The 144179-nt window shown below is 38.0% G+C and overlaps 5 protein-coding genes across 8 annotated transcripts; 2 read left to right on the top strand and 3 right to left on the bottom strand.

Moving 5' to 3' along the window:
- Positions 1-24463: 24463 nt before the first annotated feature.
- LOC310646713 (sulfotransferase 6B1-like) lies at positions 24464-32512 on the bottom strand. The gene is made up of 7 exons (XM_083373377.1): positions 32215-32512; positions 30759-30871; positions 30165-30254; positions 29262-29388; positions 28332-28426; positions 27332-27488; positions 24464-25885 (listed from the first exon to the last, which is right to left on the bottom strand). The coding sequence occupies exons 1-7, from the start codon at positions 32408-32410 to the stop codon at positions 25755-25757; spliced, it is 909 nt and encodes a 302-aa protein (XP_083229503.1). The 5' UTR covers positions 32411-32512; the 3' UTR covers positions 24464-25754.
- CEBPZ (CCAAT enhancer binding protein zeta) lies at positions 32211-55188 on the bottom strand. 3 transcript variants are annotated; one of them, XM_083373291.1, is made up of 17 exons: positions 55032-55188; positions 52680-54223; positions 50905-51136; positions 49665-49821; positions 48983-49071; positions 48141-48194; positions 47420-47522; positions 47259-47327; positions 45735-45801; positions 43921-44021; positions 43524-43581; positions 41337-41530; positions 40991-41083; positions 40282-40337; positions 40119-40200; positions 38264-38402; positions 32211-32320 (listed from the first exon to the last, which is right to left on the bottom strand). In XM_083373291.1, exons 1-16 carry the CDS (start codon positions 55149-55151, stop codon positions 38266-38268), a joined length of 3156 nt encoding a protein of 1051 aa, XP_083229417.1. In that variant the 5' UTR covers positions 55152-55188; the 3' UTR covers positions 32211-32320; positions 38264-38265. The 3 variants fall into 3 exon arrangements, with proteins under 3 accessions (XP_083229417.1, XP_083229416.1, XP_083229418.1); XM_083373290.1 differs by lacking the exon at positions 32211-32320 and having other exon boundaries at positions 38237-38402; XM_083373292.1 differs by lacking the exon at positions 32211-32320 and having other exon boundaries at positions 38237-38402; positions 41000-41083.
- Positions 33461-38570, top strand: CEBPZOS (CEBPZ opposite strand). 2 transcript variants are annotated; one of them, XM_083373402.1, is made up of 5 exons: positions 33461-33566; positions 36368-36493; positions 37899-37943; positions 38127-38211; positions 38302-38570. In XM_083373402.1, exons 2-4 carry the CDS (start codon positions 36388-36390, stop codon positions 38207-38209), a joined length of 234 nt encoding a protein of 77 aa, XP_083229528.1. In that variant the 5' UTR covers positions 33461-33566; positions 36368-36387; the 3' UTR covers positions 38210-38211; positions 38302-38570. The 2 variants fall into 2 exon arrangements, with proteins under 2 accessions (XP_083229528.1, XP_083229529.1); XM_083373403.1 differs by having other exon boundaries at positions 33507-33590.
- Positions 55189-55418: 230 nt separating the features above from the next.
- Positions 55419-73662, top strand: NDUFAF7 (NADH:ubiquinone oxidoreductase complex assembly factor 7). Its single transcript, XM_083373339.1, has 10 exons — positions 55419-55588; positions 58933-59096; positions 60761-60841; positions 61860-61970; positions 62990-63197; positions 63870-63928; positions 65021-65134; positions 66590-66733; positions 71757-71930; positions 72536-73662. Exons 1-10 carry the CDS (start codon positions 55429-55431, stop codon positions 72737-72739), a joined length of 1419 nt encoding a protein of 472 aa, XP_083229465.1. The 5' UTR covers positions 55419-55428; the 3' UTR covers positions 72740-73662.
- Positions 73663-73853: 191 nt separating this feature from the next.
- PRKD3 (protein kinase D3) lies at positions 73854-141686 on the bottom strand. Its single transcript, XM_083352481.1, has 19 exons — positions 141551-141686; positions 134847-135820; positions 113184-113322; positions 112581-112712; positions 110667-110818; positions 102871-103060; positions 101840-101917; positions 95768-95954; positions 94324-94447; positions 93126-93203; positions 90700-90976; positions 90069-90121; positions 89531-89603; positions 82771-82877; positions 82289-82450; positions 80029-80127; positions 79324-79591; positions 77423-77508; positions 73854-76450 (listed from the first exon to the last, which is right to left on the bottom strand). Exons 2-19 carry the CDS (start codon positions 135135-135137, stop codon positions 76277-76279), a joined length of 2670 nt encoding a protein of 889 aa, XP_083208607.1. The 5' UTR covers positions 135138-135820; positions 141551-141686; the 3' UTR covers positions 73854-76276.
- Positions 141687-144179: the final 2493 nt, after the last annotated feature.

Here is a 144179-nt window from a genome sequence, read left to right as displayed (position 1 = left end):
CCATGTAGATGTAGTACCATTAATGATGACTTGTTGAGTACAGTTTGTCAGCCAACAAGTCCATCTGTCTATCCCACATTTTTCTAGTTTACCAAGAAGTAGATTGTGATCTATTTTGTTGAATGTCTTGCTGAAGTCTAAGTATACTATGACCACAGCATTTTGCTGGTTTACTAATTTTAGCCATTTTGTCAAAGAATGAAATAAGATTGGTTTGGTATAATCTATTTTTAACAAACCCATGCTGGTTTTGAAATGTCCAAATTTCAAGCTTCAGCAGCAATGTTGGTCAGTTGTTCTGTCCAGATGGTGGATAAAATAGCCCCCAATTACTGCATTCTTCTACTTTTTACCTTCCTACTCGAACTGGGAAACAAATGCCAAATGCCTTCCTAACCTTGAGTAGCTCTTAAAGATACTGGCTTCTATTGGCATGAGTAAACAACAGCTAGAGGTCTTGGAATTGTATAGTGTGAAGGAACCATCTAATCCAAGCCCCTTTTCAGTTGGAGAGGTTGCCTGTTTGTGGTCAGAATATCACTAGTCCACTAGTGGGGAAAATAACACATTACTGTTTTCACCTTTCTTGCTACTGAGCTGATAAACAAACCCAGCAAATTCTTGTCAATTCTACCCCAGGACTTTATTCAGTCCAAAGAAACTACAAGAGGGAAGAAACATTACTGGATTCTACTCTGGGAGAAGTGAGAAGTGTATCTGTGCTGGGAGAGAAAAAAGGGGGCAGAGAGATAATTGTTCTCTCTCTTCTTTATGATTGTCAGGAAAAAGTTTGGAGTCTGTTTGTTCCTTTATTGGACCCACCTTCATGAGTGCAGAGACAGAGAGGAATCTTCCCTCCAAACCCTTTGTCTTTAATACAGCTTTCCCTTCACCCTTAGTAGGCACTCCAGTTTTCTGTTCCTTTGCCTAGATAATCTCTGTTAAACCAATTTAAAAAGAAAATTAAAAAGGAAATGACTACTATTTCAATATTTCAGTAGTGGATTAGTTACTTCCCCACCACCACCACCACCACACACACACACAGACACACACAAAAGTTCACCATTCCAGCAAACCAGGATGAAATGGCTGTGGAGGGCAACATCCAGGTGACAGTAGTGAAGATGCCCACCATAGGACATGTGCCCATTAGAGGCATTGTCCACAACCAAATGAAGTGTAGCAAGTAGAAGTTGAAAAACATTACTTTTGAAGTGGAACAAGAAAAGACCAGTGGGAAATTGCCTTCACCATGGGCTGGGAGTAGGCGGAGAATGTGTTTACATGTTGACATTCTCCAGAACTAGTACATAGGTCACCCTCACAGCAGGATAAATAAGATGGGCAAATGAGCACTCAGGACATATGTGCATAGAAAGAAAGCATCTGACCCTCTTATCTGTGAATGATATGCATACTATCTATGTAATATCGTACTATTACATGCCTTCGGTATATTATCTATCTCTTTTATCTATGTGCATTTTGAATATATGACAGGTAAATATGATATACATCTTGTCTGTATTTTATCCAATATCGATATACATTTTGTATGTTAAATATCCATGTATATCTAAATTAGAGATTTATGTTGTTACCTGCATTATCTATGAATATTATCTATATATACTATGCTGAATATTCATGTTATCTAAGGATGAAGTTATCTCTTTTCAAGCCGAACATAATTAGACTATAATAATAACTGAATATATGATATTGTCTACAATCTCCTAAGACTGCCAAATTTGTCAGGGTTTTTAATCATTTCTTCCTTGCTTCAGAATACAGAGGTACCAGTCATCAAAGAGAAAGATCTTGAGCTTCCAGATAGATGCCACAGTTGCAAATAAACTTTAAAAAAAATTGAGTTGCCATCTCGCACTATCTTGATTAAAAGATTCGTCCCTGAGCCTGTAACTGGACAAACAGATTTTATATACTTATACTTCAAAGGTGACTATCCATAGAGACTTCTTTTCTAAATATACTTTACCCTGAGAAATGAAATGGACAAGCTGATGTTGTTCCGTGATGTAAATAGAGGGAAAGTCAAATAAAATCAAGTAGAAGCACTACCTGAACTAAATTGACCTTACAGTTTACACTCAATTACTTATTCAGTAATTCATACCTTTCTAAGCTCTTCCCAAGGCCATTGGTCGACTCATAATGGATCTTGAGAAATGCCCAGGAAAGAAGTAGTTCAATAGCAAGGTGTTAATCTCCTTTGAGGCTGCTTCTAGACAAAGATAGCTGTTTTGTTGTGACCATTCAGCTTTTTATATTGTGCTGGCCAATGACCACCTTTTTCTCTTCTCCATATTACAGGCTGTAGGGAGACAGATAACAGTTCTGGCATTTGTGGCACCACTGTCCCCTTTATTGTAAGTCACCTGCATTCTAATACAAAAAGAAATAGAGCTACAGTAGTTTGGTGTAATGGTGAACTGGTAGATTGGGGGACCATGAGTTCTAGTCCTGCTTTAGGCACAAAGCCAGCTTGGTGACCTTGGGCCAGCATCATGAATGCACAAAGTTTACTTATATTCATTCATTCATTCATTCAGTTTCCATTCCTCCAGAAGTTCAAGTCAGCAGTGAGTTCTCTGTTCATTCTCCAGAACAATCCTCTCAGGTAATGAGAAATAGCAATTGGTCTGAAGCCATCCAGTGTGTTTTAATAGTTGTGGATATTTTTGAAGCTGAATTTTGCTAGTCACAGTCTAATACTAGACTAGCTCTTTGCAATATGTATGATGAGCCTCTGCCCATGGCTATACATGCTAAAATCCAAAATGGGGATCAATTGAAATAAATAAATTATAAATAACAGAATCAAAGAATGCTAGCTTTCTAACAAACTGATTACTGGTTCAAATATTAATACAACAATACTGCTAGCTGGACAACCTCAGGTATATAGAATCTGAAAAGCACAAGATAAACAATTCTGAGGATATTTTCAAACAATGCCATAGTTTGCGAATTTGGTCTAATAGTCCATGAAATTTTATCCAGGGATAAAGAAGGCAGTAAGATTTATCACCATTTCTTCCATCCTTTTTCTTTTCATAAAGTGTATGCCAGCATTTAAAAAAAGTGTTCTACAATGTTAAGAGCAGCCCTCCCCTGTCCTCTAAAATGAAAACCTGTGAATATCCTAATCCTAACATAGATATAATCCCAGTCTTTCAACCCATTCTTCACTGTGTCTAGAAATGCAAATGTCTCAGTGGTCAAGACAGGATAGTGCATTTCAAAATATTATTCCAGAACTGGCATTCGGTATTAATCAATATTCTTGTTTTTGTGAGCTGAAAAATCTTCTGTGAAGTTAAGTGCCACAATAATATGAAAGATCTGCATTTAAGCTGGCTAGGTTCCTACTCAAGGTCACAAGTAACTACCTACCCATCCTCTATAAAGACACTGAGTTGGGTAAATAAAATTTTGAAGTGAGTTATTTTGACAGAATTACCTTGTTCTTCACTGATTTCAGCTGCCATAACTTATTTTATCTTTCTGTAATTTAGAGAGGAGGAGGAGGAGGAGGAGGAGGAGTCCAGTGTTGTAAGCAATCCACCCATATCTCCTCTAAGATTTTTTTAAAGATAATAGTACTACTATGAATATGCCACATAAAAGACCCTTTTAAAACAAGTAAAGGCATAAATGATGCAGTTTAAGATCAATATAAAATGAAAAGAGGAAGGTACAAAAAAAAGTCAAATAGCTGATCATGTTTTCATCATGAGAAAAATTGTCCACGCTGCCTAAAGTCTTATCACATCTATGTCACGACTGCTTAACTGTAGATCTGAATAATCATGTTTGTATCAAACTAAGTCAACCTGGGCTGTGAAACACAAGCTACAATGTTTTCCCATATATCATCAGCACCACCAAGAGACCAAGACAGGAAATATTTCTATCCCTGTCTTTTTCTTTCTATCTTGATCACTATCTCTATCTATAGGCACACAGACACACACATTCACATGGGGTTTTTAGATTAATAAATTATACAGCAGAACAAAGACACCTGTTGCTTTTCAGGGAAAGAATAAAGAATAATGTAGCTGGTCTTGTTATTCACATGGTAAGACAGCAAGAAGAACACCGCTGAGGAAATATGAATGAGCACTAGAAGATTATTATTTAGAAAACATGGCTTCCGATGAAAGAAAGTCATGTACCTAATCATAAAGAAAAGAAACAGGTTTTGCCTCACTTATCTGTGAAAGATAGATGGCTCAGTCCTCCATTTTAATCTGAGCTCAGTGAAATCAGTAGCCATTTGAAATGCCCCAGGGAAACAGAGTCAAACCAAGTCCAAGACCACAGAGAAAATGAGTCTGCTACCAAAAGTTCAAATACTATATTTGTGCTCTACAAACTGAAAAGCATTCCTGTTGCCTCACATAGGTAACAGCTATGATGGCTTCAAAGGTCAACTTGGAATATTCATCAAGTACACAACAAAAAAAGAATGATAATGGCAGAGGAGATGTTTTCTTTTAAAACAAAAATGCAAAGTTTTGAACAGACGGTTAATTTTGCCCATCTCATACACGGCTTGAGCTCCTATTGTGCAGCACTCTTGACCTGCAGTTCAAATTGAAAATGTTCAGTCTTTGTGGACAACAGAAGGAAAAGGGTGCCTCCTCAACTTTACTTTTCCCAACGGAATGGGAGGCAGCAAAGAATTGGGTTTCCTTAAAAAAATAGTTATTAAATGTGCAGAAATGTAGAAATGAAGATTCAGAACACTATGTCAAAGTTCAGACTGACGAGCCCAACCAAGCAAACACCTTCAAGACATTCTGATCTCTTAATGTAAAACTTTATTGAGTACATCACTTTGGCACTAATGAAACCAAAACCACCTCTGGCAAGACCCCTCCCAAACCCATATAGTGTAAGCATTGAATTCTCCCTCCTCTCTCTGGGTCAGATCATGTTGCCCAATCAAGTAGAAAAGTATTGTTATGAGAAAGTTTCTCTGGGTCTAGACATTACCTGGTGTAATGTCCTTGAGTCTCATGGTCTGGCTTCTTAATCTTTGAAGTTTGCGTTCCAAACTTTGCATTCCCCTCAACTTCATTGGCAAGCTGAGAAGCAATATTTGTCACACCAGCAAAATCGTGCTTCAAAACTTGACACGCTATATATTTGCAGAAAGAATGACTTTAACAAATGGAAGATTTGTGCAGTATTATCAAAACATGTACGCTCTTCCACATCACCTGTAGGTATGCATTTCACTTTCTAAAGTCTGAGCATATCGCTCTGGGCTGTTAGTCAAGTGCTCAATGAACTGGAGTTACAATGGAGAAAGTGATTGCCACTGCAATGCTTCGCATACAAGACAGACTCCATTATGGAGCCTACCAAGGCATTTGCTAAAATGCCACAAGGGATAAAAGATATGAAAAAAGGAGACGAGGGACTATTCGCTAATGAACTGCAGGTTTTACTTAAAAATTCAAAGCACAAAACACAAATGCTTCCTGAATTATAAAAAGGTAAAGTCATGCTACAGAATCAAAGTGGAAAAAATTTACATATGAATAAATATGAGAAAAAGAAAACTACAAAAGCATTTCTGACAGACAAAAACAAAAGGTGAAAAAAATGCAACAACCATACATTCAGTTGTCTTTATAACCACCAAATTAAGCAGCTGTCTCATGCAAAGCAGGGAACATGTACAAAGAATTACAATGTAATTCTCACTGAAGTTTACTAGAAAATAAATGCGAGGCAGTTATAACTTATAGGAATAAGGACAGGAAAAAATCATCAGCAATTTCATCTTTTAGTTATTACACTACTATTTTAGCCCCACTTAAATTTCCAGCAGTAGACCTGATTAAATGTGGCTTAAGACTTCAATTATATAAAATGGTGATTTAGAAACTAAGGAGGAGAAAAGAATTAATAAAACAATTCAGTCCATAACATGACTTTGAGGAATAGCTTCCTGTGGACTTGGAAGAAAGCTGAAAAGGTATGATACAAAATTGCAGGGCAGAGATTGCAGAAAAATCCAGATATAATAAAAAAAAGTAGGAGGAAACTGAGGCAAATATTTTTGGTATAGGTATTAAACTGCAGTAGTAAAACTTTACCCAGTAAACAAATACACCGATTTTTTTTTTAATTATAAAAGAGAAAACATAAGAATTCTTTTTTAAAAATCCTTAAACTACCAAAAACATGCCACCAAATGCTCCTTGAAAATGAAAGACAGCTTCTTTGTTCAACTAGATTGTATACAGCACAGACAGGTAAACAATCCTCAAAGAGACCAACATCTGTCAAGAAAAAATAAAATGAAATCAGAAAAGAGATAAGTGCAGTTGTTCTTTTAATCCACTAACATTCCTCTTTTTTTGTTTCGCTTCCAGCTTTCTGATTGGTCATTCCCTTCACTCCAGTGGTGGGATTCAAATACGTGAACAACCAGTTCTCTGTGTGGATGCCGCTTCCAGATGTCCATTCTGGGCCTGGGCAACAAAAAGTTAGCTACCGGTTCTGCCAAAGTGGTGCAAACCAGCTGAATCCCACCAGTGCTCCACTCTCATATTCAGTCTTGAAATTTGACATGACAGGAAGCAAAGTACAAAAAAAAGTCATTAGCACAAAGTAGTAAACCTTGTACCATTTCTCCTACATGCTGGTTTTTATTGTTTGTTTTTTCACGGCCAGTGCAAATTTTGGCAGTGCAGCTGATTTTTTTTCCCCATCATCTTAGACTCCAGGCAGGAAAAACTCTTCACAGAAAGATGGTCAGCTTGTGAAAGATAGATTTATTTCCATTCTACTGCATGGTTCTCTCTTAGCTCCCTGCCCCCCACCAATTGGGATCTGATTAATGGAAGACTACTTGTCCATTTTATTAGTCTTACCTGCTTTAAGTTTTAAAAAATGAGCTTAAGAAGAAGTTCAAAAGAGAGGTGAGAGTCTCCCCACAGCTAAAGGGCTGCTCTGTTTTTATGAAATAAAAAAATTTTGTTCTGAAAAATGCATATTTTTCCTATTTACAAGAAACCGTCCCAGTGCAACATTCTTCCTTTAGCTACTAATGCCGGATAAGGATGACAAATACAGAGAGATTTTTTAAAGAAATGTCAGCAAGATGGAACTCCTGCTGACTGCTGCTTTTGGATCTTTCCTTCAAAAATCCACATGGCTCTTTTGTTCCTTTTTGACGGGATTCCTCTGTCATTCTCAAGTACACAAGCTTTGTGCACCTGGTAATATAAGGCTGTATTCTTGTTTCTGTGTGTTTTCACTAGGGTGAAAACCTGTCATTTGACATAAACCTGTCCCTTGTGAATAGGTAACCTTTCCTTTATTTGCATCTGCTTACTTTGATTTATGAGAGCAGTGTGCCTCTAAAACAATTTTTAATAGGTGTTTGCATACTAGTACTCCCCAAAGAAGAAATTGATAAAAATCTTATTCAGACTTAATTATGCTTCAAAACAAGGTTACCCTCTGTGGATCTTGCACTGCAGCTTTATTGTAGAAATGGACAAAGGAATAGTTCCTCAAGGCAAAGAGGAATAGCAATTTGAACAAGAGAAGGTAAAACCTAGAGAGTATTCAAAGCCAAAAACAAGTCTGTAGATTCAAAGGGTCTGAACATAAAAGTAGCTGTGTTGGCATGATATGTTTATCCATGAGGCTTTGAGCTATGGTCAACTCAATCCAATTTTCCAGATTGCCAGCCTAAATCATAATCTACCCTAGATCCATCCAACCCATTAAGCTAAATGCAAGGTAGTGGATTTAGGATGTTGTCTACACTTAGCTAGCATTTCAGTGTGTTAAGCCAAAACAAAAGCAATAATTCAGAATAGTCCCTTAAGGCAATTTCTGGGTGCACTTTTTTATTTAAATTGCAAGCTAGTCTCCAAAATAAAAATCACATATTACAGGAATTGTTCAGTCTTTTCCTTAAAATGTGAGTGCAGTTGTTTTTTCTATAGTCATTTTTTTCTGCTCAAAATCACCCTTCTCACATTATAAGGCAATAAAATATTTATAGAGAGGTCCATTTTCTCTTCCTGCTTCTTCAAAAGTGAAAAAAGCAATGCAAAGACATGCTGTTTTCTGCCTTGATGTGTTCAGTCCATTGCATTCAAGGGCAAGTGTGTGATTTTGATATTTGAGGCAGAAATTTGTGCAACTCCTCCTCCCCTTCTCTACCAGTAAAAGTTCCATGATAATAAATGAAACAAGTTACCAGAACCTGGTTTTTATTAATAACTCTAAATCAAGTATATCAGATGGTTGCTTGATAACCCTAAGGGTACAAGCTGCCATGATTAAATAACTTGTGGTGTTGAAGAAGGGTTTCAACCAAGATAGGCTACAGTAAGTTTCTTCAGACCCATTTCTTGCACCCCATTTCGAGGAAAATAACACTTTTAGCTTCAGTTTTCCATGCCTTGCTCTCAGTCTGAATCCCTCATTGTAATTCTTCCAGTTTTATCCCAAATTTGGCAAAACAGGCTACTGAAATCATCCATAGAACCTGACATTGCCCATGCTGAAGATTCAATACTTTAACATGCACTGGCAATTGCTGGGAAAAGAATATTCACAATTTCTTATTAGAAGCTGAATCCTGACATCCAGCTAGCAGGCCACATGCAGGATTATCAAATGGTTTTCCCTTGTTGCATAAATCAGATTTTACTATAAAAAATAAATGCTAGTGAAGCTTACAAAGAGAAAGAAACAGAGCACTCTGCACTTGTCATGCTGTTTCTTTTGTTCCATTTCCTCTTCGTTCCTTCATCTCCCCACCGCTTGTCTGTGGAGATTTGAAGTTCTGATTTGTTTATTGTAGCAGCTAAAAGACTAGAATGAACAAAAAAGATCTGGCATGGAGAGGGCAACGGAGAGTGGAATCAGTTGATGTTGTGCTACAGTGGAATGGAAGAAACTCTCAGTTGCACTCTGGAACCTTTTTTTATGACCCAGTTCACTGCTAACTGGTCTTGCAGACAGGTAGTTCTGAGGGCCAGAAAGAAGGAATATGGCCTGGTTTTGCAAGACTCTCTGAGAATGAAAAGATGCTTAACTTGGGGACTTCCACAGGAGATGATATAAACTGAAAACAGGTCTGTGAAAGCAGAGAAAATGACTGAGGCAAAAACCAAGGAACCAGTGAGTAGACTAGTTCCTTGGAACCTCTCTGGTTAAGGATAGAACTGGACATTGCCTACATGAGCAATATAAGGAGGCAGTAGGACAGCAGTCTTCCACGAATTTCAGCTCAAGATCATCTACATAGCTTTTTTTGCTCCATGTTTCCCAGCAAAAAGAATCCTATCAGGTAATTTGGGCTGAGGGAGAAGTCCCCCAGAGGTTCCATGGCTGAGCATGGACTTGAAACTTGCTGTCCCTGGTTCTAGTCCACACCTTAATTACCATATCACTTTTTCTATCACATACACATGTGGGGAGGTTGGTATTTCATTTCTGTGCCTTAAAATCAGCTATATACTTCAATCAGTAAGCATAAGCCACTATTTTACACTAGCTGGATATAACCTTTAGATTTTAGGCTGTGTTGCTTGAAGTCAAAATGACTGTCATCTTGCATTGATCTACCCCAGATAATCTTCAAATCCATCCAAAATCTTGTAAATCTGAAAGTTCAATTCATCAATGTGCTTTGTGGCTTAGGACTACAGCTGAGTAGGTCACATAGATATAGTGTATATGTCTCCCTTGGCATCACCAGTTGTCTTTCATAAAGTGAGAACTTATTACATTCTGCCTCCTGGCTTTAGTATTGCAACCCCCACTTTGTGCTCTGCTTCTTTGTCAGGCTATCCAAAAGGATTTGTCTTCTATGAAATGGATGATGAAGCAGAAAACTGTAGATTCAAAAGGGCAACATTCCATTTTGCTCTTAGGAAAACTCATTTTCCTTCAACCTCATCAATCACTCTTCTAAGAAGCAGATATTTTTTTGGTCTGGCCCCAGACTTGCTGACAGCCATTTCATGAAAGATCCCATGAAATTTTAACAAAATTTCAAATGCATTCAGTGACCCATCCAAAATGTGAGTCTTTGGGAACAAAGTGATCCTCTTCCTTCCCATCACTGACCAGAGAACCAGCTTTATTTCAGTCAACTAAGCCAGTGTTTCTCAAATCGGCAACTTTAAAATGGCTGGACTTCGCCTCCCAGAATTCCCCAGCCAAATACTGACAGCTGAATTCTAGGAGTGGAAACCTACATATCTTAAAGTTGCCAAGCTTGGAAAAAAAACCCACTTATCTAAACAGTCAAAGAACACCTATTTGCCCTAATTGAGTTGATGCAGGTCAGGCAGTTTTGATATACACATACCCACACAGACACACATTGTTTTCCTGTTGCAATGATCAATATTCAAAAATGCTCTAAGATTGTACACTTTCTTTTTTGGCCTATACTTTATAGTACTTAAGAATGACTAACAGGGGCTTTTTTATTGTGTTACTTTAAGCTGCTTTTAACTCCAGCAAAAATGGAAACCATACTGTGTTACCACAGGGACAAACTGATTTATTGTGGTATACGTTGCCCTAGAAACAACCCACTTTATCAGGCGCATGACAGATTACTTTGTTATGCACCATATGACAACTTGGAATGTTGCCTACAAAGGCCTATTCTGCAATAAACCATTTAATCTCAAAGAGGTCACAATCCTCCTTCTCATCCCCACTTCTTTATATACCAGCTTTTCCACACATTAATTTTCTAGCAAAAGAAACATGGTGCCCAGTTGTTTTTACTAAAGGAAAGATCTTTGTGTGGAAGAGATGATGTCACACACAGTCAAGAAGGAAAAGATTTTTCATACCAGAGCTGAGACATCAGTTGTGACCATGAATGGTGCATAGAGTAGGGCTGAGTGTGAAGGACAGAGATGGATCATGCCCCTCTGTTCACTGATGAGAGAGAGAGAGAGAGAGAGAGAGAGAGAGAGAGAGAGAGAGAGAGAGAGAGAGAGAGAGAGAGAGAGAGAGATGCTATTTTGTGATTATTATTTTTTTGTAAACACGGTGTGCAATAGCTCAATGGTTAAAGATGCTGAGCTTGTCAACTGGAAGCTGACAGCCTGGGTTCAAGACAAAAGTGCCATGCAATGGGGGAGCTCCCATTAATTGCCCCATGTCCTGCCCATCTAGCAATTCAAAAGCATGCAAATGCAAGTAGATAAATAGGTACCACTTCAGTGGGAAGATAACAATGTTCTGTGCACCTCAGCATATAGTCATGCTGGCCACATGACCACAGAAATGTCTTTGGACAATGCTGGCTTCCTTGGCTAAGAAACAGAGATGAGCACCACCCCCTAGAGTTGGACATGACTGGACAGGGGAAACCTTTACGTTTTGTAAAAGTTTGTACAATGCTGCAGAAGATGAGAAACTGTAAGTTATTTATCTTTTTATATCTAGGTACAAATATTTTTAATAAGCAGCTGGTAGAAGGGGAAAACTGAAGGATCCATGGTGGAATAAGGGATTACCAGCTCAAACCCAGCAAAATATTCCCACCTCTGCAAATTCCCAGTGGCAGGACATTTCTCTTTGGGGTGATGGAATCCAACTCCAGTAAAACAGCCAGGATTCCAGCTCAGCTTTGCAGGTTCATTATTTATTCTACTTTTAAAAAAATCTAACAAATTGGGACATAAATAACAGTGCATTCTGCTTGGCCCAGAAAATCTCCTGCTTTATCCATGTAACAAGTAAGCTAAAGGAACAAACCAGCAGCTGTTCCCTGCTATAACTTGAGCATGAAAAATATTTGAAATTATATATAAAAAGCAAAGACATATCTCTCTCTCTTTAGATGTATGTGTCCTCACAGATAAAGTAAACCTTCCACCATTAGACTGGGTTCCCACTTCACATTAAGCCTAATTTCTTCACCTGATTTATCAAACAAATTCCTATATGTGAATGTGCAAACCACAGTTAGCAAAACGTCTGGTGCAGGTTTCACCTTTTCCAGGAAATCTAAATCTTACCCAAATGATAATCCATGGTTTGCTGAGTAACAAGCATAAACCCCCCTTTATATTAGAAATATTTATCCTGTCCTGCATTTGAAAGGATCGATAAATGAAAGAAAACACAGATGCTTGCTTAATTAATTAATATGCAGCCCCTCTCCCCAAGAAGGCAACTCTGGATGACTTACAAAGAGTAAAAAGATAAATATAAATAAATTAAAATTTTTAAAGGCTATTGTAAAATCGCAGGTCGCAAGAAAGACAAAACAGCCAGGGAGGTAGATGTAGCATATCTTTATTCAGCTAGGTGGATTTTTTGCTTTCGACAAGGGTTTACCTGGCGTGCTTTATACCTGCCCAGGTGAATGCCAGCCAATGGATTCAAACCTGGGCTTCCTGCCACTGCAGGTAACCAATCTCTTTAAACCTCGGCTTCCTGCCGGTACGGTTATAGCCCGGAGCTGTCAAACCTGTTTAAACCAGGCTTTCCCACCACTCGCGGTTATAGCCTGGAGCTGTCCAGCTCCGCGCCTCCTGCTGTTCTGCTGGCTTGTGTATGTTAACTGCATGCACTACAGCTATATAAAAGCTAAAACCAAGGAAATAGGCGGTTGAGGTCTTTTTATTCACCTCCACCTTTCAACCACCTCCAATGGCAAGTGCCCCCTTGGGGCCCCAGAAAAGGCTCTTCTCCTTGTCACCACCCACTGGAATTCTTATTCAGAATATACTGTAAGGAATTTAAAAAATATATAAAAACAGCACATGGATCATACACATATGAAAATGCATTAAAAGCACAGATACCTTTTTGCCTCCATTTTAATGGAGTTTACAAGAGAATTAATTTACTAACTAAGGTTAGTTTTTGTATCTTTAATTATTCATTGTTATGTCAAAAAGGCATCAGCATATAGACAGAGGTCTTTTTATATGAACAAAGAAAAATTACAGCAGCACTAACCTTTTTCCTCTTTATCACAGTATAGTTTTACAGGCAAGAAAGAGAGAGTTCTTAACTCTTAGAAACAATCTCTTGTAGATTTTTGCTGCTTAATTCAAAGACCAAGCTGGTTTTGCTTTCTTAACCTAAAGTGATTAAATCCACAAAAGGTAGACCTATTTTCAGGGTTCTTGTTACACCAAATAAGAGACTGATGGCCAACACATTTCTCTAGAACTGGGGGTCTTAGATGATGAGAAATTCTGTTTGCACTGGTAGCACTATACTGTTTAGTGTAAAGTATAATGCTGTCATTGCTTTTGCCTCATTACAATGAGTTATCTGATGAAGAATAAAATGTGTTTTTGAATCCAGACAGCACGCTGGTTGAAAAATTAATATATGTATGTAAGAGAAAAATTAATAAAATCTTTTATAAATAGATACATGATAGATAGATAGATAGATAGATAGATAGATAGATAGATAGATAGATAGATAGATAGAGTGTTCAGGGACAATTTTCATTCATTTCCAACCACCTTTGAGTGTCCTTTATATTTCTCAAGATCCAACTTTAGTCTATGTAGAAAAGAAAGAGAAGCATTTGTAATCTGAATAAGTATCCTGACAAAGTACGTTTTCCATTCCTGTTAAAAGGTTGATGGAAACCAAGCACTGCTTTGAAGCCTCCTGTTTGGGGGGGGGGGGAATCTAACACCATTACCCTTTTTGAATGTTAACATGGTAGTAACAATTTACTGTTTCATTCCAGAGATATATGTATCATTCGAACCAGCTGCAAACATTACGATGCCTGAGGTGAAAAATCCAAATGTCACCCAGTGCATTCTTAATTTCAAATTGCCATTAACTAACTTCCATTTGATGCCCCCAAATTGTCACTTGAGGTAGCCACTTCAGTTCATCTCTTAGTAAAACTGGATCTATTCTTTTCTTTCCTGTGAAACACAGTGTATTCATAATTAAGAAGACAAGCCATGCTTTTCCAACCAAATGAAACCAATTGCTGACATTCAAACTTTATGGAACATTGCCACCTAATGGAAATATGCATTTAATACATGTCTATCTTATCAATCTAACACAAAAAGATTCACAGTTAGTAATTGTAAGGTCACATTTCGCCTTTGTATTTTGTAGTACTTTTCTTTTTCAAGAGACAACATATTTGGGGGTGGAGTAGAATTCTCCATAATAACTCCAAAACATCTTTATAATAAAGCCAGCAGAATTCCAAATTGCTTTCAATGGAAACAACAGAAAACTACCTCTCATCCTATTTGAGTCCGCCTGTACTGTGAAACATTATTCTATCCATGTGACATTTGAATTAGATTTAAAAAGTCATAACCTGCAACTAAAGTTTATTAGTTCTGAAGCTCTGTCTTACAGGAAAGCTACTGGGACACGTTTCTTTCATTCGATCTTTTAAGCTAATTTGAAGAAGAATTTTTATCAGTGATTAGCTCTATGTGGTCATTGGAAAAACAAATATGACAGCTTCATCTCCTCATAACATCATACTGAGGATCTGACTTTCAACAGAAATTCATGCACTGCTATGCATACTTTTCAGTACTTCTTGCTTGGATTTGTCTTTGGAAGAGAAAAGGAGTGACTTATCTCTTTACTTGTCATTTACTTGTCATTTCAAAATAAATCCCATCAGATATTAACCCAGTTAAATCTCCTTACTGGCCATTCCAACAGCACACAATCACACTACTCAGTTCAAAAATGGCCATTTTGAGAACACAGAATCCTAACCCATTTTCTCAGGCAGTGGTTGGTGAATCTCAGTGGTGGGATTCAAATATGTGAACAACCAGTTCTCTGTGTGGATGCCACTTCTGGAAGTCCATTCTGGGCCTGGACAACAAAAAAATTAAATTTACAATCAGCACTAGGGAAGCATGTTCATTGGCTGACAGAATTTCAAAATGATGTCCAAAATATTACAGTACTATACAAAATGCAGTAATTAACTTTGTGTTTGTGTATGCACTTGAGCTCTGACTGACTGGATGAATTTGTTAACCCTATGCAAGATTTGCCCTTGTTGGGTTACTGTAAATCTAAACACTGGAATTAGCCAATCAGGTCAACAGAATTATTCTGGAATTTCCATCGTCCACTAACTACCATTGATAGGCCCAATTAAGCATGCTTTGGGTCCAGGGCCTGCCTATTTTTTTGTAATGCTACACATAGAGCTACAATATTTTATAACCTTTTATAATCATAAAATCAATTTATGCAGAATGTAAACAAACAATACAAAGCTTGGGAGCCCAGATTTTTTTTTAAGGGAGAGGGAGAGAGAATGTGAATCTCTGTTTCACCATCTGCTGTATATTGAAAAGATTCTAGTTAGCGCCTGCCATGAAGATCCATGCTGTCCAAAAAAGGCAATTATTCTAAAGATAGCACAATTGAGGATGCTGACATACCTCTTTTATGTTTTAATGCAGTCAGTCTAATTAAATATTTGTGAAAAGCTTAACAAACCATAGGCTGGCAATCCACAAAGGCAAAGCTTCTTTTCTACTTGACTCTCTGTATGTAATTTTCTCTTCTGTTCCTCTTCATGCTGCTTTCTTATAAATATTTAAAGGCCTTTGATTCATGGTAGTGCTGCTGGAAAAGTCTGCTTACTTGGTGTTGGATTTGGTTAGGGCTTTTTGCCAAAACGCCTCCCCCCAAAATATATATATTGTTAACTATTTTTAGATTACCTTGCTAGGCCCCAAACATGGGACAAATCTTTATTTCCTGTGTCAGCCTAACCTGAAGGCCATCAACAGGCAGTAGTCACACCGGTAGTTGGGAATACAGGGGCCTATTTGTTTTATTCTGAGCATTTCTGTGTTTGCTTATCTTCTTCTAATGAAAATAACAGCAAAGCTACACAAAATGTAATGCAAGGACCTGAAGATTATTGAATCCAGGCAAGTGGAGAAGAGCAGGTTAACTCTTTCTTTCCCAGCACTGGTACTTATCAACATGCCCTTTGCTATGTAGCTATTAAAAATACAGTACCTGCAATTCATGGGGAGTCACATATAACCTATGATAAAAGCTTTGCAGAATTTCTGCTTCAACAATGGGACTTTATTCAATTCTGTTTCCCCTGCAGGATTTCATCATCTTTCTTCAACTATTCCAGAATGCCCTTCATTCAGCAGAGCTGAGTTTCAAGCAATTGCAGGGGTGGGATTTGTAAGGTGTTTTTTTTACACTCCATGAAAAGCAACTTTAATCTGCTTTCTCTTAAAAGTAAACCTTTCTGTTTATTTTTACTTGTGAATGTGAAGAGAAAGTAGTAAATTTATACTTTGTCTCCACAGTCTCCTCCACCTACCCAATGGGCTCCAAATTACAAGAGTGAGTGAGCAGGTGATATAGAGAGAATGTAGATCGTATAACTAATATGTGAAGGAAGAATGAACAGTCTGAGAGGGAAAGCTGAGAAAGTTGTGGTTGAATGGAGTTGAGGAGATCCTCAGAGGAAGAGAGGTAGAAGTTTTTAAAAGTGTAAGGACCTGCCTCAATCAGTCCTCCCAAGGAAGCAGAACTCTTGAAACATCATTTCACAAGGAACTTTTATTGGGAGATGTTGACAGCAGGAATAGAAGGCATAGTCAAAAGAGTCCAAAATAACCCCACCCCAACTGTCCATGCAGACAGTTCAAACAGGTCAATCTGCAGGTGTGAAAGGGCTGTGGGAACGGAGTGATAAGGGTGGAGATAAGGCAGATGGCCAGAGGCACATTCCATTCCCACCCCAACAGAAAAACATCAAAGAGGATAGAGCAGGGAACAAAGCAAAGGAAATACACATCAGCACCCCAAGCATCCCCCCCAGGAGAATGGCAGAACCCGAAAAGAATAAGAAATCCCATGCCCATAGAAAAACTGGGTTCTGACAAAGAGCTTGAAATGATGCACAGATGTGACAAAAGCAAGGGTGGTTTATTCCCGGCCTCCAATTGCTGTTGCTTACTACAGTATTTAACTTTTCTGCACTTTGCATAAAATTCCTTATCCCCCGCCCCCCCCCTGAACAACCTGATAAGTATGTGTATATGTGTAAACAAATATCACACAATCATTCCTTAAAATTCACACCCACCTTTCCCTATGATCACCATAAAGGGCTGGAAGTGGATTCCAATTCAAGATAAATCATGACTGCTGGGTCCGAACTACAACAGAGACAGGCAGCCTGGCCCACTCCGTATGTTTGGGACATTGATTCCCATTTGCTTCAACCAAGATGGAAATTGCAACTAGAAAGTGTCAAATTATTTAGCCCTGCTCTAGACTAAGTTTGTTAGTCCTGTGAGACAGGGTCCATTTTTATCATGCCTCCTAGAAGTTTCACCCTGACTTAAAATACCAATTGTGTCTCTTAAAATATCAACAACTTGACATATGAGCCTAACATTTTGAATGTTATAGACAGTGCTTTTTTTGTAAAAGAAAAAGGTGCCAGAACTCACACATGTCACACAACCTGCCTTGCCTACCCTACAAGGTTCCATCCAAAAAAGGTGCCGGAACTCCGTTCTGAGTGTTCTATGACCAAAAAAGCCCTGGTTATAGATGCAATGGGTACCTTAAGCCTCTGCAAGGAGGAACCTTCACTTAAAAAAATGAAATTCATATAGAATTCAAAATCTTCAACTTATCAATGTTATAAAAGAGGTTCTGCAGCACCCTTTTAACCTTGCCTTGGGTAAACAGAGCATCCAGTAACAGTTGCTGTATCCAACTGCAGCTGTACTGCAGAAAAAGGAACCCCTGCTAGAAATCCATCAGAACCTCCAGTTGCACAACAATTATGACCTCCCTGCCTCAATTCCTAAATTGTCCAAGTAGATCAATTACTCTGAAATTCCACCATTCAGCCAATGCACAGATACATATGTCACTCGTTCATGTGATATATCTGGACCCTGAATTAAGCAGGAAGCAGGTAACATGGTGAACCAACTGCTGCAAGATGAAAGAAGAGAAAGCCAGACTTGCCTTGTGACCTGCTCTGGGACGCATTTTCCCCTGTGCTTTCCTGAATCTCAACTGCTTCAAATTATTTCATGATCATTTGCATCAGCTTCATGCTATTGCTATTTGCTTTTGGCCTGGGTGTTTCACAGCTCTCATTCTCCCTAAAGATATAACAGGAACTAATTTAATTCTATGTAGCATAGAAATTAAACCCCTAATTAGATCAGGCATGTCTTTGATTGCTTGAACGGAAAAGCTAAATATACTTTTTTGAATGAAACAAAACTAATGAAGTCATAATAAATAAGTAGAAAGCAACTTGAAGAGTAAAAATGTTCTGCAGTTTTTGACAATTTACCTATTTATTTGTAAAATTTGTATGTTGCCAATTTTATTTTAGCACATGGTGGCTTGCAACTTTTAAAACGTTCACAATACATGCAATACTATAAAACAATGAAACAATAAACACCAAAATGTCCTTGGTAATATAACAAATCCAATTAACACCCCACAGTCCTAATATAATAATATTCCATGGCACAACAGTCCTATGGTATTACACAGCATCCCACCATTAACAATTAATGAGAAAACAGTGAGACAACAGCGCTCAAACCCCCCCTGAATATTTAATCTTTAGTTCCTTCTAAAACGCCATCACAGTGGGAGTTATAATGTCCAACGGAAGGCTATTCCATAATGTTGGGCCTAAGACAGCACACTTCTCACACATACACACCCTTCCCTGGCTTAATCTACAAACATATGGGATCACCAGGAGCTTCTCATGTACTATAAGGTCAGGATGGGTTAATTCTGGCTGGAAAATGCAATCTTGAAGATATTTTGATGCCAAGCTATACAGGTAGTCCTCAATTTATGACCACAATTGAGCCCGATTTCTGTTGTTAAATGAGACATTTGTTAAGTGAATTTAGCCCCATTTTATGACCTTTCTTGCCATGGTTGTTAAATGAATCACTGCAGTTGTTAAATTAGTAGCCCAGTTGTTAGTTGAACCGAGCTTCCCCATTGACTTTGCTTGTCAGATCACAAAAGAGAATCACGTGACCTTGGGACACAGCAAGAGTCATAAATATGAACCAGCTGCCAAGCATCTGAAACTTGATCACATGATCATAGGGATGCTGCAAAGGTCGTAACTGTGAAAAACAGTCATAGGTTACATCAGTGATGGCGAACCTTTTAAAGAGCGAGTGCCCAAACTGCAACCCAAAACCCACTTATGTATCATCGGGTGCCTGGTGGGCGTGGCCCTTTGGGTGGGTTTAGCCAATTGGGTCGATGTGGCCCATTGGGTGGGCGTGGCTGCAGTGGTAACGGCAGACTGGGTGGGACTAAAAGGTTCAATCAATCAATTCCAACTTTGCGAGAACCTTTTTTTCTCGCAAGAAGTTGAAATTGATTGATTGAACCTTTTGTTTTTGCACATGGCGCCGGACGCCTAAAGCAAAAAGGTTTTATAAAACCCAGCTGAAGGCCTAGGACTGGGGCGACGGCGTGCGTGCCCACAGAGAGGGCTCTGGGTGCCACCTGTGGCACACATGCCATAGGTTCGCCGCCACGGGGTTACATATTTCAGTGCTGTTGTAACTTTGAATGGTCACTAAATGAACTGTTGTAAGTCGAGGACTACCTGTATAGAATTTTATAGAGAACACGATCCCTCCAACTGTACTCAAAAACGTACCAGCAACCAAGCACAGGATCTTGAGTAGTGGCATTAATTGACAGCTACAATATTGACTGAAGCTTCCAAACAGTCTTCAAAGGCAATTTGAAGAATAAAATGTGCTTGATTTTATACAATAGCTTTCTCAATCAAAGGCTTAACCCATACTTATAAAGATATCAAAGGATTTCAACAAGGTTTGGCTCCAGCTGTGATTCCGCTCTAATAATCATAAGATCTCTGCACTGTGGGCATGAGCGCTTCACTTGTTATGCCACATAAGATTCCCAGATTTTCATAATGCAAAACCTATAGTAGCCCTTTCAATATGGGAAAGTAGTAGAGGAGAAGATGTTGAAATACCAACTAACCAAACAATTAAATGCCTAGCATATCTTGTAGATTTCAAAGAACGGGACTCAGAAGAAATTAGAGGAGCTTTGGGATATTTTTTGCCCATCAGAAAGTTTTGACCTGCCAGTTAGTTTGTGTACCAATTAATTACATCTACGGTCTCACCCCTTTTTCTCTGGAAAATGGGTTAGGGTTATAGAAAGATAGTTGACAATAATATACGTGTCAATGTCATTATCACAACAAGTGTGATTGGACACACAAGGAATTTGCCTCCAGTAAATAAGCTCTCTGTTTATATACAAAAAACAAAGTGATATGTCATATATCATAAATCATTGTATTTTAAATCATAAGATACATTCGCCATCACCCAATCAACTATTTCAAAAGTTCTTTCTACCTTTAAAACTTTGTAATGTGCGGTGGTATAGGTTTCAGGATATTTATAAAATGTTATCACTCCCAGTCAATTCAATTTGATATGATTATGTCATGAAGGAAGAATGTGATTTTAAAAACTCCTGTGATGGATGACTGTTACCTCTAAATATACCTTTAAACCTGAAGGTAAGGGAAGAGTCCTTGAAATCTTTTAGATATTACTAATCTACAGCACTCAACAGCTATAGCTAACTTTGTTAACAATGAAAGACGCTAACAACTGTAAGTCCAGCAACATTTGGGAGTCTCGTTTCTTATTGCATTGAAATTAGTCACTGCATGATGGATATCTCTGGATTTAGATGATATTGAGAAGACTATGATTATTTTCCAAGTTCATATATAAATATTCCAAAAGGTCATTTCTAAAGTTTGTGATATACCATGAATTTTATCAGCACACTAAACTGACATACAGTATTTAGAAATTCCAATATTTAGCCAGGAAAAAAATGAAATAGCTATGGAGTAACATACATAATCCAAGGAATATAATGTTCCAGACAAAATCCAGGGAAATCAAATGCTACACAGCTTTCTTCTGATGCATTTCTGTTTTGGATTTCAGAAAACTAAATTGGCATATCTCAAATATTTTTGAGAACTAGATCTCTACAGCTGATTTGTGATGTAGAATATGCAGTAATTTCCAGCTTATTTAACATCTCCCATTGTTGAAGCTCTAGCATGTAGGCAGGCAGCAAGATCAACCAGTGGGATAAATCTAAAATTAAGACCGCTCATTTAGTCACCACCATTTTACAAGACATATTGAACCAGAATGGGATGTCTGGCAGATCCATACAATTCCTTGAACAGTTAAGTGAATCATGTTTGCTTGTTACTGCATTGATCAAGTTGTGGACTGAAAAACAAAGGTTTTAAAGGGAATTTGTTTGACTTTTTCATCTGGTGCCAAGCTTACAGATGCAGGTTTTGAACATTTCCACATAAAACATATTAGGCTGTTTATTTTAACTGTAAACCACAACTCTAGGTTTTTATATATAAAACTAATCCATAAACCATGAATCCCAAAGAATGTTATGCCTAGATAAAACCAAAACTAACATTTTGGTTTGATTGTGAGGCCAGCTAGGGTTGTGACTTTTTGATATGCTGGGAAAGGTTTAAAAAGAATGCGTGTATAGTAGTGAAATCATATAAAATCAGTTTAAAGCTGCAATTCTATGTACAACTGCTAAGCAGTAAGCCTAGCTGAAATACATTTAAATATGAATAAAGTACATCACAACAACAGCAAATCTTAAAACTGCTTTTGTTATTATTCATATCCGATGCCCGTTGCAATACTTTGTTGTTTTCAACTGTAAAAGTAACAAATTCTGGCACAGGTTATTCACATTACCATTTTCTGGCCTTCTAATTCTGAGCTACTCCCAACTGCCCTGCATGAGCACTTCCTGGGCAACTTTAATCTGGGGAATCAATTCTGCAAATGATACAATTCAATGGGCAAGAATTAGAAGCCAAGATAGATACTAGTGAGTTATGCATGAAACTTGGAAGAAGCTGGTGCTCACCTACTTTTGCAGCTCTAATATTACAGTCATGAAAGTTTTTTTAATGAGATTAATTACATATTAGTGGATTGGCTCCCACCTGTAATGGTACTGATAATAGACATGCTAATCAAACTTTTGGTGAGTCAACAGCTACTTTACTCTTACATTGAGAATTTCAGCCTATGTTCTCTTTAATTTTTTTATATACCGTAATTCTACATTCTGTGTTCAAGTGGCAAAACTCAACATTTTTCATTAGAGAGCTGTTGCTCAGTAGGTAAAAATATACTACTCTATACATGCCTACTTCAATAATACTTCACATTTGCAGAGACCCCCTGGATAGCTAAAAAATTCCAGTTTTGCTAATGTAAGAAATCAGTTGCACTGCTTAACAGCACTTATGTTTCTTCCTTGGAAAATTGCCCACATAAGTTAAACATTTTGTGTAAGTGCATGAACGATAGAATCAAGAATTGAATAGCTGCCATAATGTTCCATTTCTTAAGTGTAGCTATTCTCTACTTTCTCAAATGCAGATCCTTGAAACTATTAGCAGTTCTTAATAATTGTAAAGTAGTTTAATTTTTGAAGGGCAAAATAGACCACCAATGCTACACTACAATTAAGGTGGGACTGAAATCAGAGTCCTTTCCACCATAAATTCATTCCAAGTTGCTAGTGCTCTCAGCAAAGCAATATAATTAGTAGAAACACAATTGCAGGTAATTACCACTGTAATATAATAGAACAGGATTTCACAGTTACCACTAGCCTTTATTATAAATCCATTTGGCTCCTGATCTAATTTCCAGGCTCCCTTCAGGATTTATTTGATGTCATCTATCTTGTATTTTAATGGCCCAGCTTTTGTAATCTAACATTAATTATATTTCCCATTAAAATATTGGGAAAGGCTTCTATTTGAACTATAGCTATTTGGTAAATGAGAAAATGTCACCTTATCTACTTCATTCCATTTCTTTCTGTTAGCTTTGTCATCTTTTTTTTCTTGCTACGTATTAGATTATTGATGTGCTAAACTCATAGATATAACCATATCTCTTTCAGGGAAGATATACAATTTATCATTTGGGGGAGAGGGGAAAAACAACAGCCTCTCTTTCATCATTCTATATACTATTTATATATTTCTCTGGTTTTCATTACTATCATAAATATTAAAACTGCAGTCTTGTTCTTAAACAGAAATATGCTACACCAGACACAACAGGATTTGCTTCTGAGATTTATTCTACAATATCTACTCTTCATTTAGTGAGTTTGCTGCTTGTATAAGCAAGGATGAATCTATAGCCTGCAGAGATAGAAAGTTTAGTGTTTAACATAGAGCATCTCATTTCCACTCCAGCAGAGAAAAGGTAACAGAAAAAGAGTATTTTCCCACACAAAAAAAGACCTTGCTGTTGGTGGTAATTCCCATGAATAGTTAGTTTGTACTGCAGGGTGTCAAACTGCCGGCCAGTGGATTGGATCATCATGCCAAAACTGCGCCCACCCCATTTCCGGCAATGGAAAAAAGGTCACAATATGTCACGACACATCATGAGATGTTGCAAGTTTGACACCCTTGTGCTGGATTCTGGTCCATTCTATTTAACTCTTTGGGATATTCAAAACCATCATCTAACAATCCCATATTAAAGTAAACAATCATCTTAACATTTTGATAGGTCATTCACCTCAACTGGGAAATGCAAAAACAACTCTAAAATATTGTAGTCTGATGTTTCCAATAAAGTATTTGGCAAAGCCATAAATGGTAAAATAAGCTAACATAAGGCTATCTTCATACAAAATTGTTTTCACTATCTTGTTAATACAAATAGTCTTTTTTGCTGAACATTACAAAATACCAGCCTTCCCCAACCTGGCACATTTCAGATATGTTTGAACTAGCATGCCAAATAGCTGATTGTTGACTTTGTCTTTGGATTGCTGTACCTTTTTCTCTATTATTTGTTTCCACCTCTGTTATACAGCCTGAATTCCATTATCCACTTATGTTGCTTTCCTGCAATTAATTTAAGCTTTTCAGTTGCAAAACATCACACAAACTCATCATACATTGGTTTGTCCACCTAGGACAAGGATGTCAAACTGGCGGCCAATGGGCCAGATGCATCGTGCATAGGCCACGCCCACCCTGACTCCGCAATGGCAAAAAATGTCACAATATGTCACGATACATCACATGACACGATTGAGTTTGACATCATTGATCTAGGAGAATCTGCCTTTTGCCTGGTAACTTAAAGGGACTTATCCTTTCAGAGGAGAGGTCAGTCCTGTATATGGTAGGCCAAGGGTAAGGAATATTTTGTTAAGTTGAAGTGAGTGCTTTTGTAATACTCTAGCAATTGAATATAAATGTTATCTGTACAAAATTTACAATAAAATCGTTTTATTATAATCAGTGCATGTGTTATACAGACTTTTCTATTCAAAATGCTGAAAAAAATCATCTTGATGTAGTGAATACATTTCAAATTCACCAGTTTGAGTATTTCATATTTATATTTCTAGCACATTCTATCAGACTAATGCTACATGTGATTTTGCTTTTTGTAAGTTAGTATTGTAACTAAACTGTCATTTTTATACATCAAAAATATTTATTATATGACCAAGGTAACAGATTATTCCACATCAGAAAACATGAAAGTTGAATTTGAACATTTGATTTACTAAGATTTATGTGTGGCTACACAGAGGCTAAGATATAATATGGTTGGTTGGTTTTGGTTTAATAGATTGTATGTACCCACCTTCTACCAGTATGTGTGATCCCAGGTACTGTAATAATAAGTCATGATTCATAATGTAGCATGTAAAAATTTAGACGCATTCATTTTCTATTTCCATCTTGATCTTAATGTTGAATTGTTTTAATAAACATAATTCAATATTAATCCATGAATTATTATATTGCAGGGTAAATGAAGGGCTGTTAACATGACAAGATGCTTTTCCCTCCTCTCTGTATAAAACTTTACTTCCTAAATGCCCATCATTCTTAAAATTACAACCTCCTTCCAGTGCCTCTTAAAAATCAGACATCCTAAATAGATGGTACCAACTTGAAATCTTTTTACTCAATGTTCAATGTCCTGAATGAAAATCAATGATCAAATAATGGAAAATCACTGTTCTCCTTAGGGTGATTCACATAGAATTACCCAAGGTCAATATTGATAGTCTTGTCTTCTTAAAAGTTCTAAAGCAGCAGTGAAAGGATGCAACTACCTCACTCTCTTGAAGTGGGTCCTCTCCACATATCTTATTCTGCAGGACCAAGTATTTCACTTTTGCTCCAAAGCTGAGCTGGGAAAATAACAGAAGACTGGAGCAATTGGAGTATGAGATACACCCTGGCTATTGGTGCTTCAAAGCTCTTATTCATACAGGTACATTTTCCCAATAAGCCTCGATTCATGTCATTGTCCTCTTGTCCTTGGAAATATTGTAATAGAGGCTTGCATATATCTGGGGGGAAAATATTGTCCTGTTCTATGAAATAGTCTGGCTATATATTATCCAGCTTAATACAGGTTTATCCTATATTAGAAATGTGATACTAACGAGTTTCACAGATTAGCAATAGTGAAATGTGTATTCTGGTTATATCCTTTTTTATGGAAGCAAACAAAACTTCCACAAAAATAATATTTTTTCCACAAGATTCATGTTCAGGTTTTGCAGTAGACATCATACTTCAGCTTGGTTCCCAGCTTGGTTCCAGCTAAACATTCCTTAAATTTAGCATCCATTTGCTCATTTTGAGCCTTGCCAAAAATATTCTTCCAATCTCCTACAATGCCTGCAACAAAAAGAAAATGGGAGGGTCAAAGAAAACAGAATCACTTACTTGATAGTTTTAATAACAAAAGATTTGTGACTTTATAACTGGGCACAACATGATACAGTGCACTGAGGATTAAAGAAATATGAACACATCCACCAATTTTCTATGGTTCTTTCTTAGCCAAATCTATTAAATCTATTGTGTTGCTTCCAGCATTTGCTGTCATGTACAAGCACCAGAGCCAATTATGAAAATGAAGTCAAAACCTCTTTATATGAATGCACCCTATTGTGTAGTCTGCAGGTAGCCACAGCAAGTGAAATAGACTGAGTTTAAAACAAGTTCATCAGGGCCAGTAATCCTTAGAACCTGAATACAAATATTATATTAATGCTTATAGTTTTATAGCTATGCATGTCTTAACCTCAAACTCACATTTTTAAAAAGTACAGGATAACTGATGCACTTCCAACTCAGATAAGGGAAAACAATAAACAAAAATGTGAGATCCCCTTGATCTCCACCCCTTTTTTCATTTACTGCCAACAATATCAGATACTAATTTTCCTTTCCACATGCCAATTTCAGAAATTTAAATATAGCTTTTGACATTCTGAAACCACATACTTGATGAGGCACCAGAAAATATGGATAGGTCTGCATCAACCTTTTACACACCTCTACTCAGTACACTTCAGAAAAAAATAAGAACTAAGAAGCAACAGAAAGTAAGCAGACAGGTAAGAGGAAATAGATTGAAATATAGTTTAATGTAATTTATAATGAGACCATAGATCTTTCTAGCCTTGCTTCTACCAGAGCTGTATTCAAATTCATAACTTGTCTTTGTTTTAGAAACTTTTTTTTCTTTGAGGATCTTTTCAATTCGTTCCATCCATAAATTTTCTGACTTCCCCTTTCTCTGAATCTGTTCACTTCTCACAAACTTTGGTAGTACAGCTAGTCCTCAACAGTTCATTTAGTGAGTATTTGAAGTTACAATGGCACTGAAAAAAGTGGTTTGCGATTGTTTTTCACACTTACCACCTTTGCAGCATCTCTTCTAGACACTTGGCAACCAATTCATATGTATGACTGTTGCAGTGTGCTGGAGTCATGTGATCAGCTTCTGTGACCTTTTGACAAGCAAAGTCAATGGGAAAACCAGATTCACTTAACAACTATGTTACTAACTTAACAACTGTGTCAGGAAAGGTCGTAAGATGGAGCAAAATTCACTTAACAAATGTTTCACTTAGCCACAGAAATTTTGGGCCCAATTGTGGTCGTAAGTTGAGGACTACCTGTAGCTGTAAACCCTACAAAGTGTGCTTGCTGCATACAATTATGGGACATTTGTAAATAGAAATGCTGTGAATGCTTTCATTTACTAATGGAAATTTGATAGAGGGGAACACTAGAAAAAACACTTTTTCCCTGTTTCCTTTTTTGTAAACCAACCTTTCCGGAAGAGCAGTGGACCAGCCATCCCATGTGTTTCCTGCGACTTATCGCGCACTGCTTGGAAGGTAGTTCTATCTGCAATAGCCTGAATTTGCTCAGTAGTAGCAGGGAAACCAAAAAAGTTAGCTATTTGCTTTACTCCTGAAACCAGGTCCTGAAAGCAATGTAGTGATATGGTTAATATCCTATGTAAGTTGTGTAAATGGTATATTTGATATTAATTATTTATATTAATGTTATGAAAAGCTGTATTTCTTAGAGTAAACTTGAGTAGCTTCATATTCAAAACCCACTGTTAGATATGTTGAATTGAGCATGGAGCGAAATTGCAAACAATATATCTAGTCTATACGGAGCCATACAGACTATAACCCAGAATAGTTTACATGGTGGAAAAGCAGAAAGAATAAAAATCTGTTCAGTGGTATCTAACTCTCTTCTCACACAAACCCACAAATGCTTAAGGCATATTTACATCATTAAGTTACACTTTAGGGGAAATTGTCATAAACAAGTGGCATTTTTTTGTAAGATAATTGGATATCAGCCTTCTCCAATAGAGCTTTTTCTTCCTGCGTCCCAAAATAATTTTTCAAATTTTGTAATACAATTGCTATCAGCTAGTAGATGAACCCAAAATGGCACATAAAATAGGTTTAAAATATATTTTAATGCCATTAGAGCAAATCAAAAAAGAAGGCTAAGGTCATTGTCCTATAATTTTAGGAGTTTAGGATATGGGTGCATAGGATTATTCACTGGTGAGAGAAGTAACTTTTGCTATTCAGTCTTTTTTCCCAATCATTTACTCTTCAGGTGTTCAGGCTGTCTCCCAACTTTTAGAACAGGATGAGGAAGTGATCCTTATAATATATTAAGACTCAAATTTCAGCCTTTTGATCATGCCATATCTTATAAAACCAGTAAGAGTTTGGGACAACCTCTTCTCATCTAATGTATATGGAGAAGCTTTGCTCATGATTATGAATACACCCACCTCTTCTAATTCCTCATATGTCAGAATCAGAACGTTTTCATCATCTATATGTTTGTTCCAAGCAACAGCCTGATCAAAATAGGATCCCCAGGCAACTATAGTATAAAGGCAGTATATTAAAATGACTTTATTTGTAAAAGAGTCTGCAGAAAGCATTAACAATTAACAATAAATTATATAAATTAATTATAATTATAAATTATATATATATATATATATAGCATTCATACTCTCTCTGGATAACATATAGTGTTGAACCAAAGTGTTTTTTTATTAAACATCTATTCATTTCCTTATCCATGCATCAACCTTCATATCAGCTCTAAAATGTCTGCAATCCCCTAAAGACAATAGGAGTTGTAAGGTAATATCTCTTCTCCTGGAAAGCAATGGGCTAATGGTGTTTGTTCTGCTGGTTGGAAACAAGTTTCTATTTCTACTTACATAAGTTCTCAAGATACAAAGAATACAAACGTCTTTCTAGGAACTTCCAAATAAATAAGGCCAGCTCTTGTGGAAAGCACTTGTGAGAGTTATCAGTTCAGCTCTGGCTAGACACAAAAATTAGTTCTCAAAATGCTGACTATCTATGCTGTCTGTCCCAAAGTCCTGTCCAGCAAGTAAACTGTGCAAGCTTTAATGCTATTTCAAAAATCTTGTGGGGTCTTTTTTGCTCAGGGGCAATAGAAATGTGTTCATCTATATCACAGAAAATAAGCTCTGATCATATCATTTTCATTTCTCTTAAAGGCAAACATTCTTCCAAAGGGTGTCTAACTTCCTAGAAAAGCAAGTTTGATAGCACTCCTATTAGAAATCATAGTAGTGGCACATCTCAGGTTTTCCCCTGGTGGTCAGATTTGTCAGATTAGCCTAGCCTTCTGTTTTCCAAGTTATTATATTTAAGCCAATCTGAGAATTTAAGAATACCTTCTCCATTCATAAAATCTGAGAAAAATTCCTCCCATGAATTATAACTGGGAATGGTTGGAGCATTTTTATGAAAATGGAAAAACGATGCTGCTGTATCTTTAGGATTTCGGAACAACACCAATATCTAAGGTGAGAAAAAAAGAACAGATATTTTAAATTTCCAGTGACATGAATGAAAGTACTGTATTACTGGCAAAAGTCCCTATTATATTGCAAATTGATGCTGATGATTAGCACTTCCTAAAGTACATTTAAAAGGAAATTAGAGGTTGAAATTACATCCATTAATTGTTTAATGGAATCCTTCAGAAAACAGTCACCCATACTCCAAATCCTCTCTTATCTTTTAGAAAGGCTACCAGATCTAGACTGCCAAAATCCAATCAACCACCAAATGGCAGCAGAGAATTAGTTTTCAGTTCTCTCTTTACTGCCATTTTGTCATCCTCCAGATGTCTTCAACCCAAATCTGCTAGCTTTACCTTCTATTACCAAAGGCATACAATACCATGTTTCACACAGCTGTCATTATCCACTGATCTCTTGTGGTCAAAGGTCCTTCTTTCCTAGTTAATTTATTTTGAATGGGGTTACTAGACACTTCATATCCTATGTTCCTGATACATATCTATAGTCTAGTAGCTAAACTATCACAATACCTAGAGTTATAAAATATCTGATACGTTACATCAGATACTTTCCTTCCAAATGTTCTGGATTACAGTTTTCTCAATGCTTTGTCATGCTAGCTGGTTGTTAGTAACCTGCAGGCTACATAGCTGCCTAATTTCATGCATTATATCATTCCTATAAATATTACAATAGGCTCACAACACTCCTATGAATTGTTTATCTAAGGAAGTCCAGGAGTAAATATTATCAGTGAAACATAATGCCTACCTTGGCCTTATTTTTGAAAATAGATTTGGGCAGATAGTTGTAATGGAGATGCGTAGCCACAATCCTTGGAGAAGGAAATTGTTTCATCCTCTTTACAAATAAAAACAAGGAAAATATTTTTAAAAAACATATCAAATGGGCCACTCGTGCATGTACAGATTGGCTCTACTGACATATAAAAGTAATTCGTCGCCTATATCAAAAGGCAGTTAGAATAACATTGATTCTCTAAATGCCATCTGCAGATTTTATGACACCAAACTGAACAATATTGAGATATGCCAAACGTTTCATATCACTCTATTTTTAAATTCCAGACAAGCAACAAAATCACAACCCATTCCTGAGCATCTAATGACTGGAGCAGGGGTCTGCAACCTTGACAATTTTAAAACTTGTGGACTTCAGCTGATGTCCACAAGTCTTAAAGTTGTCAAGGTTGCAGACCCCTGGACTAGAGGACATTGCTGGCAAACTAGAGGCACATTTCAGACAAAAGAACTTTCTCTATTGCCTTATTTCATTGCAACAACTACCACGCAGGTGCAGATGAAATATCCAATTTTGGAAAGCCAGGTTTTGCTACTAAATAACCTGAAACTTTTCTGGATCTCCACACTCCATAAATGGCAATTCTGTATTCTCTTGCTTAATTTTCAACGTTGTGGCAATCAGATCATTCACAATGAGAATCAACCAATTTGCTCCTGGGGGAAGAGAAAACAGGAAAAATCATAATAAAATCTAAGGACGTCATTATTCTTGTTGAACACAGCAAGGCTTCATTACCTCAACTAACTGCAAAATAATTTGCAACTAGATATGGTTAGATGAAAACTATCCATAAGTTTCAGTTAGTGTACAACTAATATTAGTTGTTCAGTATTTTAAAGCTGAATCTTTACCAGATTGCTAAATTATCATCTATATAGCTGCTTCTTCTATGTTTTGATACATTCCCTCACATATATTTAAATAAATATGTTTGTTTATGCCTCAAAATCAGAAAGGAATTTTTACTTCAAGTTGAGATTTCCATTTTTGTTTCAAAGCCAAGTTGTGGTGTTGGGACATTTGTTTACCATCATAGCAGATTACAAATGAGGAAATAGATATAGCCAGTTTGGTCTAGCGGTTAAGGCTCCAGGACAGAACCCAGAAGACTGAGTTCTAGTCCCACTTTAGGCATGAGAGTCAGCTGGGTGTCTTTGGGCCAAACGTTCTCTCTCAGTCCAATTCATTTCAAGGCTTGTGATTGTGGGCAAAATAGAAGGAGGAAGGAATATGGGATATGTTCACCACATTGAGTTATTTATTTATAAAAATAAAAAGTTAGGATTGAAAAAAACTTCAAATAATAATAGCTGGAGGACACAAGGGAAGGGGAAGGGGAAAGACAATCAATGCAACTAAGTTTTAAGCCTAATTGTAAAGTCATGATTTAGCCAAAATCTTTGAATCAGGCATTACCGAGGTTTAGTCATAGTTGACCCCATACTCTGTTGAATAAATCACAAGGGATGGATTCACACAATACACTAAGCCATTTTTTTAAAAAAAATGACTAAGCGTGATGCTTGAACCATAAAGGAATATATCTTAAAATAATATAAAGCATGTTAAATAACTGAAGTATACATTTGCGGTGAAATCATCAGGGCAAAAATCAGTTAATGGCACATGCCAATTTTTCATTATTATACAAAATACTTTTAAGCTTTAAAAACCTCTTCACATAAGCTTATGAAATGCTAATTGAACAGTTCAATCTTTCACTTAACATTTTATTTACCATTCTGTTCTCTCCTTTGTGTATAGTTTATACAGTTTACATAATGCAGCATCTAACACCAATAATTGTAAAGCTAATTCCGGTACAAAAACTTTCATTAGAAAAAGGAGGATTAGTGGCACTATTTCTGTATAAACCATCTCAATGGTAATGATAAATATTATGTAACACATTCAGAATATTAAAAAGGAGGTTTTTTTTACAGTTGCTTATGATCTCATTTGGCAACAAAATAACACAAGAGCTCTTTCTATTCACCACATTTGGGGTAGGACACCAACACCGCATCATCTTTTCTGCTGTCAAAATTCTCCAGGGCTTGGAATGTCTCTGCACTGCACACTGTATTCGGGTAGAGAATCCCCTGGTAGGAAAAGAGAAGGTCGTGGAGTTTAAGGCCTTTGGATTTTTCCAGCGCTTTCTCTATTTCTTCTATGAATTTTTTCTCTGTCATGGTTGCTTTCTCTGTTCTAAGCTAACTACCCTGTTGTTAAGGCACCAAAAGCTTTTAAAGGTATTTGAGAGGTGACCGAAACAGCGTTACTGTATACTTATCCTTTTGTTTTCTGTCTTATATAAGAAAGCCAAGCAGCTTGGGTTACCGTCTTTCCCTCCTCCCTTTCTATTCTCCAGATGAGAAAAACTATCAAGTCCTCCTGCTTAAAGATTGTTTACACTTTTGCAGATAATCCCTACTTAAAGCAAGAAACTTTGACAAGGAAGTAGGAGAGAGAGAGAGAGAGAGAGAGAGAGAGAGAGAGAGAGAGAGAGAGAGGGAGGGAGAGAGAGATATCTAAATGGCTTAATAAGCATCTCCAATCAACATCAAATTTATTTCAACGTATAGGGCCACTGTTTTATTGTAGCGGCTCTAAGTCTAGGCTGCTACTCCGTTACAGCCACAATATAACCAAAAATAGATTCATCCTTGGCTGCCAAGTATGTTACAGAATTTAATTTCTTATACTATGATCAGGAACTTTGCAAAGTTAAGATGGTAGTCATACCAGATGCTCCCAAATTATAGATACAAAGCACCTTTCTATGTAGCCATCCTAATTTTTACAGTGTTGGGCAAAGTGCAATGAGATTATCTTCAGTTTCCACCACATAACTCTATATAGTGATCCATTATTAGGTTTTACAAGTGCTGTAGGATGCAGAGCTACACCTGCAACAAGTAGTTCGAGCCCCATGAATAAGAGACGAAGTAGCACTAGCAAATTCCCTGAGCGTCTTTTAACACTGCTCTTGAGCGATTAATTTTGGTTTGCACCGACCATCATTCATTCCTGTATTGCGAGGCTAATTCCGAAACACGCTGACAGAGGGCGTACTTTGCTCTGCCGGCTTTTTGCTTCAAAGGAATAACCCGGTCGCCTCCCACTGCCAGGTGACGAAAAAGAAGGCGTTATTTGCGGGATTAAAGTAAATTGCGTAACCTCGAAGAGGTCACCTTTGCACATGCGCAAAATGGAGAGTAGTAGCTAAGCTCCTCCGGACGCGAGAAACACTTTACGCCTGCGCGCACAGGCTTGGCTCCTCCCTCTGAAGTAAGGAAAGAGGCATCAGAAGGCATGGAAGGGTAATCAGAAGAGGACTTTTGGATTGTGAGTGTCTGGGCACTATTAATGGTAATTGCTGCTTGCATGTTTCGTCCCAAGTGAATAGTAGAGCAATGCCCGCACCGTGTTTTTTTGCGCGGAAACTTAGCAGCTCTGCATTGACTGTACCCCTAGAAAGTCCTAGTTTGACCTGAAACTAGGAGAACTTTTCTGCCTCTGAATCGGGAGGAAGGGTTGATTTGGGGGAGCAAATGGCAGCTCTCCGTAGCACCAAATCTGTTTTGGATGGACTAACCCAGTGTTTTTCATTCAAACTTGGCAACTTTAAGATGGGTGCATTTCAGACCCCAGAATTCTCCAGCCAGCATGCTGATCAGTTCAATACCCGTTACCAAAGTAGTCATATATGATTTCATACCACTGTCAGTATAACAAAATGGAAATTGTTGTTGTTGTTGTTGTTAGTTGCAAAGTCGTGCCTGACCCATCGCGACCCTATGGACAACGTTCCTCCAGGCCTTCCTGTCCTCTACCATCTTCTGGAGTCCATTTAAGCTCACGCCTACTGCTTCAGTGATTCCATCCAGCCACCTCATTCTCTGTCGTCCCCTTCTTCTCTTGCCCTCAACCTTTCCCAGCATTAGCCTCTTCTCCAGTGAGTCCTTCCTTCTCGTTAGGTGGCCAAAGTATTTTGAGTTTTAGCTTCAGGATCTGGCCTTCTAAAGAACAGTCAGGGTTGATCTCCTCTAGGACTGACCGGTTTGATCGCCTTGCAGTCCAAGGGACTCGCAGGAGTCTTCTCCAGCACCACAGTTCAAAGGCCTCAATTCTTTGGCGCTCAGCCTTTTTTATGGTCCAGCTTTCACTGCCATACATTGCAATTTGGAAGACCATAGCCTTGACTATACGCACTTTTGTTGAAAGGGTGATGTCTCTGCTTTTTAGTGTGATGTCTAGATTTGCCATGGCTTTCCTCCCCAGGAGCAAGCGTCTTTTAATTTCTTGGAAATTAAATCAGTAAATCAGTAATGGAAATAATCATCAGTAAAGGCCTTGGCAAATCTTTTAGAGGAAATTTCAGTGAAGAATGTTAGCATTTATATTTATACTTTTAATGTTTCTAGATTTATATCCTACCCTCGGGTATGAGTGGGCACTTAGTGCACTGAAATTACATATCAAAACTCAGGAAATCCAACAAGATCAGTCTGCTCTTCCCAAGAATTGGGGGGGGGGGTTGTTTTTAGCAGTCTAACTTTCCCTTTTAAAGCAGCAAGATATTTTTATAGAATAGTTGTCCCAAAAATCTGAAGGGTATTAACCTTAGCACACTGCAAGGGAACTAGGGGATCAGCCATATTGGACTTAATTCTCATTAACAGAGATAAAATGATAGGTGTTGAAGCCACAGGAACCTTGGGGGGGGGAGTGATCATGCAATATTGGAATTCAACATTATGCAAGCACAAGTCAAAGTAGAATCTTGGACTTTGAGAGCTAATTTCAAGCTTTTTCACTGCTCACTTAAAAATATTTGCTTCCACCAACCATACATTATTTTGCCTTTTGTCCTTCAAACCAGGGGTTCCCAATCCCTGAGCTGTGGCACACTATGGAGCCGCCTATTCTGAATTAGTCCACGAGAGGTGGGCTGGCATGCACAACTTGCAATTTCATTTATTTCATTTCATTTCATTTATTCGATTTCTATACCGCCCTTCTCCCTAGGGACTCAGGGCGGTTCACAGGGCATATATAAATAGCTATACAAAAATTAAAAGAGAATTAAACCATGCCCAATTAAAATACAGCAATAATAAATAATAAAAACCAATTAAAAACCCATATTCCCCATCAGGCCAGACGAGCTAACTCAAACAAGTGGGTCTTCAACCTGCGACGGAAGGATCGGAGGTCCGATGTCATCCGGAGCTCAACCGGCAGTTGGTTCCATAATGCCGGAGCACCCACAGAGAAGGCCCTCCCCCTGGGGGCCACCAGTCGACATTCCCTGACTGGAGGCACCCTGAGGAGGCCCTCTCTGTGGGCACGCACAGGGCGGAGGGGAGTTGACGCCGGCAGCAGGTGGTCCTCGAGGTATCCCAGACCCATGCCATGTAAGGACTTAAAGATCATAACCAAGTCCTTGAACCTCACCCGGAAGACAACTGGTAACCAATGCAGCTCGCGGAGCAAAGGTGTAACATGGGAGTACCGGGAAACTCCCAAGACAACTCTCGCGGCCGCATTCTGTACCAGTTGGAGCCTCCGAGTGGTCTTCAAGGGAACTCCATTCCATGCATCCATTTTATTTCTTTAGGCCATTCGCTCTTTATACATATTTTGTAATTTTATCAGTCAAATATATTACCAAATAAATGTATTACTATTGCTTTTATCACTCATTTTAGTATTCGTTCTTTCATCATCCACTGCCTCTTAATGCACTTAATGATCCTATTTCCATTGCATCCAACTTTCATTCAGAGCCTCAGTTCTAGTAGTCATGTCCATGAAAATTATATTTTTACATCATCTTGAACATCTTAGATGTTTACACATAATGTATTAAGAGATATCACACATTCTTAAGTGATTGAAAAATCTTTTGAACATTCCATTCTTGTGTATGTTGACTGAATATTGGAATGTTGAATGTTGAAAATAAACTAAAATTGAAAATCGTTAACATCCAATACTAGTACCTCAGCAGTGATTTAACAGAAATCTGTGAGATCTATTGTTCTATTTCTTTCAGCTTCCTTGTGTAAAGTTGTTTTCTACTGAACATTTCAGTAACTACTGAAATGTTGTCACAACTGACCTCTATTTGCTTCTATCACTAGGACTTGGGATTGGCTAAACAATGAACCCCCAATCTTCTATCAGGTTCTTCAAAAAAATTCTAGTTTTGGAAATTATTGGAGTTCTGGGGGCATACACTTTGTTTCACAAAATGCACTCAAGTGAAGGTAAGATTCTGATAGAGCTTAACATCAAGTAATATCTTTGATGTGGGCAGTCATATCTGAAATGGGAAAAATATTTTGGATCTGGTGTTCGTACACTTCTGTATTGTCAGTCACACCATAAGGAAGCCATATGGTATTTTTTTCTGGGAGTCCCTGGTATTATTGAGCAAGATCAGGAAAAGGTGTGGCTTCTTGAAGGTTGTGGTGATAGATCAGTTAAGTAAGCTTGTGCTAGATCTACAATTGGAAAACACCTTTTCTACACATCCTTTATTTATCAAATAATCTGACTAGTTCATAAATATTGTAATCTTGATAGAGCAGCAATTGGTCCACATTTTCTGCACCTTCACTATCATTATATTTGCTTATATGCCATCAAGGCATTTTTCAACTCCTAACAACTGTATAGATATGCCCATGATGATCTGTCTATAATCTTTCACGTCTCTCAATGGCGCTCGTTCCTACTGTAACTTGAGTCTGCTAGTTGTCCTCTTTTTTCCTTTCACCTTTACTAGCATACTATTATCTTTGAGGTGTGATGACCAGAGCTATACCCACATTTCAGATATGATCAAAATACAGATTTGTATTAAGAAATTACTTATTAATTTCCTCGGTTCCTTTTTCTTTTATTCGTAAGGAGATGCCTTTGTCAAACTATTCTTCGCTAATTCCAAAATCCTCTAAAGCAGACTCCCCCAACCTTTCCAGTTTGCAGACTGGAGTGGGAGGGAGGGGCGGAAAAGGGGATGGTTCTGTGCAGGTGACTGGCAAGTGCACCCACTACTTGTGCAAATGGAACACATGTGTTCACCTGCTGCTTGCGCAAGTGGGGATCCACGGGCACACTCACCTGTTTCCACGGCCCAGTTCCAAACAGCTCACAGCCCAGTAGTGAGCCATGGCCCGGGGTTGGGGACCCCTGCTCTAAAGGATAGTCAGCACTAGTTTAAATCCTTCTAGCATATTTGCGATATTATTTTTTTTCTAAATATCCATAACTGTACACTTGCTTAGACTAAATTGTATCATCATGCTCATTGTTAGATTTCAAAGCTCTTAATTATCCCGCTTTCTTTTAATCAGATAAATTGGCATCAACAAACTTATTCATTGCTAGTCTTTAAGCTCCTTTATGAATGCATTAAATATGCATTAAACATGAGATTTTTTTATCTTATTTCACAATAGCTGAGTTTCCCAAGAATTCTTTGGATATTAACTTTGTTAAAAGTTTTTGAAAACATAAGGAGATATTTTGCTGTCTCTTTTACAAATTACTTTCGTATTCAGTGAATTCAGAAAGATTAGCACAATGTAAAAAAGTATACACCGTGCAACTACTGTATTAACATATCCTTTAGTACTTTGTAACTAATAGAATTTCCTTTTGCCCCAGATTTCAGACATAAAATGAAACGAAGGTGGCCATCTATTCTGGAAGGTATGTTTGGGTAATAATTATGCTAATGTAATTCTTTTGCTGAAACAAGCCATTTTTTTTAAATATAGTTGTTTGGTTCTGCAGGACTTCCCTCTGAAAATTAGAATAAAAGTATACTCAAAGTCATATCTTCAAAATTCCATCTTAATTCAGCCAAGTTTTAAGGCATTTTCTTATTTTCAGTTTATTACAAGAGTAATGAGTGGGCTGGTATCTATGGGATCAGAGAGACGGATGAAGAGAAATGGCTTACAAAAAAACCCTAAAAGTAAGTAGAAACAATTTGGTAGTAGTTTGGTAGTAATATCAAAAGAATTTACATTTATTTTTTTCGCTTGTATTTTTGTTTGTTTTTCAGTGGTTTGTGCCTGAACTTCTTTTTCTGCCTGATGATACTTTTCACGTCTTTATTGTGAATCCACTTGTCGCGTTCTGCCTCCCACTTGAGCTGTTTGAAATCTAACAGAGGAAGACAGTGAATAAATTAGATGAGTCAATGGAATAAGTGCACTCTTTAAACCTGAAAGCAAAGTTTTCTATTGGGATGCAAAGAATTTCTTAGGCAAGCATTCAAAAGATCAAAGCATGAATACTCGTTACATTTTTTCATTAAAAAAAAACATTTAAGAGGAATTTTAAAAGGCTCCACTTTTTTTTCAGCAGGCTCTTCAATCTTATTACTGTACATTTCAGATATGTGTCTTTTCATATTATTATTTATTTATTTATTTATTTATTTATTTATTTATTTATTTATTTAACTTATATACCACCCTATTCCCGTAGGACTCAGGGCGGTTTACAGGGCAATTAAAATCATACCATACAAAAGTTAAAAAATTTAAAACAGTTAATGAAAACAATTAATTAAAATATATCTAAAGCAGAGGTCTCCAACCTTTCTGGGCTTGCGGAGGGGAGGGGAGCAGCTTCCAAATTGGTGCGCACGCAAACGGGGCCGCATACACCGGCGCAGTAATGGTTTTTAAAGCCCTACATGGCATGGGTCCGGAGTACCTTGGGGATCACCTGCTGCCGGCGTCAACTTCCCTCCGCCCTGTGCGTTCCCACAGAGAGGGCCTCCTCAGGGTGCCACCGGTCAGAGAATGTCGGCTGGTGGCCCCCAGGGGGAGGGCCTTCTCTGTGGGCGCCCCGGCTTTATGGAATCAGCTGCCGGTTGAGCTCCGGATGGCACCTGACCTTCGCTCCTTCCGACGCGACTTGGAAGACCTACCTATTTGAACAAGCCGGCCTGGCCTGATGGGGGATGCGCTGGGGTTTTTATTGGGGATTTTTTACATTTTTCTACTGTTTTTAGTTTGGGCTCGTATTTAATTCTCTTTTTAATTTTTGTATTCTGTATTTTTATATGTGCCCTGTTCACCACCCTGAGTCCTTCGGGAGAAGGGCGGTATACAAATATAATAAACTAAACTAAACTACTAGCAGCCCTGTTTACATATGCACAAATGGGCTAGGCACACCCACCCAGCACTAGTGGCCCCGTTTGCACCCGTATGCATGCGCAAACGGGGCCGCGGGCACTAGCACCAGTGGGGAGTGTCAGCCATTTCTGTAGTCCACTGGCCAAGAAGCCGTGGCCCAGTAGTGGGCCGCGGCCCATAGGTTGGGACCTCTGATCTAAAGTAACCATCTCAGTATATTTAAAAAACAGTAATGGAGGTCTCACCAGTTTTGCTTTGGGATAACTGCTTCTTCATGTGTGAGTAAATTTATGAAGTAAACTTTAAACATTCCATCTCTATAGAAACACTACAGATTGAATATAGATTTGACCTTATTTTGGAAGCTAAAGAAATCTAGCCAAGGCTCCCAGTGGAATAAGGAGCAGGATACCAATCCTTATATACTTCTCATGTATGTTTCATTTAACCGGCACTTATAAAGAAGTATTTTATATGTTAAGTAAAATATTAAGCATAATAGAGAACCCAGGCATAAAAGGGATTGAAAGTAGCAAGTTCATTAAAATTCCATTTAACATGATAAATTTTTCCTTAGTCCTAGTACTGCAGGGATTAGTCCTAGCAATTGTCAGGAGTCAACAATAATATCAAACCAACCCAAAAATAATGGCTCTGCTCAGTAAGAATGTTTACGTATGTTGAGGTGGGATGTCAAAATATATTTCCTGTTCATGTAAATGTTACTTACTTGCATTATCTTTGTTGGCCATTGCATTCATTCCAATATTGTCAAACTTGGACCCAATATTTTCATCCAACAAGTGACCAAACTTTAAAAGAAATGCAATATAATTAGATTCACCGAATGCCTTCAAATCAAGTACAATAGATACTAAAATCAATACACCTACTTCTTCTGCAGCAGCACCACCAGTATCTTTGAGTTTTCTTTTTCTTTTATTTGACCCTTGAAGAAAAAGAGCATTCAGCAACTGCTTCTACAGTTTTACATAAAGCAAGCATTCATAGTTGTTAGTATAACAAAGTAGTGGCCAAAGAATCAATTGAGGCTGGAGGGAAGTAGAAAAATCCACCAATCTGAATTGCATAGAACTACTGTACAATGAACAGTTCCAGTCTCTTAACTCGGCAGCAAACATCCTCATTTATAGATCCTACTTTCCACTGGTTTGGAAGGAATAAATTTGACAATATACTATAAATCTCCATGTTTTTCCCTCACTGAAATTCTTGCTTTTTAGAAAGTTCGTGTTATATCAGCCACTCCCCTGATATAAAAACTGGATTGATTGGTAATCTGTTTAATAATATAATCAGAAAAGTCTCTAACAAAATGAACGTGTGGTTCAATGAAATTATATTTACAATGTAAAATCTCTTTGGAGTTATTTTCATTTAAAGACTTCATAAATAAAACTAAATCGCTTATTACTTTCCAATTCTCACTAATATAAATCCCTGATGCAGTCTAAAATTGCTTGTGATTGTGCACTGGAAAGAAAACAATTCTGGTAACTTGTGCTAATCCCTTGGTATTTTGACAGAAACATGAATTTCTCATGCTTCTTATTTGTCAAGTCTTAAAAGTATTACCTTTACCTATATTACCTTTAACTGATCCAGCAAAATCCATTTCTTTTTTCCTTTGGCTATTCTTACTGCCAGGTGTGACTTCAGTGTCTTTACTTTCATCTGTTACCAAAAAGAAGAGCCAGTAAAACTTGTATTACATAATAAAATTGAAAATTACCACATAAAATTTGCTGAGCTTCACGTGGAAACAACTTGCATATTACAAATACTGGAACAACTCACGATTTCATAGATCTCCTCCTCTGTTGCAGGCTTCTACAACATCATTTTTAAAACTGGAACAATTTATCTGTATGGTTTAACTACTTTAGCAAGAGTGAAAAGTTTTAAGACTTTGGGAACTGTTGTTTACCTGGAGTGTTATCTTCATCTGACACATCCATGAAAGTCCCTCCCTCTTCATCAATATCTTCCCCAAAGTCTTCATCCATACTACTCAGAGAGACTTCCTCATCATCAAGGTCATCAAAATTGTCTTCCTCGGAATCTTCTGATTCAGTTTCATCATTTGAATTTCTCTTCTTTTTCTTTTTGACTTTTATATTACTAAAAAATTAGGAAAGAAACTTTAAATACACATCTACTATATACTTTTTCTCACAATTCTTGCCTTCCTTTTTTAAAAAGGCCTTTGTAGATTTAATACTTGGTGGAAAAAGGGAGTATCTTATGATTGTGGTGCTTTATTTTGAGACAACCCAGATTATGTTCTCTGTGTATCTTTCAGTGTTTTTGACTAGAACAGTATATAATTGTTAATACATATGTAACTTTATGAATGCTAATAAAATTAGAATTTATCACCTGCACTAACCTGATGGCTCAATTAAGGAATTTACTGGTAATGCTTCTTTACACTGTAAGGAAATCTGAAGAACCTCAGCCATCAATGCCACACTACTTTATATTAGACAAATTAGCCAACCTTTATGCAAAAGGAAAACAGATAAAAATCTGCAACAGAAATAGCAGTATCTGAAACTAAGAGTGATATTTCAATACCCCAGAATTATTTACTTATATCCTGCTTTTATTATTTTAAAAAATAACTCAAGGCAGCAAACTTACCTAATTCTACCTCCTATTTTCCCAACAACCTTGTGAGGTGAGTTGGGCTGAGAGAAAATGACTGGCCCAGAGTCACCCAATTAGCTGCTAGAACTCTGATCCAAAGCTGGAGTACTTTATAAAAGAACTTTCCCCTGTGAATTAGCTATAAATGTGCACAAAATTAAATATATAGGATGCATCATAAATGTGGTTTTGTTTTTTGATTATGAATTTAGATGCAGATACTTTCACAAAACTGCTTAATGGTTAAATTTAATCTTCTAAATCTCTTTATATAATCCAAGAATGCTGATCAGCTTTCCATCCCAAATCCCTATTTTCCTTTAATGCTAACATTTCATAGCATATGAAACTTGAACTAATGGGAACAAAAATACATAATGAAGTATCAATGGCTCTCCCAATTTTTTTTTTCTTGGCCAATAAAAAAGTGCTCCAAACTATTCAATAAAGGAAGCACTAAACTCCAAATATATTGGAGGGGGAAGGGAGATAATACAAATAAAAATGATCCATTGCTTATTCTACTGTGCTTCCATTTCACTGGTTTCATTTAGTAGGGCTTGAAATAGGAAACATATACAAAAATCAGTTCACACAAAGTTTTACTTTGTAATGAATGCCAGGATAAATGCTTTGTGTCAACTGTTTCTTATATAATCTTTATTTCAAGTCTAACCACTTTATATCTACATCAAATTATGGTAAAAAGAACTCGAAAAGGGATTAGTTTATTTCCATACACACATTATCAAAGTTATTTTCATACATGGAACAGAAGTACTTTTTAAAATATAGATCTGAGATTTACGTTGCAAGATAGTACTTTTCTCCTCAACCTCAAGGACAAGCAGACCAAGGACATAAAACATACACTTCAGAACTCAAAATATAATTTTTTTTAAAAAAAATCCTTTCTAAACAAAATTCAAACACTGCAAAGGTTAAAAAAGGTTTTCAATATTACATCAGGTAGATCACTTGGGTAAATTCAGATCTTTATAAAGTAATGATAATTCTCAGAGGTACCTCATTTTTGCTCAAACCAAAACCCTAGAAAATAAGTAAAATATAAAAGAAGCATGGTCTAGGGCAGGGGTAGGCAACCTCGGCTCTTTTATGACTCATGGACTTCAACTCCCAGAATAGCTGACTCAGGAATTCTGGGAGTTGAAGTCCATGAGTCATAAAAGAGCCGAGGTTGCCTACCCCTGGTCTAGGGTTAGGTTTTGCATAAAATTACATTAATTTCATAGTAATTTGGATGATTGGTAATATTTCAAGAGTGAAGATCTATTCTAAATCCCATTCAGTGACATAACATTAAGGGGTGTGTTGTTTTTTTCAGAAGAGTCCTAAGCCGTCATGCACTACATACTGTAAAATCAGTTCTTAGTGCTATTTTAAACCAGTTATTTATGTTCTCTAGAGTCTTTAGAATTTATATACAGAATTTTAAAAATCTTACCCAGCAAAATTAAGATCACTCTCAATATTCTCAAAATAACTGTCTTGTTCAAATGAATCTGAAAGAAATTACGTACGATATTGTAATGACAAAGTTAAAATATTTCAAATTTTAAAGTACAGTTCATTGTAATTTATTGTAGAGAACCACAGAAGGAAAACGGCAGCTAGCAAAACATGAATTAAACCCAAAAAAGAAAATGTTAGAAAGTAACTTACAGTAGCTCTGTCTAAATTCAATTTGATATAGGTGGGAGGTAAATGAAAGCCATTTTCAGATTTTCAAGACTGATGTCAAATAGTAACTACCACATTCAAAGGAAATTAAATGTTCTGTGTATCGTTTATGAATTATTATTTACATGAGAGGAGGAAAAGAACAGTATGAATAGCCTTACCTAACGCTCTTTCAAATTCTTCATCATCCACATCTTCTATACTTTCATCATCTCCCACAGGCTTCCTTTTTTCTTTGTCCAAATCTAATTTTTTATAAAACCTGAGAATCAAAAGGATATTGTACATGTCCACATAAAACTCGTGGTTATTGAGATGTGTCCAATCTGTTCGAGTAATACACAGCTCAAGATTTTACTTTTCTAAACGCTATCATTTTAAAGTCATTACAGGTAGTCCTCTGGTTACAATGGCAATGAGGACCAGGATCGCCATTGCTAAGCAATGCATTCATAACCCCAATACATGCAGGTAATTAAGCAGGAAGAGGCAACGTACTACCTCCCCTGCTAGCTTCTCCATTGACTTTGCTTATGAGAAGACAGCAGGGAAGGTTGCAAATGGTGGCCACGTGACTGTGGCTCCCTGGCGGCATAATCATGACCCAAGCACCCAAACCACGATCACATGACCATGGGGTTGTTGTGATGGCTAGAACTTTGAAGACTGGTCATCTGTCCATTTTTTTCAGCACTACCATAACTGTAGCTTTGATTTGAAACACAACTGGTTGATATCACTTATGAGAAAAGCAAATATATTTATCAAATTGTTGCATTAAACGTTTAGACTCCATTATATTTCACTTATTATTTGCTAAGATGTCAGGTCATTTTTAGGCCAACTGTGAAGGCATTTCTTCAATTCACAGAAAGACACATTGCCATATGCTGCTTTGAGGTAAAAAGAGAACCCTCTGAACATTCCCCAGTAATATGACAAAATTAGTTTGACCTATTACTGTTTTATTATGAACCGAGTATTACATGCCATCAAATCAATGTCAACTGTTACGTTTCCACATGGATAGATTTTCTCCATGACAATCTATCCCTAAGCTGATCCATCAGATGTTCCAACAATGCACATATTGCCACTGTTCATCCACCTTGCTGCAAGTTATTCTCTTCCACCATTCCCAGCAACAAAGATTTCTACAGAAAACTAGGTGTTCACATAATGTGTCCCAAGTAAGTTAATTTGAGCCTGGTCATTTCTGCTTCAAGTGATGATTTGTTCACTGATCTATTACAATTCTTCAGTCAGACATTTCTCTTTATTTGCTGTTGTTTACCTTTCCTACTCTTTCATGTACTGTTAGTTCCTTAATATTGATTTTGATTGATATAAGTGATCCAATAGGCTTCATTTTGCTAGGCATGCTAGTGGGAGTCCCCTGACGCAGATACAAATAGCCAGAGATAAACTTTGAAGAAGCCATGAAAGTTTTCCAGACAACGTAGCTGATTTAATGCTTCAAGGAGGATCCTAGTCTGGTGCTAACACTCTTGTTGAAGTGACTCTTTGGAATACATTGCACAATACTATATCCGAAGATGATACCAAGTTTTTTTGTGAGGGCTTGTTTATCTCTACTTCTCATCAGCAGAATATCAGGGCTGAAAAATTAATAGCAAGATTTCCCAAAACAGCTACTTGAAGCTGATGTTGACAAATGGAAACAATCTAAGCCAAGATGGCATCATTGAGCTTGTTCATACAATTGCATTTTAACATGTATCCTTTTTCCTTTATAGTTTTTAGCAGCCTTTGACATTACTTGTTTTCCTCCTGACAATCCCCTCCCTATTCTACTGTATACAATTGTATTAATTATGAGATTTGCACAAGCACTGCTATAATAAAAGCTGTAATGAAAATATGTGCATGTAAGAAAAAAACCCTCCCCACATCCAGTCCAGAACAAAAGGATTAGTGGTATACCAAAATATAATTTTAAAAAATATGTAATTACCTGTGGAAAAATACTTCGTCTACGGGTATTTTGCTTTCATCTTGTGAAAGGAATTCTTTACTATTCACTAGAAATAGAAATATTAAATGTACCATATATCGTATAGATTACCCTTACACTGATTAAAATTACTAGCTCTATATAAAAACAGATTTATATAACCAATAGAAACCGATGTGCAGACCAAATTCTTAATAATATAAGGCTGACAAGAAGCAACAAGTCTGGAACTTGGGACACTTATGCCCAAATGCTTAAGTATCCTCTCTGCATATATATTTCCTACTTCCTATCCTAAATTTGTTGACTAAGATATGTAAATACAATGCTTTCTTTCTATTTGGATCCCAAAACACAACACAATTTGAAATTACCAATATAATTTCAACATGTTTTAAATACATTAATTGGATTCAAAAGCTGTAACAAAAAGAAGTGTTACAACATGGAGAATTCAATTAATGAGGCTCATTGTGAGGGGTTGCATCTATTGTCCCTCTGCTGCTGAAAGGATTTATGGATGAAGCACAGGCTTCCCAGCAGAAGAAAGAAAGTGATGATTTACTATAGTTTCTCTTTACCCTCTTACAATCCTCCAAACCTTTTGGATCTTTTTCTCTTTAAATTAGGGTCACAATGCTACTGAAAATGCCCCATTTATAAAATTTTGAGGCAAATAAAAAAACTTCTGAACCAAGATTATATAGGTATGCCTGGTGAGTACATTGTACCCAAATTTATTTTTTTTATTTTTTTATTTTAATTCCATTTATATCCCGCCCTTCTCCGAAGACTCAGGGCGGCTTACAAGCTTAAGGGAAAGATGGGGAGACAAATCTTCCCTATTCTTCCTCTTGTACCCAGTTCTAATCGCTAGTCTAAATTCATGAGAATGAAGCTAGACAAAAAGATATCAGTTCTTGGAATTAGAAAAATATATAATACTTTAACTCAAGAATAGCTGCCAATTTGAAACTTTACCCAAAGCTAAACACCAATGCATTGTATCAAAACAAATACATGCATTATATAATATATTTAAGAAAGTTTAAATTACTTTCCGTATTTAAATCATTTAGTCCGAAAAAATGTATTTATGTGGTGTCTTGAAGAGAAATGCCAAAAAAATCACTATTTTTTAATTGTATCAGGAAATTGAGTCTCTGCTCTTCGATCCAATGGAAGCCTCTAGGAATGGAAGAGCCAAATGTGATCGCCAATTACCTCCTTTACCCCCTAAGACTCTTGAATTCTACCCAGCCCAAATTTGCTCTAGAGGATTGAGAAAAACTCCAGAAAAATGTAGCTAGTATTTTGGGGGCTGCAGGAGAAATGGCAGAAAACTTTCCTTGTATATTAGGATTTCTATTCATAGGACCTTCTGATTCATAAGATTCCAGTGAATGATATTCAATGGACACAACACATTTTATGGCTTCTATTGAAACCAGTGGACATCACAACAGTGTTATAATAATGACAGGAAATTACCAGTGATAATTTTTAGAACACAAGCTATTTTACCTGCCAGGTTTCGCACATCATTCATGGACTGTTTCTTCTTTGGCTGCATTACCACACTACTGGTATTCTCTGCAAAAATAAGTTAAGAGATCAAACAAACTTATAATAGTTGCTATGTTAACCTTAATCTTTGATGCTTTACTAAACTAAAGGCTTCATACCTTTGCCTTTGTGAGCTTTGGGATTTCTATAAACAAAACGATCCAAAAACCTCATTAATGTGAAATCCTGTAGAGGATCACCTGAATATTCAATGTAATTACCCTAAATCAAGAGAGAAAGAAAAATCACATTTACAATTAGCACAAGAAGTATGCCAGTGGAAATTTTAATTTTAATACTATTTTTTATATTTTTATGATTGTTTTATTTATGTGCTATTTTTTATTATATTCTACCCAGTCACTTCCTGTGAGATGGGCAGCTATATACATTTGATTAACAAATAAACAAGTCTTTACTCAAAGTGAACTATTAATAGGAAGAATTGCCAGGATATGACACTGATTACTTAAACTGTGGGGGGAAATTGTAATTCTGTATAATCTGGATCAAAACAGTACTTCCACTTTCTTAAAGAATGAATACGATAGTAATAACTTTTCCTGTTCTACTCAACAGACTTATAAATACCAAACAAATAGAATCAATCCATTTATCTATTAATATTGTTGAAATGAAAATCAAATAATAATCTGCATGTTGATATTAGTCTATGCCTAAACTATGTATATGTTTATATTGTCAACTGGCAAGATGATCACCTTAAAGTAGACAGGTAGTTTTGCTTTTTGCTTCTTTCTGCGTTTTGGGATGGGAGAGCCTTTCTCTACATTTCAAGGGGAGGAAAATGTAAAGGAAAAAATAAGAAATTCAACTAACCTCTAGAATTCTTTTTGCAAAAAGAGCCACGGATGGATGGAAGTGTTCTGAAAGCTAGAAAGACCAAAGTTACATACTCAATATTTTAAGATGTTGAAATCTCTAACACGGTTAAAAATACGAAGTTATTTACGTCAAGAGGGGGAAAATAATTGTACAGTACAAATATTCATTACCATTATTTCTTTGGTTTAATACTAAAGACCTACAAATACTCCAATCTGCATACCTAAAACTGAATGAAATACAGGAAAGATTAGAGCAAAATACAAAATCAAGAGTTTCACTTCCTTCTAATACCACACCTGAGTGACTATTCATCTTGTGCTCATAAAAATCTAAGCAGTACATTGCTGAATTCCCCAAAAAGTGTAGAGTTTGCTAAACATAAATATCTAATGGGATAATTGTCCTCACTGCCCTAAAGATAGGAAATAATATTTTATTATTTCATTTAATTCTACCTTTCTACTTTTGTCTTTCCATTTGGATCTTAAGACAGAGGATTCCTCATTTTAGCTTCACAAGGTCCCTGTGAAGGAGGTTAGGAGAAACATAACTTATCCAAGACATCGAAAGTAAGGAGGGATTTGAGTCTGTGTACTCTGTAACTAATGCTATAAAGATTGGGCAACCAGTTTTGGCTCAGACACTCACTTATTTTGTCCTTTGCCTGGGAAAGCAGCATGAGGTATGACTAATGATATCATCAGCAGGTGGAATAGAATGAGTATCAAATGGCTGAAGCAGCATAAATAAATTCATAATATATAAATATAACTACAATATCATGATCACATTAGGCAGATTTCTCCTAAATTTTCACACTTGAAAATTTGTACCTTCTTCAGTTCCCAAAAGCTTGTTCTATCAGCTTCACAGTATGAAGGGTTCCGGGACAATGGGTCGTAGCTACCTGTGCCTTTGCCACCTGTTAAAGAAGAGATTTTTATTACTTTCCTAAGTAAATTATTACTTTTATTAATTTCCTAAGTAAATTAATAGAAATACCTAGTTAACAGTCAAGAGCAGGAAATAGACCTTTCTGCAATAAACAATCTTGACATCTTAGCTATTGTGTATTGTACCCGAAATCCATGTGGTTTAGATGGCAAAAGAAAGTGAAGAGCAGCACAGCAAACCAATGGCTCTTACTACTCCAAGTACAGCTTTTAATCAGATGACAGGAGAAAGAGAATGAGATATCTTAAATAAAGCAGGAATCTAAGTGATCAAATAAAAATTCTTCTTGGAAGAATTTGACTCATGGCCCAACAAAACTCCTACTTCTTCAATTCTCATTCAGAAATTTTATTTAAAAAAATTCTTGGGAAAATTAATGCTTTATGACCTATCCATTTTAGTATTCACATCCTTCTGCTGACTGTTTTAACTCTTTCATGTAACAAAGCAAACTCTGAGTAATGTCCCTCAAATTAAAATCTGCAAATTAAAAAAAAAATCCGCTAAAACTTTAAACCCTATTATGATTAGTGAACAAACATATTTTCAAAACATTTTTACCTGCTAGATTCTGGTGATGTACCCATGATGCCTCTGAAGCCTGGTTATGGGGTTTTGCAGACTGTCCTATATCGTCATTTTTTATCTGTTTGTCTGCATCCACAAGGTTTTCTTCTTGTTCTTCAAGATCATGAAAATGTTCCTCATCATCTGATTCCTATAGAAAGAATCAGTTTTAAGCAGAACAGTCAATATAGAAATTAAGGTAACTCTTAGAACAGGGGTCCCCAACCCCCGGTCCACGGACTGGTACTGCGAACCGAACCACGCAAGCAGCAGGCAAGCACACAAAGCTCCACTTGCACAAGCAACAAGTGTGCGCACAAAACCATCCTCTCCCGCCCATCTCCACTGCCAGTCAGTGGAGTTGGAAAGGTTGGGGACCACTATCTTAGAAGATAAGCAAGCAGGCCACAAAATTACATTTAGGGTTTTTAAAACAGCCCAATAGCACATTATCTAATAAAACCTAATGGAAACCCAAGTACCAACGAGAATGAAACTGTCCTTTTTTCCTAAAATGTAATTATTTCTGCTAATTGAATGTAAAGATTCAACTTTTGAGACAACTTAATTGGGCCTAACACAATTATACATTTTAAAACTGATTGTGTCTAACATACCATTTCTTTGACAAAACAACCTTTAAGTCATCACCTTTATTTCAAGGGAATGTTTTTGAAGGAAAAAAATCAAGTCAGCCTTGACTCCTGGCAGCTATATAGGCAAGTCCATGCAGTTTTCTACAGAGCATTTTGGAAGTGATTTGTTCTCTTTTATTCCTAGAGATGAGAAAAAGTGACAGTCCCAAGGCTACCCAACTGACTTTCATGCCTAAGGCAGTTATTGCTGTTCTAACACCAATACCTTAACCACTAGAGCAAACTGACTCTCAAAAGACAATTCACAAATACTTAAAATTATTCTGCAATAATTTTATTTAGAAATTAAGTATATGATATCCAACACTAGGGACCTGACATTTATTTTGTTCTTGAAAATAAAACATAAAATTATAAATTACAGTACCTATTATTTTTCAACTATTACAACTCAGTGGGAAAGATTATTCATCAGACCTATCTGACTCTAATTATACACAATACTCCACTAATAGTTGATCCTCTCAACTAAAGGATCATTGGTAAAACAAGCATCTTAAAACAGTCTCAGCATTTTAAAAAAAGAAGTCAGTAGATAAGGTAGGCTAAAAAAAACATGCAACCGGAACATATCATACCACATGATCCTGCAGCTGTACCCATAAGCCTGGTTTTATTTTCAGAAGTTCAGACACAAGATACAGGGCCCCACAGACAAATGGTGGCATTTGTCCACAGGTGACTTGAAGTAATCGTTTCACAAAAGCTTTAACTCGTCGCAATAGTGTGTCAGCCTTCAAAGATTTGTAGACAAGGTTGAGAAACATGGATGGCTTGGCACATAATGCTACTCCGGGATCTAGCAACTTCCTGCAAAAAATATTCACATTAGATCATTGCAGATATTTTCTTATGTAAGCAAACCATCTCCTCTCTGGACAAGTGAACTTGAGATTGGCTCACCACACAGTTGCTCCTCGTGAGGAGACAGCAGTCTTCAGGGGGATTAGAACTCGTGAGACAGCAACATCTCCATCTTGCTCAAGCCACAGTCAGTGTCTTTATGGACACTGGGTTCGCATACAACCTTTTCTCATCACTTTCAAACATGGCTTGTTAAATACTTTTCAGATATTAGGAACTTTTGGAGTGACAAAATTTATAGCACCAGATATTTTCTTCAATTCTTTGTAAAAGAGGTTTTAAATACAAGTTTAAGGAGTCAGGACTAAAAAACATTTTAGAACAAAAGGGTGATTACAATTTAATTTTGAAATGATGTAAGAGTACAGGTGGCTTTGAAATAAGATTTTGAAATTAATTGTAAGACTCCTTCCAAGGAAAAATGTTTTGAATGCTCTTTAAAAAATGATAGGATGAGACTCTGAAGGGTGGACACTAGAGGGAACTAAAAATTATAATTAAAGGAGAAAAATATTTAAATTTGGCTTACTAATACAGAATGAAGCAAAATATTTTAACACTGGACATATTGAAGGATATTTTTGAACAATGGACCCAGAAGTTAATTTTAAGTGTCTGACAACTGGATTTAAAAAATGTTAAGAGGAACAAATTTTACCTGCAAAATTGAGATTGATTTGAAAGTGGATTTAAAAACAGACAAGAATTATGAAAAAGATGCTATGCTGGACATACAAAACAGACCAGCTGATGACTTAATAATTAAAAGCGATATACAAATAACAAACCAAGAGAATGACCCAAATAATTTTCTAATGTTGGATTTACAAAAGAAGCTTATTAAAACTTTAATGAATTCTCTGAGCAGGGATAAAGAAAAAATGAAAAGAAATCAAGTTGTAGGATATTATTTCAACTTTGTTAAAAATAAAAGGAATATAAAGTTTGATTAATTTTATCAAGGTTAAAATAGATGTTATCTCTTGATAACCCTTAATGGAGTTTTGCTAATAAGAACTGAAATGTGGTGGCTTAAAGAATTTATTTGTAGATAAGAGATGGAATATGGGAAGACGTAATCATTTGTTGTGTTTTAAGAGAAGATAAATTACTAAAATCGTTTATACTTGTGATGAAGTGGGATGTCAATTCTTTACATACTTTTTCTTTACTATGCTTGTATTTTTATTTCTTTGCTGCATTTTCTATTCTTTTTTCACTTTTATTTTTTGTTTATTTTTATTTCTGTAGTTTAATTTTTAATAAAAGTATTATTTGAAAAGGATCAAACACCAAATAGTTTACACATGCATGAACTCTTCAAAAATACAGGTTACCTATACCTTGTTATTAGTAGATATGAGTAATTAGTTGGTACAGAGGTGACTGAAGTGCAATGTGCATATCACAATTTAAAGAAAAAATTAAAATATGAAACAATTATTTTAAAAAACAGTATCTGACAAATCAAAATATGCATGGCACTTACTTATATAAGGCTATGTAATATCTGTCAGAGATAGTCTGATTAGAATCCATCACCTGAAACAGCAACATCAAGGCCTGTACACTGGTAGTGAAGTTCACAATGTGTAAAACTTTAAACAAGGTATCCATTTGGTCTCTTATTTTTTCACTGCTACTCTGAGCATACGGATATGCTCGATTCACTCCAGTCAGTAGAGCACTAAGCATTTTAGATCCAACATCCTTCTTCTTGATGCAAGATTGGAAAAAACAAAAGTAGAGTGTTGTGAGCTTATTAGCCAGCTCACTTTCTTCATGACTAAGAACTATCTGGTTCAAAAAGCAAACTGCATAGTATTGTGCTTTGGGGTTGATGTTTGATCTGTAGAGAAGCCTTTCCACCTCATCACACACTACTCCTTTCATATTGGGGTGCTTATGAAGCAAAGTCTCAAGAAGATAAGATGCTTTAGTGGCTACTTTGTTCTGAGGATCTCCCAGTTTATTGACCAACTGAACAAGGAAAGCCTTTTCTTGCTCTACTTTATTACAGAGCAATTCATGGGCTGTGGATAGTGCACGACCCTTTGTTGCTATCAAGGGATCATGAGTCAATGATTCTAACACTTGCACAAACTCAGCTATCCAGTGCTTCAGGTGATGCTCAAAATACCACAATATTAAACGCCTGTCTCTTGAATCCCTGTTGCCACTTGAAAGCTTCTCCAGATTGTCAAAAGGATGTTGAGAGAAAGTGTGCAGTTTTCGATTATCTGGCAAGAGGTGAGTCATGAGAAGTTCTTTTAAAGTATCCAAGGCGATTAAGCTTTGCCTTCTGCTGCCTTTCTTTTTGATCATATTAACCAGGATCTCTATAAATTGAAGTGAGTGAACAGGAGCATCTTGAATAAGAAGAGTCATAGCGGCCATTCTGTCAGCAAGTGTTCCTGATGATACCACTGTCTTCATCCATACAGACGATGATCCTTTCTGCAAATTTGTGTTGCTTTTGTAGAGATTTGTTTCCTGTTCATAAAGTTTTTCAGCCAAGGCTTTGTATTTGGATACAAGAAATTGATTTTGAATTTCAGCAGAAAATTCATTAGTATACTCCAGGTCATACCATTTTCCCCCTGGTTTTATGAGCAATGCCTGTCGCAAGCGAAACTGAAAAACTTCTTCCTTTGCTTTCTTTGTTCTCAGCAAGGATGCGCTGTTTTCATTGCTAATGGGGATTGGCTTTTTCACGTTATCTTTAGCAGTATTCAACTGAGCACTTACTTTGTTTACTTTTTTTTCCTTGTCTTTTTTTCCTACTGTAGTTACATGTACTCTTTTTTGATTGGTCTTTTCACTTGGGGAAGATTCTTTTTCTGGTTCCATTGCTGCTTCCTTCTCTTTTTCTTTTTCTTCTTCTTGCAGGAACTTTTTTGAATATTTGCTCACACCTAGTGAATTTATAAATGCCTCTAATTCACCTCGATTTAAATCGTCAATTGCTCCTTTTTTGCCCCCATCTACAAGCTCTTCTGATTCATTCAAAGCAGCGAGCATGATATAATCTTGCTGTATAAAATAAAATCAAGAAGCTATATTAGCATCTTTAATTCACAATTGATAATCATGTGATAAGCAGCTAAAGCAAACAGGGAAATTACAAGATATATTGCAAGTATCTTAAAACAAAGAAACCTAGTAAATTTGATGAAGTCAGAACAGAAGAATAATAAAGTTTCCTGAATTTAATATATATTTAAAAGACTGACAGAAAGACATTGTTTAGCTTTTGTGTTAGGCTAGGATTTTAATAAAGTCACAAGTATGCTAAGAGAAAAGTTATACTTTGCATTTGGGGGGGGGGAGTTGGAGCTTTAACAGCTCAACCAAGTGTCCTGAGCCTTCTGCCACCATCAGAAAAGACATGGGTAATCTGTTTCCAAATTGTTCAATCCAAAACCACTGTAACTATATTTCAAGACTTTGCAAACATCATCTCTTAAAAGTTTATCACTGAAATGCATTTCGGTGCTAGAGTTACGCCCTATATGGCAAAATCTTGCTTGCTATCTAGTTTCACAATGCATTCTCAGTGGCCAACCAGATGATGATCAAAAATGCCACAATTTTGGGTATTTGAGGACTTGTTTTCGCAACACATCTAGAGGCCAGCAACTGATAAATGTCCAAGGCACGAAGCACTTTATCGTGAGCAGACACGTCACAGGGGTGAAAAATACAGCATTCAACCAACTCTTAGAATAAAGAAGAAACCCCTCGATGTTAAATTAAATGCTCTGCCAAGGATTTCAGCTTCCGTCCCAACTCGTGCTTTCACAATACTCCGGTCCCCGTTGCCTCAATGACGGTCTCTTACTTTAGTCCCACCGAGGCGCAGCACCTCCTCCAGCGTAAATTCACTTTCATCGTCGGCCGCATCGTCGCTATCCATCTCCTCGCACTCCGGCGGCGCCATTTTCCCGGGCAGACCACGCATCGCAGAGCGATTCCCCTCATTTCCGGGAAACAGAGAGGACCCACCTCTCAACGGAAAGGACCTGGAAGATAGGGAGTAAATAAACGAACGATAATGAAGCGCCCCTGGCTTCTTAAACATATCGGGGGGGAAAGGCCTCGGTTGCCTAAGAATATGTGTAGAACAACTGTGACCTTCGACTGTAGGTCGAATTGGTTATTTAAAGAAAGAGCCCTTTTATTGAGCTGCCAGGACTTGCGCGCGGACGAAAAGACTGACAAGGACGAGAAGGGGAGGCATGCGGCTCGTGCTTTCAGGATATGCTGTGTTGCAAACCGCGCGCTTCGGCGTGCGGTGCAAACGTTCCATTGGTTTCCCTAGGAGCAAAAGCAGCGCAAGGGGCTGGGCTGGCCATTCGGCCCGCCAGAATACGCAAGTCTGTGTCCCTTTATCCCGAAGTAAGTCTTGTAGATCTCGGTGCTGTTTGATGCCAAATAAATGTGCCCATTTACAACTTTAAATTATAGCGGGTTGGAGTTTCCGTGAACTTGACGGCTTGCTCTGCATCTCCTACAGCATGTGCAAGTACCTCCACTTCCAACTAAAGGAGTGTGTCCTTCACTCGTTAAAACTACCAGCCAAATCCCGAGCCTGCTGTTTGTTTGTTAGTATCAGACAATAGCTGGTAGATGCTTCTATCTACAGTGGCTGGCTTCATCAGCTGCTCCTCTTTAAGATAATAAAATAACCTTTATTATCACTTTTTATTATTACCACTTTTTCTGGGTACACCCTGGCGCACATTAAAAATGAAATTCTGATGCATACTCTCAAAAGAAAATGTGTGTTTATGCACACACACGCAAATATATAAAATCTCAATACACATACATACACATCTATATCTTAATCACAGTCCATTTTGAATACATAGTAGAAAAAAGTCTGCTATGTATATGTATTTAATATGGGTGGATAATATCTCTGTTAGTCATTATGATTAAAATCTGCCATTCCCTTGCCACTCATTGCTACATAGGGCTGGTTTTATCCTAGAACAGCAGCTATAAGAAGCTGCTATGATAATGTGCAAAGGATAAATTCTGCAGTACTTTTATCCCTCTCCAGATGCCCATGCTCCCAGATATCTCCAGGACCCTCTCTTTCATGTATGCTTTACTGCTCTGTTGCACTTAACAATGAGAAGGGATACTTAGGATCTGCTTTTTAGGATGTACTTGGTGGGAAGCCTATGGCAGTGTTTTTCAACTGTAACCCTCTTCCTTTGTAATAATATCTCCTTGCAATTCAGGAAAGTCTTGAAAACATCATTGTTCCACAAACTTTTAATATTTACAGTAATTGTATCTATTATCAGCATGTGTGCCTATGGCTGGTTATTTAGCTTTATTCAATTTTATTTTATTCAAGTTTGGCGGGTCGAATCCCAAGTGCCGCATAACAGAGTGAGCGCCTGTTACTCGTCCCAGCTTCTGCCAACCTAGCAGTTCGAAAGCATGGAAAAATGCAAGTAGAAAAATAGGGACCACTATGGTGGGAACATAACAGCGTTCCATGCGCCTTTGGCGTCTAGTCATGCCGGCCACATGACCACGGAGATGTCCTCGGACAAGCGCTGGCTCTTTGGCTTTGAAACAGAGATGAGTACCGGCCCCTAGAGTTGGAAATGACTAGCACGCATGTGCGGGGGAACCTTTACCTTTACCTGACAATTTTATTAGATGTGGTTGCGCAGTGGTTAGAATGCAGTACTGCAGGCTACTTCTGCTGACTGCTGGTTTCCAGCAGTTTGGCAGCTTGATTCTCACCAGATCCAGGTTGACTCAGCCTTCCATCCTTCCGAGGTCAGTAAAATGAGGACCCAGATTGCTGGGGCAATGTGTTGACTCTGCAAACCACTTAGAGAGGGCTGTAAAGCACTGTGAACCAGTATATAAGTCTAAGTGCTATTGTTATTCCTATATCCTGACTTTCTCCTGCAAGCTCAGTACTGTACAGTTGTATCTTCATAATAACCTTGAGGTGGACTATCCTAAAGAATTAGTAGCCAGTTTGAGGAATTTAGTCAGCCCTGTGATGGAAGCCATCTACAAAAAGTTCATTCAGGTGCTCAGAATCTGCAATTTTGAAATCAGTAAAGAGAACAAAGAAGTTGTGAACCCATTTAGATTAGATGTTTTGGATGCCAAAACATTTTGATACAAAGCTACTTATTGTAACATTCTAAGATTTTTATCACATTAAACAATAGCAGAAATGGCACATATTCGTTAAAATAGGCCAGAAGCTAATAAAATGCAGGATTAAAAAGGAGCACTTTAAAAGGGCTGATCAGTTGCCTGAATGTTGCACAAAATTAAGTAAATGTTAGCTTAGTCCCTGTGAAGTTTCAACTTCTCTAAATGCCATTTGAATAACATATAAAATGAATAGTTTGAAACAGTGGCGTAGCATGGGTTGTCAGCACCCGGGGCAAGGCAAGTAATTTGCGCCCCCTAACCCGTGGATTTTAGCACTCGAGTCTCTTCCACTAGCTCAGGAATTCTGGGAGTTGAAGTCCATGAGTCATAAAAGAGCCAAGGTTGCCTACCCTTGAGTTAGGTTCAAGGCAAAAAAGGGTCTCTGGAGAAGAGGGAAAATGATAGTTTAAAACTGAAACAAGGCAACTTTAAGGTGCCTCAGCTGTGATTTAGGATGAGACAAAGAGAGGACATGGCGTTGAAAATGGTTAATGGGGCATGTTTGTTCCACTCTTAGTGGATGTCAAGATAAACCCCACGAGAGAATGACCTTACAACAGATGTGAATAGGCTTGGACTACATTTGTAGATTGAGTGCATACATCACATGGAGCGATGATGGGCTTCATCAAGATTTATGATCCCACAATTGGCTAGTTTTCTCCATCTTGTCCTAAACCCTGGATACCAACCACGGTTTATGGCTTAGCATGTGGGGTGGGGTGACCCAACATGTTAGGCAACAAACAATGACTTCCAACTTACAATGCCTCAGCTTCCCAAGGTTATTCCAAAGCCAGAAAAGCCAACCAACCCACCCTGCAGCTTTGCCTGCTTAGGCTGAACCCCAGGAGTTCATACTTGCTGTGGCGCCTGACCTATTTTCTGCCCAGACGCTGCTTATCCAAGCCAAGCCGCCTCCTTCTCTTTGGCACCTCGCCCCAAAGATTCGCCGGACTGGCTGGAAACTCTCGCTGCTGGCGACGTGTGTCGGGGGGGGCGTCCTGATCGCCTCCTGCAGGGGGAACCCAGTGGCCACAGAGAGTCAATACGGCAGGAGGAGGAGGAGGAGGAGGAGGAGGAGGAGCAAGCAGCCGCAGGTGCGGCGGCTGCAGTTGTTACCTTTACCTCCGGGAAAGGAGACGGGGGCGGGAGCTGGGTCGTGGGGGGCCGGGCTTGCAGGTTGAGAACCAAGCGGAGGAGAGCCGCGGCGGGAGAAAGAGAGGGAGGCGAGACGCCGCCAAGCCTCCCCACCCCCACCCAAGAAAGGAGGCGATCCGCAGCCACGAGAGGACGGGATCCCGCTCTGGCTGGGCGCAGCGAATGCGGTTGCTTTCTATCCTCCGCCCACTCGCTCACTTCTCCGACCCTCAGTGAAGCAGAATCGTCCCCCTCCGGCGAGCTTAATGGGCGCCCCCCCAGATGTTGCGCCCGGTGCGGCCGGCCCCCCCTGCACCCCCCACGCTACGCCACTGGTTTGAAAAGTACTTCACATATTACAACTGATTACTTGAGAATATGTCATGTTTCTTTTTATGCAGGTTTTTCCACTGTATTGAGATGCCAGCACTTTAGTTCAGAAAATAAAGCAACAGACAATAGCCTCATGACTCCAATGCTGAAACATCTCATTATGAAAATAAAGTCAACTGGTCCTATTACAGTGGCTGAATATATGCGGGAAGTTTTGACAAATCCACTGAAGGTATGATCAATGACACTATTAAAATGTAAAAGTCAGCTTTGTGGAATTAAAGCTCTAATTGTTTATATGAACCAAACCTTTAAGAAATCTAGTACTTTATTCTTTAACCATTTGAAGCTTATCATTTAGTACATATTTTTATTTGTGCACTGGATAAAGCATAAAGTTTAGTAAGAAAGACTGCAATTTTCATTAGTGGTATGTTCAAGGAAGAGACAAATACCCAAAGTTTCTTCCTGTTGGATTAACTGTTGCTGTTTTCAGTGTTGTCTTTGCGACACAAGGAAAGATTTTCTGTTCAGGTTGCAAAGTGGGGAAAATGTTGCTTTTATTCCAATTATTCTTCCTACACTCAATATATAACTGTGTGCTTTTTGTTGCATATGTCTCCTGTAATAACATCTTATTTGACTGTTTGTTCTTGTTGATCAAACTGATTGGAAAGATTACAATATTCTGCTATTCCATCCTTAAACGTATCATTGTACAAATGTGCTCTGCTACAAATATGATTTGTATTATAGAATAGAATTCTTTATTGGCCAAGTGTGGTTGGACACAAAAGGAATTTGTTTCCGCTGCATAAGCTCACAGTGTACATACAAGTAAAACCTTAAAACTTGGTTGTTTGATCTTGCTGGCCTGGACTGAGGGGGGTTTAATTTAATTTTAATTTAATTAGTTTAATTGTGGGCTAGTCTAATTTAATTCTATTTTAAAGTGTACTTATTTGTATTGTTTTAACTCGCCCTGTAAACCGCCCTGAGTCCTTCGGGAATAGGGCAGTATATGAAATTAAATAAATAAATAAATAAATAAAATAATCATGATCATATACAATATGAAAATACATTCATCACAAATCGTGAAATACAACACTTCATCATAAATCATAAGATCCAATCCTTAGTGATAGTCATAGAGTACTAGCTAAGCAAACAACATAAATCATACTAGGGTACAAAAAAACCCCAATATAAATTGTAAGATACAAGCAGCAAAGCTATAGTCATAAGAAGATAAGGATAGGTAGTAGGAAAGATGAGGAGTATCATAGTGATATAGCTTTATTAAATATTTTGACAGTGTTGTAGGAATTAGTTGTTAAGCAGAGTGATGGCATGGGGGGGAAACTCCTTATGTCTAGTCGTTTCTGCTTTCTCTCATGCTAAGTTCAAGAAAAACAGAAATGAAATTCCATGAACTCATAACCAATAAAATGGGGTGGGTGGTTCTTACCATTATGATGATGAGAGAGAGAGCATATTCAATGGAATTTATATATTAAACAAATAATAATTTATTTTCAGTCATACACACACATTAGTATCCTCCCAAAGGATCCCTGCTTGTCCCTTCTCTTCTACTCAAATAAATATCCCTGTCATTTTAAACTATAAGTAAGATGTTACACAAGGGATTTTTATTTTCTCATCTGAAATCTTATTTTTACATTGCAAGAAAATCTGTTACATCATTTCAACTTCCAATTTTTATTTGATAATATTGCAAAGTATGGAACCCTTCATGTTTTCTTCATCCTTCTTAAAGAACTGTTATACATTTTCTGAATTAAAGCTGACTAGCAGAGGAATATAATCAAAGATTAAGATTTTGAATGTTGCAAATAATAAACAATATTTATATTTTTTCTCTTTCCACAGGGATACTATATGCATCAAGATATGTTTGGAGAAAAGGGAGATTTTGTTACTTCACCTGAAATAAGTCAGATTTTTGGAGAGGTAGCTTTTAAAAGTATTGTTATTTTTTCATGTACATCAGACATGTCAAACTGCCAGCCCGCAGACCAGATGTGTCACGCTGAAACCACACCCACTCCATTGCTGGCAGTGGGGAAAAAGTTCCTATATGTCATGTGGCATCACAAGTTTGACTTGCCTGATGTACATGATTATCTAGGTTACAAGCATTTAAGATAAAGCAGTAAAGGATTAAAAGTAATTTCAAAAGATTTGTCAAACTTAACAAAACTGCATTTTCTTGATGTTGTATCTCTTAATGTTTACACCTAGCACTTCTTATCTTGTCATTTCTAAGAACTTTGGCTAGTGACTGCTGATTATAGATTATAAATTATAAAAATAGTAATGTCTGAATATGCTAGAATGTTTTTTATCATTTGTTTCTGGGCTCAAATGGTTAACAGTTCTTGAGACATTGTGTTTTGTAACTGATATTTTGTGATTAATTTAGAATTTGTTATCTTTTTAATACTATCAAGATAATCTACTGTTTGAATTTCTACTTAATCATTTTGATATGAATTGGTAATGTAATTTTTTTATATTCCTTTCATATTGCTGCTCTGTTTTGGACCACTCTGAATTCATCTTTAGTTCTACTAAATTCTGTTTTGGTCATACACCACAATGTCAGATTTAAGGTTTAGCTGCATTAAAGAGATATTTCTAGAACTTGGAAGAGAGACACAACAAGGATAATTGGGGAGCTAGAAACAAATTTCCCCCACCAGTTGAATATTATTTCCAGTATTAGAACTGGTGATCTAGTCTATTTCCTTGGGTGGCTCCAAGGTCCACCCAATGCAGTCATAAACTTTTAACTCCTATTAATTTCAACATTATTTACATAATTTCATTATGTGCAAAATATGTGGGGAGTTTTACTTTCCCTGTGATTTTTGAAAAATATTTTATATATTATATATACACACATGTATCACTCAGTTTATAAATATGTCTAGTTTTGCAATTTAAAAGCTTATTTTTTTTTCTTCAGTTAATAGGTATTTGGTTTGTTAGCGAATGGATGGCTACAGGAAAATCTCCAAAATTTCAGCTGGTGGAACTGGGCCCAGGTAGAGGTAGTCTTATAGATGATATTTTAAGGGTAAGTAAAAACAGTCTTTGTATGTATTGTGCTGGGTAGTGAAGAACAAATTTGCTCAATTTATTTTCTGTGACATAATTTTTCAAATTTAACTTCATTCTTTCCAGTTCTACATCAGCTTGCAATTGTTTAAGTTTGCACAAAAATATAAACATACTTTCATGCACCTACAAATTTGTATGCATGATGAAGACTGTTTTCTTAATGTGCACGTTTTGTAAGCTCTTACCTTATATACCTTTGATACATCATTTACAGTAATGTACATATTTTGTCAGATTGTTGGATCACTAAACAGCATTTCAAAATTCAGAAAAGCAGAAAGTAAAAGTGTCTTCCAATGTTGTCTATTTGTTCAACTGTCAAATGTCTATTTAAGTGTCAGTTTTGTATCTAGCTATATGTTAATTACTTGCTTTTATTTATTTATTTATTTTTAATACCAAACAGCAATAGCATTTTAGGCTTTTATATTGCCCCATAGCACTTTACAGCAATCTATGACCAGTTTACAATGTAAAAAGATTACTTGCATATTGCCCCCAACAATCTCAGTCCTCATTTTACTGACCTCAGAAGGAAGGCTGAGTCAACCTCCCGCCCTGCCAGAGTCGAACTGCAGGCTGTGGACAGAGTTTGCTTGCAGTACTGCATTTTAACCACTGCGCCACCAGAATCAATTTGTAGAAATTCCAAACTATTATATGCTACCTGAGAGATTTATCTCAATGATACAGAACTGGTATCAAGTGGGACACTGAGGCTAATGTCATATTTAGGATATTGCGCTATATTCGCAAGAATAGGCAAGCTTGAAAAAAGAAAGAAGAAAAGGACAAAAAGTTAATTAAAGCCTGACTTTAAAGATAATGAGGGCAGCAAATAAATTTGACAAAGATTAGATTTATCCAACAAAATAAATATGTTAGATAATTCTTATTTCCAAATCCAGTTTTGGGTGGGTGACTGGGCAGACAGATAGTAGATGTAAACTCTAACTGTATTCTCTGTGCTTATAGGTTTTTACTCAGCTGAGCTCCATACTTGCTAACTGTGAAATTTCTATTCATTTGGTGGAAGTCAGTCCAAAATTAAGTGAAATGCAGGCATCAGTGCTAACAAAAGAAAAAGTAGAGTTGCCAAAGAGCTCTAATGCTTATATGCACAGAATTAGTAAGACTGGAATACCAATTTTCTGGTATAGAAATTTGAATGAAGTGCCAGAAGGTAAGAACTACTTCATTTATTGCTTTTCAGTCAGTAGTTGAGACTGAGAATTATTTACTAATCAATAATTTGTTAGAATTAAGATAAATTTTGCAATGAAGGGAGATAATCTAGAGTTAAGGTACATGTAGCTATAGTTTGGCTTTAATGAGTAAGAAAACATTTCATTCAAAATATCCAATTAAATTCTTGAAAGAGTCCATTGTTTATCTCTGTAAACATAATTTTTCAGTAGACCTTCATTTTGTATTTAAGAATTATTTCAGGAAATGTTAAGCCTGTAACATCCTCTTGCATTTGTGTACATTTGTATTCTATCAAGTTCATTTTATTGATAAATATAACCAAATTAACCCAGAAGCCTTGATCCATTAAGGTTTCAAATGGGTATCGACTCTTAGTAATCATCTAGATAGAAAGATTCTCTCCAGTAATCAACAGTCATTTTTTTCTCATTTATCCATGCAGTTTTCTTGATAAAGTAAAATAAAAGCAGTTATTCCTGCAACATATTTTGAAATATAATTTGAGTACACTAAAATCATAAATTTTGACCCATGATCTAGCTCAAATGGGTCATTCATAAAAATAGTTCCTAATAAAGATTTTGGCTGTATGTTATAAAAATGGAGGCATTTTTATTTTAACTGATCCCTTTTCCCCACTACCTAGGCAACAGTTTTTATTTAGCACATGAATTTCTTGATGCTCTGCCTATTCATAAATTTCAGGTATGACCACACACTACTATGACATTTGGATTAAAATTTGTTCAGTGTTTTTATATTTGCTGAGGGGTGGTAGAAATACTGACTGCATTAATATAGTCATGGGATATTTTTTACCTCAAGATAGCCATTGCAATAAATTCTATGAGGAATGTATTAATGTGACATTATTTGCAAATAAGAAAAGTCACTTCATCATTGAGAGTTTTTCAATTATATATTCTTTAATATATATAAATTGGAGTTTTTATATAATATTAAATATATAAACATAAGTATACTTACTCTATTACATAAGTTACAAAAGCATGAAAGAATAATGTGATTATCATTATGAATTTGAGAAGCCCTGTGCACAATCACAAATGCAAGATAAGGAAAGATAAAATTCCTTACTACAGATAGTCCACAACAGTAATTGTGTTCACAATTTCGATCATAAGTTGTGAAGGTCATAAAGCAGGGTCACCATGTGACCCACCCAATTTTATGACCTGTTTTGCAGTGATTGTTAAGCAAATGATGCAGCTGTTAAACGAACTCATTATACAAAAGTCATCTAGTCATGGGTGATCATGCCCTATTAGATGTTTTATTACTAACAAATGCTTTAAGACTTAGAATTTAGTTCTGAAATTGCAGAATTGTGTGTGCAGACTACCATCATAATTAATGTAATTTCTGTGCTTCAGCAATTCTTTGCAACAAAATGCCAAAAGAAACGCCTACACTGAGATAGATTTTGCACTTCCTTCTTTTTTCATGGTCTACAATACACTTTAGAAATGCTGCTTTTATGTGCATATAGGTACATTTAAAAACAAAAATCTTCTAACTGAATAATTAAACTTAAATTTGTGTATGAAGTTTTATTGTTAATCTAAATACTGAGCTGGAGATATACTTCCATCGTACAAGTTGCTAAATGAAAATCTTTCAATGTTAGTCTTTTAAAAGTTTTACATAACACCAGAATTAAAAATTATTAGGAGGTTTTTAAGTCCAAGATTCATGTTTTAAACAAGCCTCATCAGAAGTGATAATTCATTTATTCAATGAATCCACAGTATTCTATTTTGCCTTTTTAATTAACAGAAAACAGAAAAAGGGTGGCGTGAGTTGTTGATTGATATTGATCCAGAAGCTTCTGATAAGCTGCGATTTGTCCTTGCACCATCTGCCACTCCTGCCTCAAAATCTTTCATACATGTAAATTTCTGATTATTTTAATTTATTAGGTTGTATAATCTGGTGGGTTTTTCTTTTGAAATTGTACTGCAATTCTGTAATGGTTCAAGACCATCATTCTTTAAAATGTATTTACCTGAAGCAGTCATAACTGTTATAAAATCTTTTCTGCTTGTATTTTATTCATTTCTCTTGTCATAATATGGAAAAGCTACATCAGATAGAACTAGACATGTAATATTCCTTTTTTTGTTTTTAGAAAGGCAGTAATGGTCTATTTGCTTCACAGCAAAGCATTATGCTTGTCACCTTGATTTAATCAAAATGTTTAACACAATTAAATTAAAACTGATGTCATATATTCTAGTTTAGTCAACATATGCATCAGAGGTAACCTCTTTTTGTGACTTTCAGGAATCTTTTACTAAGACAGTATTTATGTAATTTATTGCTGTATTTCTTTTAATTTAATTTTAATTTAATTTAATTTAATTTAATTTATTGAGATTTCTATACCGCCCTTCTCCCAAAGGGACTCAGGGCGGTTCACAGGGCATAAATATAAATGACAATACAAAAATTAAAAGACAATTAAATCAATGCCCAAGTTAAAACAAGAATAATAAAACAAGCCTATAAAAACCCATGTACCCCCATCAGGCCAGACCCGCTAGTTCAAATAAATGGGTCTTCAACCCGCGACGGAAGGATCGGAGGTCTGATGCCGTCCGGAGCTCAACCGGCAGTTGGTTCCATAACGCCGGAGCACCCACAGAGAAGGCCCTCCCCCTGGGGGCCACCAGTCGACATTCCTTGACAGGAGGCACCCTGAGGAGGCCCTCTCTGTGGGCGCGCACAGGGCGGAGGGGAGTCGACGCCGGCAGCAGGTGGTCCTCGAGGTATCGCGGACCCATGCCATGTAGGGACTTAAAGATCATAACCAAAACCTTGAACCTTACCCGGAAGACAACTGGTAACCAATGCAGCTCACGGAGCAAAGGTGTAACATGGGAGTACCGGGAAACTCCCAAGACAACTCTCGCGGCCGCATTCTGTACCAGTTGGAGCCTCCGAGTAGTCTTCAAGGGAAGTCCCATGTAGAGAGCATTACAGTAGTCTAGGCGAGAGGTCACGAGCGCATGAGTGACCGTACACAAGGCCTCCCGGTCCAGATAGGGCCGCAACTGGCGCACCAGGCGAACCTGGGCAAAAGCCCCCCTAGTCACGGCCACTATATGATCCTCCAAAGTGAGTCGTGAATCTAGGAGGACTCCCAAGTTGCGAGCCCTATCCACAGGGGGTAAAAGAGGTCTAGAAATTGAAGTTCTGTTGAAACACTCCTGTTCCCTTAAAAACATGGTGCTAAGCAAGGAGAGTAATAATTCCATAATCACTGTCCTTTACACAAGATGTATATTGCAACATAATATTATGGACCATTTCAACATCTATAGTTCAACTTAAATTTTATATTAGGATCAAGAATCCAGAGATCATGTGGAAGTATGTCCTGATGCTGGTGTCATCATCCAGAAGCTAGCTTCTAATGTTGAAAACAATGGAGGAGCAGCACTAATTATAGATTATGGTCATGATGGAACCAAAACCGATACTTTCCGAGTAAGTTGATTCATATAACTTCATTGTAGTTTGAATATGTGGGTTTCAGTTGGGTGGTAGAAAGTGGGAGACGGACAAACAGCAGAACTTTCTTTTTTTAAAAAAAGGTTTTATTGATTTTTTTCATACAGTTCAAAAGTACTTATTCAACAAACATGTTGTCTTTTATCATTCACTAATACAATTTGGATTCCTAATCCCTTATTCTTTTCTCCAGCCATTGATAAAATAAATTCCAAGTTTAAAAGTATTCTGTTTCTTCTTTTTCTTTTAACCTCAAAGTAAGTCTGTCCATTTCCACACAGTCTAGTATATTTTTGTAATTATTTCTGCTTCTGGTGGTATTTCTTCATTTTTCCAATATTGTGCGAATATGATTCTTGTTGCTATTATCACATCTAAAATCAAATATAAAGCTTTTCTGGCATTATACCTAATTTAAAAACTTCAGGTTTAAAATCTACATGTTTTCCCAACATCTTTTCTAGCCAAGTATGTATTTTTGTCCAATATCTCCTTGCTTTAACACATGTCCACCATACGTGGTAATAGGTACCCGATTTGTGTTTACATTTCCAACATCTATCTGACATATTTTTAAACATTTTTGCTAATATTGCTGGTGGCAAGTGCCATCTATTAAACATTTTATATAAGTTTTCTATATAAGAAGTTGACATTGTCAATTTATAATTTCTTTCCCACAGGTTTTGCACAATTCTTCCTTCTTCATCTGAATAAATCATTTTAGAATCTATTGTCTCTTTAACATACAGCTACTCCTCTCTTTTTTTGTTGTGCTGATGCATAATAGAGTTTCCCAATTTTGGGGTATTCCAAAAGTTTATAGTATTGTTTTTTTATATGTGTCCCTTGCAGACAAATTATATCACTATTTAATTTCTGTAATTTTTTTAAGATCTTGTTTCTTTTTGATGGGGAATTCAGTCCATTTATGTTCACTGGAAAAAAAATCCGTTTTCCTTCTCCATTTTATTTACTTATATTTAGGTCTTGTCTATCTCATAGTCCTCTGCTCTCTTGCCATTCCCTCACCCTCTTGATCTGGCTTCTTTTTCTCTTTTTCTGTTTGTATAGTTGTTTCTTCTGTTGTTTGTTCTGTCTGTTTCTGGCCTTTTCTATCCTCTTGTTGATGTACTTTTTCATCCAGGAATGCTCTGTTTCTTTTGTCAAAATCTTCTGCCTTCAAAACTGAATCCAGTCGATATCTTGTATTGTTAAGAGTTGCATTGTTCCAGTTGAGCAAGATTCCTTCTGGAATTAACCATCTAAAGTTTACATCTTTTGCAATTAACTTTGTAGTCAAAAAGTGATATTGTTTTTGAGTGTCCCTTATTCTCTTAGGGATGTGCTTTAACACCACAATTTCTTTGTTTTTATATTGTAATGGATCATCCCTAACTCTTCTCAGTATCTCATCTCTTATTATTTTCTTTATAAATCTTACCTGAACTGCTCTAGGCAATTTGTGTTTCCTTGCATAGCTTGAATTCATTCAAAATGTTACATCCACTTCCATGTGTATCTCCACTCTATCTATTTTTAGAGCTTCCGCCAGTCGATTGATAATCACTTCTGCTATATCTTTCTCCTTGTCTTCAGATATATTTTGGAATCTTAAATCATGTACAGCTTTCTCCATTTCCAAGGCTGCAACTGCTCCTCCTAAGCTTTGATTTGCTTGTTCTAGTCTTCCATTTCCTTCCATTAATGCCTCTATTTTTTATCAGTTTCTTCTGATTTGTGTTCCATTTTCTTAATTCTTTGTTCTTTTTTAGCAGTCATTTGTTGATGGGCATCAAATTGTGTCTTTATGTCAAGCATTTGCTCATTTAGCTTATCAAAGTTGTTTTTGGTCTCTTCATGATTTTTCTGTATTGATTCTTAGACTAGCTATAGTGTGGCTTGCATCTCTTTGAAAGCTGTTTGTTTTTTCTCGTTGTAACATTGTTTCAATAGATCCCTGACTTGCTGGACTAGATGTTCCAGAAAAGGGTGCAGAAGAGGATTGTTTTTGCAATGTTAGTAAGATTTGGTGCACTAATTTTTCAGTTGAGCAGGTTTTGTAAATCCACAAAGAGAGAAAAGAGGGGAAAAAAGCCAACTGCCTTAGGCTATTATCCAACCGTGAATCAAACCAACTGTTATAGGCTAATCCAAATGTTCTAGTTAGTTTAAAAATATAAAAAGCCCTGTTTCCAAGTAGTTTCTATTATGATTATATCCAGAGTCAGAAGATACGATTGTAGAAAGTCTTTTCTAGCATAGAGTCACAAAGTTCTTTTGTTTAAACAGGTATTAGTTCAAGGGCGGGATATAAATGGAATTAAAATAAAATAAATAAAATAAATAAATAAGGTCAGCAGTTTCTCCAGTTCTTCTAATGTTATTGTAGTATCTCCGTTCACTAACAGATGTCCTTAGTTACTGTATTGTCTATATCCAGGTTTAAGAAAGTTCTTTTTAAGTTACTTTCTCACAAAAATTAGGTAAGAAAAAAAAATTCACATTGTAAAAGTTAACCAAATTTTCTTTAAATCAGTCCCAATACCTTTTTTGTATATTCTTTTGTATTGTTTAATTTTGTTCCCCAATTTAAAAAAATTTGCCACTTTCAACTCCCTTCTTTCCAAGTCTTCCTGGGATCTTTGTTTTAGAAATTTTTCCAATCAGGGGATTTTTATTTCCAAGTCGACAGGGAAGAGAAATAGGAAAAAAAACAGTTCACCCAGATCTCAGCATGTAGTTGACAATCAGCTGTTCGGCAACATGCCATGGCATGCCACAGTTCTTCGGTTTTTTCCTGGTTGTCTGTGACTTGGGCTGCCTGTGCATTTACAGGCAGCCTTTCTTCTGTCCATTTGAAGAGGTTCCTCGGTTCGTTTGGGCCGACCGCCATTAGCTCCAAGCTCCCAAGGTTTCTCCTTCTTCGTCACCTCTCCAGAGCAACTTTCTGACTCCTTGGGTTCTCCAGACAGAGCGAAATCAGGCTAGGAAATCGAAGCTCCGATTTCTTTTGCCCATCTCTTTTGCCCACCAATCCGGAAGCCCAAACAGTAGAACTTTCTATTCCTATGTACAAATATTCAGATTTATTGCACTCTATTATAAGTTATTTATATTGAATGAAAAGTTACATCCTTTTAAAATAAAAATCATAGATTTGGAAAGGGCGATTTATGCCATCACCTGTAAACTTGTGCTTAGTACAAAACACTGGTGAAACCACAGAGATTCATATCCAGCTTCTTAAATTCATTCACACCTCTCTCTTAATTGATTCCATGTGAAACTGCTCTTATCACTAATTTTTGGTATTCTAGGATAACAGAGACTGTGTTGTCTTTTTTTTCCTATGCACTACCTCTTCTAGTACTCAGATTGCCTTGTCATCACCGTATTTTTTTCATGTGACAAACATTTCAGCGTCCATCCCCTGCTATTGTCATTGCCTTTTGTTGTATCTGTTGTAATTTCTTTTAATCTTTCATAAAGCGATGCACCCAAAACTGAGATGAAGTCTGAACAATGCAAAATACAATGGAATTAATGTTTCCTATAATTTAGAAACTGTTTTTCAGTTTGGTTTTTTGGCAGCTCTGGCACATTGCTGATTCTATTGGGCTTTTTTAAGATGATTTTCACACATATTGTTCCCAGTCCAGATATTCCCCTTTGTATGCCTCTGCATTTTTTCCTGTTTCTTAAGTACATACTTTTGCATTTACTGTTAAGTTTCATTCCATTATTTTAGCCCATTTTGTTAACCTATTAAGTTATTTTTGAATGTTAATTCTATCTTCTGGAGTCCTGGTTGTCGTACCCAGTGTCATCTGCAGATTTGATAAGCATTATTTCCCCTCTTCCTATACAGGGAGAGTACATCCCCAGGACTGAATCTTGTGGCCTCTAATTTAGTATCTGATGTCAGGGCTCCAACTGTGAAAGGTTACCAGCCCAGCCTGTGACAGCTATCTAAGAGGAAAGCAGGAATGGAAAAAACGTAAACATTTGTCTCCAATAGACAGGCCTGAATGTATGGAAAAAGCTAATCTAAAACCTCACTTTATAAAAGCAGGATATGAAGTATGATCTGATATAAATTCTGTTGCTCTCGCCCCACACCTCCGGGACTGTCAACTGGGTTTTATGGCTGCTGTTCCAATATGCCAATGAAGATTATGTTTGCATTTCATCCATGTCTCTGAAGAGCTACCCACTCGTTTGAACTGCTTGACACTTTACTCTTTATGAAGAACTATCAATTAGCTTCTAAGGCTATGATTGTTGAGCCAGCCTTAGATTCATTTTATAGACTCACCATCAAGACAGACATATTATGAAGGATAGTTTGTCCGATACTGAAATTAAGATATTGTACACGACAACAACAAGGAGTTACTAGTCAGAAAACGAAGTAAGAGTAGCCTGCTTTGTTACTGCCAAATCCATAGTGGCTGCTGAGTATTGTTTCCAAGCACTTACCCAGCAATCACTTGCAATTTACAGGCTGTCTGGTCTGTCTTTCCAATGATACTCTTCTTCCTCCCCAGATGAGGAATGTTTACCTCTTTTGTTATCTGCTACATCATATTGTCCAGGATTTCTCAAATATAATTAATAAAGATTTCATGAAACCGTTAACAAGTTTAATATCCTTGAATGCAGTCCATTGGCCCTAAAATAATTGAAATAATTCACATTGAATAGTCCCTTTGTTTCATCAGACTCAAGCTAAATTCCAGATCTTCACAATTGCCTAGGTACCTACTTCCTTTTTAGAGAAGACAGAATCAAAATAGGAGTTGATTAATTTTCTATATTATATTTCATCCTTTATAATACATTCTTCTAAAAAAATATACAATGCGAGAATTCTAATTCCCTGACAAATAGGGGAGCAATAATCAGGACTCCCATCTTCAAAAATAAAATTGACCACACATAACCTAATAGAGCACACAGGTGAACTTGTCTATTTTATGTTTTCTATTATTTTCAGGGGTTCCGTGGTCATAAACTGCATGATGTATTACTGTCACCAGGATCTGCAGATCTCACTGCTGATATAGATTTCAGCTACTTGCGAAGAATGGTACAGAAAAGAGTAGCCACTTTGGGACCTTTAAAGCAAAAGGAATTCTTGAAAAATATGGGCATTGATGTTAGATTGCAGGTGAGGTCTAATTTTGTAATTAATTTATTCATTAATAACCTGCTTTTGCAAGAGCTCAAACCAACTTACATAGGGAAATCCTTTCATTTTATCCCAACAGCAACCTTGGGAGGCAAGATGGGCTAATGGAATAACTATACATACAAACATATACACCCACCATTAGCCCAACATGTATTTATATTTATATGTACATACATACATACTGGTAGATGTGTGTATGTATATGCGTGTGTGTGTGTATACACATATATATATACATATACATATATACATCATACACACACACACACATATATCCCATTAGCCCAACTTACAAAATGTATTGGCTGCCCATCTTACCATAGGGTAACCCTGAGTAGCTTACAGTTGCACATACTTAAATATAAAAGTTACTGTCAGACCTTAAAACTAAGGACACATGGAGAGGGGGACGGGGGAATCTGTTATTAATCCATCAACCATCTCCATTGCGCTGTGCCCCTATAGGGACCCCAAGCTAACTGGGAGCCACGTTTTTAGGCCCTTAAGAAAAGATAGGAGTTTCCCGGGTTTAAGGTGGATTGAAGCTAGGTTTGGAAAATAATATCTTTTTTTTAATGTAGGTTCTACTGCAGAATGCTGATGATGCAGTCACTCGAAGTCATCTGCTTCAAGGTTATCAAATGCTCATGGATAACATGGGAGAACGCTTTTATTTTTTTGCCCTTTTACCTCATTGCAGACTTAAGGCTTCACATCAGTTAATGAAGCCAGATCACTCATTTTCAACAACTGTTGCTGGCTTTGGAGAACTTTTATGGAAGTGAATTTCAAATCAGAATATGCATTCTAGTAAAAATCTAGATTTTCCATAAGGATCTATCCTTAGATCTATCAGGAAGACAGTTGAGTTACTTAACCGTGGAAGATTTCAGTCATACTCCTGTTACATGGCCAATATAGGGAATCATTGATAAGTAAAATTAAAAAGATAACAATGCTGCTGAAAAGGAAGAGAAGTTTTAGATGGAAAAAACGCACAATACTGCACTGTGTAAGAGTTTCATAATTAAGTTTGCTCTTTAATCCCCCCTGAGAATTTCCAAATTTTGAGGGTTAAGTAATTTCACTGTCAATTCTTTGGGTGATGTAAATAACAGTAGAGGTAGTCCTCAACCTATGACCATTCATTCAATGACCACTCAAAGTTTTAATGGCTCTGAACAAATGGTGGTTAGGACCAGTCCTCTGAGTGCTAACTGCCCCAGCATCCTGCAATCTAGGTAGCTGGCAACCAATTCACACAATTGGTTGCAGCACTCCCATGATCGTCATTGGCCGTCGTCCTTGCTGACTTCCTCAGAAAGTCAATGGGGAAGCCAGCAGGGAAGTGGCAAGTCTTCCCCACCTGTGTGCTCTTCCCAGCTCCTCTCACCTTAAACCATGCCAACCGCATAGACCCCTCCGTGCGCTCCCCAACCCTAGGTGAGGGATTGCCTCTATGGCTACTAGTGAGCAAGTGGCCTTCAGAAAACAGAGCTAGTACAAATTGAGTAACAGTGACGGCTCCTTTTCATTTGTAAATGTAGCTTTGTGTACTATTTTGTTGTAATAAATGGTTAATGCGATAATATGCTGTGTAATTCATTTCAGAAAAATGAAGGACAGAAATATAAGCAGTGGCTCATTCTTGCTTTTTAACATAAGGAGCCTGTCCTAATTTCTGAGGAATCCTTCCTAAATTCCACAACTATTATATCATGCTTATAATAATAAAACATCCAACATGACTTGGCTAAACCAAACCTATTCAAAAGGCTGCAACTCAAGTTTGCTACAAACTAGTGCCAAGAATATCATTAAAAACTGGTTATTGTGTCACATTTTAATTCAATAGTGCATCTTAGTGAGCTTAAGGAAAAATCTAGAACGGGGTCTGGAACCAATTTCACATAAGATTCAAACTAGCTTGACAATAGTGTAATACTAATCATTCTAATATATTTCTATAGATCTCTTACAGCAAAAATCTTTTTATGAATAGAAAAAGCACAGTAGGGAAATAAAATTTATTTTCAAGCTTAGAGGATATTTACAAACAATGATATATATAAAAATATAAAAAGTACTTGACAGTGTCTTTTGAGACTATATGTTTTACTAAAGTATTTTCTAGAATCAGTACAGCACTATTTTTCGATGAATGCAACTTACCTCAAAAAGAAATATTAATGCTAATGCAATTCTGGGTACAAATTCATCTGGGATAAATGCCAATTTAAAGCTTTGATGCAGTAATTTAGGCATTCAAAGGAACAGTTTAAGAATGCTAGCTATGCAATTTTATTGTTGTAGAATATGAGTAACAGCTATTATAGAATAGAAACATTCCAGTTATTTTTTTTCTTTGGCCCCAATATCCTTTGTATTCTTGTTCTACTGCTATATAACATTGTTATCCTGAAAACAAAAGAATAACCTAAGATGTGTAACATGAAATACAATACATTCTCTAGAAGTGACTTGCAGTTATTTAAATTATAGCTATTCAACTTTCTACAGTACATACTCACTTGGAAGTAAGTCCCATTGAACTCAGTGGGATATATTTCTAAGGAGACATATACAATAGCTCTGTTAATGAATTCCACTGGGAACATCTGTGATTCTCTTTGGGCATAAATTTATAAAAAGACAGGGGAAAACAGGTATATTCCGTTCTAGTAAAGATTAGGCTGTGATTTAGGCTTGTTCAGTCATTTTCAGTCTAACAGAATACTTTCAACTATATATACCGTACTATATCAACTTCCAGCATATCTAGAAGTACTTTTGAATATTTCCTTTCAATCACTGAAATCAGCAAGACATATTTATCATCCCCCATCTCTGTAGTGGATATTTTTCCCAGCCCTGATTCTAACATCTAATATGGGAAAGATAGCAGTTGGCAAATTATTAGTTCATTAACAAGAAAAGAAAGATACGTTTTTCTAGATTTAATTCTGATTAACGCTTTACCTCTGTACATCTTTCTCAGTATAGTCCCTCACTTTTTCCGTATCTAGTTATTAAGCGTTAAGGAATAATCTTATTAATAAAATACTATTTTTCATTCCGCAAGAACTCATTCTGTCTGTTAGTATTGATGAGGATAAAAATGAATTATATATAATGGTTATAATTTTCTGCATTTTACTTTCCATCATACTGAAAAAGGTTTGTCCATTATAAACAATCTGAAATTGGGATATTGGAAAAATGCTACAACTGAAAATAGGAGTGTTTGACTGACAGACAAACCAATATAAAAATATTAAAAGAAAATATTCTTTTCATATTAAATAATTGCTTTAGGTTCCACTGAAGCTTTCTCATATTAGATGCACTCAAAGTGTCTAGAAACCTGCTAGAAGGATGGAAAAGTAACAAAAGCATTTTTATTTCGGAGTGCCTAGGTAATAAAATGGTCAATGAATCTTGCAATTTAAAAAAGCTATCTGCAGAGATGAGAACACATTGTCAGAACTTAGTTCTTGTTGCACTTGCTGTAACTTGTACAGTGTGTATTGTATTCAGGTACTATTACTGTTCTGTATTCCCATAGCTTAACAAATGTCTTATTAAATTATATGCCTCCATGTTCAGATCTAAATGGTCTGAACAGCATTATTGGTTCCCATCATCTTTACATTTCCAAAGTATATGCAGTTCACTTACAAATAATCAGTTAAAGGGATTTTTTTTAATCAAGTGTTTTGGGGGAGGCATGCAACAGATTTTCTTTCAAACAGCATGAAACTGCTCAAACCACATCCAAAATATTCAAAATTACCTGTTTCCCATTCAAAACAATAATTTCACGCTTGAAAAGGATATTTGCAAAGTTTCATGAAGTTTTGTACTCAAGACATTTCAGAATGAAACGTTTTACATATTTCTAGTTTTTGGTCATGGCGTATGCGTTCATGGTTCTTTATAGCTTCCTTATAAATGTTATCTAAATAGCAGAAAATATCTTTGCCTAATTATTTACTAGAAAACATTAAAAATTATTACTGTGTAAATTACAAAAAAAGAAAATTCCCATACATCAAGTCTCTGTGTACATAAGCTGTCAGTAACATCTCTGTGATGTACCAATAAGGCAATATTACAGAAATATTTCATGGCTTTTAACTCAGTGCTTGGATGATATTCATAATCATAGAAACTAGAGAGATAAAGATGCTTCCCAGATGTCCATCCACAAAGTGATGCAGGATCTTGCCTTCATAGTTTTTAGAGACTGAATCATCTGAAGAGCCAAAAGCATCAATTGTTCCAAAGTATCAGAACTTGGTTAAAATGCTTTTTCCAATGAATCATGGATCTTCTTCCATATCATCTGGATTAGGAGCCATAATGAAATGTTTGGGATATACAAGATTGTGTTCATATGCATGTTCTTCCCAGCGAGCATCATCGCTCTCATGGGTAATGTAGCGTTCTCCAATGCGAGTTTCAAACTCTCGAAGATCAAGCCAAGTTTGATAATCCTGCAAAGAGAAAAAAAATTAGAATGGAAAATTTAACAATATTCAAAATATAGTACAAACTCACTTCCCGATGACCACACTGATGCATGAATTTGTGACAAAAATTTCCTTCAAAATAACACTTTTTTTCTTTAGAGTGTATCTCCCATCATACTATTAACCACATCCAATCCAACGTAGCTTTTTTATATATAATAGTTATGGTAGGTTAGACAATTCTATCTGCTTTGGCCTTTCTAAGCAAAATAATATATTTAATAGAAAAACGATTCACCTTAAGAACAAAATGATGCATAATATTTTAAACCAGAAACAAGATTGGATACCTGGTAAAACAGTTCACTAAAAAGAATGGAAGATATAAACTACCCTAGTAAAATACATGGGATAACTTAGGCGATGTTACAAATTTTACAGAACAGATTTGAATTAGGAGTTTAAAGAAAAAGCTATATCAGGAAAACGTGAGAATTACCGTAAGTAGCATTGCTTTATATTTTTAACCCATTACGTATCCAAGGCTGCAAGACACTGCCTTCTTTGTTGCTCCTGATGCAGCTAGCAGCTATCCTAAGCTGCTCTTCCCAAATTAAATTGTTGATGAGGACAAATAACAGACATCCTCTGAGTCTGGGTATCATCTGGGTCCCCCAATAGAGTTGACCCACTAATTAAGTGGGGCTCTTTTTGTAAACCCAAAGTTACTATACATCCTGCTCTGGGGTCGTTCAGAGTGAGAAGAACATAAATAATAAATATAAGAAAGAATCTAAGCCAATAGTAACACACAAATGCAAGAGTATTATTGATAATTGAACACAACCTGTTAAAAAGACAGAATAACACATCCAAAAAATGAGACAGGGAAGATGACAGAAAGTTTGAATTGAGTAACACTCTTAAATATTTCCAAGGCTTCAGTTCATTCCAGACTTGGCAGATATGATTTGTATTAGTATGGTATGTAACTACCTGTAACCAAGGATGACTAAGTGATTTGTCAACACTGTAACGTTTTCTCATCTTCACTTGAAGCAAATTATTTATTAAATCAGTAGCTGGGGAAGCAAATGAAAATGCAATCAGGGTAAATATTTCATCCCTTTCCATCATTCTCTCTATTCATTCCCCACATCCATCTCACCCTCATACGCACACATTTATTCTGGAGAGTTAAAGCTCTTTTAGTGATATAAACAAATGACTGTGCTCAGTCGTTCAGCCCCTAATCATTTCATGATGGAATACTATATTGTGCTCTACATGGTGCTATTCTTGAAAAGCTATAGCTGGTGTAGAGTGTGGTGGTGTGGGTAGTTTTGGGGGGCCCCAAGAACACTGCTCCATGAGCTTCATTGGTTACCACTGCTTCTGGGTGCAATTCAAGGTGTTGGTGATCACTTTTAAAGCTCTTCATGGCATGGGGTTCAGATTAATTGAGGGACCATCTCACCTCACTGGGATTGGCCCAGACCACTTGTGCCAGCAGAGGAGACATGCTATGGGTCCTGTCAGCCCAAATATTCCAGCTGGCAGGGTCCAGGAGGAGGGCCTTTCCTGCTGTTGCTCCTGCCTTCTGGAACATATTGCTCCCCAATGTGAGGTTGGCCCCTATCTTTTAATAAGGGACTAAAGACATGGCTTTGCTTACGAAAAAGGAGGCCAGGAATGACATACGCATCAATCGGAGCTCCATTCTCAGTAGCAAAGGCTTTTCCTCAAGGCCTTTGCTAATGAAAACGAAGGCTGGGCGCGACGAGCAGAGACTGGAAGCTTCTCAGCGTTGTAATCTTGCGGCTGAAGTCACTTGAGATTAAAAGCTCTCAGTTTCAGCACCCAAAGTGCTTACAAGCTGAGCAGATGCTTCCCGTCAGCTTGCAAACACTTTGGGCTCCAAAACTGGAAGCTTTTCAGTGCCGTGATCTTGTGCGGCAGAGGCTGTAGAGGACACAGCTCACTAGATCTTCACAAGGTAAGTGAGTCTGGCACAGCAGGATGGGGGGGAGGGAGCAATTGTGGGTAATATGAGGTATCTCAGTGGATCTGAAGAGGGTTAGGATGGCCTGAAGCAGGTGGCCTGTTCCATCAGTAGGCACCCCCCATGGCCTTCCCCACCCTGAGGTATCTCATGTGCACTTAACAATCTGTGCATTCAATTAGCGAATGTGTGAGCAAAAGCAGGGAGTGATGGCATTCAAGGTACGCCATTTACTCCTACGAATCCTCGAATTACAAATGGAATGGGCAGGCTCCATTACATTCATAACTCAAGGACTACCTGTAGAAGCCCCAAAGTCTGCCTGCACTGCCGCACTCTGCACCATTTGAAGTAGATATACTATATCTACTTAAGAAACATTTTTTCACAGGGAGCAGACTACAGTATGGAGTTTCATCAGTAATTAAATCTCCTTCCCTTTCTATAGCTGGGAAAGCCCAGAATATGCTGCCTCATAATAAGAAAGCTTCAGTGTTTTTAGGAAGTTCAAGAAAAATCCTATCAACTACAGTACACATCAGGCTTTAACTCATTAAGTGGGCAGGTTACCATTTTAGAGTAAAAGCTTTTTTTCCCTTTTACTCAGTAACAGGAAAATGATTCCCAATGGTTCCTGAATAGCAGTCACTCTCTCATCTAATTTACTGTCATGTCATTGTCGCATTCCAATTAAATGCTATAGACCAGGGGTGTCAAACTACAGGCCCACGGGCTGGACACGTCACGAGGAAACCGCACCTATCCCATTGCCAGCAATGAAGAAAAAGCTCCAATATGTTGCATGATGTCACGTGACATTGCAAGTTTGACATGTCTGGTATAGACTTTACGAATATACAGAAAATATGAAACATAAGTTTCTAATGATATTTACCTTCACTAGATATTTCCTTCCAGGGATTTGGTGGATACATGAATGCTGCATTTTGGATCTGATCATTTATGTCTTCATCTTCATTAAATGGAAATGTGCCACTTAAGCTCACATAGATGATGACACCCACAGACCACATATCCAGCGATCTATTGTAGCCTTTACTTCTAAGTACTTCTGGGGCAAGATAAGCTGGAGTTCCTACTACAGACCTCCTAAAAGACTTTTCCCCAATAATGCGTGCAAAACCAAAATCACACAGCTTTACCTGTAAAACAAATGCTCTTTACTTAAGTTACTATGCACTTAGCTTACAAACCAACTATCATGGCTGATTTAAAAATCAGATAGGGTGTATGGAGTGTTTAAAAACATGAAATATGGTCAATATAATTAGAAAAATTATAACAGTTTCTTTGCATTAGTTATGCCTGATTATGTTTTGCATTAGTTATGCTATTTTTTTTCCAAATTCTATTGGAGGATGAGCACATCAGTCCAGGAAAAATATATTTTCAATACTATTATGTAACTTTTTTCCAAATCAAACATAGCTAAACTAGAGAAAAAATGTTCTCCCTGTAAATAATAATTTTGTCAATCACTAAAAATATTGGGAAGTTTAAGAAAAAAGGTTAAATGTTATTCTAGATTTCCTCTTCCACAACAGACAACTATACAAAGAATACTTATTTCCTTACCCACCTGAGGGAATGGTTCTGCTGATGCTAATAGTACATTTTCAGGCTTTAAATCACAGTGCACTATATTCTTGAAGTGTAAGTTCCTCAAAGCAACAAGTATCTTTAAAAAAAAAGAAAAAATATTTTCAAAATCAGTTCTGTACCAAAAACCCAACACACACTACAAATCCAGTAGATTATTCTTCAATTCCATATTTGCCTAAAAACAACTGCATTTTTATTGGAATAATTCCAGAATTCTACCATCAATTAAAAAAAAGAATTATAACTAGCTGAATAACTTCTTCCTAGTGGCATGAAATCTCAATTTCTTACCATTCCTATTAAGTATACAATGAATATAATATTAGGATATTAATCCCCAATTAGGATTACCCGTCACACACTTATTTTTCTTTGAAATAAAAGTAACATTGTTTCACACACATTTGTCTAACACAGCCTATGTGCATTAATATTCAGCAAATGCTGAATGAAGGAAAGACATGCTTTTTAAATCAAGAATAAAATTTGCTAAGTATAAGATTGCTATTTAGGTAACGTTTTCCTCATATACACCAGAACTATTCTTATTTTTACATACAGCCTTTTGAATTAAAGCCCTCTTGATTCAATTTAAAAGATAAACATTTTTAGCCTAAAACATATCAAGTGATTAAACAAGCAACACAAAATATTGAAAACAGCAATGGTATGACTGTAAAGTAAAACTTGGCATCATTTTTTTTTAAACACAGACAGGAGTAATCATATCTTTGAGGCCATTGAAAGAGAGTATACAGGTAGTCCTCGACTTACAACCATAATTGAGTCCATACTTTTTGTTGCTAAGTGAGGCATTTTTTAACTGAATTTTGCCCTATTTCACGACCTTTTTTCCTGCAGTTGTTAAGTGAATCACTGCAGTTAAGTTAGTAACACAGTTGTTAAGTGAATCTGGCTTCCCCATTGACCTTGTTTGTCAGAAGGTTGCAAAAGGAGATCACATGACCCCTGGACAATGTAGCGCAGGGCTTTTCAACCCCTTCAAAGATTGTACCACTTTTAGGACATGACAATATTTGAGTACCACCAGTGCTTAGCATGACTGAAAAAAAGGTGGGGGGATTTTGGGCTTTACTGGTTAGTTTTATTTGTTGTTACAGAAATGGCTAGTTTATAATATTATGGAAAAGTAAAAAATGGAGGTTTAATGTTAATGCTTCCTTACTACTGCAACAGTGGAACTCAGAAGTCAATACCTTTTCTTTTTCCCTTCTCCCCCTCACTTTTCCCTTTTTCTCTCACTCTTCACTCACAAAGCCCCACACCCTTTGCTAGCAAAAGTCTCTCGTTTGCTCTCATTCACTCACACGTTGCTCGCAAAAGCTCTCTTGCTGTCATTCACTCACATGTTGCTTGCAAAAGCTTCTCTCTTGCTGTCATTCACTCACATGTTGCTCGCAAAAGCTTCTCTCGCTCTTTCACACATGTTGCTTGCAAAAGCTTCTCTTGCTCTCATTCACACACGTTGCTCACAAGTTTCTCTCTCGCTCTTTCACTCACACATTGCTCACAAAAGCTTCTCTCTCGCTTTCACTCACGTTCCTTGCAAAAGCTTCTCTCTTGCTCTCACTCACATGTTGCTCGCAAAAGCTTCTCTCTCACTCTCATTCACTTTTCACTCGCAAAGGTCATTTGCTCATGCTCTCCCCACCTCTTCGCTAACACAAGCCTCTTCTATTCACTCTCTTTCTCCTTTTTTTTCTCCCACCAAAACCTGCTCCTTTTATAGCTTCTCCTCTCTCCACCCTCCTCCTCCTTTTCTCTTTCAGGTGCACCAGAAACTCCAACCAGCATGCAGCCGCGTGCACAGATTTGCCAAGCCCTGAAACTCCAGCTGATCTCCAGTTCTATGTGGCGCTGCTTTAGCTGGTTCCCTCCCCCAGTACACTTGGCTAGGGGTTGCGTACCACCTGCCAGGTGCTAAAGTACCATCGGTGGTACGTGTAAAAGCCCTGCTGTAGCAGACATAATTGTGAGTCAGTTCCCAAGCATCTGAATTTTGTTCACATAACCTTGGGGATGCTGCAATGGTCATAAGTGTGAAAAATGGTTATAGGTCACTTTTTTCAGTGCCGTTGTAACTTCAAATGGTCACTAACTGAACTGTTGTTACGTCGAGGACTACCTATACACCCATCATAGTTGGGCATTCCTCAAAGACAGGCCATAATAAGGAAGGCTCTCTCACTAGGAAAGTAAACATACGACTGACCCACCTGAGTGACCATGAACTTGGTGATTCTTTCTGGAAGCCGACTTTTCTCACTGGAAAGAATCATTTCTAACATATCGCCGTGAAGTTTTTCCATCACAACAAAAACCCTTTCAGGAGTTTCAAACATACATTCCAGGTTTACAATCCCAGGGTGATGCAAATTCTAAGGAAAAGTACAGTACTGACTCACAAACTATAAATAAATGAACTCAGGAAGGATTCATTATATATATATATAGTATTCAGACAAAAGAAAACCATTCTATGCTTTATTATTTCAAAAGCACTAGGCAATCCTTTGTAATACTTAGGACAATGGTTCCTTTGCTTAGCAAGTCAAAAGGCAATCTACCAGGAATAAAGAAATACACCCCCACAAAAAAGCCACCAAGAAATTGCATCTTAACATAGATGCTTATTATACACTCACAATTTCTAATTCAAAAAAACATGCTGTGATGCAATTTCACATCATTTTTGTACCTGCAAAATGGCCACTTCGTTGCGGAGCTGGCTTTCTTGTTTTGTAGGGAATCGCATTTTATCAATTACTTTAATTGCCACATCCCTTCCAGTCTTCCTATGTTTACCTGCACAAATACAAAGAGAAAAGAGAAAGTGGAAGTCTCTTAGGTAGTCTTGCACATAGAGGCAGTATCAATGATAACATGTGTTTAACAGATTTAACAGAATAACAATGTTGAAAGGGACCTTGGAGATCTTCTAATCCAACCCTCTTGCTCAAGCAGGAAACCCTATACCAGGGGTCTGCAACCTTGACAACTTTAAGACTTGTGAACTTCAGCTTCCAGAATTCCTCAGCCAGAAATGTCAAGTTGTGGACCCCTACGCTATACCATTTCAGACCTTTGGTTGTTCAATTTCTTCTTAAAAATCTCTGGTGTTGAAGCACCACAATTCTTTTTATTACATAGGTTAAATTTTCATTAAATAGGGTTGTTAAACTTCCAGAAACTTAACACATCTCTGATTTCTGGTTTTGCGCTGTCGTGCAGAGCTCCGCACCCCACGGCTAGTTTCGCCCTGCCAGGGGACCCTAAATGGATCTAAAGTCGCCCCAAAGAGGTGACAAAGAAAGATATATAGTCTATATATATAGACTCAGGGCAGCTTACAATCTAAAGCACAAATCAATGTGCTTAGCAATATTGAAATGAAGTTAAAAATAGCACAGTCTGGATAAATTTGAAAACTAAGAAAACTGTTAAAATTTCATACCTGAAAAAGTATTAATGAAATTATAACTCTTTGCTTTAAAAGCTGTAAAATTAACAGCTACTGACACCTAGTGGAGGATTAGAGAAAACTATAGCTGCATTGACTCAGAATTTGGCAAGACACCTAGAAATAACAAAAAACAGTTGGGAACAAAGCATTAGGCTATCTAGTAGAGAGTGAAATTATATATGTTTAGAAACTGCTGATCTTCTGGGATTATAAACACCCTGAGCTGCATTTTTAAGTTAAAGACTGCTTGCAGAGAAAGAAAAATCTTGGCCTTTGGTTAATCTTCTAAAGGGGAAGTTACTGGAAAGCTTTCAGGTGGTTGAAATCTTGACTGGCTGATAAGACCCCTGAAAAGAAGAACTGTTACATACTGTTTTCAGTGGTGCTTTGATAATTGTAAACATATTGGATTACATACAAAAACTAAATATAAAGATAAGAACTACACAAGATTTGGTTGTTTGGATTTTAAGATGGGTTGGTATGATAAAGCTAATTAAAGAGACTATAGTACCGGTGAAAAACTACTTAGAGGAAGGAGACAAAATGGATGTTGTATATTTATCTAAAAGTGACAGAAAACCACACCTAACACCTCCTGCTGAAGACCCCAGCATGGAACATCAGAAATCTGCAGGAAAAATGACTCAAGACAAAGCAAATAAATTCTGCTGCGACAGATTCAAATGACAATTGTCTTAAATCATGATGAGATTAAAAACAACTTTGATAACATAAATGAACATATCTCTAACCTAAACTCACAATTAAACAACGCTCAAAAAATTATGATAAAGAGTGAACAAATAAATCAGACAATAGAATACAAATGAGAGGAAAATGACTTAAGTATGGAAGCTACAAATGAAAAGAACTACAACAAAACAAAAGAAAGTCCACAAAATTTTGCCACAATAAATGAAATAAAAAAGATGTTTTACCTTCCATGACTTCAAAACAAACTTGAGGACAAAAAAGAAGATTTAATAAAATGGATTAAAGAGCTGTCATGAAAATCATTAAAGTGTGGGAGACAAAAAATGAATATTCTACTTAATTTGTCTTTTTTATCTCCAACAATATCTACAAAAATGCAACCTGGCAAGCTAAACCTACTAATTTGGAAAGCGACCTGGCAAAAGAAGAAAATTAGAATTAGATTTAAGAGATGTGATTCAATTTACCAGATGGAATACTATATGACTAAACACTTATAGTGTTTAGGCTTATAGTTCTGGGGGATTTCAATTTGCCTTCCGTGGGTGAGGCATCTGAGTTGGCTTGGGAGTTCATGGCTTCCATGAAGGCCATGGACCTGACTCAAATAATTCAGGACCAGACTCATAATGGAGGTCACACACTCGACCTGGTTATTATCTCTGGGCAGTGGATTAATGATCTGGGTAGGGGTGATTTAACCATCCATCCCGTCATGGTCCGATCATTTTCTTCTCCGGCTAGACTTTCAGTACGCCACCCCCCGCCACTGGGAGGCGGAACCAACCAGGTGGTTCCGCCCCAGGAGCCTGATGGACCCTGAGAGGTTCCAGACGGAGCTTGGGACATTTCCTGCTTCCCTTGCCCACGGCTCTGCCGAGGCCCTAGTGGCAGCCTGGGAGAGGGCGGCTGCTGGGGCCTTGGATCGAGTTGTGCCTTTGCGACCTCTGACCCAGTGTGAATCCTGGGTGGCCCCCTGGTTTACCGAGGGACTCCAAGAGATGAAGCGCTGGAAAAGGCGCCTAGAGAGTCGTTGAAGGTCCAGCAGATCCAAATCTGACTGAACACAGTTGAGAACTTATCTTAAGTCTTACCTAGTGGCGATGGAAGCGGCAAAGCGTGCTTACTTTTCCGCTCTCATCGCGTCCGCAGATAACCGCCCAGCTGCCCTGTTTAGAGTGACCCACTCACTGCTTAATCAGCGACCGAGGGATGACCCCTTGCAGTGTAGGGCTGAGAAATTTGTACAGTATCTGCAGGACAAAATTGCTTAGATCCGGTCTGGTTTGGACTCCGACTGGGTGGAATCTGGCAGAATGGAAAGGGCAGGTCTTGGTTATACCATCTGGGGTGAATTTGACCCTGTATCTTTGGATGATGTGGACAGGATTATGCGCAGACTGAGCGCTACAACCTGTTTACTGGACCCATGTCCCTCCTAGCTAGTTTCGGCCGCTGGGGAGGTGACAGGGGGCTGGCTCCAGGCAGTTGTCAATGCTTCATTGACAGAGGGTGTCTTCCCCTCCGCCTTAAAAGAGGCGGTGGTGAGGCCCCTCCTCAAGAAGCCTGCCTTGGATCCGGCCTCGTTGAATAACTATTGTCCTGTCTCCAACCTTCGCTTTGTAGCGAAGGTTGTTGAGAGTGTTGTGGTGCATCAGCTTCCGCAATTCCTGGATGAAGCGGACTATCTGGACCCATACCAGTCCGGTTTCAGACCCGGTTACAGCATGGAAACGGCATTGGTCGCACTGGTAGATGATCTCTGGCGAGCCCGGGACAGGGGCTGTTCCTCTTTCCTGGTCCTACTTGACCTCTCAGCAGCTTTTGATACCATCAACCATGGTATCTTCCTGCGACGGCTCAAGGGGTTGGGAGTGGGAAGCACTGTGTTACGGTGGTTCTCCTACCTCTCGGGCCGTTCGCAGTTTGTATTGGGAGGGGGGCAGAGATCCACCCCGAGGCCCCTTTCTTGTGGGGCGCCTCAGGGATCGGTTCTCTCCCCTCTCCTGTTTAACATCTATATGAAGCTGCTGGGTGAGATCATTCGTGGTTTTGAAGTGAGGTATCACCAATATGCGAATGATACCCAGTTGTTCATCTCCACCCCAAACCAACCCAGTGATGCCCTTGACGTGATGTTCCGGTGCCTGGAGGCGGTACGGGTCTGGATGGGAAGGAACAGGCTCAGGGTTAACCCCTCCAAGACCGAGCGGCTGTGGATACCGGCATCTCGTATTGTCCAACATGTTCCATCTCTTTTGATGGGGGAGGTATTGCCCCCCTCTGAAAGGGCTCGCAACTTGGGTGTCCTTCTGGATTCACGGCTTAATTTGGAAGAACATTTAACTGCTGTGACTAGGGGGGCCTTTGCACAGGTTCGCCTGGTGCGCCAGTTGCGCCCCTTTTTGGACCGAGATGCCCTATGCACAGTCACCTATGCCCTTGTCACTTCTCGCCTGGATTACTGTAATGCTCTCTACATGGGGCTGCCCTTGAAGTGCACCCAGAGGCTTCAGCTGGTGCAAAATGCAGCCGCGCGGGTACTTATGGGAGTTCCTCGATACTCCCATGTTACTCCACTCCTGCGCGAGCTTCATTGGCTTCCGGTTGTCCTCCGGGTGCGATTCAAGGTGCTAGTAATTACCTTTAAAGCCCTACATGGCTTAGGCCTGGGGTATTTGTGAGAACACCTGCTGCCATTGTCAACCTCCCATCGCCCAGTTCGCTCCCACAGAGTCGGCCTCCTCAGAGTTCCGTCGGTTAAGCAATGCCGGCTGTCGATCCCTAGAGGGAGAGCCTTCTCTGTGGGCAAGATGACCCTCTGGAATGAGTTGCCTCCAGAGCTGCAGATGGCCCCCGACCTTCGGTCCTTTCGCCGTGACCTGAAGACATGGATGTTTCAACAATCGGGCCTGGACTGACTATGGTTTTAAATTTGGTTTTACAGGGTTAAATTACTACTGTATGTATTGAACATATTTACTGTTAATTCTTTTTTAAATTTTGTATTTTCATGTTCTTTTTTAGTTTTTATTGTTGTGAGCCACCCTGAGTCCTTAGGGAGAAGGGCGGCATATAAATATAATAAATCAAATCAAATCAAATCAAATCACTTGTTTGAATACGGTTAAAAATATAAAGTTTGGATATAAAGAGGCCTTATATTAAGATTGCTAGATGGTGTACTATATGATTAAATACTTGTTTGAACATGGTTAAAAGAATAGATAAAACTTGGACATAAAGGGGCCCTATAGTTAGAGGGATTAGATATATAAGTAGTAGAATACTTTTATAATATATGAAATGTAAAAATATTGAGACTGTGTATTTGAATGAAAAGTTTGGATATTCAAAGGCAATGAATTTTGAGAAAATTATGACTGATAAGAGTGGTTTCAATACTGAAGGGAAATTAAGGTTAAATAAGAGTTTTGAAAACAGGACATGTGACTTAATAATATGACTTCTATAAATACAATTGAAATATAAGCTGATTAGAAAATATGTTATATGCTGATGTTATTGTTATATGTACACATACTAGAAAAATGTTTATATCCAACTCTGTATGTATTGAAAGTATTAAGAATTATATTTGTTTAATGTAGACAAAAGGAGACTATTACCGGAAGAAGAGAGGATCAAGGAAATATATTATCAACTAACATATTGATCAATTATAAAAAGTAATTATTATTGTTTTTAAATATATGAACCCAGACAACACATTGTTCACTAAGCACTAAAATTGTTATTGCAAAACATTAATAAAATATATTTAAAAAAGACACTTAACAAATCTCTGGTACAATTGTATTAAAAAAGAGTGAAAGACTTGAAAATCATTGAACCAAAAATCAATTCTTTTGATTCCAAATTTCAGCAGCACTATCCCAGGAATTCAGGAGCAGGAGGTACAAAAATAGGGCTAGACACACCCATGTGGCCTATGAAGTATCCATATAATGTAAAACCCCTTCCTGAACTTTCTACTTAAGGCAGTTATTTCCATCACAAACTCTTACATATTCAAGTTGGGAAGGAGATATTTAATTTTTTCTCTTAGTCCATTAGAAACCAAAATGTACACATTTTAGAAGATATACTGATATACTATTTTATAAATATGGATATATATCCCCTCCAACAAATGTATTTTAGCTGTTAAATGGAAAGGTACTTTATTCATTTTCAGATGTACTTTTCATGTTGGTCTAAGTTTTCAAGAACTGCTTTATATACAATTCTACAGGATATTGGGAACTATGTACAATGAAAAGCCTGTTATAATGATTCTATGTGAGGAGTATACAGAATATTCACATATTCACAATAGGTGCAGAGAATGTTAAGCAAAGTGGTATCAAGTCGCTTGCACTGCTACTATTTTAGAGTCCTAGACTTCATCTGGAGTCCCTTATTCAGTACTACTGGATATATAACAAGCTAGGGCAGGTGTGTTAAACTCACAACGTTACATGACGTGTTGCGACGTATCATGACTTTTTTTCCATTGCCAGCAATGGGGTGCATGCAGTTTCAGCATGACGCATCCGGCCCATGGGCCGGCAGTTTGACACCCCTGAGCTAAGGTATACAAGCTATGAAAGACAATTAAAAGCAGAAACAGTAACTGCCTTAAATATGTTAATGTAGATGAGAGATACTTTTTTCACTCCAGTAAAAGGCAACTATAGAAGACACTACTAATTATATGGAAATAAAAATCATTATCAGATATATGTTTCTAGGAACAGAAGTAGCACTTCGTGATTAGCAGAGCTGCCGAAGAATCATATTACTAAATTTATTTTAAAAAAACCTGTCTTATGGCAGCATAAATGAGTTGTAATATGGAATTTGCTAAAATAAAACCATGAAAAGATATCAGGTTAAAGAAACTGTTTTATATCATGTCAGCCCACTGCCCAAATAGTTTGTGAAATATACAGCTGCTTGTTCAACCTATGCCCCTCAGAAGTGTTAAAACTACACTTCCCAATTTTAGGAATATTATCTTAATGATTTTAAAGTTCCAGATTGGAAAAAAATAGCCTAAAGTCACTGGCAGAAGTTCTCCAGCATTTTCCCATCATTTTTTTAGACAGTTGGAATTGAACTTCTATCTTTGGTATATATCACACATCATTAGTCTAGCACCATTAGCACGTTTTTTCTGTAACAGTATATTTCCCTTAATAAGGAGCAAGTCTATTTTATATATCAACCCTACAGACAAAATATTTCACACGCTATAATATTTATTCAAACTTACCTCCATACACAATTCCAAACTGACCAGAACCAAGTACCTCATCAGCAAAGATCTGATACACTGAACTTATATCCTATGAAAAAGTATTTAGACAGAAGAAAGCAAATATTAGGTTCACTCACTTGATAAAATGACACCATAGCAGAAATTGGAATGTCAACTATACGTCACACAGTTAAAAGAGAGAAGAGCTATGACACAGGTTCTGAAGATGAATTATGTAAAAAACCTGTTCAGACATGCAAGAACATATTGCTTTTAATATCTGAACATTTGTATATTTAATCCAATTCATGAAAATTGCACTTAAGGAAATGTACCATTTACAAGACTTCTCATGAAATGTTTTTTTTTATTAAAAATGCTTAACAGACTTAATCTTTTTTTTAATAAACAGCATGTTAGGTTATTCAAAAAAAGAAAACAAATTTGCTCGCTTTACATTTCCAACATCCTTGATTTCGATATAAAATATCCATCAAGGAGCAATTAATACTGAACGATTAGAACATATTTTGTTTATATTTTGTTGACTTACCACATTTTCTTGGATCTGGCAATTTGAAACAGAAATGCTGACACATAATTCTTCTGCAATGAAAAAACATATAATCCCTCTTTTAAATAAGGTATTACTCAGATGGTGTTCCATAAGTTTCATGTTTGAATGAAGACCCTAGCAATTACATGCAAAATTAGCAAGCCATTGCTGGGATACTATTGATAGGACAATAATTAGATCGTCTGATGTGTTATGGTAATAATTGCCAATCCAATTTAAAGTATGAATCTAAATATATGAAATATGGGCCTAGGTTTTTATAGCTCCTCATGAGATAAATTGAAACTATGAAGAAAGAAATGCCAAGCAGCATCTTTTCACGGTAAAGCTTAGATAACAGTAATGGTAAATTGTTCCATATTGTGCAAGAGAGCCACTAAACAATTCTTCTGAAAATATAGCTTTTTACTGAATGCCTTAAGAATGTACTTTAAAAAAATAGGGTAATAAATTGTTTGGCACTTGTGATGTAACTCAAATTACTACATATAAAACAATGCCATTTATTAAGTTTTGCATACTAGGAAAGAAACTCACAATATTAAAGACATTACTTTTTATTTAGCAGATCATGATGAAGAAAAAGCAAGCCTTTTTCAGTCCTTACTGTGATCTCTTCCTTGTCCTGTAGCAATGCAAGTGCTGGTCTCAGGTGTGACTGGCATTAAAGCCTGACGAATAGCTTTCTCCCAGCTCTGGGCTACATCTAATCCAACTCCAGTAGCAGCCAAAACAGGGCTATGGTGACTGCTGCCATTGTTCTCTCCAACGAAGTACACCATTGTGTCAGTTATTATTTCAAAACAGTGAGGATTGCTGCCTTGCACCATGTTTGAGAAATCCCGTGGCTGAGTCACCTGAAGAATTTCAGAAAGTGGAATCTCCTGCAGAAAACATAGAATATGTAACAGTAAAACTGACAGCACTGTGAAAAGGTAAATATTAATGCTCTCAGCTAAGAACATTTCAGTAGGTACACTTATTCCCATTCCTTATTCATACTTCCAAGGAACCCAAAATATCTAAGTAAGGCAAACCAATCAAGTTATGTCTTGTTCTAAACGGTATTTTTTTGTTAGACTAATGTATCCAGTGAATGGCCTTTGAATTCTCTTACGCAGCCTGGAAAGTTTAATTACCTTTGAAGTTCCCGGCATCAAATGTACCCGTCTGCTTAACGCTGAGCTACATACTGAAATTAACCTTTCACTTTTGAGGTTACACTATACTAATAAGATCCTATTTTAATTCCTTAGCAAATTATTTGATAGCATCTGATCATTACATGTTGTCCTCAACTTACAACAGTTCATTTAATGACTGTTCAAAATTACAACGGCACTGGAAAAAGTGACTTACGACTGTAGCAGCATCACCAAGGTCACGTATCAAAGTTCAGACGCTTGGCCACTGATTCATGTTTATGACAGCTACAATGTGTGCCAGGGTCATGTGATCACCTTTTGTGACCTTTTGACAAGCAAAGTCAATGGGGAAACCATATTCACTTAACAACCATGTTGTTAGTATATGGTTGTTTATGATTGTTTTTTTTATATATACCTTGTATTTAGCTCTGGGAAGTCGGGGGGGAGGGGGGGAGGGGGGAGTGGTAGGGGGGGAGGGAGAAGGGAGGGGGAGGGGGGGTTTTTAAAGAAAAAATTGTATGTTAAAACTTTTTAATAAAAAAAACAACAACCATGTGACTAACTTAACCACTGCAGTGATTCACTTAACTGTGGCAAGAAAGATCCTAAAATTCACTTAACAATTGTTTCACTTAGCAATGTAAATGTTGGGCTCAATTGTGGTCATAAGTCAAGGATTATCTGCATTGTAAAACTGTTATATTAAAAATGGAAGGAATCGCTCATCTCCTTCGTGAACAATCTCTGATGACAAACGGGACCAGAACTTCTGTTGCTAAGTGATACAATCATTAAGTGAATATGTCCGATTTTACAACTTTTGCCACAGTTATTAAGGGAATTACGTGGTCATTAAGTGAATCCCGCTTTCTCCTTTAATTTTGCTTGTTGGAAGCCCCCTGGGAAGGTCACAAATGGCAATCATGTGACAGATGCTGCAGCTGTCGTAAATACATGCTGGTTGCCAAATGCCAAAATTCTGATCACGTGATTGTGGGGATGCTGCAACAGTCATAAGGGTGAGGACTGATTGTAACTTCAAATAATCATTAAATAAATGGTCATAAGTCAAGGACTAGCTGTATGTCTATGGCCTATCTGTGTGTATATACTCATTTATACATGATTTATAATACTGCTTTACGGTTCCCCTTATTAACAGCTATTTATATCACAGGTCAAAACTATCAGTTCCCTTAATAGACATATCTTTCCCCCCCCCCAACTTAATTCCTGATGCAAATATTCCTTTTCCTCACAAAACACAGGTAGTCCTCGACATACAACCACAATTGAACCCAAAATTTCTGTTCCTAAGTGAGACATTTGCTAAGTGAGTTTTGCCCAATTTTACAACCTTTCTTTCCACAGTTATTAAGCGAATCACTGCAGTTGTTAAGTTAGTAAAATGGTTGTTGAGTGAATCTTATTTGTTGCAGGGTTGCAAAAGGTAATCACATAAGCCTGTGACACCGCAACTGTCATAAATATGAATCAGTTGTCAAGCATTTGAATTTTGATACATGACCACGGGGATTCTGCAAAGGCCATAAGTATGAAAAATGGTCAGAAGTCACTTTTTTCAGTGCCACTGTAAGTTTGAACAGTCACTAAACAGACTGTTGCAACTCGAGGACTATCTGTATTTCACACTTCTCATTTCTTTCTATCAGATTATAACTATATAAATTATAATATGTAAAGCACAATCAAAACAGAAAATAGTTCGCCAGAGATAAACATTAAAACTGCCTCTCATTATAAATACGTCTATGACATATTAACAGTTTTAAATGGTACGTCATCTAGCAGAAAGCAATTAAAATGAAATGATAATAAGCAAATAGCATTTTAAAGAGGAGATGAGATTTGGGTAATCGCTTACCTTGTAATATTTTGTCCCAGATTCATTTTGAAATAGCGTAAGACATTTACTGTCTAATCTCCAGTAATGCCTTTTTCTCTGCAACAAAGTACAGTTACTGTTTTAAGAAACCATTTTTTATTTCATTTGTATAGCTGCCTATCTTAAAATCAAACTCTTAGCAGCTAAAATATATACTATATGTACATTTATATATGTAGCATATAAGACACAATTTACTTGAATCAATTTCAAAGGTTTCAACAGTCCCGCCTATGTTTGGATTACATCTGCATTACAACATTCCTAAATTAAACATTCCTAAACATTCCTGAACTGCTGCAGAAAATAGTTATTAAATGACCACAGAATTTGTATTGGCTATGCCATTTTCTGGCACAAGAAACTAAACCCAATTCATAATCCAAGGCAACAGCATTAGGTATCTGCACCATGGTCATAATACTTTACAAAAGTCTTTATGTGATACAAGAAAGCTATTACATGCCTCAAAATTATTATTTAACATATGGTGATGTTACATTAGCCAGGAGACAACAATGCTAATACAGAGGAGTTATTTGGCTGCCTAAGACTGCCCATTCCATTCACACTTGCAAGATTTCCAAAGTGCACCACAGGGGGTGAATTAATTTCACACCAAAAAGAAAAACTAACAGCATCCTGAAGCATCATCTGGAGCCTTCTCCCTCCACCAAAGTCACCTGGCAAACAGGCGTTGCATCCGGAAAAGTTCAGCACCAGCAGGGTTCTGACCATCTGCACAAAGCACTGGCTCATCTTTCCACTGGAGTGGTACCTATTTATCTATTTGCATATACGGTAACATGCTTTCAAAGGGTTAGATGGGCAGAACCTTAGGCAAAAGATGGGAGCTCACCCCACAACGCAGTGCTAGGACTCGAACCGCCAGAGCAAAAATCATCTCCAGTGGCATTAAGCCACTGAACCATTGTGCCTCAAGAGATGCTTAGATACAAAACATTTCGGTCTCATCATATTGTCTTATTCACAGAATTTGACTGGGAGATCTAGATTAGTCTCCACCTGTAATTCTGTTTTTTTTTCCATCTTGTCTTTCAGTTTTTAATCTTTCCGCAGGAAAGCAGCTAATAGTTTCATCTCTTGAATGGAATACAAAATGTTCTGCACTCGGAAATACAAAGTTTTTCACCAAGAAGACAGCTTAATTACTTACCAGGTTGTCTCGACTTGTGCAGTGAACCATCCATCCTTCTTTTACCATCGTACTGCTCTTCCTCTTTGTGTGTTTGACCGACTGTACAACTCTCATTAATGGAATGTTATTGCTTGTGGATGGGCTGTTGAAGAATAATAAATTGCACGATCATGTATCATCCCAGCAATGCAGCAGGCAGCACTGATGCCTAAATAATTATTTTCTTATAGTCTGTTTTATAGCATGTTGGACTGGAAGCATCTCTCTAATAGTTAATTGGAACTACTTCATCAGCCATTTGCTTGGAATGAGTGTGCAAGCAATCTCTTTGGCTACTTTGTGCAACCTGGACAAGCTTGTCCATGACCTGAAGACATTTTTCTATTTCTAGTTTTGGGCATCTTTGCATTATATTATCAAAACAGTTAAAATATCTTGCTAGGATAAAAATAGCTGTTACGTACCATTTTTGTTCCCAAAATGGGATATAAACTAGATTCCAAATATTTCTAGTTAAATTAAAGGATTTGCACTAAATCAAAAAATACAGTAAGTAGACAGAACTCCTGTATAAATGAAAATAATTCTCTTGCATTCAACTTTCCATTGCTTGGTGAAACAAGCACTATAAAAGTCTATTGTACATGAGACCCAGAGGTCACCTTCCATTTCTACATTCACAGCAGGACAGCATTCTGTTACGTTTGTTCAAGCCAAGCCCTACTTATACATAGAGAGGATTTAAAACACACCATAGATAAAAGGAACTTTTATTTTAGATGAAGAGATAGTACTTTTGCAAATGTTACAATATAAACCTACAAACTTTGTCTTCACAATGTCATTCTGAAAAATCAGTTTTCATTATTACTACTGTATAATTTGGAATAAATTCCAAGATATTCGTTTTATATGGCCATGTAATGAATTAAAAATGAGCAATTTATCCAAGTAGTTTTGTACCATGAACTACACTTGTACCTCTACCTTTTCAATAACAATCTTAGAGCAAATTAGTTGCATTACAACTTGTACACACATATAAAGTACAAATAGCTTATTTTTCAATTTGCATCTATGCTTCTTTAACTTGACTAAACAAGACATACATTCATTGTAAAAACTGATTCCTTGCTTACAACATTTTCTTCCAAATTAATTTACTTGCATTAGGAATGAGTTTGAACTGGAATCAGCATAATAAAATGGTCATATAAATCCAGATCACATTTTCCATGACTTACTCCGTAAAACAAATTATTTTTCATGTTGCCTCTTATATTTCCATGTTACCTCTCTTAATGAACTATTTTTAAAGCAACTATTGGACAAAAACCATATAAACAAAAGTATAAATTGCACAATATATAGTATTTAATATTAGTCTTAGATGGAAGTGGTGGATGATGTGTAAGGGTGTATTATATATGTATCCCAAGTGCAATATCTTTATTTAACCAACCTGATAGTTTTTACAGCCTCTTCATCTTTGTCTCCATCAAGATCTGGTGGATCCATAAAAAACATTTTGTCTTCTGGAGGAGATGGTTCTTCCACATCATCCAATCCTCTCCCAACATCACTACTCATTTCACTGCTATCAACCTCCATTGGCATATCAGAATCTTGGCCTGGGCTAGCTGGTTCTTCTTCCCAAAACAATAAAATATTTTTTTATTTCATAATTTTACAATTCAATATGTGCAAAATATCATATTAAGAAATAGATCACATTAATAGAATTTACTAGAATGTACTAGGTTTCTGGAAAAATCCCCAAAACCCAGCCAAGAAACAGAACAAGCAGAAACTTTGGGGCAAAACTTTGTTTTGCAACAACTACCTCATGCGTGTAGCTACTTCCAGAAACAGGGCAATTCTCCATTAGTGGAAAGTTGCCATAAGTATAGTTTCCATCACTTGTGCCAGGTGACTCTCATCCCGCTGATGCAGCACCATGACCAGACCTTTCCAGGAAAGGGTGTGGACAGGATGACAATCTGAGAACAGAACTCCCTCTATACCTGGTTCAATGCCCATGCAAATTAAATCTGGTTTCCTGTAGCGTCAAACACAGCAGGTAATCCAAGGATAAGCAGTCCTCACTTTCCGCACTATATGAACACACACACACACACACACACACACACACACACACGCATAAACAATTCTATCTTTAGAGAGCCACAGATATCAAGCTACATAAAATAAATTTGATAACAATGTTTTAAATGGCTTCAGAAAAAGGCTATCTACATGTAAACTATAATTTGGCTAATAGAGATGACATAAGACAGTATTCTATACAAATGTTTGCTCTGAAATTAAGTTTGGGAAGCCAATTCTGTAATCATGCAAAGAATAGTCAGTGATTAGTAAGACAAAAGAATTAGCATGTTGCCAATCAGAATTTTATCTTTTTGGTTTTATTGTTGTTGTTAATAGAAGAATGTTTGCTACTCAGATCTTCAGAACAATGTAGAGCATACAGGTATACAGTACATGTAAAATATATTTGACATTTTATGTACGATACAGATTTAAAATGTTACATAAGACAAAAAGAAATTACTGGTAGTCCTTGACATATGACCATGATGGAGCCTGCCTGTTAGGGATGCATGTTGCAAAGGCCTTGCTTAATGACCCCACCCCTTGCTCTCCCTGATAGAACTGTTAAACAAACTGAAGGTCGTTAAATGGAGCATTGGGTGTCTCAGAGATGGTAGAGGCCCCAGGAGGCCTACATAGGCCCAAGATTGCCTATCTGGGCCTTCCAAGGCTACTCACACCCTCTGAGGCATTCTGTGCTCTGTTTCTCACTCTTCAGGGTCCCCACAATCCTTCAGCTTCCTTCTCATCCAGGAAGCAAGGGGAGATCAGGCACTCAGAGTTTGCAGTCTTCAGCAATCAGCTTTATTACAGACCCAGCCTTATGGCACCCTTGTGCTATATTGCAACAGGCTCTGCTTTTGTGACACTGTAGACATTTCTTTTTTAAGAAGGTCCTTGTTCTTGGAGTTTATGGAGCTTCCTTAAAAACGGGAATCCTGTACACATTTATGAAAATAACACCTGCTTTGCCACAAGGCTAGACTTGTAAGAAAGCAGTTCCTGTATCAGGCTGGGTGCCTCTCTCAGAAGCTGCAAAAAACAGAAAGCTAAGTTGAGTGTTCCTGAGCTGTGGAGCAATCTGAATCCTGCAAGTTCTTGGATAGGAAAGAAACTGGAAGCTTGTAAACTACGGCCAGCCTGATCTCCCCTTGCTTGCTGGGTAGAGAGGCAGCTGGAAACTTGCAAGCTCCAGCTGATTCATGCCCACTAGAATTGGCCTGTTCTCCCTTGGATGGACAGGCTCAATGGGTTGGGATGGGCGGATGGGTGAGCACTGCAGCATCCCTGTAGACAGTCATAATGGCAAAAGACCATGTGGGTTCTGCAGCTGCCGTAACTTTGAAACTGGGCCATGAGTAACTTTTTGGGAACGTGTCATAATAACGTTGAACAGTTGCTAAGTGACTGGTCATAATTTGTGGACTACTTGAAGTGAGTATTCTTCTTTTGTTGTTGTTGTTGTTAGCTGCAAAGTCGTGTCCGACCCACTGTGACCCTATGGACAACGTTCCTCCAGGCCTTCCTGTCCTCTACCATCTTCTGGAGTCCATTTAAGCTCACGCCTACTGCTTCAGTGACTCCTTCCAGCCACCTCATTCTCTTTTCGTCCCCTTCTGTTGCCCTCAATCTTTCCCAGCATTAGGCTCTTCTCCAGTGAGTCTTTCCTTCTCATTAGGTAGCCAAAGTATTTGAGTTTTAGCTTCAGGATCTGGCCTTCTAAAGAGCAGTCAGGGTTGATCTCCTCTAGGACTGACCGGTTTGATCACCTTGCAGTCCAAGGGACTCGCAGGAGTCTTCTCCAGCACCATAGTTCAAAGGCCTCAATTCTTTGGCGCTCAGCCTTTTTTATGGTCCAACTTTCACTGCCATACATTGCAACTGGGACGACCATAGCCTTGACAATACGCACTTTTGTTGACAGGGTGATGTCTCTGCTTTTTAGTGTGCTGTCTAGATTTGCCATGGCTTTCCTCCCCAGGAGCAAGCGTCTTTTAATTTCTTGGCTACAGTCGCCATCTGCAGTGAACTTGGAGCCCAGGAAAATAAAATCTGTCACTACCTCCATATCCTCCCCATCTATTTGGCAGGAATTGAGAGGGCCGGATGCCATGATCTTGGTTTTCTTAATGTTAAGTTCAACCCAGGTTTTGCACTCTCCTTCTTCACCCGCATCAAGAGGCTGTTTAATTCTTCTTCACTTTCTGCCATTAGAGTGGTATCATCTGCACATCTTAGGTTGTTGATATTTCTTCCAGCAATCTTAATTCCAACTTTTGATTCATCTAGCCCTCCCTTTCTCATGATGTGCTTTGTATATAAGTTAAATAGGCAGGGTGAGAGTATACAGCCTTGACGGACTCCTTTCCCAAATTTGAACCAATCAGTGGTTCCGTGTCCAGTTGTCACTGTTGCTCCTTGGCCCACATATAGGTTTCTCAAGAGACAAATAAGATGGTCTGGTAGTCCCATCTCTTTAAGAACTTGCCACAGTTTGTTATGATCCACACAATAAAAGGCTTTAGCATAGTCAATAAAGCAGAAGTAGATGTTTTTCTGGAACTCTCTAGCTTTCTCCATGATTCAGCGTATGTTGGCAATTTAATCTCTAGTTCCTCTGCCTCTTCGAAATCCTGACTGTACTTCTGGTAGTTCTCAATCCACATACTGCTGGAGTCTAGCTTGTAGGATTTTAAGCATAACTTTACTAGCATGAGAAATGAGTGCAATGGTGCGATACTTTGAACATTCTTTGGCACTGCCTTTCTTTGGAATTGGAACGTAAACTGATCTTTTCCAATCCTGTGGCCACTGTTGAGTTTTCCAAATTTGCTGGCAAATTGAGTGAAGCACTTTTACTGCATTGTCTTTTAAGATTTTGAATAGCTCAGCTGGAATACTGTCACCTCCACTAGCTTTGTTGTTGCTCAGCTTTTCTAAGGCCCACTTCACTTCACATTCTAGGATGTCTGGCTCGAGGTCAGTGACCACCTCATTGGGATTATCAGGGACGTTAAGCTCATTCTTGTATAGTTCTTCTGTGTAATTTTGCCACCTCTTCTTAATCTCTTCTGCCTCTGTTAGGTCCCTGCCATTTTGGTCCTTTATCATCCCCATTTTTGCATGAAACGTTCCCTTCATCTCTCCAATTTTCTTGAAAAGTTCTCTGGTCCTCCCTATTCTATTGTTTTCTTCTATTTCTTTGCACTGTTCATTTAAGAAGGCATTCTTATCTCTTCTAGCTATTCTCTGGAATTCTACATTCAATTGGGCATATCTTTCTTTTTCTCCCTTGCCTTTCTCTTCCCTCCTTTCCTCAGCTATTTGCAAAGCTTCCTCAGACAGCCATTTTGCTTTCTTGCATTTCTTTTTCTTTGGGATGATTTTGGTTGCTATCTCTTATACAATGTTGTGAGCCTTTGTCCATAGTTCTTCAGGCACTCTATCAGATTTAATTCCTTAAATCTATTTGTCACCTCTACTGTATATTCAACAGGGATATGATTTAATTCATACCTGAGTGGCCTAGTGCTTTTCCCTACTTTCTTCAGTTTAAGCCTAAACTTTGCAATGAGAAGCTCATGATCTGAGCCACAGTCAGCTCCTGGTCTTGTTTTTACTGACTGTATAGAGCTTCTCCATCTTTGGCTGCAGAGCACATAGTCAATCTGATTTCTGTGTTGACTGTCTGGTGATGTCCATGTGTAGAGCCGTCTCTTGGGTTTTTGGAAAAGAGTGTTTGCTATGACCATCGTATTCTCTTGACAAAATTCTATCAGCCTGTGCCCTGCTTCATTTTGTAATCCAAGGCCAAACTTGCCTGTTATTCCGGTTATCTTTTGGCTTCCTACTTTAGCATTCCAATCCGCCATGATGATAAGGACATCATTTTTTGGTGTTAGTTCTATAAGGTGCTGTAGGGCTTCATAGAACCGGTCAATTTCATCCTCTTTAGCACCGGTGGTTGGGGCATAGACTTGGACTACTGTGATATTGAATGGTTGCCTTGGATTCGAACTGAGATCATTCTGTCATTTTGAGGATTGTATCCCAGTATTGCTTTCCTACTCTTTTATTGACTATGAAGGCTACTCCATTTCTTCTGAGGGATTCTTGCCCGCAGTAGTATACCTGATGGTCATCTGAATTCCTGTCCATTTTAGGAATTCACCCATTCCTGTCCATTTTAGTTCGCTGATACCTAAGATGTCGATGTTCAGTCTTGTTATCTCTTGTTTGACCACATCCAGCTTTCCTTGATTCTTACATTCCAGGTTCCTATGGAGAAAAAATCTTTATACCATCGGACTTTCCTTTCACCACCAGACACATCCACAGCTGAGTGCCCTTTCAGCTTTGGCCCAGTCGCTTCATTCTTTCTGGCGCTACTAGTACTAGCCCTCTGCTCTTCCCCAGTAGCATATTGGATGCCTTTCAACCTGAGGGGCTCATCTTCCAGCGTCATATCGTTTTGCCTTTTGGTACTGTCCATAGGGTTTTCATGGCACTGGAGTGGGTTGCCATTTCCTTCTCCAGTGGATCACGTTTTGTCAGAACTCTCTGCTATAACCTTTCCGTCTTGGGTGGCCCTGCATGGCACAGCTCATAGCTTCATTAAATTGCACAAGCCCCTTCGCCACGACAAGGCAGTAATCCATGAAGTAATTCCTCTTTAGGGCAATTTAAAATGTTAAAATCCTGTTAAAATTTGAGGCATTGCTGAAAGTAATATTTTGCACCTAGCGCTGTTTTCCTTCTAGTAGTTCAGGTAGCCCTTGGCTTACAGCCAGTCACTTAATGACCGTTCAAACTTGCAACAGACCTCCCAAAAGTTACTCACAACCCACTTTTGAAATTATAGTCACTATAATGTCCCTGCTAGGATGCAGGAGATGGAGCAGCCTGCTCTCCTTCCCCAATGTGAAGTCTGGGACTCCAGATATCCACTGTACAGAAGATAAATGTTGGATCAGTGATGAGGAGCAGGATGGAGATGAAGATATGGGACCTAGTGGGATGGGAAGCCAAATCAATGCCTACAGGAAGTGGAGCACAGGATGCTTCAGAGGATGTAGGGAAGCCTTGGGAGGCCCAGGACAGGAGCGCTGGGGCCAGCACTAGACCTCCCAGAGCCTCACCCACACTGGGGAGATCAGGGATAGGGGTCATTAAGTGAGGCAATCACGTGGGCTTCTCATTTAATGACATTTTGCAACCATAATGAGCAGGCTCCATTATGTTATAACTCGAGAACTACCTGTATGAATAATTTTTTCACTCTGCTAGTCTAGGCAGTCTAGAGGTATTTGACAGCAATTCTAATATATGCAGAACAGGGAGAAGTGCAAAGAAAAGCCATACATGTATACCATAACCCAAAGTTATGTTTCTAGCAAGAAATGGCTTACAAGACATATCTTACCTCCATTGAAGACTACTTCTCCAAGACAATCTTTAGGTACTTTAGAGGCACAGCGTTTATGACAATTAAATCTGCAATCTAAATTAAGGATAAATTGTATTTATTTATGCATTTATTATTTTTGTATAATCTCTTTGAAGTTTCTTTTTGAAGTCACTTTTATTTATTGTCAGGACATATTTTTAAAGTAATAAAAAATGCAAATAATTATTTGGACCAAAGCTACAATTTAACATAAAGCTGTATCATACGGCACTACCATTGCAAGGTTCTTCAATTAGGTGATTCTAATTGAATGAGAATGATGAGAGCTGGAGCACTCCCAAGAAGATACCTTAAAGCTAAGATTCAGCACAGAAATAGAATTATCAATATCTAAACGGCAATTAAGAAAGTGAGTTGTGAATTCTCAGTCTACCTGTTTCATTGTCAGCATCAGATATGGTGCTAAATATATACTGCTCAAAAAATACACTTAAACAACACAATGTACTCTATTTAATAATAGGATGTCTCATCTTGTGTTCCCTTTATTTTTTTGAGCAGTATATTTTACAATGGCATTAGGCATATTTAGATTTTAACTAGGATTTGAAATCATAAACTTTTTTAGTCCACTAATATTCTTTTATGATCATTATGACTTTAGGCAAACAGGGCAGAAAGAAAAAGATAGATGATAAATAACATTACCTATACTAGTTTAATCTTGAATCCAGTAAGTTTAAAATGTAACTTTGCACAGCCTAAAACGTCACCAGGTAATACTAACTAATAAGAAATTTCTTGCAGGCAAATGATTCAATTCAGAAGACAAAAATAGAGGTATTCTATTCATTAACTGTATCCAGCATATTCAAACAACTAATTGTTAATAGGAACAGAGTCTTCCATAAAATTTCTGTTATCTTATTTATATAGCTTATTGATCACATGCCATTGTAACCTGCTTATTTAACTTTCATTTTATAGTTAAAAAGACTTTAAAGCCTTGATAGTTGACATTAACTTGCAGCTACAAAAACACTTGCCTTTACATTGCATTCCTTGTCGAAAAAGACCTTTAAGCAATCGCTTGCAGTACTGACATATGGTGGGTCGAGTGTAAGAATGAACAGCAAAGGTATGTGGGACTTTCACACGACAAAGAACCATTTTTTCCATCCATATTGGACGCCCACTCCATGAAGGAATCCTTTTACTAGGTTCTGGATGGCAACGCTGCAAAAACAACAACAACAACTTCAAGGCGCCTTGAGCATGAATAACCCTCTCTCAGCCCAACCCATCTCACAGGGTTGTTGTGAGGAAAACAGGAGCAGGAAGGTGTGTTGAATAAGTTTAACCACCTTGAGTTATTTGCATAAAGTCAAAATAAAATAAAAACAAACTCATGAATAAAGAGAAGTAATTCAGTAATATCATACTTTTCGCTCTAGATTCCAACCATTCCTAACTCCAGCATATTTTCCAAATGTCCTTCCACAGCAACAGACCAAGAAAGAGCCTTGGTGGAGCAGTGGGCTAACGCCTCCTTAAGTAACACCAGCTGCCTGCAATTAGTGCAGGTTCGCATCCCACCAGGCTCAAGGTTGACTCAGCCTTCCATCCTTCCGAGGTAGGTAAAATGAGGACCCAGATTGTTGGGGGCAATAAGCTGACTTTGTAATAATGCCGCTGGGGGGGTGAAAGCCCTAATAAGCAGGCATATACATAGAATGAAGGCTACTGCTAAGCTTGTAAGCCGCCCTGAGTCTTCGGAGAAGGGCGGGATATAAATGGAATTAAAATAAAAAAATAAATAAAATAAATTAGAGCAAAATCTAATCTAATACAGGTAGTCTTCAGCTTACAACCACAATTGGCACAAGAACTCTAAGTAATGTGATGATTAAATGATCCATGCCCAATTTTATAACCATTTTGCTGCAGTCAAATTCAGTGTCTCCTATTCACTTTGCTTGTCAGAACATGGCTCGGAAGGTTGCAAATGGCACTCAGGTGAATCAGGGAAGCTGTTTTATCCGTCAAATACATGCCAATTGCCAAGCACCCAAATTTTGATCACTAACCACAAGGATGTTGTGACAATTTTAAGAGCAACTGCCAATCAAAATTCATTTTTTTTCAATTTCATCATAACTTTTGTTAAACGGTTGTTAAACGATTGGTTATAAGTTGAAAACTAACTGTAGAACAGTGTGTCTACTACAACACTGTTTCTACTTATGGCTGGAAACATTGAAAATCTTAGTATGAACTGACAAAAGGAACTTTCATTATTTGTCAGCACTTGTCAGACAGCCATTTCTGCCTCTGTTAAATGCTTCCATAATTACTTTAATTGAACTTATGCCCATATTTAAGCAGTACCAACAGGCATTAGCTAATGTCCATTCCATTGCTTATCAGGTAATTCTTAATTCCTTACAACTTAAAAGAAGTTACATCATTTAATCTTGATGGAGTTTCATGAAAGATTAAGAGCAAAAAAATGTTTATTTGAACACAGCCATGGGCATCCATACCATTTTTCTAAGGAAAAACAATCATATCCCAGTTGCTGAAGCACTGATTTGTTTGAAGACAACATTAATTTTCCAAATAATTATGAATTTCAAGCTTTAATGTCTGTACATTGGAAATGATATTTTTGCATTTACAATAACTACTAGTTGTTTTACATACAGTAAATGGAGGAAATTTCTGGGATAGTAATTGGAGCATACCATTTTTGTGAAATTCAAATACATTTAATATACACATAAGTTGCATAAAGAAATTATAACAAGCACAAATTTTGTTTTACTGTCAATTTTATTGTCATTAAAGCTTTACTTCTTGATGAAGCTTTCTGAGAACTCTTTAACTAAGAAGTTCTGCAGCTAGGAAAAAGTCTGAAAACTTCTGATTCAGAAGTTCTTAATGCAGTTTTGGAAATATTGTAGTGGTTTTAGTATAATTTTAACACCTATATAAATGTTTTAATATCTGCATTTCTGGCAAGAGGAAACTACAGTTGCAATCCCTTTGGGATTACGTGGAGTTTTGCATGAATTGGCCATAAAATGCGCTCTAAACGTCATGTAAGTCACAACAATAGAAAAGCACAGCCTGCTTAAAATAATACTACACAAACATTAGCTGTTGTCATGTTTTAATTGAACATAAGATGAAAACATTCACAGTGCAGGGTGGTAAAAGTATGTGAACCCCTAGCCCACGGGTCGGCAACCCGCGGCTCCGGAGCCGCATGCGGCTCTTTCAGCCGTGTCCTGCGGCTCCCAGTCCTCCACCATGTGCAGTCTGAAAAAAAAAGTTTAACCAATCAATTCAAATTTCTCACAAAAAAAAAATCTTGCAAATTGATTGGCTGAACTTCTTTGGTTTGTGGGATTGTCCACAAACCTCTTCTTCAGACTGCACGTGGTGGCAGCAGAAGAAGAGATGAGGACTGCTGGAAAAAAGGTGTGTATGTTGGTCAGATGGGGTGTGGGGGGGACACGTAGGCTGACTGAACGCGCACGTGAGGCAGAGGTGCTGCTCGGGGCCGGAGGGGAGGCCGGGCAGATTTCTCCCCCTTGCTAGGCAAGCGGAGCCTGAACAAATGCACGTGCGAGGCAGAAGGGCTGCTCGGGGCCGGAGGGGAGGCCGGGCAGATTTCTCCCCCTTGCCAGGCAAGTGGAGCCTGAACAAACGTGCGTGCGAGGCAGAGGGGCTGCTCGGGGCCGGAGGGGATCCGGGGATTCTCAGGTTAAATCGGAACCAAGCACCAAGTGAAAACGTTAGCAGTAGAAGGCGTAGCAGGAGTGGTTTTAATTGCCAAGCGTCCCCATGGAAGTCAATGGAGGTGCCGTGGCTGGCCTTTTGAGTTGGTGACTGAATGAGAGTGAGAGAGAAACATTTTTTGAGCAGTGTAAGTGAATGAGTATGTGAAAGAGGCTTTTTAGAGCAAAGGTGAGGTAATGAGAGAGTGAGAGAGAAGCTTTTGCAAACAAAACATGAGTGAATGAGAGCGAGAGAAGCTTTTCCAAGCAAAGGCAAGTGAATGAGAGCAGAGGGGGCAGGGCGGCTGCATGTCTCCCCTTAGGCTCCACTGTTCTGTCAATCAAGCCTGTTGTTTTGCGCATGCGTGCGCATGGACATCCTTTGCAGCTCCCAGTTTTTTACTTTTGTGAGAGAACCGGTTCCGAGTGGCTCTTTCACTGTTTCAGGTTGCCGACCCCTGCCCTAGCCTAATGACTTCTCCAAGAGCTAATTGGAGCCAGGAGTGAGCCAACCTTGACTCCAATCAGTGTGATGATATTGGATGTGTTGCTGACAGCTGTCCTGTTTTGGGTTTACTGGTTTCAAGAAGCACTGTCTGATGTGAACCATCCCTCACAGAAAAGAGCTCTCAGAAGACCTACGATCAAGAATTATTAACTTGCATGAAGCTGGAAAGGGTTACAAAAGTATCTCCAAAAGTCTTGATGTTCATGTGTCCACAGTAAGACAGACTGTCTACAAATGGAGAAAGTTTAGCACTGTTGCTACTCTCCCTAGACGTGGTCGTCCTGTAAAAATGACTGCAAGAGCACAGTGCATAATGCTTAATGAGGTAAAGAAGAATCCTAGAGTGTCAGCTAAAGACCTACAGAAATTTCTGGCACATGCTAACATTTTTGTTGACACATCTACAATAAGGAAAACATTAAACAAGAATGGAGTACATGGGAGGACACCACGGAGGAAGCCATTGCTGTCCAAAAAAAATATTGCAGCACGTTTGAAGTTTGCAAAAGAGCACCTGGATGTTCCACAGCACTACTGGAAAAATATACTGTGGACAGATGAAACCAAAATTGAGTTGTTTGGAACACACAACACTATGTGTGGAGAAAAAAAGGCACAGCACACCAACATCAAAACCTCATCCCCACTGTAAAACATGGCGGAGGGAGCATCATGGTTTGGGGCTGCTTTGCTGCCTCAGGGCCTGGACGGATTGTTGTCATTGATGGGAAAATGAATTCCAGAGTTTATCAGGACATTTTGCAGGAAAACGTACGACCATCTGTCCGCCAACTGAAGCTCCGCAGACGATGGGTGATGCAACAGGACAATGACCCAAAGCATACAAGTAATTCAACAAAACAATGGCTTCAACAGAACAGAACACGCCTTCTGGAATGGCCCAGTCAGAGTCCTGACCTCAACCCAATTGAAATGCTGTGGCATGACCTTAAGAGAGCGATTCACACCAGACATCCCAAGAATATTGCTACACTGAAACAGTTTTGTGAAGAGGAGTGGTCTAAAATTACTCCAGATCGTTGTGCAGGTCTGATCTGCAACTACAGGAAACATTTGGTTGAGGTTATTGCTGCTAAAGGAGGGTCAACCAGTTATTAAGTCCAAAGGTTCACATACCGTATATACTTGAGTATAAGCCGAATTTTTCAGCCCACTTTTTGGGCTGAAAAATTCCACTTCGGCTTATACTCCAGTCAACAAAAAAAACTTACCGAGGACTTGTGCGCGGCCGAGGCTTTGGTGCTTCCGGGATTGCGCGCACCTCTCCCAAGCAGCCGCCGTCCGGAGACCTGCCGAAGTTTGGGGAGGTTTGGGGAGGTGCGCGCGCACCTCCCCAAACCTCCCCAAACGTCGGCAGGTCTCCGGATCTCCGTGCCTTGCCTGCCTGCTTCTTTCCGCTGCGGAAAGAAGCAGGCAGGCAGGTCACGGAGATCCGGAGACCTGCTGACGTTTGGGGAGGTTTGGGCACCTCCCCAAACCTCCCCAAACGTCGGCAGGTCTCCGGATCTCCGTGCCTTGCCTGCCTGCTTCTTTCCGCAGCGGAAAGAAGCAGGCAGGCAAGGCACGGAGATCCGGAGACCTGCCGACGTTTGGGGAAGTTTGGGGAGGTGCCCAAACCTCCCCAAACGTCAGCAGGTCTCCGGATCTCCGTGACCTGCCTGCCTGCTTCTTTCCGCTGCGGAACGAAGCAGCCTGCCTGCTTCTTTCCGCTGCGGAACGAAGCAGCCTGCCTGCTTCTTTCCGCTGCGGAACGAAGCAGCCTGAACGAAGCAGGCTGCTTCTTTCCACTGCGGAAAGAAGCAGCCTTCTTTCCGCAGCGGAAAGAAGCAGCCTGCCTGCTTCTTTCCGCTGCGGAACGAAGCAGCCTGAACGAAGCAGGCTGCTTCTTTCCGCTGCGGAAAGAAGCAGCCTTCTTTCCGCAGCGGAAAGAAGCAGCCTGCCTGCTTCTTTCCGCTGCGGAATGAAGCAGCCTGCCTGCTTCTTTCCGCTGCGGAACGAAGCAGCCTGAACGAAGCAGGCTGCTTCTTTCCACTGCGGAAAGAAGCAGCCTTCTTTCCGCTGCGGAACGAAGCAGCCTGAACGAAGCAGGCTGCTTCTTTCCACTGCGGAAAGAAGCAGCCTTCTTTCCGCAGCGGAAAGAAGCAGCCTGCCTGCTTCTTTCCGCTGCGGAACGAAGCAGCCTGAACGAAGCAGGCTGCTTCTTTCCACTGCGGAAAGAAGCAGCCTTCTTTCCGCAGCGGAAAGAAGCAGCCTGCCTGCTTCTTTCCGCTGCGGAACGAAGCAGCCTGCCTGCTTCTTTCCGCTGCGGAACGAAGCAGCCTGCCTGCTTCTTTCCGCTGCGGAACGAAGCAGCCTGAACGAAGCAGGCTGCTTCTTTCCACTGCGGAAAGAAGCAGCCTTCTTTCCGCAGCGGAAAGAAGCAGCCTGCCTGCTTCTTTCCGCTGCGGAACGAAGCAGCCTGAACGAAGCAGGCTGCTTCTTTCCACTGCGGAAAGAAGCAGCCTTCTTTCCGCAGCGGAAAGAAGCAGCCTGCCTGCTTCTTTCCGCTGCGGAACGAAGCAGCCTGCCTGCTTCTTTCCGCTGCGGAACGAAGCAGCCTGAACGAAGCAGGCTGCTTCTTTCCACTGCGGAAAGAAGCAGCCTTCTTTCCGCAGCGGAAAGAAGCAGCCTGCCTGCTTCTTTCCGCTGCGGAACGAAGCAGCCTGAACGAAGCAGGCTGCTTCTTTCCGCTGCGGAAAGAAGCAGCCTTCTTTCCGCAGCGGAAAGAAGCAGCCTGCCTGCTTCTTTCCGCTGCGGAACGAAGCAGCCTGCCTGCTTCTTTCCGCTGCGGAACGAAGCAGCCTGCCTGCTTCTTTCCGCTGCGGAACGAAGCAGCCTGAACGAAGCAGGCTGCTTCTTTCCACTGCGGAAAGAAGCAGCCTTCTTTCCGCAGCGGAAAGAAGCAGCCTGCCTGCTTCTTTCCGCTGCGGAACGAAGCAGCCTGAACGAAGCAGGCTGCTTCTTTCCACTGCGGAAAGAAGCAGCCTTCTTTCCGCAGCGGAAAGAAGCAGCCTGCCTGCTTCTTTCCGCTGCGGAACGAAGCAGCCTGAATGAAGCAGGCTGCTTCTTTCCACTGCGGAAAGAAGCAGCCTTCTTTCCGCAGCGGAAAGAAGCAGCCTGCCTGCTTCTTTCCGCTGCGGAACGAAGCAGCCTGAATGAAGCAGGCTGCTTCTTTCCACTGCGGAAAAAAGCAGCCTTCTTTCCGCAGCGGAAAGAAGCAGCCTGCCTGCTTCTTTCCGCTGCGGAACGAAGCAGCCTGCCTGCTTCTTTCCGCTGCGGAACGAAGCAGCCTGAACGAAGCAGGCTGCTTCTTTCCGCAGCGGAAAGAAGCAGCCTGCCTGCTTCTTTCCGCTGCGGAACGAAGCAGCCTGCCTGCTTCTTTCCGCTGCGGAACGAAGCAGCCTGAACGAAGCAGGCTGCTTCTTTCCACTGCGGAAAGAAGCAGCCTTCTTTCCGCAGCGGAAAGAAGCAGCCTGCCTGCTTCTTTCCGCTGCGGAACGAAGCAGCCTGAACGAAGCAGGCTGCTTCTTTCCGCTGCGGAAAGAAGCAGCCTTCTTTCCGCAGCGGAAAGAAGCAGCCTGCCTGCTTCTTTCCGCTGCGGAACGAAGCAGCCTGCCTGCTTCTTTCCGCTGCGGAACGAAGCAGCCTGAACGAAGCAGGCTGCTTCTTTCCACTGCGGAAAGAAGCAGCCTTCTTTCCGCAGCGGAAAGAAGCAGCCTGCCTGCTTCTTTCCGCTGCGGAACGAAGCAGCCTCAACGAAGCAGGCTGCTTCTTTCCGCTGCGGAACGAAGCAGCCTGCCTGCTTCTTTCCGCTGCGGAACGAAGCAGCCGGCGGCGGAGGCTTGCAGAACGGCGGATCGGCTTATACTCAAGTCACCAACTTTTTCCAGTTTTTGGGGGTGAAATTGGGGGTCTCGGCTTATACTCGAGTCGGCTTATACTCAAGTATATACGGTACTTTTTCCACCCTGCACTGTGAATGTTTCCATCTTATGTTCGATTAAAACATGACAACAGCTAATGTTTGTGTAGTATTATTTTAAGCAGACTGTGTTTTTTTATTATTGTGACTTACATGACGTTTAGAGCGCATTTTATGGCCAATTCATGCAAAACTCCACATAATCCCAAGGGGTTCACATACTTTTCCTTACAACTGTATTTCAAAAATATAATGAACATACATTTATTGTTTTATATGTCAGTTTTGATAGGCACTAAAAAGTGAAGTAAATGTCCAATAAACCAAACTATGCTGATGTACATACATATACATTCACTTAAAAGCAAAATTCTGGATTTTAAGGAAAGTTAGAAGATTATTTGAAGTAACCATTCTCAGCTAAGATTAAGTCTGAATAATACATCTTAAAGTTTCATATGATTAAGGAATAAGGAATTGGGATAATGTGCTTTGGGTAATAACAATGTCTTACCAAATTGATTTTAACTCTTCTTTAATTCTTCTTTGAAAAGAAAAATAAATAAATACCTCTTCTGTGGACGAAGAATCAGTTTGTACAGATCTTGGGACAGAAAGTGCAGCTCCCGGTAAAGACACATTAGATAGCCGTCTCTTTCTTACACCACTGCAGTTATTTGGAATCTTAAAAGCACATCGCTTGTGATAATTTAATCCACACCCTAATGAAATTAATACAGGGAAGGGGGGAAAAAGAGAAGATAAACATACTTTTACTGATGATGCTACACATTTTAACAATATTAGGATACTATTTGATGAAAGACAGATTAAGCAAAATATATGGCAAAGATAACACGTTTTTTAAAAATTGAACCAACACCTCTAACATAGCCATGATCATTTAATTAACAGCAGATCTCTGCAATGCATGGAATGTTTTTGGCCTGAATATTTGCTTTTCTGACCCCACTTCACCCTGGTTAAAGCTGGAAAACAGCCTGTGTTATGCAATTCACACTGCTGCTGATTTTCCTCAGCTTATTCCCCAACAGATTATTTAAACACTGTACTCCTGAATCTGTTAGAACCATCAGATTAGGGTACAAGCCAATGAATAGGGCTTGGTTTATTAATGCCCCTATGCACTAATATATCAAAAGAGGTGCTTCAGAATAATCAAGGGAGGTATACCCTGTATGCACAGTGAAAGGAATGCATATAAAACACTTCTTTTCAAATAATTAAAGCAGCTGAACTTTTTGCAGACTTCAACAGCTGCTTCAAAAGCTGTTCCCAACTGTGCCTGGTAATAATTTACCCTGCACTCATTATTAATAACTTGATAATGATTAGGAAACAGACACGTGGAAAGGGTTTATGTTGAAGTACAGTTATATGTTGAAGTACAGAAAGAAAACAGAAAATGTTTACACTGATATATCCTCCCACACTGCATCATCTCATTATTTCTGATATTGCACCAGCATGGCCATTTGAATACACTAGAGTACACCTTCTGCAAGGAACTCAAAAGCTTATACAGCATCATTTCTTTCCATAAACCAAACATAATTCTTCTTGCTAGATAAGAAATCCATCCATATACTCGATTTGACAAGAAACGTACTTTGAACACTAGATTTTGTTATGAACTGAGATAAAGAAAACTTTGGTTATTTTAAAATTTGCTCCCCTGACTTTTGCTCTCTCTGTTTGAAGGCATGATGCCAAGCGATTATGGACAGCTTGGGTTCAAAGTGTTCTTTCAATCTTCTTTTTAATTCAGCATACGTTACTGACTCGATGCTGGCTGATGCCACCAAATTCTCAGTGATGTCGTATGTGGCCTGCCCACACACGCAGAGCAGGGTCGCCGCTTTCAGCCCGTCCTCTCCGACCTGCTTGGCCCGCAAGTAGGTGTCCACCCTGGAGACATAGGAGCTCCACTGTTCTGGGTGGGAGACATCAAACTCATTTAGTCTGCCCATCTTGGCCATGGTAGTAATTTTTGTGAGGTCTTGGACGCTGCCTCTCTTGCTACGAAGGAGATGAACTGCCTAGATCCTGGGGACGGATCCCTCAGGACGATGTGCCTCCAGTTTGGCTCACTGGCAGGCAGGGTGGAGACGTGGTCCCACCAGGGGTCTGGTGCCTTGGCTAACACCCTGTGACTTCAACTCTAAAAGGCAACCCACCTTCATCGCCACTATTGTGTAGTGGGTTCTTGGAGACATTGATCAGACTGATCTAATGTAACATGTTTATTTGCAATAACAAAACTGAACTCAACAGACAAATATTTATACATGCCACTACTAGGCGGTGACCAATCCGATTTAAAGCTGGTTTTCCCGCTGAAATACAACTTTAGCTTCCCTCCAAAACAGTTGGAGACACATTTAAACCAAAACACATTAATGGTTAATATCAGTACATAACAGAAACATTGTTAGTAACTCTCATTGTTATTAATTGGCTTACCTTCACATTTCAGTCCTTGCCGTACCAAGCCCCAAAGCATCTCTCCACAATAGTCACAAAAAGTAGGGGCCTTGTAGGAATGAACGTAAAGCATGTGAGGTCGAATCTGGAAATCCTCAACTGTAGCTAATGCTTTAAAAATACATATATAAAAAAGAGTAAGTTTTAATGCCTTCCTCCATATTAAAGTACTAACAAGACTCCAATATAGTGAATATAATGCCTTAAATGCTACAAAACTATGAAACAAATATCTTTACATAAAATTTTAAAATACCATTTTCAATATAGATTTGACTATGATGTTTTATACTATTTAAAATATAATCACCCACAAACCTCAAAAATAAAAACCTACTGACTCCATGAGATTAGGCCACTACAATAAATAATCAGGATGAATCAATTTCCAATTAAAAAATGAGTTTCCATGCTTTCAAATTTAATATCCAATTTTATAAAGTATTTCATCAACTTTGCAGTAGGTGTGCATTTAAAAATATTTATATTACAGTTTATTAATTACAATTATTCCCAGCAATGGTAGTATAATCATAGTGGTATAATCACTATGAGGATTGCACTGAAAACAGATATTCTTACCAGACAGAACAACCTCAACAAGATCACCTTCCCGTATCTCTTCTGCTGACGTAATTCGCTGTAAAATATTTTCTGAGTTCAGATCATGGCGGAATAGGAGAATTTTATCATACATGCCAAAAAACCCACACTCCGGGAACTGCAACAACAAAAAGGCAAAAATCTATATTGAAATATGCCATAATTTACTATGCCATAATTTTCTATTTTAACATAAAACTGTTAAAGGTGTTATCTAACATAATGACAGAAAACAAGACTGTAAGCATTTGTTAAAAAAACAGATACATTCTGAAGTCATATTATAAGCTTCACCAAAAACTGCCTGCTAACATTACAAGTTTCTAACTGTATCATTGTGGCACTACAAAAATTTCAATTTGCATATTTGTTTATTAAAAAATCAATTTAAAGTTAATGGGTTTTTCCACTTGATAGATTTGAAGTGAATAAATTCTAAACTTTGTTGATGTTGTATGCAATAAAACTACTAAAATATGACCTTCCAGTTTGACATTGTGGTATAATTTATTATTTATTTATTTATTTATTTGATTTGTATACCGCCCTTCTCCCTAAGGACTCAGGGCGATGAACAGTGACATAAATAACAGAATGCAATGGGTGCAGGAAGACGGGGCTCCTGATTTCACCCCACTGGGGACCCTAAAAAGGGTTAAAAGTCTCCCCGAAGAGGCTACGAAAAAGGAGGGGACCCTCATCGATCGTGACAGGGCAGCGGCCCTTCCACTGGATCTGAGGAAGCCCTCCAAACCAGCAGGGGAAAGACTGGCTACATTCATATGGCCAGTCATAAGCTGCTGACAATCGAAGACAAACACTAACTAGCAATTTCTGAGCAACATGGATGGAACTGGGTGAGATTTTATCCTCCTTTTATGGCCCTAACATTACTTTCCTGGAAAAAAGAATGCCCAAAGCAAAGAATCCTCCCCGATGAGAGAGGGAAGGGAAGTTATTGCCCTGCTCCCTCAGGAAAAGAAAAGTGGCGAATTAATTGCTTTGGGGGAAAACAGAGGAAACTACAAGATCAATTTGGAACTAATACAGATCTATAGCTTTGAAATTTGGGGACTAAAAATACCTTTGAGACTTTTTAACAAAATATTTGAAAGTTTGCAAAATAAGCTTGGATTTAGAAAGCTGGAAGACAGTGTCAATGACATCTAGTGGAAAATTATGGCACTTCAATTTATTATGCTTAAGGGAAACTTGGATTGAAGCCCAGACTCAGATAAGACTCTTTGTTGTTCCTGGACACTTTCACTTTTGCAGACTGCAGCTGGGAAAAGGGAAATACAAAAACTCTTGGGCTGCTTATTTGGGTTGGGGACCCTATTGGACTATAAAGACTACATACAAAAACAAAATGAGTGTTCCATTCTCAGCCTTAAATGGTAAAAAATCATCTTCAACACCTGTCTCCAAAACTCCCACCTTGATATATCAACAAAAAAATGTTAATGAATCTCAGAAAGAAATTCTTTCCACGTTCAAATCAATCCAAGAGACAATTGTTTTATTTCAGGATGAGACTAAAAATAACACAAATGAGATAAAAGAACAATTTTTCAACCTAAACTTACAAATCCAGATAATAACTGCAAAGAAGGAACTAATAACCCAGAAAAGAGAAGGAAAATTAGAAGAAGCGGATCCAAAGATGGAGGACCTAAAGAAAGGAATTAATAGATACAAATGAAAAATTAGAAGACGCAGTGATAACACCGGAAATGGAAAAGACATCACGCTTGTCAAGATCTCAGAACACATTTGAGGATAAGGAAAAAGAGCTGATTGAATGGATGATAAAGCTGTTAGGAGAAATGCTGAATATTGACAAACAAGAAATGAAAAGAAAAACTGAAGGAGAAGGATGGAGGCTATTTAATGAATATAAATGGGTTGAGCGTTCTTCCAAAAACAATTCAACCAATTTCTTTTCCTCATTCCAAATAATATATACGAAACAGAGGAAGAACTATTTGATGATTTAAATGTACTGACTTGGAAAGTTATTTGGCAAAGGAAGAAAGCTACAGTAAGACTGAAGAAAATTGAGGTTCTGACCTATTAGATGGGATATTATACTACTAAACAGATGTTTGAATATGGCTAAGAAAATAGATAACTGTTAGAAATAAAAGTATTATTATAATTAGAAGGATAGGATTTATAACTAGAATAAATATGAAAATTCTAAAAGGGCTTGAATAAGAGAAGCTTTTGGTTACCCAAATATAATTTATTATGAGAAAATTATAAGCAATAGATATATTTTTGACACTGATGGGAAATTAAATTTTTTAAAAAGCAGCAAAAACAGGATTTTGATTGAATAAATGGATTTTAAGTGCAAATGCAATTGAGATATATTTTGGCTAGAAAAGATATTATAAATTGATACTATCAATATTATGTATAATGCCAGAAAAATGTGATGAAGATGTCTATATTTAATTGTATATGTATTAACAGTAACAAGAATTTTATTTGCCCAGTATGGAAAAATGCATACTACCGGAAGAAGAGAGGACCAAGGAAGCACATGTATCAGACTAGACTAAGAAAGTTAATATGTACCACTCAATCACTAATAGACTCAGACAACACTTTGCTTATTAAGAACTTATGACTGTAAAATTAGAAAATTAATAAAATATTTATTTTAAAAAACTACTAAAATATACATATTCCACTTCAACAAGACCAATTAATCTTGACACATGCAGTTTGTTAAACAAAAGAAATAAAGACCTAAACAAAAATATTCTATTGATGTTATCACAATTAAATCTAATATACACATACACAATTAAACAAACATGAAATACATTTTAATCTCTTGTGAACTAGCCCATTCTAACATTTTATTTCTGTATTTATATTGAGAATCAAGAAGGGCTAATCCTTCCTGGATTATAGAAGAAACACATCCTGAGAGGTGTCTGAGTTTTCTTGTAAATGAGATTTGCTAAACTACAGGTTATCTTTGCTTCATTTCTTCCAGTTTTTAGGTGGATATAATGAATGTTTTATACCTTACCATAAGTAACTAAAAACGGAAAAATAAATGTTCAAATGCTGGACAAAAGGTACTGGATGGTGTACAATCTGTTGTGCTAAATGAATGTTTAGAGAAATGAAAATGGTTATGCATGCTTCTGCCTAGTTATATAGAATTGAGAGATATTGAAAAGGAAAGTTGAAAGCAGTAGGAATGGAATAATAATTGTGTGAGATTAAAAAAAGAAGCAGGGTTAAAAAGTGAATCAGTGCTGGATAAATGTATACAGAATAAAATAGCATCTGATCAAGTAAATGGTAAGCCACCCAAAGTCGCTTGACAGCAAGATGGGTAGCATATAAATTTAATAAATAATACACACATACATACATAATAAGAACATTGAGCTGATTTATTCATATAGAGAAAATGAAGACTGAATTACAAAATAAATATATGATGGAGGAGTGAACAGTTTAAGAAGAATAAGATTGACATAGTTATGGTTGAACAGACATGATGAGAACCTCAAAAAGAAAGAAGTAAGAGGTTTAAAGAACAAAAGATCCAAAAAGGGATGTGGTAGAAGAAAAATAATTTGGAGTTCCCTTTCTTTTCTTACTTCATGTCTTTAGTTTCTTTGGCTTGCTATTCGTTACTCCACTTCTGTGCTTTGTACAATGTTGTCATCTCAAAGAAATGGTCAGGTAGGCAGTTAGGTATGCTTACACTTCACACTAAAGATCCTATTCTGTTCACACTTCATAGCAAAATATTCCTGAAATTTTATTATTTCTCTGATCTTGGTTTTTAATGTCTTGATTGCTGTATATTTTGGTATTTGCCTGCATTCTTTGTCCTTAGCAAATATGCATGTTTTGGCATTGAAAATCTTTTTTTCCTGCACCAACTCATCACAATGTGTAACATTGCTAAATTTATGAAAATTCCAGTATATCTTATGACAAGCTGAATTCCTATCTATCCATAAAAAGCATTTACCAAACATTTTTAAAAATAGATATAGTACCCTTCCATTTTCTGCTTGAAGGTCATCACACCCAGTTTTAAAATATATATACCGTATATACTTGAGTATAAGCCGACTCGAGTATAAGCCGAGACCCCCAATTTTACCCCCAAAAACTGGAAAAAGTTATTGACTCGAGTATAAGCCGAGGCTGGGAAATGCAGCAGCTGGAGGCTGGATCCCCCTGCTGAGATGAGAGAACGGGGTGGCAAGCCGCCGAGAGAATGAGGCGGTGGAGTGCTCCGCCAAGAGAATGGGGCGGCTTGCTGTTCTCTCGGTGCAGCACGGCAAAGGCTGGATCTCGCGAAAGAAGTCTCCGCTGAGCGAGAGAATGAGGCGTCTCAGCGCCCATTTTCTCGGTGAAGACTTCTTTCAGGGGATGCAGCTTCTGCTGCCCCTTTCTCTCAGCTGCCCAGTGGAACAGCTTGCCACCAGAAATCAAGAGTGCTCCATCACTGGAGGTTTTTAAGAAGAGACTGGACATTCACCTGTCTGAGATGGTATCGGTCAGTGGTGGCGAAACTTTTAGAGACCGAGTGCCCAAACCGCAAGCCAAAACCCACTTGTTTATCACAAAGTGCCAAGGCAGCATCGGCATTCTGGTGCCCTCGGGGGAGGGGACAGGGAGGCGCCTCTGAGTGCCGTCTCTGGCACGAAAAAAAAGGGGGAGCAAAAAATGGGCCACCGTACCGCAAGGCACAAAAACGCCAACCGCCGTGCCGCAGGGTGCAGATACAAGGCACCGCATCACGTGAGAACGGGGCTGGGCTAGTGAGTATCACGCAGGCACTAGCCCCGCCCCCTTTGCAGCATGTGCCTGCTCGTGGCCCCGTGCGCGCATGCACGCATGTAAAATGCTTCCCCCTCCCTTTTCTTCCAGTCCACCAACCAACAAGGACCTGCTGCTGGCAGCGGTGGTGGCGCACGTGCCAACAGAGAGGGCTCTGAGTGCCACCTCTGGCAGGCGTGCCATAGGTTCACCACCACTGGTATAGGTCCTCCTGCTTGAGCAAGGGGCTGGACTAGAAGACCTCCAAGGTCCCTTCCAGCTCTATTCTATTCTATTCTATTCTATTCTATTCTATTCCATTCACTTTCTATATTTCTATTCTATTCTATTCTATTCTATTCACTTTCTATATTTCTATTCTATTCTATTCTTATTACCATTCTCTATTCTATTCTATTCTATTCTATTCTATTCACTTTCTATATTTCTATTCTATTCTATTCTATTCTTATTACCATTCTCTATTCTATTCTATTCTATTCTATTCTATTCTATTCTATTCACTTTCTATATTTCTATTCTATTCTATTCTATTCTATTCTATTCTATTCTATTCTATTCTTATTACCATTCTCTATTCTATTCTGTTCTATTCTATTCTATTCTATTCTATTCTATTCACTTTCTATATTTCTATTCTATTCCATTCACTTTCTATATTTCTATTCTATTCTATTCACTATTCTATTCTATTCTATTCTATTCTATTCTATTCTATTCTATTCTATTCTATTCTATTCTTATTACCATTCTCTATTCTATTCTATTCTATTCTATTCTATTCTATTCTATTCACTTTCTATATTTCTATTCTATTCTATTCTATTCTATTCTGTTCTGTTCTGTTCTGTTCTACGTTCTGTTCCAATCCATTCCATATTTTCCATTCCATTCTGTTCCACTGTCAGAGCCCATCGGAGGCAACCCAGTCAGCCCAAACAGGAGTTACACTAAGGCTCTCCTCTCAACCTGAACCCCTCCTTACCTTTCCTTTTATCTGCATCCTATTTTTAACTGCCGGCTCTGCCCTGCCCTATTTTGTCCTTGAGCACTCGTGAGCTCATCAAGAACAGAAGGTAACCGTGGGGGGAAAGGCAGGGCAAGATCTGCAAGATCCCCATTTGCATTTGACTTTGCCATCCCATCTGGTTCGAGATAACACACCACACACACACACACACACACACACACACACACAGAGAGAGAGAGAGAGAGAGAGAGAGAGAGAGAGAGAGAGAGAGAGAGACGCACACCTCAGCAAAAAAGAAAGAAAGAAAAAGAAGTAGTAGAAGAGGCAGAGAGCCCCTGTGGGTAGGAGTGAGGATGGGGAGAAACAGCAAGAAGACCGGGTGGGGTGGGGTGGGTTAATCACTAAACCTTCCAGTGTTTAACCAAAGCAGCTTTTGCATTTGTCAAGCTCTGCTAGCAGGGCACTGGACGGGCCTGGCGGAGCTGCTGAAGGTGAACGGGAGAAGGTGAGTCTTCGCCGAGAAAATCTCAGCGCCCATTTTCTCGGCGAAGACTTCTTTCGGGGGATGCAGCTTCTGCCGCCCCTTTCTCTCAGCTGCCCAGCTAAGAGAAGGGGTGACAGAGGCTGGATCCCCCGAAACAAGTCTCCGTGAGACGAGAGAACAAGGCGTTGGAGCGCTCCGCGAAGTGTGGGGTGGGGAAGCTTGCCGCCCATTCTCTCAGCGACGAAGACTTCTTTCGGGGGATGCAGCTTCTGCCGCCCCTTTCTCTCAGCTGCCCAGCTAAGAGAAGGGGTGACAGAGGCTGGATCCCCCGAAACAAGTCTCCGTGAGACGAGAGAACAAGGTGTTGGAGCGCTCCGCGAAGTGTGGGGTGGGGAAGCTTGCCGCCCATTCTCTCAGCGACGAAGACTTCTTTCGGGGGATGCAGCTTCTGCCGCCCCTTTCTCTCAGCTGCCCAGCTGAGAGAAGGGGGTGACAGAGGCTGGATCCCCCGAAACAAGTCTCCGTGAGACGAGAGAACAAGGCGTTGGAGCGCTCCGCAAAGTGTGGGGTGGGGAAGCTTGCCGCCCATTCTCTCAGCGACGAAGACTTCTTTCGGGGGATGCAGCTTCTGCCGCCCCTTTCTCTCAGCTGCCCAGCTAAGAGAAGGGGTGACAGAGGCTGGATCCCCCGAAACAAGTCTCCGTGAGACGAGAGAACAAGGCGTTGGAGCGCTCCGCGAAGTGTGGGGTGGGGAAGCTTGCCGCCCATTCTCTCAGCGACGAAGACTTCTTTCGGGGGATGCAGCTTCTGCCGCCCCTTTCTCTCAGCTGCCCAGCTAAGAGAAGGGGTGACAGAGGCTGGATCCCCCGAAACAAGTCTCCGTGAGACGAGAGAACAAGGCGTTGGAGCGCTCCGTGAAGTGTGGGGTGGGGAAGCTTGCCGCCCATTCTCTCAGCGACGAAGACTTCTTTCGGGGGATGCAGCTTCTGCCGCCCCTTTCTCTCAGCTGCCCAGCTAAGAGAAGGGGTGACAGAGGCTGGATCCCCCGAAACAAGTCTCCGTGAGACGAGAGAACAAGGTGTTGGAGCGCTCCGCGAAGTGTGGGGTGGGGAAGCTTGCCGCCCATTCTCTCAGCGACGAAGACTTCTTTCGGGGGATGCAGCTTCTGCCGCCCCTTTCTCTCAGCTGCCCAGCTGAGAGAAGGGGGTGACAGAGGCTGGATCCCCCGAAACAAGTCTCCGTGAGACGAGAGAACAAGGCGTTGGAGCGCTCCGCGAAGTGTGGGGTGGGGAAGCTTGCCGCCCATTCTCTCAGCGACGAAGACTTCTTTCGGGGGATGCAGCTTCTGCCGCCCCTTTCTCTCAGCTGCCCAGCTAAGAGAAGGGGTGACAGAGGCTGGATCCCCCGAAACAAGTCTCCGTGAGACGAGAGAACAAGGCGTTGGAGCGCTCCGCGAAGTGTGGGGTGGGGAAGCTTGCCGCCCATTCTCTCAGCGACGAAGACTTCTTTCGGGGGATGCAGCTTCTGCCGCCCCTTTCTCTCAGCTGCCCAGCTAAGAGAAGGGGTGACAGAGGCTGGATCCCCCGAAACAAGTCTCCGTGAGACGAGAGAACAAGGCGTTGGAGCGCTCCGCGAAGTGTGGGGTGGGGAAGCTTGCCGCCCATTCTCTCAGCGATGAAGACTTCTTTCGGGGGATGCAGCTTCTGCCGCCCCTTTCTCTCAGCTGCCCAGCTGAGAGAAGGGGGTGACAGAGGCTGGATCCCCCGAAACAAGTCTTCGCCGAGAAAATGGGTGGCAAGCTTCCACCGCCCCATTCTCTTAGCGGAGGCTTGCAGAGGTGGCGGCGGAGCTGCGCGCGCAGCTCTCCAAACCGCCGCAGCCCGTTTGGAGAGCTGCTGCCTTCGTCCATGTTTGATGAAAGCAGCAGCTCTCCAAACGGGGGTAGAAGTTCTTTTTTTGTTGTTGTTGACTGGAGTATAAGCCGAAGTGGAGTTTTTCAGCCCAAAAAGTGGGCTGAAAAATTCGGCTTATACTCAAGTATATACGGTATTTGCTTTAAGGCTTACCATTAAAATGCTTCATTTTTTGCAATACTTGTTTATTATGAAAGCTCTATCAACATTAATCAGATCCCAGTTATCAAGTGGTAACCATATAATATTTATAACTGGATTTCAAAAATTCTGAAATTGCTTCTTTCTAGATTATGAATGAAATTCTACCTATTTGAAGCAGATATATGTGGATCCAAGTAATGTAGCTTTTTGCAAGTGACAGAAGGAAATTTTGTCAATGCACAAATTTTCAAAGTGCTTTCGGAAAAATTTTTGCTATGGCACTCAGTGTGCTGATAACCACTGAGACCACTTCAACGGTTTATGTCATAATCCTTAAATTTTGATTTTCAGAACTTATTGTTTTGTGATCTTCTCCAATTCTTTGACACTCTATTATCCCCTTGGTACTGTCATATAAATTATTTACTTTCTTTTTAAAAAACTATAATTAAATCTGGTGTGTTATGTGCCAAGACAATATTAATTTTCAAGTATTTTTTCAACTATATGTTGCTACCAATTTTTCATTACTGGCACATGATAATTTTTACAGGTGTTCCAGTGAAACATTTTAGTGACTGTTCTATCGTTTGTAATCTTCTTTCATGAGCTGAATATATCATCTATTGTTTCTTTTAAATTCCATCCTTGATTGCATTATTTGAAATAGCATGCTATTGTGCAGCTAAAATCAGACTTCAATTTTTTCAGTGTTCCAGTTGTAAGCCAATTCCAGATTATCTTTATCCATTTTCTCCTCAATCTTTTGTTAGAAATTCATCATGTCTGACAATTTCTTTGTCAAATTTTCTTTGTGTCTTATTACCTTATTTCTATGTTAATATTTTGTTTCCTGTAGATTCAGTAAGTACTAGTTTTTAACTTGCATTAATGCCTCTTCTTGGCTGTCTTTTACATAATTAGGCAATGACTGCTTTTCATTTTTGGCCTAGATTTCTGCAGGGCAGGTATACTCTATCAATATCACTATAGAGATGTAATGCAGTTTTCTTGTTTTTCAGTCCAAACTGTCTAGTTCAGTTTGTGTCTAGTTAATAATTCCAGCAGGGTACCATATCACAGATATGGTCCAGGTGTTGATAGCTTTGATGTGTTTCCACCATTCAATTCTATTTTTAGCAATCGTCTCACTCTTTGGATGTATTCTTTACTAAACATATTTTTAACCTGTGCATGCTTGATGTAAAAGACCAAGATACTTGTAGGCTTCGTCCTAATGATTTAGTCATTCAGCATTTCATTACTGTTTTGTGATTCTTACCCCACTTTATTGCTACTGCAGCACATTTCTCTAGCCCAAATTCTATTGCTATATTTGTGCTTAAAATTCTTACTGTTTCTCAATGACTGGATTTCAATTTCTGATCTTCAGATCATCCGTATAAAGCAAATGTGAAATGTTATTAGCATTTTTTGCTGTTTGACAGACAAAATCTATTTTCTTCAAAATCACTGAAAATGAGATCATGGCAATGACAAAAAGTCAATGAAACCGATCCACATGTGTAGAGTTCAAACCTTGCCTTATGTTTACATGAGTTCAGGATAATTCCCCACTTGAGACCTCCTCCCAACTAGGATGGTTGATCTTCCATACCCTGCAAGATGCTTCTCCTAATGTTGACAAGCCCATATTTTTTATTTTCAGCCACCAATTCTGTCTTCCTCTGCTCCATTATTTTTTTCTATATACCTTCTAACATTTATACACATTCTAATATCTATTTCTAATGACACCAGTTGTTTCCAAACATTTGATGATCCAACTATGTGATAATGGCCTTTTTATAATCAATCCAGACCAAAAGTAAATTAACTTATTGGCTTTTACAATTTTTCAAAACCATTTTATTGATCAGAAGTTGATCTTTTGTATCTCTACTTTTCCTATTTTTCCATTTTATTCTACTGGAAAGATGTTGTTTTTTTCTAAATAATCTTGGATGTTCCGAGGGTGCTTTTTCCAAAAGGCAATTGGACTTTCTTGTTTTTTTTTCCCTTGAGAACGGTTCACTTCTCATCCAAGAAGCTTCTCAGTTCCTGGATGAGAAGTGAAACTTTTCCAACCAAAAAAACAAGAAAGTCCAGATGCCTTTTGGAAAAAGCACCTTTGGTACAACCATGTCCTGGCTGATTGAGAATCTCCACAGACTATCTTGGATGTTGTCCTCTATCATTTCTATGAGTAATTTAAACATTGTAGGAAAACTTATTGGTCTATGATTTCCGGGTGTTGTCCCTTTTGCTGAGTATTTTTGAATTAGAGATGTTTTGCCAGTTAATAACCAGTTGCTCATGACTCCTTTATGCAATACTTCATTAACTGGATGTAAGCTAGTCAGATATTTGAGCCAAAAGTCACGCAATTGATCATTTCCAGGAGACGTTCAGTTTTTAATCCTTTTTATTAAATTTTAACCCATTTCTGTTGTTTATGAGATCTTCCAACTGACTTCCAAATCTTCTTTCATTTTTGTGGCGCTAAATCAATATCTGTTTATAGACTTGTCTTCATTCTTTATATTCTTCAATATTTCCTCTTTTATGTTTTTTAAAATTATTTACATCTGATCTTAATTTCTTTACCTTGGCCTCCAGTCTGATCTTCCATTTTGGAATTAAATATGATTTTACTTTTGGCTTTCTAATTTCAGTACCCAATTCTTCTATAACCACCACTGCTGTCCTTTAGGCAAGCTGACTGGCGTGTTTGACAGATGTAATTTTAATACTTGCAAGCACCTTATTTACACCCTTCATTATAGGTACCAGATCTTCTGGGGGAACTACTTTCAAGAAATTATCAATACTTTCTACTGATAATTCTGCATATGCCATAATCTTCTCTTCTAATTCTTTAGGGGATCAGTTCATAGGTTGTTTCAGTGCAGGAGTATACTGATTCTGTTGCTATTATTTCTTCTAAGTTATCATTTCTGTAATTCATATCAGTTGTTCCCTTTATATTTACAATTATCTTTATCTGCGTTTTTTCTACTATTGCTTTGGGGTCTTTTATTTTCATATTTTTTTTAAATCTCTTCCCATTCTACATCTCTGAATATTCTATTTTATGAATCTCCTTTGATCTGCTAATTGTTGTTCAGTGATATTTGAGATTGGAAAATTATTTTCCAATGTTCAAACATTTACTTTAAGTAAATATGCTTTGTTGCTTCCAATCAATAATAATATATTATTATGGAATGATGTTTCAACACAATATTCTTTTGTCTGTTTTATCTATTACTGTTGTTCTTTCAGTAATCCTACAGCTATAGCTCCTGAGTCCCATTGCCCACTTGTTGACAGGTACCTAGGAACTTTAATATCTGATACTATCCTTATTGACTCTATTAATGACCAAACCAATATAGAATTATTTTCATCTTTTCTCACCATATTCTTTCAGTATAAATTTCAAGCCAGTTGTACATCCAGTTAGTTATTATGTCACCAGCCCATGTTTAACTTGCTAATCAGAAAGTCATGTACTCTGGTTAAATAAAGATATATTTTTCTGTATTATTCGCATCATCTACTATAGAAGTAGTCAATTATCAACCAATTAGCTTGTCAAGCCATATTCTTGACAAATTCATGAACTGTCCAGACTTTTAGCACCTACAAAGCAATGTTCTTAATATCTGCTCAGAATACTAATATCAAACTAATTTACCCTTAATTCATTTTCCTCTTTGAACTTAAATGTAATATTTAGTATCTTCAGAGATCTGACCATTAAAGGATATCCATGTTCTTCTTGTGAGGACATTAAAGATAATAAAGTAAAGATAATATGATATAAATCAAGAAGTATGAAAAGATTTAAACTAGAATTCCTTATACTAGATATTATAGTCTTCTTTGAGAAAGTAGAGAGTAAGGGTAATAGAGGCTATATAATTACTATGGGAAACTATTCTTTATATAGAATTTGAGCATTTGAGCGGCTAGAAAAGCACACTTACAGAATAGTTTTCTCAAATGTATAATTTTGAAGGGGTAGCTCTGTTAATCATTTTGCTTGATCACAAAAAGAAAAGTAATTCCTGGTACTTCCTTTCTTGCGTGAAAATTTCTTATAGGAAATCCTATTTACAATATTTTGTTAATTCACTGTTGCTTACCAAGATACGGTAAGTATTTAAAAAGTTACATACTGCAGCTAGTTTAGCCTTTGAAAAGAATTTTTGCTAAAGTACAACACTCAAAGTAAGTATAATACTTCTAAATAAATTAATATTTATAAAATTATTTTATATTCTCATTTTCAACTTCATAAAATAAATTTTAATTCCTATGAGTCTTATATTAAGTCATCAACTTTTGTCATCAAAAAATATATCACATTTAAGGAAAGTCACAAATATCAAGTGGTTGTTTTAGAAATGTAAGGATTGGATTTATAAGAAGAGATTTAAACAAGATAGGTGAAATCTGAAATCTATTCCTTGCAGATGAGTTCGAATACATTACAATCAAATAGACAACAATGGAAAACAGCTTCAAAGAAACAGTTAAAACAATAAGGAAACTCTCAGTCCAACATAAGGAGAAACAGCTCTCATAGAAGTAAGTCTGATGCAATGAGATAGAGAAGAATTTCTCATAAGAGTAAGAAAGGCTTTTTAAAAAAAATAAAAAACATTGCTTTTAATGGAAATCTGAGAAGAAATTCCAAGCTGCTGTCCTCTTAGTCCTAGAAAAATTAGAGATTTTTGTTTAAGCATTTGCTCAGGCATTTGAATTAAGTTGTTTAAGCATCTGTTTATTTAGGACATCATCTGATTTATATAGAATTATGTAGTCTACACAGCCATTATGCTTTTAACAATAACAGAATATATAATAAACACTACCAGTTAACTACAAGTAGTCCTCGACTCATAACCACAATTGAACCCAAAATTTTCACTGCTAAGTAATACAGTTGTTAAGTGAGTTTTGCCCCATTTTACAACCTTTCTTGCTACAGATGTTAATCACTGCAGTTATTAAGTTAGTAACATGACTGTTAAGTGAACTTGGCTTCCCCAATAACTTGGCTTGTCAGAAGATTACATGACCCAGGGACAGCGCAACTGTCTTATATACATGCCAGCTGCCAAGTGCCTAAATTTTGATCACATGACCATGGGGATGCTGCAAAGGTTATTAATATGAAAAACAGTCATAAATCACTATTTAAACAAACAGTTGTAAGTTGCAGACTACCAGTATAGCAAACAGCTATAGATTAAAAATTGGCTGGAGGGTGGAGCCAATATTCTGGTAGAGGAGCAAACCAAATTTCAGGCAGACAGATCAATGTTCATACAGGGTATTGTCTTGCTTTTTTAAAAAAAATGTATCTCGTACCCTCTGGATATTCTTTATGGTGCCTTTATTGATTCAAAGGTAACAATCTTACTGTGATTCCAAGAGACAGGTTTTAGGCAATAGTGGCTATTCCTTTGCAGATCAATATCTTCTTTGCTTGATTATATATTTATGTGAAATACTACAATGCAGGGGTCCCCAACCCCTGGTCTGTGGACCAGTACCGGGCCACGGTATGCCAGCAACTGGGCCGCACAAACAACCAAAGCCCCATCCACAAGATGCAGGCAGCACACAAAATCACGCGCCCTCCAGTCCATGAAAAAACCTCTCTCCACAGAACTAGTCCATGGTGCCCAAAAGGTTGGAGACTTCTGCTATAATGCATGTCTGTTATAGTATCTCAAGTTTTTTTGTCTTTCCTAATTCCTATCCAAAAAGGGTGAAACAAGGATGTGTCTACATTAATCTCTAACCCCCATTTTTTAAAATTAATTTGGTTCAAACTTTGACAAAAGCTACATTTTATCCACCAAAGTTGGCCAATAGAACTGCTTCAGTTCTTTTAAAACCTGATGATACAGCTATCTTGTCTATAGTTCAAATGATCTTGAGACAGACCTCTAAGTCCTTATCTCTTATTGTAGACAGAAAAGATTGATAATAAATTACAATAAATCAGTAGTATCCTTTTTCCAAAAAGCTCACCATTCACCATCAGAGAAAATAAATTGTTTCTATATTGATAAAATTAAAGTATTTCAATATTTCCTTCAGCACCAATTATGCACCCAATGCTAAGTATCTTCAGACTCATCAGTCATCAGCTGTGCACTGCACAAATCTTTAATTACCCAGACTTAAGTCTCCTAGAACCTGCCCAGCCCAAATTTTTAAGAGGCTTGTTACAAACACCAAAATCTCTCTCTTATTGATAAAACTAAAAGCTGAACTAATTTTTACTGAGGTTCATATGTGACACTGTCATCTCAATTTCCAGCTCAATTTCCAGTAGTCCTTGACTTACAACTGATTAATAAATACTGTTTGGAGTTACAATGGCCTTGGAAAGAATGCTTTACAGCCCGTAAAGCATTTCCAACCATCCTAAAATGTCGCACCATCCCCCAGTCACATGAATGCATTTTGGATGCTTGGCAATTGGCTCATATTTGTGACTGGTTGCAGTCTTCTGCACTCACATGACCATGATTTGCAATGCTTTTTGCCATTTCTGACAAAAAAAATGCCCATTCAGGAGAATACATTCAGACTTATGACCACATAATATGCTTAATGATCACTCTAAATTCGGTCTGGTCATGTGGGTGCAACAACTTATGAATGCTATGATTTACAGCTGAAATTCCAGTCCCAACTGTGATTGCCATCAAAGACTACCTGTAGTTTTCACTGACAACTTCCTACTACTAATTATTTTACAAAGGAAAAAAGATGAATCAGTCTCAAAATTTTCCAGCTTATCTTATCAATCTTGGACTTTGTTTAGCCACACAAGTTGTAGCTAAAGAAATTTCTCTTCAACAATCTTCCTTAAAGGATCTAAGTTCAAGTCCTATCTTCTATGAAGTGGGTTTGCTTGGAAGGCTCTTTTCCCATGATAATTATTTAGTCAACATTTTATACTCTGTGAACATTGACACATGTCCACATGCCTTGCTGAAGTTTCAGAAATATTTTTGTCCAAAAGCAAAGAAATAAAATGATTTCACCTATAGTATGTTTTTCCATTGATTTTTTTATACAGCCAGCATGCTCTTGTCATAACATTCAACCTAACAAATAGCTATGGAACTTTAAAAGAGGCGGCTATTCTCATTCATATAAGACAACAAGAAGAGTTGCTAAATTTTGTTCAATTGGCACTGGAGTTAGTATTCAATATTATAGTTATACTAATGATATGTTAGGGATGTAGCTTGTTTAAATTCATTTTCCTTTTTTCTGCATGACTCTAAATATTTGTGCTTGACTGTAAATAAATAGCTAACCAAATTCCCTAATATAATATTTTATATATATACTCATAATACTATTCCTTCCTGAGGTAAGCAAAATTACCCAAGCAAAGAGAAATAATACAAACAGTAAATATTGCCACATATTTGCAATCTAGTCATGTGTGAGTGAATGTTTTGAGATACAACATTGTACATTACATTTCCTGGTGCCTTACAAATATTTCCTGACAATTACACCATTTTAGCTATGATGACTTTGCTAAGTATGAGTAGAAAAGCTTACAATTAATGGGATTTTTATTTTATTCTTCAAAACATTATTATATTCTTATCAATAGGAGCATATATATCTGTATGATTTTTAATGAAACACACAAATAAGCTTTTTTAAGTCTTTGTCAGAAATTAGTTAGAAATTAAACAAGTATTATAATAGCAATTGTCATGCAGGAGATGAAAGCAGGATAAAACCTATAACTGAATCGTGCCATGATTTATAACCAAAGAAACACTTTCTCTAGGGAAAACATTAAAGCATAGAAAAACTGCTCAATTTCATCTATTTAAGACATTTGTAGGAGTCATCTTGTCAAATAAAAAAACATTTTTAAAGAAAGAAATCATAACTTCTGTTGGGTTTTATTTGAAAAATTTGATACAAGTAAATCCAGAACACCAATACTAGCTTTCACACATGCAGAGCAAAAGTAAAAATCAAACAACTCAGCAGCATATCTTAAGAGAAAGGATATTTTTAAGGTAATATAAGAAGAAATCTTTAACAGAAGCATGAATAGGTGTATTAGAAGCCATATAGCTTTTTGAAGAAGTCAATTAACAATAGAAGTCAAAATTCTCTGGAATGACAAAAAGGATGAAGCTGAATCATGTGGGAAAGGGGACTATAAAACAATACAGAATCAGATGAATTCTGGCAGTTCAAAGGATTATACTGTATAAGACTGGATAAAAGGGAAGATAATAGAGAACACCACTTTAAGCGATGACAGAAGAGAAAAAAGGAAACATTAAAGGAAGCAGATAACAGGGGGGGAAAGGATTACAGTGAAAAATGAAAGGCAAGAAAAGTAATTATGGCTTAGGCCAGGGATATTTGCAGGACCGTCTGCTGCCGGGAACGATCTCCCATCGCCCAGTACGCTCACACAGAGAAGGCCTCCTCAGGGTGCCATCGGCTAGACAATGTCGGCTGGCGACCCACAGGGGGAGGGCCTTCTCTGTGGGAGCACCGGCCCTGTGGAATCAACTTCCCCTTGAGCTCCGGATGGCCCCGGATCTCCGGTTTTTTCACCACGGCCTTAAAACACTTCTTTTCCATCAGGCTGACCTGGACTGACGACAGGGATTTTAAAATGTTTTTTAATTTTTAACTTCAATTTTAATTTATTCTATTGGGGCTGTTAATTTAATTCTTTTTATCTTTTGTATCATTGTATTTTATTGTTGTTAGCCACCCTGAGTCCTTCGGGAGATAGGGCAGCATATAAGTCCCAATAATTAATTTATATATATGTATATGTATATGTATATGTATATGTATATGTATATGTATATGTGTATGTGTATGTGTGTGTGTGTGTGTGTGTGTGTGTGTGTGTGTGTGTGTGTGTGTCAGTCAAAGAAAGTCCTTCTCTGAAATTCTTTGCCAGAATCTCAACGTGCAGGAATCAAGCAGAGCTCAGGGGGTAAACAGGTGTCAAACTGCCAGCCCGTGGGCCGGTTTCATCATACTGAAGCCATGCCCACCCCACTGCTGGCAATGCAAAAAGAGTTGTGATAGGTGACGACACGTCATGTGAGGTGGCGAGTTTGACACCCATGAATTTCAAGGGATACTGAAAATACTCTCATTTTGCCAGCAGATTAAATACCCTATTGCAGTGGCTCCCAACCATTTGGGCACTAGGGACTGGTTTCATGGAGTGAGGTTTTTCTGTGGACCAGAGGGGGCCTGGTTTTACATGCTGTCTGCATCCCGTGGATGGGGCTTTGCTTGCTTGCACAGCCCAGTAACTGGCGTGCTGCAGCCCAGTGCTGGTCCACAGACTGGGGTTGGAGACCCCTGCCCTATTGTATTCTGGTAGGTTTTAGACTCCTGATACACTGATCCATAACCTAGGAAAGCCTCCCTCAGTTACCCTAGTCCACCTCATAGAAGTCTATCATCTGAGACAGTTTGGTGTAGTTGTTAAGATGCTGGCCTTAAAACCAGGAGATTGTGAGTACTAGCCTCCCCAGGTATGAAAAACATCCAGGTTATTTTGGGCAAGTGACTCTTTCTTAACCCAACCCATTTCACTGGGTGGTTGTAGGAGGAAAAGGAGGCAGGAGTATTAGATATGTTGCCAACTTGCAAGCGTAGCAGGTAGTACATCTTTTAATATTTAAATTCTACAAGTTTATTATTCATTTATTTATTTTATTAATGGGACTTATATGCCGCCCTATCTCCCGAAGGACTCAGGGCAGCTAACAACAATAACATACAATAAATACAGAAGTTAAGATAAAATTAAAATTAAAGGCCCTTGTACAATAAATTAAAATTAAAATAAATTAAAAATTAGAGTTAAAAAATTAAAAACATAATTAAAATCCCAGTCAGTCCAGGTCAGCCAGGTGGAAAAGGAGTGTTTTGAGGCCGCGGCGAGAACTAGAACTACCACAAGTGATAACAGCATCTGTTTTTTGAATTTTTTTATTTCATGATCAACTTCTGTAACTTAAAAAAATGTAGTCCATTCAGATAATTTTAAATTGCTTATCTGGGACAGTATTTTCTGATGGTATATATTTCTCTGTAGTTGAGTTGGTTTCTACTAATCATTTTTACCAGATAAAGTAGTTTCAATTATTTCTATCTTTGTTAATTTAACAGCTGCCTAGTCAATTTCTTTTCTGTTCTCAATGTATTTCTCAAATGATGGAAAGAAAGATTAACAGCTTGAACTTAATATTGGCACATTTGAGTGATCAACACTTATTTACTGTTTTTTTCCCCATGAATTCTGAACACAATATATTTTCTATACACCAGAAGATCCATCTAAAGGTGTGCTAATTCTCTCAGAATTCCAAGTTAGCAACCCTGTAAGCATATTGCTTTAATATCTTTCCTATTTTTTCCTTCATTCCTTCCTAGTTGTGAACTCATTTGCCTGATTAAAAAATTTTTAGAAAGTTAAATGTTTACAATATTTTGTAAGCTTTCTAGAGACTGCATAAAGATAAAATCTCAATATTACTTTTTTCTCATGATCAGTATAGCTTGTGAAATATTTTTATAACACATGTGTCTAAAATACGATTTTAAAACTGTGTTGCACATCTCAAAGATAACAAGAGAGATTACTTGTGCAACTGGAGTTATACTGCCACCTGTGCACCAGCTGTAAAGATCCTCATGAAAAAGAAATTCACCACATATAAGCACCCCTCCTCCCTATTTCCTGATCAGAAGTGTGTTGTCTATATGGAACATATGCTCACTCTGCAGCTGCTGTGGGCATAAGACCTTTCGTTCACATGCAGCCATTCTAAAGCCAACTGGAAAGGACAAACTCAGAATCCAAAGTTATACTTTTTTTTTAAAGTACAATTGGCTTCCTATAACATACTTCTGAACTTTAGCCAAGTGCTTGTACAAGTGGAAGTTGCCAAGAATCAACAGGAAAATACTAACTTAAAAGCCTGAACCAAGAAAAAATGTAACAAATGTCTGTACGGAAAGAATAGTGGTAACCAATAATAGTAGAATAACTAAAGTATGAGAAATGAGTTTGAAAGCAGGAATGTTTACTGTAAGATATAAAAGTAAGATTTCTCCCAAAAATGAAGTATGTTGTCCAAGTGTTAAAATAAGCTACACAAATGGTAATATAAACTTCCAAGCTGACCAAAAAGAAACCACTTTTATTACTTGCCAAATTTATCTGTAATAATTTCTTGGGAATTCAACTAAAATCTCACTTGCAAATACTATAATCCAGTTTTGAAATCATAAGCTAATAAGCATACATTTTCAATCTAGGATACATTACATTTTTTATCAATCCATCACATTCTGAAAAAGCAAGGTAATCCACAATAAGTGAAAAGTAAGTTTGGCATTCTAATACTAGTATTTCTTATTTTCTAGTGTTGATACATGCAAACGTAGAATAAACCAGAGTTCATGAGCGCTTATATAAAAAGACTGATGTAAAATAAATGCCCAGATGCTGAATTTGGTTGTAAAAAGTTTACAATCAAATACTCATTTGATGAAGAAATTTCCTGTCTGACTTTTGGCAAATCACCAAAGCACCCCTGGGCTGATGTTTTCCCTGTAAGACTTTTCCCAAGTACAAACTAAGAGTGAATACTGTTCCCATTATGAATACACATATCTCAATATATTACTTTTCTCAGATGTTTGAGATGTAATACTAAATTTAAAGCCTACACCTAAACTTTCTGTGGGGAAATAGTATCAGAAATACAACATACACCTGGGTCTCAATCTACCCTATTTCAGCTGCTGCACTGATTCTAATACAACCATCCGCCAACCTTTGAAGGAGATGCTAAAATACTACAGAAGTTTATTAAATCAAGTCATATTACACAAATAGTTGGATAAAAAATTGCCATTCAAACTACAAACAAGAACTTTCCATGATGCTAAATTTTAAATTAAATCCTCCCTATAAGTGAAGATATTATACATAATTAAACAATATATTCAAGATTCATAATTCCTTCAAAGATTGCAACCCTACTGTTGTGTAACATGTGAATAAAAATTTAATGAACTCAATAGTACTATTTACAACCAAAGAACTGCATTGTTAAATCTTAATCCAGGTTATCTGAAGAACCGTCTCGCCTCAAAGATATCAGTCCATCCTACTCACTCTGGCAAAAGTGACATGCTGTTGACCCTCTTGGTCAAAAAAGCTTTGGCTGGTGGGGTGTAAAAGGAGAGCCTTCTCTGCTGTGGCCCCCCAGTCTAAGGAATATCTTCCCACTTGAGGTGAGATCCGCCCCCACTCTGTTGGTCTTCCAGAAGAGCATAAAACTTGGGTCTGCAAGTTACCCTGGGTTCTTGACACGGGTGTTCAATGTTAGAGGTGGTAAGATGGATTAACTGAGAAACAGCCATCTCCATATTGATCTTGCCATTTTTGCCCCTTGTCTTTGTATTTATTTAATGTTTTTAATATTCTTTATGCTTATGATTTTAATTGTAAGCTGTCCAGAATCGCTTTTCAGAGAGATAGGCAGCATATAAATTTAATTAAGAAATCCATCTTTTTTTTCTTTTCTTTTTTTGTCAGTGTTAAATCTTGGCGACTGTCTGCACTAGTCCCTGCAGTTATCTTGGCAAGATTTTGGAAGTAGTTTGCCATTGGTTACTTCCTAGGGCTGAGTGTGAGTGACTTGCCCAAAGACACCCAACTAGCCTTGTGCCTAAACTGGGACTAGAACTCAAAATCTCCTGGTTTTTTAATCTGATGCTTAACCACTACAATAAAGTGGCTCCCCAACCATCTATAATCAATCTATATTTTCTTATTCACAGAAAGCTTATTCAATGGTTCAAGGCTTTAACAAACAAGAGAATGATTGAACAACAGCAAGTAAGCAAATTCTGTCCCTACATTCCCATTCCATTCACTGTTCATTTTGTATATTGAGGATAAACACTTAAAAAGGCAGCCCTCTATATTCAGATAATCTCTTCACACAATTTGGAATTTTGAATTATTCTAAATTTCCGGTATAGTACTCATGGATAGAAAAAGTTTCATGCTACCAAATCCTCAAAATATGGAAGACAACAAGGACAGCAACGTAGATAAGCAGAATTTGCATGTTAATTTTTGCTCTTCCTGTATGTTCATTCAAACCTGAGTTAACTACATAATAAGGGAGAAAGATAATAGCAATATGAGCATTAAAATCAGTGTGTTTTACCTTTTGATAAACTACAGAGCACACTAGGTCTTTAACAACAGATAGGGAGAGATCTTGAGCATCAATTGTAACGGTTTCTCGAGTGAGACCAATCTGCAGCAAAAAAGACATTCCATGTACAGATCCTCTGGAGTTGGTGAGGCTTTGTGTGCTGAAGCTGCCATTGGAAAGTCGGCCTGAGAGTCCAGATTGTGGACTTGAGGATAAAGATGGTGTAGGTGGAGTAGCAGCATGAGACACAGATGGAGAAAACTTCTGTAAAGATGGAGGAGAAGATTCGTTTGAGGACATCTGAGTTGATTTAAATCCACCAAGACCTGTTCAACATACAGACAAAAAAAAAATTTCTGCAATGTTGCAAGTTGAATCTCACATTTTACTTCTATGGTTCAAGGAAAATCCTCTTGTCTAAATCAACTTCACTCTCCTTTTCATTCTGTGCATGCTGGCGAGTATAAATTTGGCTAGAAGTTATTTTAAGGAAAGGTCCTCTTTGTAGAGCTGGTGTCAAACATGAGTTGTCTTTAGCACCGCATCCAGATATTGGGAGATGCTTACATCATTATAAAATTGTTCACTTCAGAAACAGAAATATACAATATTTTTTCACAGAAGATCTTCATTTTGCTTTTGAGACAACTGTAGAGTTGGTTTTGTTCATGGAGAGAGTAGTATCAAATTGCCCAACTTAGAAATAGTACACTTCACAATTCAGTATGTAAATAAATGTTAATATGTGTCAGTTTTTTAAAGTTAATTAGTGTATCAGGTCATAAGTACTGCCTTGAATAATTCTATTTTGTTTTCAGGAATTCTTTTATCATTTAACGATGAGAAAAAAAGAGAACAGTGATTATTTCCAAGTTTTCATATTCTGGAAAATGTTCGTCTTTTAAAAGTAAAAAACAAAATGTGTATATGAAGCAGAAGTGTTGGGTTCACATTGATGGTCTGCAGTATTCTCTATGAACTGCCTAGAAAGAAAAAAAATATGTTATATCACATATATTAACAATATTACATAATCATCATCAGAAAACTAGAAAAAATACTGCAGTCACCATTGCTCATGTCACAATTTCTGCTTTCATTTCACTGGAAATAAATTACCTTTACAGTGGTATCTGTTACAGAAGGACCAAAATGTGGTACCATTTATGCAAGCTCTTCAATCCTTGACATATTCATTTAAAGTGATCATTTATCAAGGGATCTGAAAGAGCCTGGAAAGCTGCTGATAGTTACCCTGAACTAGATGGGTAAACAATCTGACAGAGGTCAACCTTCTGTCTATATTATAGCAATAAAATGAATCTTAAGTCTCCTTGAGTTACTGATTATAGAAAGTTATAGAAAAAGTAATTTTGGAGAAATTAAAAGTCACTCTATTCTCAAAACAGGAGCAGGAATAAGTATCTAGAACACAGATACAAAGTAGGTACATTCTGTGCAGTAAAGCTACATTTTCCTGCAAACACAGGAAACTCAAGCATAATATACTTTACAAAGTGCAGCGTGTTGGCATTTTTAATTTCATGTAGTTATCAATCCTCAACAATTCTCCAACTGGCAAAAAAGCTGTCAGCTTTTCATTTATGTGGATCCTCTCATGAAATATTATACGTAGAAAGAGCTATTTATTAAAGGAAATGAAATGATCATATGATAGCTTGTAGGGGGAGACCGCAAGAATTGGCAAGAAACTTTCCTTGCTTGCTTGCTTGCTTTCTTGTACTGTATATGTTTGTGCATGGTTTGTTGGCCAAGACAGCCACTTGATAGGAGTGCCCAAATTCTCAAAATACCAAATATGCTATTGACCCCAAAAACTGAGAATCACACCACTATTATCTTCTATTGCAATTTAGTTAGTAGTCCCCACAATGAAAACTGTGGAGTATTGTGTGAGTTCAAAACAGGGTGAGTTATGATTTAAATTAAATCAATTTAATATTATATTAAATATTAAATCAATTTAAAATATGATTTAAATCATTAGGAAAAAATTAATTTAAACTACAATTTAGTCACTAGCCAAAAGTATTTTAATTAAGTGCAATTACATTTAGTTGTTATCATCTCTGGTAAAAGTACTTTCTCACTGTAGAATATAATCAGAATACAGACACTTTAATTTTAAAGAGGAAAACAATTCATTTTTAGAAGAAATATACCATTTATAATAATTTTCCATATTTTTGACAAATAATGGGTGGGCTTACTACCAAACAAATGTGAAAATTTTAAAATTCAGTTTGATTTATTGCTATGAACAACTGAAGAATATTTTGTTATAAAACGCAAGAAAAACAAGCATCAATTTTTAAATTGGTTTTTAATATGACAGGTGATTCTGGCTGATTTTCTTTAATTAAAAACAAACTGTTTAAAAAGTATAGTGTTTTTGAATTAACTATTTTATTTCATTAATTCTCTATTATTGATCTTTATCTTTAGAAAGAGAACAGTTATTAAATTTGTAAACTTATCTTCTTAGGAAAAAATAAAATATAATCACAAGGATGCTCTGATTGCGCATTAAACCTATATTCATTTTATGGACCACTTTACAGTGATTTTGACTACAGAAGTCCAATTTAAGGTTTAAGCTGTAAAACAGGAACATATCATAGGAAAGTATATATAAAGCATTATATGAAAAAGATGGAACAGCATCTCCCCCAGAGATGCATATAACCCCCACCTTGGCGGTTTAAAAAAAAACACCTGTTTGCCCTGACCTTAGTTTAGGATAGGAAGCAAGCCCGTATAGAATGTTATGTGTTTGTTTCTACATTATCTAAATTCAATACTAAATGATTTTGGTTCTGATTTTGAAAATGGATTCTTATATTTCAAAAGCTGTGCTGTGACCACAAACTTCCAAGATGTACCATATTAGGGTTAGGATTACAATATTTAATAAAATGTTGAAACTGCAGAAATAAATGGAATGAAACATCATTTGCATATTCAGAACATACATCTGTTGAACATAATGAAGAAGCAAGACATCATTCTAACAGAATCCACTTGACTTATAGAATGTTGCTTTCCAGTCTTAAGAAAATACTTGTAACAAAGCCTGTATGTGAATGAAATTCATACCGATGACTAAATATACGTTGCCATTCTACTTCTGCTATTCAGCACTAAAGCTACAATTTAAAATGAGATTTAGAGTTAAGTTGCATTGTCTTAAATGCATAAAATGTATTTATTTACACTAATATATACACCTTCATAGACATCTAAAATTATTATTTTTTTATTTTTATTAATTCCATTTATATCCCGCCCTTCTCCGAAGACTCAGGGCGGCTTACAAGCTTAGCAGTAGAATGTATTTCTCTTGACATTAATAACAGAAATAGGTGCCCTTTTCAGATAACAGTTCATTCATTCAATCAAATTTTAAGTACATATTATTTTATAAGAATTTTTTTTGCATGATATTATTTTCTTAGAAATAACATTTTTGAGATGTAAAGAAATATAACAAATACATTAAATTCAGAGCATTTATCCAATATTTTTATTTACTTACAGTGGATTTTACCCAGATGTAATCATACTTTGTCCTAATGTTTTAATAATTCAACTCTAAGCATGACTAAATCTGGATTCAGTTCAATGTTAGAACAAGATTTTTCTTAGTGGATTAAGCAACAAAGTTACATAACTTTAACACAAATAGAACCAAGACAAGATAGCAAATTTAAACTTCCTTAAAGTGTTCATAAATGGATATAAATTATTGATTTTTCAAGGTCTCTACCCTGTCACATTCTCCATAAAATACAATTACAGAAAATGGTTTGTAGAAAAACGTATTCATTTGCGTTCCAGTGAGATCTTCAACAAAACCAGAAGATAGTCAACAATACAATTTTCAATAAGGTTTATCTTCCTGTAACAATTACTGCATGCTATTTACAGTGCCGAACAACCTAGAATATATCCTGACTATATATCCTGACCAAAACCGAGATACATTTTAACAGAAGCATTCTGACTTGAAGAAAAAGCCAGCTTAAGGAGAGGAAGCTGCAACAATCTACATGAGGTCCAAGACATAGATGATGTTGGTTATTTATATATTTTTATTATAAACATTATAAATGTATAAAAATTATAAGCATAACACTAATATTTATTGTTCTCAATACTAGTTCTGTATATGCTAAAATGGACAATGTAAAGAAAAAATAATTCACTTAAATTACTTTTGTACATTGACATTTAAAAAAAAGTTTTCATGTTATATAATTAAATAGTGTTTGCCTTAGTAAGTTTTGGTAAAGAAATTCTCAAGCTAACCAGGAAAAAAAGTTTAGTCAAGAAAAATTGCTATCGTTTTTATTTTATGTATATCTTGCTTTCTTTTCTGGCAAGCTCAAAGGCTGCTGAACATCAAGTTCCACACTGCAGACAACATTTAATAACTTCCCAATATTAAATGTTTTGAGTTAATCTTTATACCTGTCAAAGGAATAGCCACCCTAGTCAGATTACATCTTCAATTTAAAGATGTCTCTTTCATGTGCAAAACTGCAGTAGCCGAAAAATTAAATTCAGAAAAAAATATATCATACATTCTTTTTAATAACCATGTGTACTGACATTTCTTCAAAACTAGATTATTCCAGTTAAATAAATTCCAAATGATTAGTTTCATACTGAAAATGTTAAAACCTAACCCTTTCACTGTCAACCAGTTAAATAACTTTTTTTTGCCTCTCCTGGGTCTAAGAATTTGAAGCAGACTTTCATATTTCTGCCTGGAGACAAACCCTATCTTTGTTCTTAATCCTACACTTCACATGAGTTTTTATCTTAATATATTCTCATGAATCTTTATCTTTAATAAAAACTCATATGAATTATAACCACAACGTACTTATTCTGTGGTTTTATCTGCAGTCTAAGGTTGAGAGGAAGGCTGACATTGTTTGCCTGCTGAAATATCTCAATTGCACAATGGACAAATTGGCAAGCTCCATGGTAGGGAAGAAACTATATAACTAAAGAGTTGCAAATCAACAAAAGGAGAGGAGAGCCACAATATTTGTTTGCTTTTTAAATCTTCCCAAATTTTCAAGATTGAATTATATCTTTCTCAAACATCAGAAAGACACTACAGCTGTAAGAGAGATTATTTAGCCCAATGATGCAGGTAATAAGGGAGTTTGTACAACTCAGTTCTATATATGTTTATTCGGAGGGAAGTTTGAATTCAGTTGAGCTCATTTTTGTTCTGGTTAAAAAACAACTTTATCCATGTGAAGATCTCCATTACACAAAATGATGTAAGTGAGATGACTAACATACTTCATCCACACAACTGAGATGCAGTCCCTAAAATGTGAACTGTTAATACAATCTGCATATGTTGAACTTCAAACATAAGAAATGACTGAAAAATAAAAAGTGGAAGGTAGCTAGTAAGTCACCATTTTTCTCTTCACTATTCAATCTGCCTCATTGCTCTAATACTGTTAACTTCTGGTAAAGCTATCAGCGGCCACCTATGTTGGGAACTGCAGTATCCCAACAGTACTTTGTAGATGTCATGTATAAAGAAAAATCACCCATCAGAACTGACTCAATTCTATTTTCTGTTGACGCTTCCATTATTTCCCAAACATTACCCCCACTTAGGGCTAACAACCACCACTTCATAATTATGAGATTATCATCATACTGCAAACATCCTTAATAAAAAAAGCTTCCCAATTACACTCCCTCACCAAAAATTATGCTAGTGGTTCATTCACCACTTCCTCAAACTCACAAGTGTTGGTGTGATTGTTTCCATGTAAATCAGCTACACTATCATTGAAAGTTCCACCAATCACACTTCAAAACATAGCACCAAGGCCTGAGCTACAAATCTGCCGACTGCCAAACTGAAAACAGGGGGAGGGAGAGGGAGAGGGAGAGGGAGAGGGAGAGGGAGAGGGGGAGAGGGAGAGAGAGAGAGAGAGAGAGAGAGAGAGAGAAAGGGAGAGGGAGAGGGAGAGGGAGGGAGAGGGAGGGAGAGGGAGGGGTTCCAGGGGAACACCTTTTGCAGGAACACCTTTTGCAGCACACCTTTACCAGTGCTTGTGAATACACCTTACATGTCTTTGGGCAAAGGCAGGAGGAGCGATCCATTTCAGGCTCAGGATCTCCTTTTTCTTCTATCAGTGTCTGTGCACTTCGAAAAGAACAGATTCCCCTAATCTTTTTAAGATCTCAATTCCGGCTATGCTAAACTAGAAGAAACTTCCCTCTGAAAGGGAGTGGGCTTTCTTAAGAGGAAGGAGCCAGCTCTTCTTGGAAGCATCCTCAGAGTTGGGGCGGGGGGGGAGGGGGAAGAGGGGAGGTTGGGGGGGAGCAAAGATGATGTGGCCTCAGACTCACCCGCCCTGCCACACCTGGACGCGTCCGGGTCGGCCTGTTCCCCTCTCCCCTCAAGTCACGTCTGCCGTGAAGCGGCAGCCGCCGTTTTGGCGCAAAAGATGAAGCGCCTCCGAGTCCACGCTCACCTCGAGCTTGCGCCTCACTCCACTCAGCTTCGGCTTCCCTCCCGTTCCCTTCCCTCTCTCGGTACCCTGGGAAGGGCGGCACTACCGCCTCCTACGGAATGAAATAACTTTCCATGTTATCCCCCTCTGCTAGGTTTCTCCACCTTCGCCACCCATAACTCTTTGACCACTCACTTGTAGTTTCGAGAAACTCCGTCTCCGCCCGGGACGGGGCGGCTTCACACGCACCTTATTACCGCCGCTCCCACTTTCGAGCACGCAGACACCCATTCGCACATACAATATACACACACTGAAAAGTCTCAGCCGCCCCAGAAAAGACACCGGGGGGGGGGTGCGAGAAGCATGCCGGGAAGTGAAGTTTTCCCTCACCCTGTTTCCACCCGAAATGAAAGCCACCAAGAACTACAACGACCGCCAGGCCGTCGCGGCGGCGGAGTAACAAGGCTGAGATGGCGCAGGCGCCAAGGCGGCGCACCGAGTTTCCGTTACTTCTAGTGCCTGTGGCGCTTGCTGCGCTGAACCGCGAAGGCGGGAGGGGAGGAGGGGGATGCAAGGAACCTTGAAACATGGAGAGCGGAGAAAAGGGGATCGAGCAGGACGTGCAGACGTCAATGGGGAAAAAAGAGGGGTGGTGGTGTTTCTGCTGCTTTTTTTGCTAGAGCGGGAGGAGGAATTAAGTTTGAACTGACCCTCCGAAAGATGCCGCGAGGATTATTTGGGCTCGCCTCTCTTAGTCGACCATGCCATCTCTGGTTGAGCGGCCTCTCTCCGTGCTTCAGCCGAGTTATTTTTACGAGCCCTTTGGCCGCTCGCGAGCTCTTGGTAAAGGAAGTCAGAAAGCGGAGCTTCGCGTGTTCGCGTCCCAAATTCCAAGCGCATTTGATCATCACCTTCTCTCGCGACCGCACAGCCGATGCCTCTGTCGGCCGCGTCTTCATCTCTGAGGAAGATAGTCCGCTCCATATATCAATCACCCCGTGGGCCTCCAAAGCCTGCTGCCGTGGCAAGGTTTTTGCCTCCCCAGATCGCCTCTTTTGTTTCGTTTCGTTCCCTTTACAAAAGGATGGCTGTATTTATACGACCTTTGCTTATGGTTTATTCAGTTAACTTAAGTTTCCTGGAGCTGCGTGACACATTCAGGCAGAAAAACGAACCCCTCGGATTGGGTCCATCCATCCCGTAGGCAAGCATAAATGGTGGCTGATTAATTTGTGGGTCAACGTGGCACTGGAGGCTCAGTCTAAGACAGGGGTCGGCAACCTCGGCTCTTTTATGACTCGTGGACTTCAACTCCCAGAATTCCTGAGCCAGCTATGCTGGCTCAGGAATTCTGGGAGTTGAAGTCCACGAGTCATAAAAGAGCCGAGGTTGCCGACCCCTGGTCTAAGAGAAAGGTTTTCAAAGTTCTCTGCTTACACTCTAATGTTGATGAGCTGTATACTGTACTCAAAGTCAAGACTGGCCCTCTAGGGGGTGCTCAGTAAAAAGACAATGAGCCTGCAAGGTGTGGAAGAATAAAGCAGCCTCTGATCTGTATCTGCTTACCTGCTGTCAGATATGGCAGCACATGTCCAATGGCAGCCTTAAGATTGATCAACTGCTATATAACAAGCTGTGGTGTGAGAGAACTGACAGCTTGGTATTCTTACCCTCATGACAAAGGTTTGGGTTGGTCTGAACTCTGTCCAAAGCAATTATTAGGGAGAACCGAGATTCAGACTGAATGGCTATGCTTGTTCTATCCCAGCCTACGTGAGTCCTTGTTATGCTCGTAAGGAGAAACACCTCTTCCAAGATACAGGCAAGAACCGCAAGAAAAAACCAACCTCTCTTATTCTCACAGACCTGAGTCAATGTCCAAGGCAAACAAACACAGTCCACAGAAACTGGATGCTAAACAAAATGGTTGCCTTTGGCAACCAGCACCTCCCTCACCTTCCCTGTTATAATTCAGCTAAGGCTTCGCCTTCTCCGTTGCCTTTGGAGCCGCCCCATTGCATTCCTCTGTCCTACTCGCTTCTCTTGCCTGCACTTTCGTGTATCCGGGATTTGTCCCAACTGTTCTTCATCACTGTCCAACTCATGCTCCCAGCACAGCTGTGTCTCAGCCTGAGCGCGAGTAGAGGGGCCAGGCTCCTCGGCTGACTGTAAGTGTTGGAGCTCTTCAGAGCCTTCCTCTAACTCTAATGTCACTCCAGGCCCCTCCTCCTCATCTGATTCCTCAGACTCAGCTGCCGGATCCACTGGCTGGCAAGGAATCACAGCAATGCTATAGCTTTTTGTTGTCCTGACGCTTTGCCAGCAGAAGTGAGGATATTACAAACATAAATTTTGTTAATACTCCAGATTGAGTTCACATAGTGCACTAAGCAACACTATGCTTTATCTGGTTCTGGCTTAATGAATGATCCCAGTGATCGTGGGTTTTGAATAATTCATACTTAATGGGATGTTTGAATTCAGCTACTATTGCTTTTGCCAACCAAGGTACAATTTTGGGATAAATTATTTGTATTGGTTGCTGGGGGTGGTTTGTAGGTGAATGTTGCCACTAAATTTGGGCGCCTGGTCTCAATGCTTTCTGGAGGCATGGAATATGAAAGAAATTTAACAAATTCTATGACTTAAAAATGATTTTCTATTCATATTTTAGCAGTGCTATTATATAGTGCAAAGAGAATCTAGAGTAAGACAACATTATTCCATGGAGAGTAAACACACAGTAAATTCAAGGCTATCTAAAAGCAGTTTTCTTTTTTTCTATCTGTTTTGCCCACAGTTATCCCCATTAGGTAAAGGT

Source organism: Vipera ursinii (assembly GCF_947247035.1).
Source record: "Vipera ursinii genome assembly, chromosome: 1".
NCBI classification, from domain to species: Eukaryota; Metazoa; Chordata; class Lepidosauria; order Squamata; family Viperidae; genus Vipera; species Vipera ursinii.
This window is presented reverse-complemented; position numbering and strand designations above follow the sequence as displayed.

Excerpts from the sequence above, each read along its gene's own strand:
- LOC310646713 (XM_083373377.1), bottom strand. The coding sequence starts at position 32,410 with ATGACAGAGAAAAAATTCATAGAAGAAATAGAGAAAGCGCTGGAAAAA. Across the intron at positions 30,872-32,214 it reads GGTGTCCTACCCCAAATGTG|GAGCAAATTGGTTGATTCTC; the intron begins GTGAATAGAAAG and ends CTCTTCCCCCAG. Across the intron at positions 27,489-28,331 it reads CATATGAGGAATTAGAAGAG|GACCTGGTTTCAGGAGTAAA; the intron begins GTGGGTGTATTC and ends CATTGCTTTCAG.
- CEBPZOS (XM_083373402.1), top strand. The coding sequence starts at position 36,388 with ATGAACCCCCAATCTTCTATCAGGTTCTTCAAAAAAATTCTAGTTTTG. Across the intron at positions 36,494-37,898 it reads CAAAATGCACTCAAGTGAAG|ATTTCAGACATAAAATGAAA; the intron begins GTAAGATTCTGA and ends CTTTTGCCCCAG. Across the intron at positions 37,944-38,126 it reads GTGGCCATCTATTCTGGAAG|TTTATTACAAGAGTAATGAG; the intron begins GTATGTTTGGGT and ends TCTTATTTTCAG.
- CEBPZ (XM_083373291.1), bottom strand. The coding sequence starts at position 55,151 with ATGCGTGGTCTGCCCGGGAAAATGGCGCCGCCGGAGTGCGAGGAGATG. Across the intron at positions 47,523-48,140 it reads TTGCAAAAAGAATTCTAGAG|GGTAATTACATTGAATATTC; the intron begins GTTAGTTGAATT and ends CTCTTGATTTAG. Across the intron at positions 38,403-40,118 it reads GGCCAACAAAGATAATGCAA|ATTTCAAACAGCTCAAGTGG; the intron begins GTAAGTAACATT and ends TTCCTCTGTTAG.
- NDUFAF7 (XM_083373339.1), top strand. The coding sequence starts at position 55,429 with ATGCGGCTCGTGCTTTCAGGATATGCTGTGTTGCAAACCGCGCGCTTC. Across the intron at positions 66,734-71,756 it reads CCAAAACCGATACTTTCCGA|GGGTTCCGTGGTCATAAACT; the intron begins GTAAGTTGATTC and ends TATTATTTTCAG. Across the intron at positions 71,931-72,535 it reads GCATTGATGTTAGATTGCAG|GTTCTACTGCAGAATGCTGA; the intron begins GTGAGGTCTAAT and ends TTTTTAATGTAG.
- PRKD3 (XM_083352481.1), bottom strand. The coding sequence starts at position 135,137 with ATGTCCTCAAACGAATCTTCTCCTCCATCTTTACAGAAGTTTTCTCCA. Across the intron at positions 110,819-112,580 it reads GCAAGGACTGAAATGTGAAG|GGTGTGGATTAAATTATCAC; the intron begins GTAAGCCAATTA and ends TAATTTCATTAG. Across the intron at positions 79,592-80,028 it reads CAGCAGAACCATTCCCTCAG|GTAAAGCTGTGTGATTTTGG; the intron begins GTGGGTAAGGAA and ends TTTGTTTTACAG.